Source organism: Malania oleifera, chromosome 5 (assembly GCF_029873635.1).
Source record: "Malania oleifera isolate guangnan ecotype guangnan chromosome 5, ASM2987363v1, whole genome shotgun sequence".
Classification (NCBI taxonomy): Eukaryota; Viridiplantae; Streptophyta; class Magnoliopsida; order Santalales; family Ximeniaceae; genus Malania; species Malania oleifera.
Genome location: NC_080421.1, coordinates 45633900 through 45778078, shown reverse-complemented (window position 1 = coordinate 45778078; position 144179 = coordinate 45633900). Strand labels below are relative to the sequence as shown.

General features: G+C 36.2%; 1 protein-coding gene and 1 pseudogene across 3 annotated transcripts; one reads left to right on the top strand and one right to left on the bottom strand.

Moving 5' to 3' along the window:
* Positions 1-43932: 43932 nt before the first annotated feature.
* LOC131156296 (protein PHOTOPERIOD-INDEPENDENT EARLY FLOWERING 1) lies at positions 43933-76704 on the top strand. Of its 3 annotated transcripts, XM_058109854.1 has the most exons (21): positions 43933-44315; positions 46543-46611; positions 47081-47161; positions 47357-47464; positions 47617-47697; positions 47791-47879; positions 48016-48161; positions 48258-48319; positions 58634-58769; positions 59050-59118; positions 59198-59271; positions 59355-59489; positions 59581-59619; positions 65439-65507; positions 65673-65735; positions 65822-68912; positions 69397-69461; positions 69583-69650; positions 71196-71982; positions 72321-72850; positions 75754-76704. In XM_058109854.1, exons 2-21 carry the CDS (start codon positions 46552-46554, stop codon positions 76199-76201), a joined length of 6201 nt encoding a protein of 2066 aa, XP_057965837.1. In that variant the 5' UTR covers positions 43933-44315; positions 46543-46551; the 3' UTR covers positions 76202-76704. The 3 variants fall into 3 exon arrangements, with proteins under 3 accessions (XP_057965837.1, XP_057965838.1, XP_057965839.1); XM_058109855.1 differs by lacking the exons at positions 43933-44315; positions 46543-46611; positions 47081-47161; ... (1 more) ...; positions 47617-47697; positions 47791-47879 and having other exon boundaries at positions 48036-48151; XM_058109856.1 differs by lacking the exons at positions 43933-44315; positions 46543-46611; positions 47081-47161; ... (4 more) ...; positions 48258-48319; positions 58634-58769 and having other exon boundaries at positions 59065-59118; positions 59198-59278.
* Positions 76705-78833: 2129 nt separating this feature from the next.
* LOC131155955 (uncharacterized) lies at positions 78834-97680 on the bottom strand (annotated as a pseudogene).
* Between the last annotated feature and the right edge of the window lie 46499 nt (positions 97681-144179).

Here is a 144179-nt window from a genome sequence, read left to right as displayed (position 1 = left end):
AGGTCTCGGTGTCAGTTACCTGAGGTTTCTTAAAACTGTGAATTTTCTACTTTAAAATAGGGTCGGGCACCTGAGGTTGCCAGGGTCAGTCGCCTACGCCTACATTGCCTCTTCAAAATTTCTTCAAAAAAATCTTCAGGCATCGAGGTTTAATCTTCAGTCCCCTGAACAGATATAAATTCTAATTTTCAGGTTATTTTCCAAAACATTTAGCCATTTTGCTTTGTTTACTTTAAAAGAACATTTTTGGGGGTTTTAAAATAAGGTCTCTAAGTCCATGACAACCCCTAATGAGCTTCAAATCATTTCAAAATGATATTTAGTATGAAGTACTTATATAATTCATCTTAAAGCCTTAAACACTCTAAGGTTGAAGTCTTCATATGAGTCTTTGCTTTGAATCCTCTTAGACTTAAGCTTGAGTCATCTTTAGACTTCCATATGCTTTGAACATTTTGGTTCATTTGAGCTTTCTTTGATCACATTGTAGATGGAGTATGACTTTATGATACTTGTGATCTTGAACTTGTATTTCTTTTGATCTTTTGAACTTTGTCATTCAAGCTTTCCTGAAATATCATCACTTAAACAAAAACATGTTAAATCAACCTTTATTTGTTATCATCAAAATGAGTTTCGAAAGCCATGTTAGGCCAACAATATCCCCATTTTTTGATGATGACAAATAAGGAGCAAAGATGAGAGAACCTTTGACAAGGCTCCCCATTACAACAAGCATGCCTTTTAACAATTATGAAAAATGATGATTTCAAATATGAATAAGTTCAAAAAATAAGTCACAATCAAGTATATTGCATTATAGCTCATGTCAACATATATGCTTATAGTCTTATTCTTCTTATGTTCTCATGTTCATTTTTGTTTTTACTCCCCTATGCTATCTGCCAAGATTTATATTTTTTACATATTTGTTATGTTCTCATTTTTCATGTTTGGTCTCTAAGATACTATCTTCTCTTGCTTACTTTCTCATGTTTGCTCAATATCTCTCCCACTTTGACATCAATCAAAAAGAAATGAAGAGCAGTGACACAAAGTGTCTTAACACATAAAGAGCATAGCCATCTTACACACAGTCATAAGTAATGGAGTTACAAGCCTAAGTTCAAACAAAAACAAAAAAAGCCAATACATAAAGAGTTCTTAATACAACACAAAGTGACAAATAAATCAGTTATCATCAGCATCATCATCATCATCATCTTCAGCTTCCTCTTCATCACCTTCCTCACTTCCTTCCTCAGATTCTTCATCAAATGAAGCATCACTCCAAGGGGCAGAACTAGTATCCATAGGATCAACACCACCAGATGAGCTAGCCCTATACTACTTAATACGAGTTAGGCGCTGATCAAGTGAAGAAAAAGTAGTGTGAAGGGAGGATACATATCTTGAAGGGATTAAAGACCTGATCACATATCTCTGTTGAAAGTAGAGAATTCATGGTGGAAGGGAATAAACCAAGAGGGAGTGTTAGCAGAAGGTCTTTGGTCTTGTGTTGGAAGAGGAGGAGGTACAGCTGCTGGCTTTTGAGGTCGTCCCCTTTTCAAAAACCAACCCTCATTGTGCTTTTCATAGCCCATTTTCTTAAGGGTTGTGGAGGTGAAAAGGTCATATCTTGTATGTTTGATGAACAATTTAGTAGTGTAAAAACCCAAAAAATATTGGTATTTAAATAATAAAAAGGGAGGGGAAATGGAAACAAGAACATAAGGGGGCAGTAGTCTTTATCGACGAACGTGAGCGTTCGTCGACAACATTGTACTTTAGATGGAATATCCTGGGATTCTTACACAGGGCCTTGTCGACAAACACAGGGAATTCGTCAACGAGCACATGAGGAGACCTCGTCGACGAAACCACTCCTCATCGACGATAAAATACTAAGAGAGGGTTTAAAGCAGACTGAAACTCGTCGATGAGGGTGCATAAATAGCTGAAACTCACATGTTTTATCAAATTTCAGTGCAAAAACCCTTCTCTCTCTCTCCTACGACTCCCTCCCCTTCTCTCTTCGATCTTGGCCTCATTTCTCGCCGGATTGAAGATCTGAGGCCACTACGACGCTCCTGACGAAGTTCTCTGCAAGTCTGCCAAAGCAGATCGTAGGGAAAGTTGATTTGAAATTCATCCCAAATCCAGGGTAAGACCTTTTATTCAGATTATGCCTTCCTTATAATTATAAGAAATGTTGTAGGTAAGAAAATACTGATATTTTGTTCTGTGGAATATTGTTTTCAGGATGTTGAGTTAGGAACCCTGCAGGTATAGGGTCAGAATTTAATAGGGGCTTTCTAAAGTTAAGGTAAGGGAAATATGCTATGCTAGCAATTTTTAATATGTATACAAAAGATTATGAAAGTATATTTACAAGCATGTCATTATTTTCCAAAGAATTATGAATATTATTTTTATAGCAAAATTACAGAAATTGAGTATGAGACTACGTTTATTCAAATGTGTGGCATAAGTTTATTACAGTACCATATATATAGATTTTACAGTGTTACAGATATACAGATATTCAGATATTTCATAATATTAGAAATGAAAGAGACTTACAGTATTTTCAGAAAAAAAAACATGATTTCTAGACCACAACACTCAGACAGATTATACAGTGATAGCATCAAGATGCTACTGCAGATATATAGATATTATATACAGAGCATACAGATATTATATACAGAGCATACATATATTGTATACAGAGCATACAGATATTATATACAGAGCATACAGATATTATATACAGAGTATACAAATGTTATATACAGATATTTTATACAGATATTACAGATAGTTTAGACAGAAAACACAGATGATACAGATAGAGAATATATACATTTCACTTAGATATCTCAAATAATATAGCTCAGAAATATAGTGTTATGGTTGTTTTTGAAATCATGTTCAAAGCAGCAAGATGAGTATATATATGTATACAGTATTACACGATATCAGATCCCTGTGGAAATTATAGACAGATATAATTACAGCAGAGCACGGCATCGTTGTTAGTTTCAGACATGTGCAACCACATGACTCAGATAGCATGTAGATTCCGTCTAACTGTGCTAGGAGAGTTTTGTAGTCTCTTCAGCATGCTGGGTTGAGGTAGCCAGTTAGACGATGAAAGGGGTTTGAGATAGCCCGGAGTGATTGCAATGGGCCAGGATCTACATAGATCATTACAGATTGGCGGATGCTAGAAATTGACTTACCTGGCGAGCTGACCAGAGTAAGTCCGGCCTATGGGCCGCACAACCCTATCATGAGGGGATATATCATGATATACAAATCCCAGGGTATAGCAGAAGTTCCTATGTATAGTTATATCACATAGCAACAATTTATATTATTATACTAGCAGTACCTTCAGATAGTAAACTCAGATACATGGTCATGTTTTAAAGATTACATGATAGATAAATATATTATGTACAATTTATCAGTTTTCTCATATTACAATATTATTTTAGTATTTTAACTATTTAACTCAGCCGCCACACACTAGTAATAGCATATTTCCACTTACTGAGCGTTGTCTCATCCCAGTGACTTACTATTTTTTAGGAGATCTAGCTAGGCGAGCAGATCAGGCTCGTGAGTAGAGATTGACTTGAGCTACCCTTGTGGGAAGGTAGGTATTTTTGAGATAATAGTATTTTTGGGATAGTCTTCAGATTGTAGTGACGTCACTGAGTATTTTGTATTGTAAATATATTGCAGAGCGGTATAGTTTTCTGGTATATTGTATTGTATATAGTAGTTCCCAGTTTTTATGTATTGCTGCATAGACATGTATGACAGACAGAGTTTCCTCAGTGCTCTTTGAGCCTAGGATGTTATTTTCAGTATTTCAGACAGACGACATTTATTATGTTTAGAAAAAAAAATGTTGAATAAATAGCAGGTCGTCACAAGTAGCACCTCAGTTGCCTGAGGTCAGATGGCTTAGGCACCCCTTAAGTCCTTAATTTTTTAAATTTCTCTTTATACTTAATATGAAACTATCCTAAATCACTTCCCTACTATGTAACAACCCAAGTTCTCTTCTAATTGATAAAAATCTTTTTTCGAGAAGAGGTTTTGTGAAGATATCCACCCATTGATCATTTGTATTTATAAATTCAAGTAGGATATCTTCTTTTGGAATGTGATCTCTTAGAAAGTGGTGTATTATGTCAATGTGTTTAGTTCTTGAGTGCAATGACCCTAAGAATAATGTTATTTAAATAATAAGAGGGAGGAAATAGGAAAATATATATAAAAAGTGGCAGCAGGCTTCGTTCGTCGATGACGTTGCACTGTGAGCTCGTCAACGAGGGTACGCTTCGTCAACGAGAAGATACAGAGAGGATATTTGGGCAACTTTGAATTTCATTGACAAGGGGGAGAGTTCGTCAATGAGTAACCTTTTTGACCTCGTCGACAAGGTGACATGGCTCGTTGACGAAGGCCATGGTATAAATAGTGCAAACCTTATATTTTTACGCAGAAAAATTAGAAAAAAAACCCTCTCTCTCTCTCTCTCTCTATTGTTTCTCTCTCCTCTCTCTTCGATTTCGGCTCCGTTGTTTGCTGGATCAACGATCTGAGCCCAAAACGACACTTCTAAGGAAGTTCTCTCCAAATCTTCCTGAGCAGATCGTTGGTGGAAGCGAGTTGAAATTCATCCCTGGGTTCAGGTAAGACTTTTTAAGCAAAATTAGGTCTTACTGTAGTTATAGGAAATGTTATTTACAGGAAAATACTGAAGTTTAGTTCTGGAAATTGTTGAATTCAGGGTGTTGAATGAGGAACCCTACAGGTGCAAGACGAGTAGATTTTTAGGGGGTTTTTTCTCAGTGTCAAGTAGGGGAATAAACTGAAGCAGTTATTTTTCATGCAAATTATTATTATTTATCCGCAAAATAATTTTCAGGGAAGTAGTATTATATTTGAATACTATTAAGAAAATGCGTATTTGGGAAAATACTGCTGTTAAACAGAAAATACGATTTTAGCATGAAATGTATGATTTTACTTAGCATTGCATGGCGTGGATATTATTTTACATGATAAGTATTACGTTATGGCAAATTTTACGAGTAAAGCATGTTTTCAGGAATTATGAAATAATACAGTACATTATGATTTTGAAAATACATGATAATTGATTTATTTATTTATAATGATATGTATGAGATATTCGGCGTAAGGCCGTGATTGATATTCGGCGCAAGGCTGTGTATGATATATGATTTCGGCGCAAGGCCGTATTTATAAAATGTTCGGCACAAGGCCGTATTTATGAAATTATAGAAAATGTTGTCAATCCATCTATGTTAAACGCTATATTATCATGTATTATATGTAATCAAAATACAGATGTTAGTTTAGTTCATTTTCAGGAGCACAGTACTGTAGCTATATAGATCAAATATCTATGTTCAGACTTGCGCTAACAGCCCCACAAGGGGGTGGGAGATGGATAGTCGATATAGCTTTCAATGTAGAGTTGTAGACGCCTACTTGGCAGTCTGAACTAGGGTGTGGCAGGCCCATCATACTTACAGACCTTTTTGACTCGGCAGTGGTTGGCCAACCATTGTTGGGTCCCGTCTTCGGGCTGCACAACCTGTCATGGGGGGTAATACATGACATTAGCTAGTTATTCATCCTAGGTATGTTTTCAGTATTATTAGTTATACCAAAAAGTTATAATTAGTATGATTTATTAAAAATATGAAGGTATACGTTTATGCAGTTATTAAAAGGTATGCGTTTATACAGTTATTAAATGATTAATGTTTTCTAATATGAAAAATGTATTGTATATCTATATCATCATTAGATATTCATGTTGTCACACAGTTGTATTTAGTTTATTTTCCCTCACTGAGAAATGTCTCACCCCCGAACTTGAATAATTTTCAGGAAACCCAGAAGGACCAACGGGTCGTGGCCGTCGTTGAGTCTGTTGTGCTACCCCGTTAGGAGGGTAAGTTTGAACTAGGATCAGGAAATTCTGATGTGAGATCCTAGAGATATTTTTGTATTTTTTGAAGATTGTATATAAACACAGTGTTTTGAATTATAGTTAACTCTAGTATTATGTATTTTGTGGTAATGAGGTTGATGATTTACATTTACTGCTGCCTAGGTTCCGCTGTATATGATAGGTGTCCCCGCTATCCACGAGTTCGGGTTGACTATTTTACTTATTATGTTTTATTATATGATTAGATAAGCAGGTCGTTATATTGAGTGTCGTTAATTTAGGTGTAATCCCAAGAAGGGAGGTGAATTGGGTATTTTTAAAAACCTTTAATATTATTTACCACTTAATCCCTATAACAAATTAATTGCAGGGGTTTGAAACTGATTCAAATAATTATCTCAATAAATTCTATTTTATCCAATTAATTATCAAGGGCGTGTGGGGTTATTCAACATACACACATGCAAGATAAATAATGAAATGCATTGCGAAAATTAAAAGGAGTAAAGGAAAAGAGAAGGCAAACACAGTTTTTACGAGATTTAGCCAACTCGGCCTACGTCCTCGCCTTAAGTAACCTACTCAAGGATTCCACTAAATCCCTGCTCCTTTAACCGGGATGGAGCTTCCCTTACATCTGCTGCTTACAAGAGGCACAACTTCCTCCTCACCCGGTTCACAACCCGAATTGTGATTACAATATAGAATTTCAAATCTGTAAAACAACTCAATATTGCTTCTAACAAAGCTAGTGAGTACAATGGAAAATCTAACACATATCCATGTGATAAAACTTGAAGCTCAGTATGTATGTAACGATATAATCGTTATATGAATGATATGCTTCACCAAATTACCCTTTTATCAAATCTCCCAAAATAATTATATAAGTAAATGCTTTGGAGAACTTAGGGTTCTAGTTCAACTTTCTAGATACACGAATACCCAAATGTGATCTTATTAAAAAAATTATCTTGAATATTATAAAGATCTAGATCAATAAGTTTTCTTCCAAATATCCAAAACACAATATGATCTTTGTAGATGAATATGTATATATATATATATATATATATATATATATATATATATATGATATGATATGAGTTCCAAAGATCAAAAACCTAATGTAATATTTTTCAAAAAATATCCCACAATAATATATATAGTTATGAACTCTAAGGATATTTAATCAAGTGGTTTTGTAATATTGAAAATATCGAGTCTTTAACTGAATACACACTTGAATCAAAAATATTTAACCAATGGCAAAACTTTTCTCAAGTAGTGATCTCGTCAAAACAATCTATATGTATATAAGTACACGCAAGTTCAATCTCTCAAATAATATTCAATAATAGCTTGTGAGATGAAAATACTTTGAAAATAAGTATTAACAAAAAAATTGATTTACCAAACCTCGATACCAAGTTGAATGCACAACAATTTTTAAAATTCCTTTTGAAGATCAATGTTTAGCTCAAATTTGACGTATAAGCTTCAAAATCCCAAGCAATAATTTCAGCAGTGTGTTCAATGCTCTCCCAAGTTGTGCTAATCGTTCAATACACTCAATCGTATGCCAAAGGTTCTTTCTCTTATGGGGGCACTAGGGTTTAGGTGTGTTCAATGCTCTCCCAAGTTGTGCTAATCGTTCAATACACTCAATTGTATGCCAAAGTTCTTTCTCTTATGGGGGCACTAGGGTTTAGATGTTGATTATATAGGTAACCTTGCCCTTAAGATAAGTACTAACCATTGGATCAACTTGATTAAAAGATAACTCGCGTGTTCTCTTACTAAAGATTAAATTTTTAATTTTCTCACAGGTTCAGACAACTAAGGAGCAAGGCTCAGACGACTGAAGTTCCTTAGAGTTTCAAAAAATTAACCTGAACACATGGTCAGATGTCTAAAGTTTGGGTTCAGACTTCTGAAGTTACGGGTTCAGAAGACTGAAGTCAGAGTTCAGTCTTCTAGTGTGCTCTGTCTGTTTCCGTGTTTCTCCAATAATTCTTCAAATGATTAAACTTGATCTTCGGTCTTCTGAAAAAATTCTTTAGACGACTAAGCTTAAACTTCGGTCTTCTGAAGTTGAATCTTCAGACGACTGAGTGTACACTTAAGTCTTCTAAAGTTGACACTTCAAACTTTTGGGTAGGGACTTTGGTCTTCTTAAAAGAACATTTTCTGGATTTTTCTTTTTAGCTTCAAAAATATGTTTTGCTCTCTCTCTTTGCTCTTTTATAAAATATTTTCCAGGGTTTTAAAAAATTTCTAAGTCTATAAATATCCCCTAAAGATATTCATGAGATGCATAAGTCCTAAGGTTAATCTAGGGTATATTTTGAGTTTCGAATTAAATCATATGAAATATGTAAATACATTCAGTTCTAAATACTCATTCCCATGATGATCTTGAACTTGCCGCTTACATCTTCATTCTTCTACTCTTTTAGTTCCATGAATTGTGCCAAGATGTAGATACTTTAGTCTTCATGGCTTCCATGACTTTCTAGCTTTCCGTGCATGCTAAATATTGTTCCTATTTACAATCTCAATGCACAGATCAAATACCAAGTGAATTGTCATTATCAAAATAGGATTAGACTCATAGAGTCAACAAGTGTGATATAATTTTAGAGATGTTTATTGCACTTCTGTCATCACACTTAATTGGTATGGTGGAATATTCTAGATTATAGTCCTTTAATTGTTGTTTCATGTACAAGGTTTGTGCACAACAACTCCCAACTGCTACATACTCAGCTTCAGCTATGGATAAAGTTACAGAGTTTTGTTTTTTAGAAAACCAAGATACTAGGAATCGTCCTAGAAAGTGACAAGTCCCACTTGTTCTTTTTCTATCAATCTTACAGCCTGCATAATTGGCATCCGAATAACTAATCATTTCGAATCCAGTGTCCTTAGGATACCAAAGTCTTAAATTAATTGTACCTATCAAATACCTCAGGATTCTTTTTACATCTATTTGATGTGATTCTTTAGGTACTAATTGAAATTGTGCACACATGCATACACTAAACATTATATCCGGCCTACTAGCTGTTAGGTATAGCAAACTTCCGATCATACCTCTATAATATTTCATATCTACCGGCTTCCCTTTTTCATCTTTATCAAGGCTTATGGAAGTACTCATGGGGGTACCTATGGGCTTACTACTTTTCATATCGAATTTCTTAAGCATATCTTTTATATATTTGGATTGACTTATAAAAGTTCCATTCTTTGCTTGTTTGATTTGTAATCCTAGAAAGTAGCTCAATTCTCTCATCATGCTCATTTCAAATTCCTCTTGTATACATTTAGCAAATTCCTTACATAGGTCATCATTAGTTGCACCAAATATGATATCATCTACATAAACTTGTACACATAATCAAGTTTTTGAATGTCTTTAAAGCCCAATGGTTGTGCTACATATACCTCTTCATTAATGAAACCATTTAAAAATGCACTCTTTACATCCATTTGATATAATTTAAATTCCTTATGAGATGCATAAGCTAAAAGCATTCTAATTGCTTCCATTTTAGCTACAGGAGCAAATGTTTCATCATAATATATTCCTTCTTCTTGGTTGTATCCTTGTGCTACAAGTCTAGCTTTATTTCTTACTACAATTCCATTTTCATCCTTTTTATTTCTAAATACCCACTTAGTTCCAATGATTGAATGGTTTTCTGATTTGGAAACTAATTTCCATACTTTATTTCTTTCAAATTGATTTAATTCTTCTTGCATGACAATTATCCATGAGTATTCACTTAGAGCTTCTTCAACATTCTTTGGTTCATCTTGAGATAAGAAAGTATAGTGATTGCATAGATTTTTCAAAGAGAATCTTGTAGTTATACCTCGTGATGGTTCTCCTATAATTTGATCTTTTGGATGATTTCTTACATATTTCAATTCTTTTGGTAATTCAGTATTTTCAACAGCATCATTATTTGATTTTTCTTCATTTTCTTCTTCTTTTGCTTCTACCATGTCTAAGTCTTCTGGTTTTTGGAGTAGTTTGAACTTCGTCACCTTTTATTGATTTATTGAATGGACTTTCTTCATCAAATGTTACATGAATTGATTCCAAGGTTGTAAGAGTTCTTTTATTGTATATTCTAAAAGCTTTGCTCTTTAATGAATGCCCTAAGAATATGTCTTCATCGGCTTTTGCATCAAATTTACCTAAATCATCTTTATCATTTAGTACAAAGCATTAGCATCCAAAAACATGGAAGTAAGAGATGTTAGGCCTTCTACCTCTCCAAAGTTCATAGGGAGTTTTATTCAAACTTGATCTTATTAAAACTCTATTTATTACATAGCATGTGGTGTTTACCGCTTTAACCCAAAAGTATTTTGGTTGACTATGTTCATTTAACATTGTTTTTTGCCATTTCTTGAAGAGTTCTATTTTTTCTTTCAACAACTCCATTTTGTTGTGGAGTTCTAGGTATTGAAAAATTATGATTAATTCCATATTCATTGCAAAAATTTTCAATTTCTTTGTTGTTGAATTTTCTTCCTTAATCACTTCTTATATTTGAAACATTATATCCTTTTTCATTTTGATGTTTCTTGCATAAATTTATTAGCATGTTACAAGCTTCATCCTTGGAGGATAAAAACAATACCCAAGTAAATCTAGAGTAGTCATCAACTATAACAAAGGCATATTGCTTACCTCTTATGCTTTGAGTTCTAGTAGGACAAAACAAATCTAAATGAATAAGTTCTAAGGGTCTACTAGTAGAGATATGTTTCTTTTATTTAATGCTTGTCTTAATTTGCTTTCCAAGTTGGCAAGCATCACAAATTTTATCTTTTATGATTTTTGTATCTAATAAACCTTTCACTAACTTCTTTATAGATAAGTTTGATAATAGTTCGATGCTTGCATGTCCTAGTCTACTATACTAAAGCCAACTAACTTCATTCATGGTAGCCAAGCATGTTACATCTTGAGAGATTAAGTTTTCAAGGTTTATATAATATACATTATTTACTTTATGAGTTGTGAATAGAATTTTATGTTTTCTTGGATTTTCAACTATGACGCCTCGATTTTCGCAATTTTTTTTAACAATAATTAAATAAATAAATATTCACTTCATCGTCACATACCTAAATCGGCCACGTCAACAACCCTATTACCATTCATATGACCCGACCCGCATTGGGTACCAGGTAAACAGTTATTTCAATTATACAACCTAACAGCGGAAGACGGTATATACATACCAGTCAGAATACAATACCTAGAGTATCATCAAACATATATATACATCACCATCACAAACTCAAAACAACTAAACTCTAGGGGAATTACACCTCCCTTAGTCCAAAAACTCACTCTGTGTGTCAGGGTCCCAACTCCCTATGGTCTCGGAGCTCTATCACCTGGCCTATCCTCGTTCCCTTAAAAATTTAGATAATTTTGGGTGAGACACATCTCAGTAAGAAGGAATAAATTATTTACAGTGTGTGGCCATAAGAGTTCAATTATAATACACTTTACTTTTCAAATCAACATTTCATCTGAGAAAGAATATACTGATAAACATATTCTCATATTTATATGGATATACAACACAAGCTTTTATAAGTTTTAAAACCATTTCTCAAATTCAATTATTTCCAACACATATTTACCCACGAAGTTCCTGAGAATAGGGAAGATTACTTGCCCATACAGGTAGCTTCCCTCTGCCCTAACAAGTTATGCTGCCAGGAATGGCCATATCTAATACGTATCAGGGCACTCACCTTACTCAGTAAGCCCTCGGGCGGAGAGTTTTACTTCACCTTAATTATTTATTTTATAAAACATACACTCTTTCATTTCTCATTCTAACTCATTACATATCTATGTATACATAAATTCACATTTATGTACTTTACATAATACAATAAATCACATAATTCCAATTCTCAACACATTCACGATTTCCATACTGAACATACCTCCCCAACGGCATCAGTAGGAACCTCACAACACAATTTTCATACTGAGCAAACCTCCCCAACGGCATCAATAGGAGTTTCACCACACAATTTTCATACTAAGCATACCTCCCCAATGGCATCAGTAGGAACTTCACACACACAATCTCCCTACTAAGCATATCTCCCCAACGACGTCAGTAGGAACTTCACACACACACAATCTCCATACTGAACATACCTCCCCAACAGTATCAGTAGGAAAGGAATACCACCTACCCGCAATTATTATGCGGTATTGGTATATCATCAATCATATATCAGTGTATACGTTTTAGAATTTACGTTCTCATTTTCACATTTCAATATTTCCATATCAATATACATCATTAATCTCATATTAGTATATCTCAATTCATTTCAACATGAATGTTTTCATCATTTTCTGTGCACATTTCATCATCTCATAATAATATATATCGTGTTTCACGTATTTCAATATTTCTCAAAATACTCATATCAGTAATTCACAAAATCTCATTTTTCAGGAAAAATATTTCAACTCACATATAAATATCATATTTCATTATTTTTCAGTAATCACATCAATAATTCTCATTTCAATATTTTCTCAAAATGTACTCGTTGTTATATTTCACATTTTTTAACATGCATCGTATGCCACAAAGTTTTCATGTATTATTCATAAAATATTAATTTCACACTCCAAAATATCATAATTTAAAATTACTCAAATGCCACACAATTTATCAGATATTTATATCATAATAATTTTCAGACAAAATACCATATACTCATATTCAAATATTAATTCAAACAGTAATTCTAAAAATATTGCTATAATTTATTCCTCTTACCTGACTTACTAAAAGTCTTGTTAGGACCAAAATCCTACACCCTTGGCGCCCGAAATTCAACTCCTGTAATTTACATTTTCCCCAGATTAATTAATTTATTTCTCCAAAATACTACCCATCTAACCTTCCCTAGGCCCCATGTACTCCAAATTAACATTTAAACAAATATTTGACACCCCCACTTAATTTTCTGAATTTTGCCTGCAGGTCCCAAAATTACACCCGCGACGCTCACGCGGGCCCAAAATTTTGAAAATTCTACTTCAACTCCAAATGCTCAACATTTTATCATTTCTAAATTAATCCTAATTAATTAAAAATAAGCCCCTTAATAACCCCCGTACCCCAAATTTGGGGTTTTGCCCACGACAACCCCACGAGAATTCCGTCCCGCTAGACTTGTAGAGAATCATCCCTAGATTATCGTGGTGGTGTCCGTTCGTCAATCAGGCTTATAATTTGTAAGAAATTAAAGAAAATGGAGAAATTGGCTTACCCCAGGAGATATATTCACCCCGCTCCTACCACCAATCTGCTCCGGTAGAAATGACGGCAGCAAAGAATGAAGCTCAATGGTATCTTCTAATTCTCGATCGGGCGAGAATCCGCCACGTAACTGAGGAGAGAGGGAGAGAGAATAAGAGGAGAGAGAGAGAGAGAGAGAGAGAGAGAGAGAGAGAGAGAGAGAGAGAGAGAGAGAGAGTGCGCAGGTCACACAGGTCTCTGGAATGAAGAAGAAGAAGAAGAAGAAGAAGAATGAAATCCTGAAGTTTCTAAGCTTCGGGATAAGATATAATAATAATAATAATAATAATAATATATTATATTAATAAAATAAAAATAAATTTTAATTATTATATTTTATTTTATTTTTTCTTTTCTTTTCTTTTTTAATTTAATTAATTAATTAATTTTTTTTTTGGAATCACTCCACTAATCTTCTATATCCCTTTTTGGGGTTATTACATTTTCAAGTATGCACTTTTCTTGCTTAAAGATTATGGCAAACCCTTTGTCACTAAGTCGACTTATGCTTAAAAGGTTGTGCTTTAATTCATCAACTAACAAAACATCATCAATTGTAAGTGAGGCTTTATTACCAATTCTGACGATTTTACCTTTGGTGTTGTCACTGAAGGTCACATACCTTCCATCTTTTTGAACTAAGGAAGTGAACTTTATTCTATCTCCGGTCATATGTCTTGAACACCTGCTGTCCAAGTACCATTTTTCCTTTAATGGAGTAGTCCTAAAGCATACCAACAAGGAAGGATTCAGGGTGTTACTTTTGGAACACAAACCTTTTTAATTATTTTTAAGTCATACCTAGTTTTAGTGTTTACTTTTCATTCATTCTTGATTTCGACATACTTCTTTTTAAGTGGACAATTAAAATTATGTGTCCCTTATTCTCACACAACTAGCAAGTAGTGTTTTCATGTATATTTGTAGAGCATGTACTTGCATAGTATTTTGCCTATTTTACAAAGTATCCCATAAATAAGTTCTTCTTCCTTTTGCTTTCAATTCCTGTAACCAATTCCTTCTTTGCTACTAATCATCATTTGTTGTCCAACCATCTTTTTAAAATTTTCTTTTCTTTTAAGTTCACTTATTTCTAGGTCTTTATTGCTTTCACCATTTACTTGTAGTTTTACTAACTCTTGAGACATGTTATTAATTTTCTTCATTAGATCATCAATATGAGATTCTTTTTCTTTTTCTTTTTCAGCTGTTTTAGAACTTTCTAGTTGATTCTTAAGATTTTCATTTTGTTCTTTCAAGACTATGTTCTTTTTAGACACTTTAATGAACCTATTGTGTAAGGTGAATAATTCAGCTTGGATTTCCTTGTATGAAGGCATACTATCACATGAATCATTACAAGACACTCCACTAGATTTTTCCGATGAACTATAATAAGAGATTACCTCAGCATTGTGTGCCATAAAGCACATGTTGGCAACTTCTTGTTCAATTGATTCTCCCTATGATTCGATTGAGCTTGTATCGTCCCATGTAGCTTTCATTGCCTTCTTTTTCTTCTTCTTCTTGTCTTTCTTCATCTGTGGACAATCAGGTTTAATGTGTCCGACCTTCTTACAATTATAACATGTAGGTGGTTCATTCTTAGTTTCCTTTGTGTTTGTTTCTCCTTTGTTGGTTTTTGATCCTTTAAATTTCCTGTTCTTTCTGAAAAATTTTCCACGTCTTTTAGTGATAAAGGCTAGTTCTTCATCATCTAATTCATTGTCTTCATCCTCATCACTAAAACTTTTCATCCTCATCACTAGAACTTTCTTTCCCAGCCTTAAAGGCTATAGATTTCTTGTTTTTATTATTGTTCTCTGAATTTCTTTTGTTCATTGCCATCTCATATGTGAGAAGGGATGCAATTAACTCATCAAGGGAGGTTTTTTCAGGTTTCTTCCTTCCTTGATTGCTGTGGGCCTTTGGTTCCCATATTGAAGGAAGTCCTCTAAGAATTTTTCTAATCATTTCATATGTTGAATAATTTTTCCCTAAAACATTTAAAGAATTTATTATGTGAGTAAACCTAGTATACATGCTAGTGATAGTTTCTTCCGAATTCATCTTAAAGGCCTCATATGTGTTAGTGAGCATGTCGATTCTACTATCTCTAACATCTATAGTTCCTTCATAGGTTACTTCTAACTTGTCCCAAATTTCTTTGGCTGACTTACATGTCATGACCCTATTAAACTCATTTACGTCTAAAGCACAATATAGTGCATTCATGACACATGAGTTTACTTGCATCATTTTATAGTCACTATCGGTCAAGTCTCTTTCTTCTTTAGGAACTTCTTTACCATCTACAAATTTAGTAGGAATGTAGTCACCATGTGTGACAACTTTCCATGCTTTTCAATCCATAATTTGAATTTATATTCTCATTCTTTGTTTCCAAAACGTGTAGTTTAAACTACAAAAAATAGGTGGTCTAGTTGAGGATTGGCCTTTAGAAAAAGGGGATACACCTAGGTGTACCATTTAGACCTTTATATAGCTTCTTATTAAGATTTGCTATAAGTTAGCTCTCATACCAATTGAAAGTTAAGGTGTAGTCCCAAGAGGGGGGTGAATTGGGTTTATAAAATTCTTTTAAGTTTTTTTTTTTTAACAAATTCACAATCTTTTGTATGCATAGCAAACTCACAAGAATGTTTTTATTTTAAATCAACCACAATCCAAACACAATATCAATCACAAACCAAATACCTCAATCAATCAATTAAACAATACTTAATCAATTTTAAGAGTTACACTACTTCCTTATTTCAACATTTGCAAAATCTTAGTTTATAGCCCTGTAAGAATGAATATTTGTGCACTTCTTTTAATCAAGATTTCCGCAAATGATTAATCAACGTACTCCCTTTAAGGTTTCCACAAAAGATTAACTAATATACTTTCTTAAACTATTTCAGGAAATCCTAAAGATCGGGCCTAGCAGGCTAGAGGAGCCGGGCTAGAGGTGTGAATTTATGTAGGTAGTGTGTAGATAGAGATTTTATTTTTGTTTAGTTTTATGGGATGTAATTATGTGAAAATGGATATATTTGTGTATAAATATAGTTAGAACTCTAGTAATGTAATTTGAGGATTTTGTATTTCATTTCTGCTACATATATGTGTTTTATATATGATGAACAAGGTATTAGGTACACAGACGTCACTAAAGTAGCACTCCAGGCCCACGTGACGAGTTAGGGTCGTTACAATTTGGGTGGTTATTGATAGATTGATGAAGATCGCTCACTTCATTCCTATTAAAGTCAATTACTCCATGGACAGACTGGCAGGGATTTATGTTCAGGAGATAGTCCATTCTCATCGTGTGCCAGTGTCTATAGTATCAGACCGAGACCCACGTTTCACATCACGATTTTTGGAGGAGCTTGTAGGAGACTCTGGGGTCTCGATTATCTTTCAGCACGATGTTTCATCCTCAGACAGACAGCCAGACTGAGAGGGTGATTCAAAGATTGGAAGATATGTTGCGGGCGTGCATGCTGGATATTGGGGGTAGTTAGACTTAGTTTATGCCGCTGGTGGAGTTTGCGTACAATAACAACTAACTATCAGGCCAGTATCGGCATGAAACCTTATGAGGTGCTCTATGGTAGGAGATTTCATTCTCCTTTATATTGGGATGAGTTAGGTGAGTAGCGAGTTATGGGGTCAGAGCTAGTGCAGCAGGCATATGATAAAGTTCGGCTCATTAGAGACAGGATCAGTGCAGCTCAGAGCCGACAGAGGAGTTATGTTGATACTCGTCGCCGAAAACTAGAGTTTGATGTTGGAGATCACGTGTTTTTAAAAATAGCTCCATTAAAGGGAATTATGAGATTTGGAAGGAAGGGTAAGCTTATCCCTAGGTTTATTGACCCGTTTGAGATCCTTGAGAGAGTGGGGTCAGTTGCCTATAGGCTAGCCTTACCACCTGTTTTGTCTAGAATACACGACATATTCCATGTCTCCAAGTTGAGAAATTACGTCCCAGATCCCTCCCATGTGATCAATTATAGTGAGATAGAACTCAAGGATACTCTGGCAAATGAGGAGGTACCACTGCAGATTTTTGATAGGAAAGAACAGGAATTGTGCAATAAGAAGATTCCTTTAGTAAAAGTCTTGTGAAGAAATCATGTGATAAAGGAGGCTTCATGGGAACTTGAGCAGCAAATACGACAAAAGTACCCATATCTCTTCAGCGAGGAATGGCAGTAACCAGGGAAAGATACAAATAGATATGTATTGTTTATTTTTTGGGTGAGTCAATGCGTATTTTTGGTAGTAGATAGTATTTTGGTTGTAGGAGAATTTTATTTTATGTATTTGTAATCTCCCAAAACCCTGAATGTAACTACGGTATTCCTCCGCCACAAGTGAGAGTAAGTAATAAAATAAGTAGTCATTTTCTCTTACAGGGATAGTGTTTAACCTGAATAGTAAATTTCGAGAACGAAATTTTTATAAGCAGGGGAGAATGTAGAGACACGAAAAATTATACTATTTAAATAATAAAAAAGGGAGAAAAGGAAATATTAAAAGGGGGTCATGGTAGGTCCTCTTTGATGAGAAATTACTGAGAGGGCTATCTCAGGGCCTGAAATTCGTTGACGAAGGTTATAAGTTCGTCAGCAAACTCCTTTCTTGACCTCGTCGACAAAGCCAAGGGTATAAATAGCTCAAACCTGGGTTTTTGGCGAGAAATTTTGCATGTGGAGTCTCTCTCTCTAGATTTTCGCCCTCCTCACCTTCTCTCCTCGATTCTGGCCATGTTCTTCGCCGGATTGACGATCTGAAGCCGCCACATTACTCTTAGGAATATTCTCTTCACATCTGCTGGAGTGATTTGTAGGTATAGCTAACTTGGAAACCATCCCAAAATTTGGGTAAGTTGGTTAATTTCAATTTTATTGAGTATTTGAAGTTTATGTTTTGAGGAGAATAAGTTAGGAAAGCAAATATTGAAGTTTTGTTGGAGAAAATATCAATTTCAAGGTGTTGAGCTGGGGACCACATAGGTGTGATTTGTGGAGTAATTCGTAGACTTTTTCATAAGTCAAGTAAGGGGATAAACTAAGTCAGGTTTTTATGAAAATGTATTTACTATTTTACAGCATTTAATTAAGATAAATATGTATATTGTAGGATTATGTTGGAAATAATGTTGTTGATCAGAAATATGGTTTTCATGTATAATATCAGACATATGATTTTAAAACAGATTTTATGTTCTGAATATTTCCCCTTTTATGTGGCATGGGTAACATTTATCATGGAAATTATGATGATGAAATATTATGTTTTCAACATAAGTATGTTATTACTGCTTTTAGGAAAATATTAAAATGATATAGAGATTTTCAAACTAAGGATTTTATATGATATGCTGGCGTAAGGGCCGAGGATTTTATAAGATATGTCGGCGTAAGGGTCAAGGTTTTATATGATATACCGACGTAAGGGCTGAGGGTTTTCATGATATGTTATGCCGGCATAAAGGCCGTAAATTTTATATGATATGTTATACAGGGTTTTATGAAAATATTAACATGACAGATATTATTATGAAATAGTTATGTATTATTATTTGGAAATATATTATATCTTATCGGAACCTGGTTGGTTTGGTTTAGACTTTCATGAAGCACGGTACCGTAGCTATATGATCACGATCATGTTTATGTTAGTGCTAGCTGAAAAGTAAGGTGTAGTCCCAAGAGGGGTGGGATGAATTGGATTTTAAAACTTTCTTTTAATTCCTAAGATGACTTCTTCTTGGTTAATCAATTTTAGACTTGTTTGTTTATACCAATCACACAAGAACTTAGTTCTTTTAATTCACAATACTATTGCTCAACCAAACAAGTAATCAGTTAATCAATTAAACCAACCAAGCCAATCAACCACAATTTGAAAGCAAACAGCCAATTGATTTGCCAAGAACAAGTTAACTACAACACTATTTAGATTTATGAAAGCTTCAGCACTTTTGGAATATAAATGCAATCCACTCAATATCAAACTTTAAACCATTCAATCACAATATAACTTTTGTTGTCGACCTTGGGTATATCAATTTGAATTAAACCTTGTATATATGATAAGTTATGCTTGCTGATATAAAGCCCTGTATTAATGGATTTTCTTCTTTAATGCAATCCACTTGATAATGAATTAGCTTTCTCAATCAACACAATATCCACACTCTTCCCAAAATTTAGAATTCAAATAAACTTTTAGTTGATTTATCTTTGGGGTGTTAACCAAGTAACGTACTCCCATATAGTTTTCGCAAGATATGATTAACCAACGTACTCCCTTTCGGTTTCCGCAACAAAAATCAAAATTAAACTTTAAGTTTACTTGATTTCCAAATATACGTAGTATATATGTTTATCTATTAAACCATCCACGCAATTTAAATATGCTGAAAAAAAAAAAAGTAAGGGAAAAAGAGAGTGAGATCGGGATTTTACGAGGTTCGGCCTATACCCAGCCTACGTCCTTGCCTTTGGAAAACCACCAAAGGATTACTAAATTTAATTCCTTTTTTGGGCGGAACTATACTGTTTACACACTCTTTCAATAGGCTAGATTTTGCCTCTCTAAATGATGTACCCTCATTCAGTCACTCCTTCAAATAGGCTAGAGCCCGCCTCTCAAAGCAATATCCCCTTGCTTAGCCAATGATCTAAACAATCCTTGGAATCATCAATCTATAAGATACAAATCAAATATTTGTGTACAAAGAATTTGCTCCAAAAAGAGCTCATTAGTACAAAAATTCAGCACTATAATATATTTCAAAGTAAAATGATTGAAAGATTTAGAATTTATAGTACAAGATTGGTGATTGAATCAGCAAGACCTCAGCAAATTTCGTAGACAAGATGAGAGTGAAAGAGCCTTTGAGTGTTGAGAGCCACTGAGAGAATTTGATAATTGAATTTGATTCTTGGTTCTTGGTTAATTAATTCAATGATCTTTGAGACTTATTCATAGACTTAAAAAAGTATGTAACTTGTTCCCCAAGTGACTTGGAGTATTCCCCAAGTTTTTACAAAGTTTGAGCCCCAAGCAACCTCATTTAAAAAATTTATCTGTTACAAAAATTTTTAAACAGCCGTGTGGCAATAGACTGGCTCTTTTGGTCAGTGGCCTGCCTAGTTTATTTTAAAGGGGCAGTTGGGTGGCAGTCGCCTGCCTTGACCACCCAATCACCTGTCATGGTTCAAGTAGTCTACTGGTGGAACAAAAGGCCACTGTCAGCTTCAAGAACCTTTCAGTATTTCACTCATAACATTTTCTGTGTAACTCCAAATTTAAGGTACTTGATGTCAAAAGAAATCTAAGAGAAAATACTACAACTTTCATGTTGAACACTTTTTAAAATAACGAAGTTTTGATAGATAAAAATGTACCTCAATGCGGATGTAGAAAAATTAACAGCATTTAGAAAATCCACTTTTTGGCACTTTTCATTCCAAAAATGATTCTAACATTTTTAAAATAATTTTTGACCTTATAAGAATATTTTCCAAGTATGTTAAAAGGTATTTAGGTTCAATAAATTAATCTAAGAGTTTCATGTATCTATATTGAAATTATTTGAAGTACTTACATGAAATTTCCTATAGACTTTTTCAAATTTTCAATTCTTGCATTCCTTGAGGTCTTTATGCTTGCTTAATCTTTCTTTAAGCTTTCATCAAGTTCTCTTTAATCCTCATGCTCTCATGATCTTCAAGGTTTATCTTTAAATCCATTTTTGAATCCATGCTTCAAGCTTGATATAATCATCCTCATTTGAAGTACAAGCTTTCATAAATTCTTTAACCTTACATTCATCATTGAGTCCTGAAAATACATCACTTAAATAAAGCATGTTAAGTTCTACTTGTTTGTTAGCATCAAAACAAAATGTCAAGCCTTGTAAGGCCAATACTACCGCTTGTCGTAAGGGGCAGTAGGAGATCGGCAGTCGATGTGGTTTTATGGTAGTGCTGGTGTCCCTCTGGTGTCCAAACCAGGAGGGGTAGACTCATCGTACTTACAGATTTATGTTGATCTAGCGTGGTCAGCCAGCCATTGCTAGATCCCGCCTTTGGGCCGCACAACCTAGTCATGTGAGGGTAAGACATAACACCAGTCAGCTATCCATTTAGGGTGTTTTCAAGTACAGTTATATGAGATGACTTATATGTATAGAAATTCATTATGTTATACCATATTATGATAAATTATGTGTTTACCAGATATGTTACAAATAGTTTTATCAAAAATGATTATTATACTATTATATGTAAAACACTAGATTACTTATATTGCCACACACTGATATTAGTTTATTTCCCTTACTGAGAGGTGTCTCGCCCCAACTACATATAGACATTTCAGGAAACCCAGGTAGAGGAGCGGGCAGAGCTCCACGACAGTAGAGACCGGTGGAGCTACCCTGTCTGAAGGGTGAGTTGTTGAGTTAGGGTCAGGTTTATTTTTAGGTTATGACCCTAGGGTACATTTGGCATTTTTGGTGGATAATTGTATATATAACAGGCTTAAGAAAACTCTGGTATTGTGATTGGCTGGATGATATGTATGTGATTTTGTTTCCTACTGCATAGGTTTTAGGATGGTATTTTGGGTATATCCCTAGTACCTATGGGTCCAGGTGGATAAGATTATTTCAGTTGAACACGATTTTAGAATTATTGTTATATTAAATATGAAAAATAAAATATAGTAAATTAGGCAGGTCGTTACAAGAGGTCTTCACCTCTTGGATTTCAGGCAAGTACTAATTAGGGGCCTTGGAGAAGGTATGGGGGCAATGGAGGTTTGAAGGTTTGAGGCAAGGAATAGGAGATCAGGCTGAACAGGGTCATCCATCACGCCCTCCTTGCCCTAGGTGTTACCAGAGACATTCAGGAGAATGCCGAGTAGGGACGAATGTCTACTACTGATGTGGTGGACCAGGTCATATAGCGAACTGTCATATGCGGTATAGTACTGCTCTTGCTCCCAAACCATTCAATGGGAATATCTAGGCACTCAGGGGTGGCAACCAGCAGAGGAACACAGCTCTGACGAGGGTCTATGTGTTGACACCGGGAGATGCTGAGGTTGCAGGCGACTTTGTGACAGGTATGATTATTTCTTTATCATATAAATCTATTGTTTTATTTGACTCAGGTGCCACCCATTTGTTTGTGTCATTGGGATATGTTAAGATGACTAAAGTTGAGACACAATTTTTAGATACTAATTTGTCAATAGCCACGCCAACTGAATCAATAGTGAGATGTGAAAGGGTACTTAAAAACTATCCAGTAGGCATTCAGGAAAGAATATTACCAGCCGATCTTGTAGTGTCAGATATGCAAGGATTAGATATAATATAGGATATGGACTGGCTGACAGCTAACTACGCTAGTATAGATTGTTATCAAAAAGACGTAGTGTTCAGACCTCCAAGAGGATAGAGGTATAAATTTGTGGGGTCATGGGTGCGCACCCCACCATAGTTGTTATCCGTCATTCAGGTAAGGAGGTTGTTGTTAGAAGGCTGCCATGGATATTTGGCTTGCATGAAGGAAGTATCAGAAGGGGAAATTGAGGATATTCCGGTAGTAGGGGATTTTCCTAGTGTAATCCTTAAGGATTTGTCGGGACTACCTCCTGATCATGAGGTAGAATTTGTTATTGATTTAGTTCCGGGGACAGGGCCAATTTTGAAGGCGTCATACAGAATGGCACCAGTAGAGTTAAAAGGGTTAAAGGAACAGTTGCAGGAACTATTAGATAAGGGGTTTATTCAGCCCAACGTGTCACCCTGGGGAGCACCGGTATTGTTTGGAGAAAAGAAAGATGGGTCGATGAGAGTGTGCATCGGTTACATATATTTATATTTTCATAAGTCGTCCAAAATAGTGGGGACAGTGTAATCCTAAAATTAAGACACCCATAAGAATGTAAGATACTAAGTGGGCAACAAATGGATTCCTATGTTCTGTGGAAATTCTTTATTCCTTGGGAAGTGGGGTCAACACCATAACCTAAAACCAACCATGGGAACAAGATGTCATGGGCATCACGTTGCCAAGTCTTCCGAAGGATCCTGTGAATCAAATAACACTTAACAGAATCATCCTTATCAACTTACCTAGAAGAAAAATCATAGTGATACTCGGATCTTTAAGAATCTTCTATCTAGAAGGAAAACCATGTATACTAGGACCAGGAGTTTTATTTTTTCGCTTTATCCATGCAAATCCTACTTGGTAATGAGACACCAATTTAACCGCTTAGGTATCGGCTCGGTTGGGATTTAACTTGTATACAACTTCATAAGAAATATTCTATGGTTATTTGCACTTGATTATGGCTTTTGAAGCCATCTTCAGAATCTAATCATTCTACCATTAGCAATTCTCTAGTACAAATAAATGTCACCCTTTCCTTCCTGATCTATTTCACACGAGATTTATGCTACGAAACAAAGTCCGATCACTAATCATAGCTAATTGAACAACTTTATTGGTATTGTATTTTGTACCAAAAATCAAGACACATGTGTATTGCATATTTGTCCAGCCACCGGAGCAAGATCAGGGTTGGCTTGAGTCAATATAGCAGGACTTAGAGACTTGCCATAATTGCAGTCCATGTTTTTCATTGAGGATATTTTCCGACTATGTTTTGATATTCAACGTGTGCCACCATAGGTTAGAAGTTGAGTCTTAAAAAAAAAACTACTTAAAACAAGAAAAAAAATATAAGAACCAATTTGGTAGGAAAATGACACGTTACCTTGATTTAAAAGTGTAAGTCTGTGCATTAGTTTGACATTGAAAAGAAATTGGGTGATTAGAATTCTAGGGATGTTTGGGAGTTCATATAATTTTTACTCAAACGAATTACAAAGTTATGATGAGAGGTTTGAGGTGCCTTTTATACATTTGTTCTAACAAACAAATGATTACACATCCTAGTCTGGGATGTCCTAGAAGGTACGGTTCTTGATGAGTATGAGTCACTATCACAAGTTCTCTATTTAAAGATGAGACTAACCATTGGTGGTTATCTATTGATCATCCACCCAGTTATTTGTTTTTTAAAAAGAAAATAGTATTTAGAAATCCAAATGGAGTGAGGATTTTCTTTTTAACTAACAAGCTCTCATATTTGACATCTTGAGTGCTTGTGAAATGATAAAATTTGGGCACATGTCTGGGGTTTGTAATAGCAATGAAAGAAATATACGAGTTAACGAATTCTAAACTTTTTTACCCATAGGTGATGAATTTTTAGATATTCTTCCCAAAATATTTATCAGGGCTACCTCTAAGAGGAGATTGAATTTAATATAGATTTGGTGCTAGGAATAGAGTCTATGTCAACTGTTTCATATAGAATGACACTAATTGAACTAAGGCATCCTAGGGTGCAACTAGAAGATTACCTCAACAAGGAATTTGTTCGATCTAGTACATCATCATAGGTTGCACTTGTGCTATTCACTAAAAAAACGTAATGGGGCCTTGAGGATATGTCTGTGTTAGATCTTTGGAAGACTCGAGATGAAAATTGAAGTTGTTGAGTGTTAGTGTTGAAGTAAGGTGCATTAGAACGGGATGTATATTCCATCAATTTGTGTTAGTTATCAGTTCTAATGGACTTGTTTAAAATATTAATTCAAAACTTGTTAGATTAACGATAAATTTTAACTTGAAGTTGTATTCAACAAATTTTGAGGACGAAATTTATATGAGGGGAGAATGTAATGCCCTAGAAAATAATATGCATGGAAGTGTAAAAAAAAAATAATAATAATAATAATAATAATAATTAATTAATTGATTATTATTAAACTGGATTAATTAATTAAACATTGTTAAATTGAATTCATCAAATAAGTAAGAATATATATATATATATATATATATATATATGTAATACTAATATAATAATATTAAATTGAGATTCTCTGGTATTATATATATTGTTAAGCATGTTATAGTTCCGCTGCTTAGGTAATATGTATATACAAACAGGTAAATCCCTGGTACCTATGGGTCTGGGTTGACTTTGACTATAGATTATGGTATCAGAGTATTATCAGAGTAATATTATTTTATGAAAAAAAAATATGGTTCAAAAATCAGGGTTTTGCAAGATAGTGTTTAAAGATATGTGTACTATATTAGAGACCTTGAGAATATAATGCATAAAATAAAAGTCTATCTTGACTATGCATATTATGGTAAATAATTCACTATATCAGTTATAAATAAAGGAATGAGATAGTAACCTAGAAAATTAATCTCTCAGAGACAAAAGTAGGTGACCTTAGTTTAATTATCAAAGATAATACATGAATACTTAAGGATAAAATTTTTAAGAGCACAACATATGTTGTTATTTGCACATACTTGAGATCCATAAGATCCAAGTAAAAGATATTTAGTAAAGTGATCAAACACTAAAAGAATTTCAAAGTGAAAATTTGTAGTTTAGCTGGTTCAGTATTTAATAAGTCAATAGAATATTCATCTTTAAGTGCAAGAAAAATGAAATTTGATTTTTCAAGAAGAAAACTACTCTAAGTATTCTCCTGAAATTATTAAGTTAGATATTTAATAGCCTTCACTCAAGGATCAGATAAGAAGCTACTCACAAATTCCAAGTAGAAAATTTATCATTGTTCTATCTATGAAAAATCACTTAATCTCAATTAATACAAGGCTATTGAACAAATTGAAATGGATTATGAAACTCTTAAGAATAAGTTTTTGAGCTTATTTTTTATTATTACATTGCAATAAGAACATAAGAATGACATTGTTAGCCACAATAAAAAGATGAATTGTACAAGGCTTCAAAAGAATTAAATTCAAAGAATTATATGCTTCAACAGACAATTTGGAAAGATATTTGAAGATTGGTAAATCCATATGCAAAATAAAATGAGCTTATTGCATAATAAAGAAGTTTTTTTTTTTTTTAACAAGGATAAATGGTTAAGGAAAGCAGGTAAGTCAAAAACACTAAAGTACAGTCGACTGGCATGTTACCGTTAGTCAACTGGTTGCTCTCTAACTTGGTAAAATTCCCAAGTTCAGTAAAGTCAGGCGACTGACTCTCTGAGGCCCAGTCGACTGAAGCTCTACAGTTTGGAGAAAAATTCGAATAAATAAAAATGTCAGTCGACTGCCCCTCTATTTCAGTCGACTGACTGACAGCAGTTTAATTACTAAATTGTGCACCTGATATTTTTGCTCGTTTGATGTTTCTCATGCTATTTTGGGATTCTTGATTATCATCTTTAGCATGATAAAGAGTCATTTTATCTGTTTTATGCTAATTGTATATGATTATTGATGACCTTCTCCTTTTGATTGATGTAATGTAAAAATGGGGAGATGTGTTGAGCAAAAACATAAAAATTGACCATGAATATTTAATTCATACCATCTGACATATGACTCTGAGCATGAATCTTTGAAATATGACTAAAGCATGCAAGCATGAGCATGAGCATGAGCATATAACTCTGATAAAACTGTAGATGCATACATATTTTCGTGAACCCAAACACTAATCTGGGTTGACATGTTTAATATTGCTATTTTGTTGTGCTTAGCTCTTTTATTTGTTTCACTTGACCATATTAGTTCACATGCTGATGTTTGATTAAGTTATATATTTTTTGGCATACTAAATAATAAATGACCACATTATGATTGAAATATATGTTGGCTTATGGACATTGTTATTGCAATCTAAATGTGAAAATTTTTTATGTCCTTAGTACCTTTGCATAATATTTCTTTTAGTCTATCCTTTTTGTTGATATAAAAAGGGGGAGAAAATTTAGCTAAACTGAATGTGAGGAAACTGAGCATGAGCATGGCCTGATAAGTCTAAAAGCATGATTGATAATGATAATTTCTAATAATGACTGATAAAGATGATAGCTTCACATGATATTTACACTCATACTTGTTGACTTTTTGAGTCTGTCTCTTGTTTTGATTATGACAAACCACAGTATTTCATCTGTGTGCTTAGTGTATGAACAGGTCTACCTTTCTAAAGCACATATGACATACGAGAAATGGAAGTCGAGAAGCACTCAAACTAGCACATCTTTCGGCGCAATCCATGAAATTCCTGAGGAGTAGAGCGTGAAGCCTTTGTCTGTTTTAAGTTGTATTTTTATATTTATCATTTGGGTCAGTAATTAAAATGAGAGGTCTGTAATAATTAATACAAATCATGCATGTAGAGATTATAAGCTCAAGACCATAGATGAACCTTAGTGATCATCGGTCGACCGACGCCAGATTTTTGGGACTAAGTAAAAAGACCTTAGAAAAAACCCTAGTTCCTTGCACTAGCACTTAGAAAAGTCTCCTTTATCACATATGCTACAAGGGAAAACTTTTTATTTAAATCTAGACTGAAATACACATTTTTAGTGTATTCGGTCGACTGAACCCTAACACACAGAGACACTTTGATTGACCGAACCTCCCCAAAGTCAAAAGTTTGGCCAGTTGGTCGACTATCCTTAAAATGAGCATCAATGCCCTGGTCGACCGAACTGGCATGTGGGAAATCTCAACGCACTGGTCGACCAAACTCCCAGTTGTAAAATTGCCCGGTCGACCGAACGTTTAACTTCGGTCAACCAAACTTAGCTCGGCCGACCGAATCTCAGAGGTTTTGAAATCGCCTCAAGTTTGGTTCACCATCACTGCAGTTCGAAAATACCCTGGTTGACCGAACTGAGCAACCTAGTCGACCGAACCTCAAAAGTGGTCGACCGACCCTCTCGGGTTGCACAACTTTACTAAAGTTATTTGGGGTTAAAATAGGGTTAATTTTCTTAAACTCTTTAAAACAATTTTAATAATTCCATTGGCATCCCCAACAGTCATAATTCTTCCCATGTCTATAAATATAAGTTCATTTGCACAACTTAAGCCAAGATTAAGGATTCGATTAAGGAAATATCCTTTGAATTTTTTAGAGTCTTTTCCTTCACATACAAGCCAAAATTCTTATCCTTTGCTCATTCCTTTGAAAAATCTTATTGAGTGAGAGCAAATTGAGATCATCTACATTCCCTTTACAAGCTATACTCTCTTGGTTCTAATTGAGTGTTGATTTTGTTAATGAGAGTAAGCTATAAATTTTCCCCATAGATTTAGCTCATAAATTTATTGTGTGGAGTAAATCTTGCTAACTTGTGTGTCTTTGCATATTGAATGCAAGACTCTTAAGTTTGTTTTGTGTTCTTGTAGAAATCATTTTTGACAAGCTTGGTTTTCTAATCTCTTGTGCTTAAAGTTTTTGAAAATCTTTTTGAGATATTTGGTCACTCTCTTGGAAATCTTTGAAACCCTATCAATCAAGTGTTATATAGTTTCAAAGATCGATTGATAATACACTCTTGCACTTGATTGCTTAGTGACATTAACTTGAGTATTATTACACACATTTTTGCACTGAGCTTATAGTTCCTATCTGGTTGAGGTGCATTGATTATTGCTTGTGCGTATTGGTACATAATCTGCTTGTTTAGAAGCACATTTCCTTGTACACAAAAAATTATATTGAATATATGTTGTATTCTCAACGTGTTGGTCAGAAAAAGGAGACTTGCCCTGTGAAAAGTCTCGGATTAGCTTTAACCCGGTTAGGAAAGTTAGGTGCACCATCCTATTAAGGTATTGTATTAGGTGCCACTACACTAGTTAAGCGAGCCTTAGTGGAATCCTCTTGCTTATGAGCTTAAGGTGGAGACGTAGACAGTATTGGTCGAACCCCGATAACATTTCTTGTGCCTGCTTTTAATTTCTACAATTTAAATTTCAACACTTGAATGTTTGCGTTTAATTCTTGATTAAGTTTATGATTGTATAGAAAGACCTTAGGTTTGTGTAATACTGTTGCTAGTTAATTTGAGCTAGAAGATAAATTTTTAAATACCCAATTCACCCCTTCTTGGAAATACACCAATTCCAACAATTGGTATCAGAATCTCATTACAATAGACTTAAACGTTTTTGTAAAAGATCACAATGACTCACATTGGTGTATCCCCATTCAGAGATGAACGATCACCTTCTAGTCCTCCATTATTTTGTGGTGTTGATTACACCGCCTAGAAAATTAGAATAAGCATATTTATAAAATCAATGGACTGGAGGGCTTGGCAAGTGATTGTCAAAGAAATTTGTATGCCTGTAAATGAAAATGATATTACTGTGATGCATGCAAATTCACATGTCATGGACTTACTATATTGCGCTTTAGATTTTAACATTTTGATTGAGATTATGGCATGTATAATTGCGAGGAAAATTAGGGTTGAATTAGAAAGGAGATATGGAGAGGCCTAGGAGATGGAGATGGCCACTCCAGAAGCACCAAGTTTAAATGATCAGGTAGTGACAAATCATGAGTTAGTAATCAACGAGGAGGTATATGATTCACCTCCTATTTCAGTTTGTTATGTAGTTGATGATTCTTATGTTGATTGTTGCAAAATATCATATGGTGAATCATCTGTCGAACTTTGTGAAAATACTGCTGTTGTTGCATGCAATGATTAATGTGAAAATTATTGTGTTAATTCTTTTGATGAATCATGTACTGAATTAAATAATGAAAGCATGTTGTCGTATGAAAAACTAGAAAAGACTTTATTGAAAATGAATAAATTTCTAGTTAAGTTATCTAAGTAGAAATCATTTTTGAAAAATGAGAATAAGGGGATAACTATACTGTAATAACCCTAAAAAGGGTTATAGAAGATTAACAGAGTGATTCCCAAAAAATAATAATAATAATAATAATAATAATAATAATAATAATAATAATTAATTAATCAAATAAAAAATGAAAAAAATTAATTAAAATTCATTTTTATTTTTATTAATAAAATATATTATTATTAATATTAATTAAATATATTATTATTAATATTAATTAAATATATTATTATTATTATTATTATTATTATTATACTGAAGCCTATAAGCTTCAGGCTTCTTCATTTCTTCTTCTTCTTTTCTTTTCTTTTCTTTTCTTTTACTCTCCTACGCAGCTCTGCAAGTTCTCCCTCTCTCTCTCTCTTCATGTTGCTCCACTAGAAGGACTCTCGAAGATCCCTGTACATTTTAGTGCTACCTGGATACACAGTATATAGGGACTGATATGCTTTCTCTAGAATGACACTCTTGATTTCAGGATCAGCAGGAACGCATAACCTAGTACGGAACCTCGAGGCTCCATCATCTGAAATGCTGAACTTTGGTTCCTGACCATCCTGTACCTTTCCCATAAGTTCTACTAGTTTTACGTCATTCCTCTAGGCTGCTTTAATCCTCTCCTGTAGAGTCGGCTGCAAAACCAAGGCAGCAATGAACGTCTGGTGATCGCCCTCTACCAGCTCCACACCGAGCCTCTCCAAATCCATCTGAATCGGATGCTGAATCTCCATTGCAGACACAGATGAATTCATTGATTTTCGGCTCAAAGCATTAGCGACTACATTAGCCTTTCCTGGGTGGTAGCTGATAGTGCAGTCATAATCCTTTATTAGCTATAGCCATCTCCTTTACGTCATATTCAATTCCTTTTGCGTGAAGAAATACTTTAAACTCTTATGGTTAGTAAATATCTCACACTTACCTCCATATAGATAGTGCCTCCAAATCTTCAGCGCGTAAACAACCGCCGCCAACTCCAGATCATGGGTAGGGTAGTTCTTCTCATATTCTTTCAACTGTCGTGAGGCATAGGCTATCACTCTCCCCCGCTGCATTAATACACATTCGAGCCCTTTATGGGACGCATCACTATAAATTACGAACCCCTCTTCTCCTGAAGGAATCGTCAACACAGGTGCAGCGATGTGTCGCTGCTTCAACTCCTGGAAGCTCTGTTCACATTCATCAGACCACTCAAACTTTACTCCCTTCCTAGTCAATCGGGTAAGTGGGCCGGACAATCTAGAGAAACCCTCAACAAACCTACGGTAGTACCCAGCCAATCCCAGGAAACTCCTGATCTCGTGCACGTTCTTTGGTCGTACCCAGTTTACTACCTTCTCAATCTTACTCGGATCAATAGAAATACCACCCCTGGATATAATGTGTCCAAGGAAGGTAACCTGTTCCAGCCAGAACTCACATTTCTTGAGCTTCACATAAAGCTTCTTCTCTCGTAATACCTGAAGCACTATACTCAGATGCTCCTCATGCTCCTCTGGACTCTTCAAATACACCAGTATATCATCAATAAATACTACCACAAACTGATCCAAGTACTAGTGAAAGACCCTGTTCATCAGATCCATAAACACTGCAGGAGCATTCATCAACTCAAATGGCATAACTAGAAATTTATAGTGACCATACCGTGTTCTGAATGCCGTCTTTGGAACATCTTCTGCCCTGACTTTTACCTGATGGCACCCGGAGCGTAAGTCTATCTTTAAAAAGATCTGTGTCCCCTGTAACTGGTCAAATAAATCATTAATACGAGGGAGCGGGTATTTATTCTTGATAGTTACTTTGTTTATTTCTCGATAGTCGATGCACAACCTCATCGAGCCATCCTTCTTCCTCACAAACAAAATCGGTGTTCCCCAAGGCGACACACTAAGCCGAATGAACCCCTTATCTAACAGTTCCTGCAAGTGCTCTTTCAATTCTTTCAGCTCTGTCGGTGCCATTCTATACGGCGCCTTCGAAATCGGCACTGTCCCTGGAACTAGATCAATAACGAACTCTACCTCATGATCAGGAGGCTGTCCCGGCAAATCCTCGGGGAATATATCAGCAAAATCCCTCATCACTGGGATATCCTCCACCCTTAGTTCCCCTTCTGATACAGCCTTCACATAGGTTAAATATCCCTGACAGCCTTCTAATAGCCATCTATGCGCCTGAATAGCATATAATAACTGAGGTGGGGTGCGCACACGTGATCCCACGAATCTGTACTTATGTCCCTCTAGAGGTCTGAATACTACCACTCTCTAATGGCAATCAATGCTAGCATAGTGACAGCTAGCCAATCCATACCCAAGATTATCTCAAACCCATGCATGTATAAAACCACCAGATTAGCCAACAAAGACCTCCCCTGAATATCCACTGAACAGTCCCTCAGTACCTTTCTACATATCCCAACAACCCCAGTCGGCGTAGCAATAGACAAACTAATATCTAACTACTGAGGCTCAAATCCACACAATTTAACATAATTTCGGGCAACAAACGAATGCGTCGCCCCAAAATCAAACAAAACAGTACCTTTAAATGACAGTATTGAAACCGTACCTGTCACCACATCTCCTGCCGCCTCAACATCTCCCGGCGTCAGTGCATAAACTCGCACCGGCACAGTATTCCTCTGCTGTCCACCTCGAGGTGCCTGATAGCCTCCTCTGTATAGTCGAGGAGCAGCCACTACCGCTAGTGGTGCCTGGAAGTTTCGCACAATATGCCCAGGCTGATGGCACTGATAGCAAACAACCTCTCTCGCTTGACACTCTCCTGGGTGCCTCCTCAAACATCTGGGACAAGGAGGGGGCATCTGTCTGCCCTGTACTGCTCGCTCTCCTCCTCCCCGTCGTCATCCTCCCCAGGTATCATATCTCCTCCATGGCCCTCTACTAGGCCCTGCCTGAAAATCAAAAGGCGCGGGCCTCTTCCTCTGGCTCTGGGCTGCTATGCCTCTCTGTATGCTGCTCTCAATCACCGCATCTCTGTCAACTATCTCCGAGAAGGTCTGAGCTCAAAAACCTACCACCTACTTATACAGGTTCTACGTCAAGCCCTCCTCAAACTTCCTTGCCTTCCTCCCCTCATCTAGCACAATATATAGGGCGAACCGGGACAGCTTAACAAACCTCGTTGCGTACTGCTGCACCGTCATAGACCCCCCTGTTAGATACAAAAACTCTGACGCCTTCACACTCCTAACCATAGCGGGAAAGTACCACTTGAAGAAAATCTCCCTAAAGCGACTTCATGTCATCGCTATAGGATCCAGTCTCTGCTCCTCTAGTACTCTCACTGACCTCCACCAGGGCTTTGCCTCTCCGGTCAGTTTAAATGTGGCAAATAACACCCTCTGCTCGTCAGTACATGAGAGGACTGCCAGTATGTCTTCTATGTCCTAAACCCAGTTCTCTGCTACCAGTGGGTCCGCTCCTCCAGCAAAAGATGGAGGTCGCATATGCATAAACTGCTCGATCGTGCAGCTCCGCTCCCCCGAGCTCCTGGCCATCTCAGTCATCACTTGCTGAGTGACACTACGCAATACCGCGTCAGGGTCTGCACCACCCATACTGGAAGGTTCTGCTCCATCACCTCCCGTATTTGTGTTACTATTCCCCGGATCCATCCTACAAAGGAAACAGCTAATCTCAGCATACAATCACTATCACACAACTCATACACTACAATAACTTATAAATTATTCTTCTATCCACACCTTAATCCCCATTTAAGATTCAGTCCTACCACTCAGAAACAAGACCCAGTGGTAGTATCCATGCTTTTCCTGAAATCGTCACCCCAGGAAAAATACAGAAACAACTCCGGTACCCCTGTCTCTAGGCCGCAAGATCGAACCCTAAATTCTCACCTCATCTTCAAACAACCACTAACTCACATTTCAGTCTACTCATCACCTATTTTCTTCAAAATCCACTCTTATACTTTGGTATTGTATTTTACTGTCTACTAAAGTCTACAGAACCTAGCAACCTAGGCTCTTATACCAAACTGTGACGCTCTGATTTTCGTACAATTTTTTTTTTCTCAATAATAAATAATTGCACGTCATCCACAACACCCACAAATCGGCCACGTCAACAATCCTACTATCATTCATACGACTCGACCCGCATTGGGTATTGGGTAAAAAGTTATTTAATTATACAACCTAACAGTGGAAGACAATATATACATATCAATCAGAATATAATACTCAAAGTATCAATATACACATATACACAATACTATTTCATACCCAAAAATAATACAACCCTAATCTAAACTCACCTTGTATATTAGGGTTCCAGCTCCCTACTATCACGGAGCTCTATCACCCGGTCGGTTTCTGTTCCCTGAAAAAATTTAGATAAATTGGGTGAGACACATCTCAGAAAGAAGGAATAAATTATTTACAGTGTGTGGCCATATGAGTTCAATTATAATACACTTTACTTTTAAAATCATCGTTTCATATGAGAAAATACACTGATATACACATTCTCATAATCATATAGATATACAACGCAAGCTTTTATAAGCTTTAAAATCATTTCTCAAATTCAATAATTTCCAACACATATTTATCGCAAAGTTCCTGAGAATAGGGAAGATTACCCGCCTATACAGGTAGCTTCCCTCTGCCCTAACACATTATGCAACCACGTATGACCACATCTGATACCTATCAGGGCACTCACCTTACTCAGTAAGCCCTTAGGCGGAGAGTTTCACTTCGCCTCAATTATATATGTTATTAACTCACACAGTTCATTTCTCATATTTAGCATTTTTTATTTCTCAATTTCCATTCTTTCTTTCATTTCTCACTTTAGCCAATTTTATCATTCTTTTACTTTTGGTTTCCATTTTACTTTCCGGCTCATGAGTATCCTCGGTATCAAAGACCAACATCACATCTGTAACTCATGGCCACCCTGAGGATCTTTCTATCTATGCCATGCTTCCCCCCATGGTCAAAGTTGTGCGGCCTGAAGGCTGGATCTAACCGTAGTTGGCCGACCCGATTAGATCAAATATCATATCACATATCGTGTCTGTAGTACAATTGGCCGCCCTATAACCCTGATCCGGACTCAGGGGGCCCAACAACCCTACACAATGGCACAGTCGACTGTTATGCCACACGCTTCAACAGTCTGTGTGGTTGCACTAACACCACTAACAACGGTACCGTACTCAATATCATAACCATCCAACAGGGTTTACCACTACATACCCGCAATCATTATGCGGTATTGACATTTTATCATTCATATTTCACGTATTTCCACATTTCTCATTTTCATATTGCAAAATTAACATTGCAATATTTTCATTTCACATATTCACATTTCAATATCAGTATTTTCAACACATTTCATTATTTAAATGATATTTTCTCAGTTCATAATTCATCTCATCTCATACTATCATATACATATCTTATTTCACAATTACTCAATATTTCTCAAAACACATTTCCATAATTCACCTTTCTTCATTTTCTTAGAGAATACATTTCTTGCACATTTCACTTTCATCATTTTCCCACATTTCAATTCTCATATTAAAACACATTTCAGTATCACATATTTCACAAGGTAAATCATCAAACTCAGTTTAAACATTTCTCAATATAAATCATATGCCACACAAATTTCATCTAATATTTATATCATAATAAATTTTAGGTAAAATAACATAAGTCATTTTCACATATTTCTCAACCCATTATTTTCATAAAAATACTGTTATAATTTATTCCCCTTACCTGGCTTACTGAGAGTCTCGTTAGAATCCCAAATCCTACGCACTTGGCGCCCGAAATTCAACTTCTGCAATTTACATTTTTCCCAGATTAATTAATCTATTTCTCCAAAATAATACTCATCTAGCCTTCCCTAGGCTCCATATATCTCAAATTAATATTTAAACTATTATTTAACACCCCCACTTAATTTTATGAATTTTGCCTGTGAATCCCAAAATTACACCAGCGGCGCTCACCTGGACCCTAAATTCTAGAAATCCTACTTTAGCCCTAGATGCTCAATATTTTAGCATTTCTAAATTAATGTTAACTAATTAAAAATAAGCCCCTTAATAACCCTCGTACCTCAAATTTGGAGTTTTGGCCCGACACTCCCCCGAGAATTTTGTCCCACTAGACTTGTAGAGAATCATCTCTAAATTCTCATGGTGGTATCCGTTCGTCAATTAAGCTTATATTTTGCAATAAATTAAAGAAAAAGAGGACAATGACTTAACCCAGGGAATATGCCTACGCCGCCGCTCCTACCACCGATCAGCTTCGGTAGAAATGACGGCAGCGGAAAATGGAGTCCAGCGGTATCTTCGGATTTTTAATCAGGCGAAAATCCATCACGAGATCGAGGAGAGAGGGAGAGAGAATGAAGAGAGAGAGAAAGAGAACTTGCAGAGCTGCACAGGAGAGTAAAAGAAAAGAAAAGAAAAGAAGAAGAAGAAATGAAGAAGCGTCAAGCTTCTAGGCTTCAGTATAATAATAATAATAATAATATATTTAATTAATATTAATAACAATATATTTTATTAATAAAAATAAATAAATTTTAATTAATTTTTTTCTTTTTTTTATTCGATTAATTAATTAATTAATTAATTAATATTATTATTATTTCTTTGGGAATCACTCTACTAATCTTCTATAACCCTTTTTAGGGTTATTACATATACAATTAAAAGAATTAAAAGATTATCATGTTATCCTTGAGAAGAGAAAGATTAAGAAAATATTGAAAATTATCTGCTTAGAAGAACAAATAGATAATTATTCTATAGTTGCACCCAAAGTAGAATATGAAAAGAATAATCATAATAAACCCTTAAAAGCCAAAAGAAACTTTTTTTTTTTAAAAAGGTTCATATTATAAGTCCCACAATTATACGTCGTCAAATAAAAATAAAACAAGTAAGCATAATCTGTCACATGCATATAAATTTCGCTTATCTTGTAAAATGAAAGGGCCTATCCAACTTAGAAATACCATAAGTATGGACAAAGGAATGATGTGGGTTAGTATAAAGGCAAACCCCTTAGGACTTGAGGAAGACTGAAGTCAAATAAATATATCCTAATTATTTTATGCTTCCTTAGATCTTAAGATTAGGTTTAAGGGCTATGATGACTATAGGATCAGGAAGTGGTGCATGCTTAAAATTCCAAATCTTAGTATACGTGTAACGCCCCAACTTGGATCTGTCAGGGAGCACTGCGTCTCTCCTCCTCCACCTGGACCAGACAATAGGGGGGGTGGGCCTTATCGGACTAATGACTGGCCCCACATATCAACACATGTCCTTTTTAGTATGTTTTGTCCTCATTCACACACTTCCTAAGAAAACTTCCCAGGAGGTCACCCATCCCAAGATTGCTTTAAGCCAAGCACACTTAACCGTGAAGTTCTTATGGGAAGGCTCCTGAAAAGCAAGGTGTACCTTGTTGATATGGGTAGTAACATTTAATCCTTTTAAGCCTTTCTTTCACAGGGTATCACATTCTCCCCCACTAACAGAACGCAACGTCCTCGTTGCGAACCCACATTTTTCAAACCCATGCGATGTGAATCTCATCACACTTCCACCTGGGTAATGGCCCTGATACCATCTGTAACGCCCCAACCTGGATCTGCCAGGGAGCACTGTGTCTCTCCTCCTCCACCTGAACCAAACAACAGGGGGGGCGAGCCTTATCGGACTAATGACTAGTCCCACAGACCAACACGTGTCATTTTCAGTGTGTTTTGTCCTCACTCACACACTTCTTGAGAAAACTTCCTAGGAGGTCACCCATCCCAAGATTGCTCCAAGCCAAGCATGCTTAACCATGAAGTTCTTATGGAAAGGCTCCCGAAAAGAAAGGTGCACCTTGTTGATATGGATAGTAATATCTAATCCTTTTAAGCCTTTCTTTCACGGGGTATCACACTAGAGTGTAACACCCCGAACCCTTAAACCTGTGTCCGGTGCGTTATACCTGATAAAATCTCTGATAATCCATAATCAACATATATGCAGCAGAAAACATAAATATAATCTCCATACATATAATACCATAATACCAGAGTTTACTAATTCCTATCTATAATCCATAGTAATCATCCATCACCTGCATTTCCATAAATCTACATAACTCCTAAAACATTTCAGTATTTTCACAATCATTCCTTACTCAACAGCCTTAAAACATAAAATATACATCTTAAAATTAACATAAAAATATACATTTTTCTCTTTTAATACTTCTCAAAAAGTCTAAAAACCCTCGAGCTCTTTAAGCCCAACCTCGAGGATGTCCTGAAAAAAGAAATAATCATATTCGGGTGAGACACATTTCAATAAGGGAAGAAACAATATATTAAAACAATGTATGGCTAACATGAGTTTATATAACAATATAATATTTAACATTTGAAAATTGTTAACACAATTTCTGAAATCATTTTCTGATCTGGAGCAAACACATGCAAAATATTTAACCCACGAGATTACCCAATGATAGGGGTGATTACCCGCCCATACAAGTAGCACCCCTCTACTCGGATACTTAGGCAACCCAAAGGTCACAGTTAAAGCATATCAGGGCACTCACCTTACTTAATAAGCCCTCAAGTGAGAAATTAATCTCGTACTTGCACAGTTCATATAAAAAGTTTACCGACAAAGGCTTCCAAGAATAGGAAAATCTACCCGCCCATACAAATTGTTTCCTTTTGCCCTAGCACTTTATGCAGCTTAGTGCTACACCTGATACAACCAGGGCACTTGCCTTTCTCAGCAAGCCCTCGAGCGAAAAGTTTGCCTCGCCCAAACGTAATATGTTCTACTAACATAAATACTGTTAATATCATAATACATCATTCTTTCTATCATTCTTCAACCATTCACATCTGTTCATGTTCATAGTTTTAACATTTCATTTCATTTCATTTCACTTTAAGTGACTCTTTCCCATTTTACATTATTCACATTTCACATTTCATTCATTTCCCTTTTCATTTCATTTCATTACATACCCAACATTTTTCAACTGTTTTACCCAACATCTTTCAGCTATTATACATTTATCCAACATCTTTCAACTGTTTTACCCAGCATTTTCAGCTGTCATACATTTACCCAACATTTTTCAGCTATTTTATCCAACATATTTCAGTTGTTTAGATGTTTGCATTAACACACACAAACAGCATAATTCATATCATATTTCATTCTCAATGTATTACTTACTTAACCTGCATCTCATACATTTAACATATATTTGCACAGAATTTACATTTACTCATGTCACACAATTTAGCAATAAAATTCATACATTGCCTATAATAAGTCAACCAACATTTAATGTTTATATACTGAAAATACCTTTCATTTCTTACATAATTATCCTAAAAATATTTTCCACTTTCATCAGTTCATTTTCGCATATAAATATCTAATAAACAGTCTTAAACTCAGAAAAATATAATTTAAATGGTTGGCATTTTAAACTCATACTGAAGCACACACACGTATATATAACACAATTCATTTTCCATTAAATTATTATTTCAAAAAATTTTAAATATATGAAAAATGAATTAATAATACAAATAATTCCAAAAAATACTTAGAAAATTACATTATTCTAAAGTACTTGTTATATACATTTGATGCAAATTAAATGAGTACATATATCTTTAAAGAATAAACTATAATTTAAAAATCACCTTGAATCAGCTGGTTGTTCAAATTGGAGCTCGCTTTCTGGATCTAATTGAATACCATATGTTAGCTTTGGTGTATTCCCAAGAGGGGGGGGGGTGAATTGGAATTTTAAAACTTATTTCTAGGTTAAACAAGATGTTAGCAATATTTCACAACTAAGAGTCTTTTTATGCAATTCTAAATGCACAGATAAATATAATATGCGGAAATTTAAATCATGCGCAACATTTACCTACAATTGAAGAACAACATACACGTGTGGTAAATAAATTGCGGTAAAATAAAGTGCACATACGATATGTTATCGGGGTTCGACCAACTATGTCTATGTCCTTACCTTGGCTACACCAGCACAAAGATTCCACTATGGCTCACTTAATGGGTGGAGTGGTACCAGTTACAACTAGGTCAATTAGCGGGGCTGACCTCAACCTACACCTTACCAGGATGGTGCACCTAACTTTCCTAACCGGGTCTAAGCCAATCCGGGACTATTCAACATGACTAGTCTCTCTCTTCAGGCTCATGCCTAGAATACAACCAATGATATAAAATTTATGTACAAATAAATGCTTCTTACACGAACTGATATGTACCACTATGCACAGTATAATCAATGCACCTCAATGATGTATGAACTATAAGCTCAATACTCTACGTGTGCAATCAACACTCAAAGTTATTTCTATAAACAATCAAGCACAAGAGTGTTCTAATAAACTATTTCTTTGAAACTAGATATAACAAATTTTAATACTTGATTAGGGTTTCAAAGATGCTGATCAAATATTCAAACTAACTCAAATTATTTTCTTTCAATGAAATAAGCACAAGAGTAGTTTGAAGTATATAGCTTGTAAAAAAAATATATATTTTGCACACAAAAGATTATTGCTATACGAATCTTTGTAATGACAATACAAAGATCCTTAAGCTAATAAGTTTTTCCTAACACTAGATTTATCAAATAAAACTTTGTAGAAAAACTCTTGCTTGACTCCTTAAAAATAATAACAATCAATCAAGAAAAACAATGAGAGTATAAGCAATTTATAACAAACAATAGCACAATAAGAAACTCTCACAAAGCTAGGATTAATCAAGGAAATGGATGTATGAGAGTATTTGAAGTAAAATAGGCAAGATAAGCTTTTAGAAATTGAGAGGATTTTTGACTAATTATCTTGCTAATCTTTGCTTAATTTGTGCAAATGAGGCCCTATATATAGACAAAAGCCAAATTATAACCGTTGGGGACATAGGGGTCCTTATTAGGAATGTTTTAAAACCAATCAAGAAAATTAACTCCATTTAATTAAATTTAATCCCGTAAAAAATAAGTAACTCGAGAGGTTTCAAGTGGCTACATCTTAGTTCGGTTGACCGAATAGACTCGATTTAAAAATTTATTTTTAAACATTCGGGTGCCGAGTCTTGGTTCAATTAGCTGAACCAAGGTGATATTCCTACTATTCGCAGTTCACGTGCCCAGTCTAATATTCGGTTAACCGAACTGACAAGTTCGGTTGCCCGAGACCATTTTGAACACAAAGGTTCGGTCACCCAGGTTGGTGAAAAGTACCCTGACACAGGTTCAGTCGCCCAAGGGAGATAGGTTTATTACAGGTTCGATCGCCCGAAACCTGGTCAACTCGTTGACTTCTCAGCGGTTCGAGCGCTCGAGGTGTATTGAACACCAAGGGTTCGGTCGCCCGACCTCTCACAATGTTTTTCATTTTAAGTCTAATTTTGCCTCAGTTAATTCCCCTGATATGATTAGTGATGTTGGGTCTATGTGCACTAAGTGTTGGGACCTAGGGTCTTTACACCACAAAACAATGGAGGGCTAGAAGGTGATCATCCCTCGCCAAATGGGGATACGCCAATGAGAGCCATTGCGATCTTTTACAAAAGCTGTTAAGCCTAGTGCAACGAGACTTTGATACCAATTGTTAGTTTTGGTGTGTTTGCCATGTAATCCTTGCTTTAAATGGTTTGACATCTTTAGAATCATTGTGATTGTGATTTTCTGGTTATATTTTAGTATGTGCTTAATTGACTAACCAGAAAATTTGTACTTGCTTGCTTTAAATTAAAATCTTATTTTTCAACAAGCAACTCCCATTACTTTTTGTAAATATCAAAGGAGATATATTTTTAATATCTGTATATATATATATATATATATATATATATATATATATAAAATTTATTATAGCAAGAAATGTTTTTTAAATGAAACATGTTTTATTTCTTGCTCGTGTGTTAAGTGCTTTCATGACTTGTGCTATCTATGCTTTAAAATTTTAAGTCATGAAATTTATTTATTTTTTGTTTAAAAAAAAATTTACAAAGGATGTTGCATAACTGATTTATGGATCTTACATGAAAATGCATGTGAACTAGTTAGATGTTTTAAGCTCAAACCTTTTATTTGGTATCATATGCCGTATGTTTTAAAATCAAAACTTTTACGGGTCTTATGATATAATTTAAATTGCTATGGTTTGTAGATAATTCTGCTCTAATCATGTTTGTTATGTCATTTGAACCTTTTAATAACTAGTTATACAATTTGTGTGTTTCATTACTATATTTCATGCTTTGTGAATTTGTTTATGATTTGCAATGCATGACTATCATATCTCTTGCATGTTGATAATTATACTCTTGTTTATTGTTTTTGATCATAGTGGAATGTTTGAATTGATTGTTGTGGATAATTGAAAATTTGAACTCAATCAGATCACTTCTATACAAATATTTTTGGGAAATGTTCTAGTTTCAAATAGTATGCTACCAAAATTTCTTAAAATTTTTCCCAAACATATGTGGATGATATTTTCCTCTTATTTTTTTTTTTTGGATTACGCACCGGGTTTTCATGTGTCCGTTTTACGGTCCATGTGACTAATCCTGCGCCCTTTGAAGCCGAACCCACAACTCCAAAGGGAGGTAAATTTCAAGAATCCAGGGGTGGAAACGAACTCGGGAGGGTTTGAACACTTGATCTCGTGAGAGGTACTCCCGCAGCCCGCACTACCACCTGAACCACACCCTGAGGGTATATTTTCCTCTTATTTGCTTATATACTTAAATGTTTATTTAGATCATTTTTGCTGTTGCTAAAAATGGGAAAAGTAGACAATTATTTGTCATCATCAAAATCGGGAATGACCTATAAGGTCAACACCATATTTAATAATATAGTGACTTGAATAAAATCAGGTAAAATCAATGAATTGTCTTTAATAAAGATCAACTAATTAATATAAATTTGAGTTTTCTTTATCTATTTAACATTTATATTTCACACACAAATTTTTAGTTTTAATTTATAAAGTGTAAATTTTGAAAATTTTAAATTACGTTTTTAACACTATTTCATGTTTGGTAGGTTGCTTGAATTTAAAAATGTTAAACTATGTTTTATTTTGTTTTATGATGTGTTTAACTATTAAATTTTTATGAACCGTACATCTAATAAAAAATTTATAATATTATAATTACTAGGTATTTTTATTATTTATTAGTAATTTTTTTATTTTCTATATATAATAATAGATTTTTTTTTGCTGTATTTATGTCAAATTTGTTAATCTAAAGTGGACGAATTCTTCCCTACCAGACGCCGAACAGAAGAAATGTTATTTTATTATTGATAAAATTTATTATTTAATATTTTTTAATGACTGATTAATGGGATGTTCATTTTATCAATAAAAATAGATTATATTTTAATTTTTTTAAAAATATTTTTATTATTAGAAAAACTCACACTGTGTTATTGGGTTTTATGTTCTTTCATGCAAATAAAGGATATTTTATTTTTTCCCTGCAGTCTCTTGGGAGCTAATGCTAAATTATAGTGGGTTGAAGTGTAGAAGACGCCAAATCCTACGTGGATAAAATTTATTCATCCCTTTAATAAATTTTATGAAATTATTTGTCCACGTGGCAGCACGAACCCAAAAGAGCGTCCCGAATGAAGAAGAAAGGTCTCCCGTCTGCGAAGTCGCTCAACTGAAAACCCTAACCCAAACAACGACATAGTCTCTCTCTCTATCTCTCTCTCTCTCTCTGTCTCTCTCTCTCTCTCTTCTCATTTCGATCTAATCGTCACTCATATAACCCGATAAATCTGCTTCTACGATTGCATTCCATTGTACTTCCTGTTCTTCCTCACTTTCCATTTTGTTCCATCAATTTCTGCTCGTATTTGTGGAAGTCTGAACTCTTAAACCTTTGAGACTCGGGACTTTTGATTAACGGAGCTTCCACGGCCACGTTCTTCCGGCATAAAGATTGCTACTTCATTTGCTCAACTTTTTGGCGCAACATTAGAGATTAAAGAAAGTTCGCTGGAGTAAAAGCCACCAGGTTGGTTTTTGATTACATTCTCTGTTTGGTTTCCAATAAACTTTAGAGGAAAAGAAGCAAAGAAAAGAACAGAGGAGAAAAAAAATTCAAGAATTTGAATGCCAGGTTTTTCATTATCCGAGCTGGAGAAAACTGAAAGCTCACTCAGCTGAGCTTAATACCACTGAATTCTTGTCAGGCTGGGCTTTGGGTTGGCTGTGTTTTTTTTTTTCTTCGCTCGTCCCTTTCAAAGAAATGCAAAATGCGGCATGAAGTACTAGACTGTAAATATCTTTAAAATAGTAAGCTCCTTAGAACAATATACATAAGCTGCTGCTGGTTTGCGAGTTATATTTTATGGTAGTATGCTCATAAGAACCCTTTTTTCAAAGCAATTGAAAAGTTGGTTTAAGATGTGTCGGAAAAGAATAAAAAGCCAGTGACTAATTGTGACCTGAAACTTGACATTGTTGGCACAGTGAATGGTTTAGATTCAGTTGTTGTTGGTTAATTGGTTTGTGATTGGGGATTAAATGGCAGGATATGGTGAAAAAATTACTCTTTTCTGTGGCTTTGCTTGATATTTGGGTTTGGAAGAAATTTGGGAGTGAAGAAAACATTTAAAGGTGGATAATGGCATTGTCACAATGGTAGTGTCTTGATGCTATATATATATATATAGAGAGAGAGAGAGAGAGAGAGAGAGAGACAGACAGACACACACACACACATACTGTGCACTTCATGTGTTGTGGAGAGGGATGCATGTCTTGAATTTCTTCTTGTAATTTTTTCTCCCCACCCTTTTGGTTGTTCTTTTTTAAGGGATGCACATCCTGTGCATGCTTATTATCATTTTTTTTAATGATAGAAAAAGTTATTAATTAGAATGGGACAGTGAGATGCAGAAACAGAGAATTCCTTTTCCTGCTGCTAAAAGAAGAAGAAATAAAAAAAAAAATACAAAAAAAAGAGAACTCAAAAAAGCTCTCCTTTCTGGCTGAGAATTAGAATCCCACTTATTTACAAGTTCCAGAAGCATAACCCTGTGAGGCAAGAAAAGTGATCCTCCCCCAAAGAGGATAAATATTGCTTTATAAAAATCGATGCATTCTGCTCCAACCCAAGGCGCCAAACTGCCATGAGAAATGCACATCTCTACAGCTTCTTGATTGTCTTTTCCCTTCATAATAAGGTTATGTTTGGTTTGCCAGAATGTCTGTTCCTAAGAATAGGGTGCTTATAATAGAAGGATTTTATGGTTTACACAAAAAAAAAAAATGTATACTATAACTATAAAGCAAATAAAATACACTTTTTTTTTTTCGAATTCCATAATATGGAATAGATAATAAATAACTATTCTCAAATTTTATTATGGAATGCCTATTCCCATCCTATTTCTTGTTGGGTGGAATAAAACAAACTTTTGCATGGCTGACTTCCTTTAACATCATTACATTGCTATACAATTTTTATTACATTTCCATTGTATTCCTCCTATTCTTAGGAATAGATATTGCAAACCAAACATAACCTAATGGGAAAAAGCCTATTGAGTACCTTGACAAACCCAGAGCTGTTGAAGAAAAAATCTTGTATACATTTGTAGGTTGTATTGTTGAGGAAACTATTTTACTTTCCACGAGGGCAAAAAGTCAACAATATGAGAATTTTCAGATGAGACACTACCATTTGAAATGTTGTCGTTTGTAAAGTGTAACCTTCAACATTACTGGTGTTCTTGCTGAATTTGGGGGGGGGGGGGGAGGTTTTTGTCCAGGATTTCTTTTTCTTTGTTTTGTTTTTCTTGTTTTAGGAGTTGTATTTTTATTGGTTCCTAGGAATAAGAATTCTGAAAATTTTGAAGGGGAATTCATTTTCCTTTGGGTAAATTTCTATTAGTACAAGTTATACAACACCATTTTAAGTGTTAACATGATATATATTTTTTAATCTGTGAATTAATTATAGTTTCAAATCAACAATGTGCCATTATTTACAGAACCCCTGCCCCTAACAACACTTTCAGAGTTAATTTTATGGAATTGGTTCACATCTAGATGTAAACTTGATGTGCTTAAAAATTTATCCTGAAAATTTTCATTATTTTTTTTTCTTTCTGAAAAATTCATTTTGATGGGAATTGCAAGAATTGAGAAGTCCTCCATTGAAGGGTGGGAAAGACAGGTTTGGAAATTAACCAGATTAGTGCTTGGTATATGTTTTGACTTTTTTTTGTGGGCAGATTCTTATCATGACCTCCAAAGGTCCACGGTCCAAGCTTGACCATGAGACAAGAGCTAGGCGTCAAAAGGTTTGGGATATTCTATGGTTGCAGTTTTATTTTCCTTAAAGATGGAAAATTTTCAATTCTTGATCTATCTGGAGTTCTAAATTTTTGATAATTCATGCCTTTTGCATTTAGTCGTACTACACAAACAAAGGGAAGCGGGTTTAACTGTATGAGTGCAGGTGGGTTGGGCTAGATTTTGGTCAACCCAAGCAGAGCTGGAAATCTTGAGTTCCCAACTTAGCTCAATTTGCACCCCTTTGTTCTCAATAGTAGTACCATAAATGCAAAAGTAATGATAAAGTTGGGCTGTTGGAGCATAGAACTTAAATTACTCTCTTTGACTAAAATTCTCTTGCTTTGATATTTTCTGCATCTTGATGATTATGTGTATTTGCATGAATGTTTTTAATTAGAGATGTCCACTGCCTTTGCAAGCCTTGCATATTTGTCCATTGTTGTGTTTTTCTTTAATTGTTCTTTATTGCTGTAGGCACTTGAAGCTCCAAGAGAACCTCGTCGCCCTAAAACACATTGGGATCATGTCATAGAAGAGATGGTTTGGTTGTCAAAGGTAATAAGTGGTTAATGCCATCAAGAGGTGATCTTTTATGTTAAAAGCTTTCTGATTATTTACTTGCATGATGTTTTTTTATCAGTATTTATTTGCATGATATAATTTTATCACTCATGTTAAGTGAATACACAGGAGTGGTATATGCACCACATGTTCTGTGAATGTTTTGTTCATTGAACTAGTTGTTTTCAGGATTTTGAGTCAGAAAGAAAATGGAAATTAGCTCAGGCGAAGAAGGTTGCTTTAAGAGCTAGCAAGGGAATGTTGGATCAGGCCACAAGAGGAGAAAGGAGAGTGAAGGTTCAGCTTTTTCTCATCATAAGTTGAAAATATTTAATCCATAATACTAAAAGGAGAAAAAGTATTTCCATTCTTCCTATATAGGGAAGTTGTTGTCATACTTATATCTGTTTGTGTTGTTTTGTTATTTGGTTTATTAAAACTGAGATCAGGAAGAAGAACAACGGTTGCGAAAAGTTGCACTTAATATTTCTAAGGATATGAAGAAATTCTGGATGAAAATAGAGAAGCTGGCAAGTTTTGTATGATTATTTGATTATTCCTTAAACCCAAAATTTCTCTCAGCGTCTGTATATTTATCCTTTCTCCCCAAAACTGCATTTCAGGTGCTTTATAAGCATCAACTGGAGCTTGAAGATAAAAAAAAAAAGGCACTTGATAAACAACTCAAGTTTCTTCTAGGACAAACTGAAAGGTATATTTTAATAGATCTGACCATATTTTTGTGGTGCATGGACACAGTGTCAGTTGTCTTCCTTCTGATGCTTCTCTAGGTTATGCCTGTGAGGGAAAAGTCAATTGGTATGTTCTATTGTTTTTTTTTTTTCAAGGTACTCAACAATGCTCGCAGAGAATCTTGTAAATGCACCCATTCCTTACAAACCGGTGCAGCCAAATTCTGAACAGGAGAGATATAGTAGTGAATATGAAGAAGGGGATGAAATTGACACTAACAAATGTACAGAGGTAGATGTTGGTAAGCAGAAACATGTAGATAGTTCTCATGGAACACGACATCATATTGAAAAGCTGATATATTTCTCATTTAACAAAGCTGGCATATTCTGTGCAGAACCGCATTCAGATCCTGTGAACATTGATGATGACTACGACATACAATCTGAAGATAAATCTGTGAGGCTCTACTTTTTGTTTTTTAAATCTCTTTGACTTTACCTTATTGGCAAACCAAGGCGATGAAAATGTTTGCATGTGCTTTTTTGATGAACCTAAAGTCAAATCAGGCAATGCTATATAATTTTAGCCCCAACCTAATTGTGTTAGTACTGAAATATTGCTAGACATTGAACCTCAATGGGTGCCCATGGAAGTATGTCTCAATCATTTATTTGATTTTTCTAAACATAAACAATAACAACAGTGGCTGAGCCCTGAGGGTAGGTTATTCGAATCCTTCTTTTCCATTCTCCTCGATCTAGGGTAATGCCCTCTGGAAATTAAAAAACCATTAAATCGTTGATATTGGTTTATTTACTTCTAGAGAATTAATTGGCACTCGTAAAAAGATGTAACACATATTGGCTTAAAACAACAGTAGCTAATTTTTTTTGCTTTTCATGTATGCACCTTGAAAAATAATTAGTGATGAAATCATTTAGTGCCAAATGCCAATCACATGGTATATAGATCTGCCAGTTCAGTAAGGGTGCTAAGTAGAACATAAAATTTACGCTATGTTTGGTATGGGGGAATTTGGAATGGAATGGAATGGTCATGTCATTCACTTTCCATTGTTTGTTTGCTGACATAGAATTACACTAGAATTGAGTGGACATTCCCATTCTTACTACCATTCTCATATTTTGTATAAATAATTATAATAACAGAATGGAATACACTTATTTTTAAAAATTAGAATGAATTAAAAAAAATCTAATTAATTAAAAAAAATTAATGAAAGAAGATACACATGCCGAATTTGAGCTAGCATTCTGAAAAAGTGAAACTCCACAGTTTCATTCGACAAAGGAAAGAATATACAAATTGTTCATACACATGAGTATCATATGTCTGAAGCAAGTATTGAAATTAAAATGTCTCCTAATTTATTTAAAAGGTCCAGTTTATCAAATAAAGATGACATCCACAAAACAAAACTAAGAATGATCTTTGCCAATGTAACCATCCTGATCCTTGTCAAATACTTTGAAAGCTTCTTTCAACACCTCCTCTGCTTCATTTTCCTGTAACCAAACACAAATGCATTGACAATTTTATTTCCATCAAACTCAATCCTCATAAAAATTCCATTGCATATAAAAGGGAGCAATATATAATTAGAAAATGAGATCTGAAGGCGGTCTAGCTAAATGGATGTGTTGTTTAGTGTTGGACTTCACAACTATCTTCACTTTTCTGGCAATGAGATTCAAGAACTCCCCAAATTCTATGGTACCATTGCCATCAACATCAACTTCATTGATCATATTTTGTAACTCTTCTCTTATTGGATTTTGATCCAGTGATTTGATTGTTGTGCCCAGCTCTTCAATGGTTATACACCCTAACACATAAATCAAATATTAATGTACTATTAATTACAATTAGTGGATTGTGAAACCCATGTCATGGATTTATCACCAAAAGAAAATTAATATATACTTGCATTAAATAACAGATAAATTTTAGTAATGGGTGGTACTTTATTATTATTGTTATTATTATTATTATTATTATTTTTATTATTATTATTATTATTATTATGGAAGGATCTGACAGTAAATTGACCAGAAATGTTCAAAACACCTAATACAACAACCCCCTGTTACGTGTGTCCACAATTAAATACCGGTTTGATCACACAAAGAATTAAAAACACAGAACATCTGAGTTGACAGCTTGCTCCAGAGCTCACATTTACTACTGCTACTATGATCATTATTATCATCATCATCATCATCAGTAAGAAATATCTTCATTATTATTATATTAATGACAGTTTTTTTCTTCTTAGAACAACAATAAATTTGCCTCTAGAAATTAAATTAGTGAACAAATGGTTCGTATCAAGCTAAATGGAGATTATGATCCAAAACCATGAAAGCAACTAACTGAAGATTTGATATAGTATGCTATGATAGTCAACTGGAATGATAAATACTAAGAGTTCATATAACAATATTCTGCAACCAAAACAAAATTCAGTTGATCCATGTAGTCCAGATGAAATGGGTATAAACATTAAGCTGAAAGCAAATATGCTAGGTTTATGCTGCTAAATAATGAGTTACAAAAACAACAGGAAGTATTGTATCAGTAAATTCAGTATGGCAGTGCAGTAGAAAATATAATCAATACATGTGGAGATTCAGCAAGAAGGTTAAAACTGAAAGTTGTATTAACAATTCAGGCAGCTTTGCAATATAAATTTTAAAAAAGAGAAAATAGAAACCACCATTGAATAAAAAAGCATTTGTCAAAGTCCACAACCATACACATAACCATTGGACAATAGAAGCACCGCTATGTTTCACAACAGACAACATGAACTATAACAGGGAAGAGTGCAGAGAGCAATGCGTGCAAATTCAAAAGTAATTGCCCTTTAACAGTTGGTTCTGCTATATTAGTTATACTTTTAATTATGACCTTTCAAAAGTAATTATTTAATTGATTATTTATTTATTTAAATTTGCACATATAAAAATATGAAATGCTGAGTTTATATAATGTTTAAAATGATGTTCGTTAAGTGCCCTAGTAGTCCATAAATTCTAAGAAAACTTGACTTGATTTTTGTTACTATTGATTAAATGGAGGAAGTCTCCTTAATTGAATTTGTGTTGTGGGGGCCTGCTATATTACTCTGGACACATTCTTTTTTTCTTTGTTCTTTTAAGCTGTAGAATTGTTGCAAATCTAATGGGCAACTAGAACTTTGCCTGATTGGGCATCATACTGATCATCCGTAGGTCACCAATATTCCACACTTTGGCAGAAAGAACTACTCCGATTTCTCTATGCACATTAAACTGTGATATCTCGCAATTTGTGAATAACCATGCTGTTTGGGGACATAAAAAAGTGTTTGTGCTGTACTTTGTTTTCATTGAATATGTTTAGCATGTGGATCTGTTTTACCAAACAAAAATCTAGAAGTGGCATGGTAGGTGCAATAATAATAATCCGAAATGATGCATGCGTAAGATAAGGAGTAGACAGTGTAGACTGTATAAGTTGCTGTGCTAAGTGTCACAGGCCGACTATTTTCACACCTTTGTGAAAGGACTGTGCGGCACTAGCTAAAGCACTCTTGCTTAACTAGCCAGCTTGTCGTTTACCACAATTCATCCACGAAACACTTTCATTATCATTCAATCAAATATCAGCAGAAGCCATAAGCAATTATGAAAGCAGTGGCAAGCAAGCAATAAACATTGAAGCAACGTAATTCATTAACAACACCTCCGTTAACATTGTGTGTTTAGCGAGGGAGGCAAGTAGGCTAAACACGTTGACAATAGTCAGTGAGTTGTACAAGATTGATGAATACTCACCCGCCCTTAAAGAGCTTTACATGCAATTCTCATCCTGGCAGGCACTAGGAAACATCAAAATGATTAAGGAGTCATACTACCTTATTTGGCATAGGGAGAAACAACTACTAGAAAATAAATCTACACTAGTATTTATATGATGGAAACCCATCCCAAACGCATGAGACAAGCGGTCACATGCAGGCATAATGCCCTGAACAAGTTCGGCTTGTGACGCCCCCCCCCCCCCCCCAATTCATGCGTTCGAAGTCCTCAAAGACTTTGACGCTAGGTACACTTCAACTTTGTCCACGAACGGTTGCATATTTTCTCAGAAATCTTGTTGATTTCTTCATCACCAAGACCTTTCCACTTCACTAAGAACTCCCGCCGCTTCTTCCTTGAGGATATGAGCTCTCTGCCTGCCAGGATAGCTTCAACTTCACGTCTGTCAGGTGGCACTATCTTCAATTCTGCTCTGTTTGACTGACTTCTGCTTGGATCATCGGTGTTGGCGTTGAACGGCTTGAGGCATCTAACGTGAAACACATGATGCATTTTCATCCAAGTTGGAGGGTCGATTCTGTAAGAAGCTTTCCTGACTTTGGCCAAGATGGGGACTGGTCCTTCATATTTCCGAAGTAGTCTCCTATCTTGTCCTTGTAGTGACCTGATCTGTTCAGGATTGAGCTTAACAAGCACCAAGTCACCTATGTTGAAGTGCTACGGTCTTCTCCTCTGATCTGGCCATTTATTCATTTGCTTAGAAGCTTTCTCCAGATAGGCTCGGGCAATCTCTGCATTCTTTGGTGAAGATGTACGCCCTAGGACTCTTTACTCTGTATGGCTCGCCCACTGTGTGAGGTAACAGCGGCTGCTGGCCTGTAACAAGCTCAAAAGGGCTCTTGTTGGTTGTTGAGCTCTTTTGGGCATTGAAACAGAATTGAGCCACATCAAGTGGTTGCACTCGATTCTTCTGGTTGACATTGACAAAATGACGCAAGTACTCTTCTAGTAGCCCATTGAATCTCTCTGTCTATCTGTCTGTCTGTGGATGGTAACTTGAAGAGATTTCAAGTTGTGAACCAAGGATTTTGAAAAGTTCTGTCCCGAAGTTGCCAGTGAATCTTGAGTTTCGGTCACTAACAATGTCTTGGGGAACACCCCAATATTTCACAACATTCTTAAAGAACAAGTGTGTCATCTCCTCTGTTGAACAGTACTTTGGTGTGGCTATGAATGTACCATTCTTCGAAAACCTGTCTATAACCACAAGTATAGACCCTGCATCTCCCACTTTGGGTAAGTTGGTGATGAAGTCTAGTGAGACGCTTTCCCATGGTTTGGATGGTACTAGTAGGGGTTCTAGCAGTCCTGCAATCTTCCTCCGCTCCACCTTGTCTTGTTGGCAAGTGAGACAAGTTTGGGTATAATGAACCACATCATCACGCATGTGCGGCCAATAATACCTCTACTTCAGTAGTTCTGTCATTGGAGTCATTCTCCGTGAATACCCCTTACGAACTTCCTATTATAGTTGGTAAGGCCAAGAAAGGAAAGCAACTCCTTCACTGTCGTGGGGATCTTCTATTCTTGAATTGCCCTTACCTTCTCCACATCCCTCTGGATGTGACCTTGCTCAATCACATGACCAAGGAATTTGACGCTCCGCTGAGTAAAAGAGCACTTCTCTTTATTCACATACAAGCTGTTCCCCTTTAGCCTGTCGAACACCTTCCGTAGATGCTCTTCATGTTTCCTCTAAAACATCACCAATGCTCCGAACGGTACTTTGGAAGGGCGAATATAACTCGATTCCAACAACTCATCAAGTTGTTTCCTCCGCTCTGCTAGCTCTTGAGGCGCCATCCGTTATGGCCCTTTAGCAGGTGTTTTCCCTCCTGGCAACAACTCGAGCTCATGCTCCACACCCCGTTGTGGAGGCAAGTTATGAGGTAGCTTATCCGGCATCACCTCAACACCGCTTGGATGGTCGTAGGTACTAGCTCTTGGTCTACTTCTTCATTTACCACCACTGTGGTTAGATACGTCTGCTCTTAATCCCTTCTTGAGTTGCATGACTGAAAGGAACTTCCCATCGTCTTCTTTCGTTGCAACAATTTGCACCATGCAAGGGTGATCTCCCATCAGACATAGGGAACCGGCAAAAGGCATCAACGCTGCCTTCGTCCCCCTTAGGAATTCTATTCCTAAAATGACTTGAAAGTCATCCAATGACACCGCTGTGAAATTCGCATGATCTTCCCACTGTCCATGCTTTATCATCACTTACTTGGCCACTCTCAGAGTAAGTTGTGCTATAGAATTCATTGCTTTCATGCGTCCTGTGTCCTTCTCCAAGGACAAGTTGAGTCTCCATGCTTCGAGCTGCGAAACAAAATTATGAGTAGTCCCAGTATCCACCATAGCGCGGGAACTCTTCCCATTGATCCCCAAGTCCACAAACATCAGTCCTTTTGCTTGTGTAACTTTTGGAGCATTTGCCTGCTTTTCCAATGCGCTCACCAGCCGCATTGAACCCATCCTCGGGGTATCTTTCTCTTCCACATCGCTTTCCACCACTTGTCCCGAAGTGGAAGCTTGTAAGGCATTGAGTAATCCCTTGTGTGGGCACTCAATAACTCTATGAGGGCCTCGACACAAGTAGCATGAAATTTTACCCTTTCCATTGGGTGTGTTGAACCCTCGAGACGATGAAACTTCCTTCAAAGTTGAGGCCTTATAGTCGACTCCCCCATTTTTGGGTTTGCCCTTCTTGAAAGACTTTCCGCTGTTTCCCCCTACGCCAAACTCTTTGGACGAGGAGGTATTATCACCAGTGTAGTCAGTCAAGTGCTCCGCGGTAGCTTGTGCAGTAGACAAGTCTTGAACTCTTTGCCTATAAAGTTCTATTCTTGCCCATGGTTTCAATCCCTCAAGAAAATAGAATAGCTTATCCTTTTCCGACATGTCCTTGATATCTAACATCAAAGCAGAAAATTGTTTCACGTATTCCTTGATTAACCCAGCATACTTGAGGTCTCTCAGCTTTTTCCTAGCATTATACTCAACATTCTCAGGAAAGAATTGGGCCTTGAGCTCTCGCTTCAAGTTTGCCCAACTATCCACTACACAACGCCCATTTTCAATTTCATTGTACTTGGTACGCCACCACAATTTGGCGTCACCAGCCAAGTACATGGTTGCAGTATCCACTTTCCCTTGTTCTAAGGCTGTCCTCACAACACGAAATTACTATTCCATATCAAACAAGAAGTTCTCCAACTCCTTGGCATCACGGGGACCCCCATACGTCTTGGGTTCTGGTACATTGGTCTTGCTAAATCCCGAAGTGTTAAAGTTTCCCATAGCAAGAACCATCAGATTCATCTTTGCATCTAGATTAGCTATCCGAGATTGCAAAGTTTCCACAAAATGGTGAAAGTCTTTTGACATTTCACCTACCAAACTTGCTTGATGCTTTTGTGATTCCATCACTTCATCAACAAGTCCCCCCTCAGTTGGGCCACCTCTGCGGTCACATTGTTGGCTGTCGCCTTAGCCTGTGCTTCCAGCACACTGATTCTCTCAGCATTGGTTGATGCCATGGTTATTTACCAAAGCTTTCCCAATCCCACAACGAAGGTAACTGAATTCACATAGCAACTAACAGAGCTCTGATACCAGGTGTCACGGGCCAACTATTTTCACACCTTTGTGAAAGGACCGTGCGGCACTAGCTAAAGCACTCTTGCTTAACTAGCCATCTTGTCGTTTACCACAATTCATCCATGAAACACTTTCATTATCATTCAATCAAATATCAGCGGAAGCAGTAAGCAATTATGAAAGCAATGGCAAGCAAGCAGTAAGCATTGAAGCAACGTAATTCATTAACACCTCCGTTAACATTGTGTGTTTAGTGAGGGAGGCAAGTAGGCTAAACACATTGACAATAGCTAGTGAGTTTTACAAGATTTATGAACAATCACCCTCCCTTAAAGAGCTTTAAATGCAATTCTCATCCTGGCACTAGGAAACATCAAAGTGACTGAGGAGTCATACTGCCTTATTTGGCATAGGGAGAAACAACTGCTAGAAAATAAACCTACACTAGTATTTTTATAATGGAAACCCATTCCAAACACACGAGACAAGCGGTCACAGGCAAGCATAATGCCCTGAACAACCATGCTGTTTGGGGACATCAAAAAGTGTTTGTGCACATTAAACTGTGATATTATTCAATTTGTGAATAACCATGCTGTTTGGGGACATCAAAAGGTGTTTGTGCTGTACTTTGTTTTAATTGAATATGTTTAGCATGTGGATCTGTTTTACCAGACAAAAATCTAGAAGTGGCATGGCAGGTGCAATAATAATAATCCCAAATGATGCACGTGTAAGATAAGGAGCAGACAGTGTAGACTGTAGAAGTTGCTGTGCTAAGCTATGCTGTTCTATGCTTGAAATCATTTTTGATTTGGATTATGGTATTATTATGTTAGTCTGATATAGAATGAATGCCACACATAACGGAGCGTGGATTTGATGCTTTGGCTGAGATCCTAGGTAGGATGACTATTACTGTGGTTACAATGATCCTGTACGTATAATGGGAGCATGAAGGAGGAGATGTAACCTGAGCTATTGACACAGATTTTACTGCCTAAATTTTAGGAAGATTCATGTTATCATTCCAGTTTCCTCTATATCCCCTCAGATCACGAGACTTAAACTATGTAATTAGAAAAACAAATCATCGCTTTTGATGTGTTGATCCCAGGACTTCTGCGAATCCCAGAACACTGCATGCATATGAAGATGCCTAGACTCAAACTAGCACATCCTGGACCTCTGCACAGCAAACATGTCATTATCAGCAAACTAGATTTGACAGAAATGAGTTAATATGTCAGCTGAAGCAAGTAAACCCAAACAAATCTATCTCCCAACGGTTAAGGATTTGGCTGACTGTGCTTAATAGAATCAACATTGATAATCTATTGCAAAATAGGAGACCTCTGATGGCCTCATCTCTAGATGTTTGTGTGCTTTGTTATTTGAATTCTGAGTTGTTGGCTCATTTGTTCTTAATCTGTGATTTTTCTTGGAGCATCTGGAATAATTTATTTGGCATGTTGGGAGAAGCTTGGGTTTGTCCAGTGATGGTGGATGGAATTTTGGCTATCTAGTTTGTGGGTTCGGAAAAAGAAAGGATAGGGCTGCTCTGTGGAAGTGTAAAATATTTGCAGAACTGTTGGGTTTATGGTTGGAGTGCAATGCATGGATTTTTTCAGGGATAAAATTGAACAGGCAGCTGGTTTGGGAGAAGATTGATTATTTGGCTTCTTTATGTGTGTTGGCTCTGGATGCTTTAAGTGAGCGAGCTTTTTGGAAATTTGGCGAGCTCGGAGGTCTTTCTTGCTTTGATACTTCAAAGTGTTATTTTTTTGGGTGTGGCTTTAGTTTCTTTTTTTTCCTGGATTTTCCAGAATTTCGAATGGAGATGAATTATTCTGCTCTTTGTTAATTCTTCTCTTTCTAATGAAATCTCTTCTTTTGCCGTCAAACCAAAAAAAAAAAAAAAAGGAAAGAGAGAAAAAAAAAACACGAACAAATCTTACATAGATGAAAGGAAGCATTTTATGTTGTGATTAAGCTAACTACAGATTGATTCAGAGGCTCAGAATTGAAACAAAAATCAAGCAGATAGATTAATTAAGGTCATAATTGAATGGATCAAAACTCAAAGGCAACACAGCTTTAGCCTGACATTTATGAACAACAAAAGGTGGTTGCTTGTCGGTCTCTAATTGAACTAAAATACTTTTACACAGATGGTACACCAGTAACTTTGGTTGAACAAGTATAAAACAAAGGAAACAAGATATGTTATTAGAAATAATTTATGGATACAGTTCAAGTATGAACACCAAGCCATGACTTAGACAATCTATGATCAACTTAACAGAGGATCAAATTTACGGAAACACCTTCAGCTGAGAGAAGAAACAAGAAGATTTGTATGAGACAGTAGCAGACAAATATCTTTACAAAAAAACCACAAATTCTACCATAAATTAGAATCTGTGGAAACAATAATCATATATATTTTTTTATTATAGCTACAACAAAAGCTGCAATTTGTAGAATAAAAATGAAAAAAGAAACATAGATTAAACAAATTTTATTATAAATTAGAAAAAAAGGATTGAATGAAGAACAAAGAGACTTACCTGAGCTTCGATTTGGAACAAGCTGAGCCTTAGCTTTGATTCTGTTTCTCTCTTGTTAAATTTTCAATAGTGATTTGGTTTCTCATTCTCAACTGAAGATTGGATTGACGAGCCATTGTGAGAGAGATGAGTGCATTGGGTAGAGATTGAGGGTAGAGTCAGGCAGGACATTCCTTCATCTCCAACCTGATTGCCACTTTGGGAGAGAATAAGGATTCCCTCTACATTTTGATGGAATCACTATTCTCACTTTTAGTGGAATGAGCATTCCAAGAGAATAGGTTTCCCACTCCTATAACTATACCCAAACATAAGAATGGAATTAAAATGTTGGAATTGACAGCCCGTTTCATTCCATTCCATTCCTGTGTACCGAACATAATGTTAGATCACTCGCCAAAGTAAGGAGGGACAACTGGGCAATAAATGTGTTACAAACTTTATTGCTGTTAACTGAGCTTTATAATTGAAGCCATAGTATCCATCAATGTGATTCATATTACTTATCGTTTCTTATTATGTTCAGGTACCCTGTTTTGTGTAAATGCATCGTAGCACTCGAGTTTATACTTTTACTTTTCATTGTTTTGGATTGTTCTTTTTGGGTGGTTTGCTGTTGTCTGTTTGATGTGGTTTCACTTAAATCAGGATATAGTATTGATATCTTTTTTTTGGTGTCTATTTAATCATGTCCAGTTGTTCTATAATTTCAGGAAGATGATGAGCATACTATCGATGAAGATGAGGCCCTCATAACGGAAGAAGAAAGGCAAGAAGAATTGGCAGCCTTGCACAGTGAAGTGGACCTGCCAATTGAGGAGTTACTCAAACGTTATTCTGCAAAGGAAGGTGGATTTTTTATTATTTTCAGGAGCTTCTTTATGGAAATGTGATGTTGACAACATTGTATTTTGGGGTTTATTGTTTAAACTATCTGTCTTTCATGTGATATAGATAGAAAATGTAGGTGCCTTGCTCGGTTACCCCTTAATTGCTGATAGGAAAAGGGTTGTACACTTGTGTTTTCATTTTTTTTTCTTTCTTTTTTCCTGTTGAGCTGATTGATTGGACACCATCCACCATATGACATTTACATTTTTACTCAATGTGATCCTAAAAATCTTTTCAGTTAGCAGAGAAAGTAGTCCAGGAAAGGATGAAGATGAAGATAAAGCTGAACCAACAGAGGTGGGGAAAGGTAGGGACCAGTTAATGAAATATTGATTTGTTTTTGACCATGTCTCCGTGCCTAATTGTTGCTTATGAATTTTCTGCAGGCAATGGGAATTATCTTCCCGCTGCCCATAAAGGTGACACAAACAGCCCACATGCAGTCACTGGTCGTCGTTGTGTAAGTTGTATGTGTTTGTGGTTCCCATTTTTGGATTCCTAAACCAATTCAGGTCTCAGTGTAATGTTATATTCTTGTTACAGATGGAAAGCAATGGTGGTGTGCCTGATTTAGAAAACCACTTATTAGATGTTGAAACATGTCAAGGTGGAATTCCATCAGACAGTAATGGAGAGTCGGATGAAGAACATATACTATATGACTTCAATGATGAACAGGTGAGGAAAGAATGTTTGCTATATGCCCCTCTCCCTCCCATCCCTCCACCCATAAAAAAAGAACTACTGACTTGTCTATTGAATTGTGTAGGAAGATGGTGATTTTGTTTTCCCTACAGGAGAAGAGAAGGTATGTTAAATATATTTATTATTTGCATTGCTCCATCCAGTTCTATTTACTATCTTGTCTCAGAAAGAAAGTGGCTTTATTTGATTTCTGATAGGTTGAATGTGCTATAAAGAATAAATTCTGACGTTTGGTACCTGTACTGTTTTTGGTTTACATGACTTGTGTTTCTAGTTGCTTCAGTATTCTCTGCTTATTATTTTAGATTTCTGTTGATTTTCCGTGTTTGTTCATTAACTCCTGCTGACGTGTTGAAACATAGTTACGTTGTTCAGTTTTTGCTGTGACTTGATGCTTCTGGTGATTGAAAGTTCTTTAAATGTGAAATGTCTGAACAATGAGCAACTTCCTTGGGGCTTTTTTATTGTGTTGTGGAGAAATTGGTGGCCGCATCCAGCTTGTACAATACTTGTACTCATATTCTTTTTTCATTCCAACATGCAAATGCCATTTGTAGAATAGCTTGAAAATGTTCTGGTGTCAATTAGATTATAGAAGGAGCACATACAAAGAAATGCTTATTTTATGTGAGGCATGCATAGAAGAATGGCCCACCCATGGTTGTCAAAATCTTGATCCGGATCCTGCAATCCTTCAATCCAGACTTGTGTATTTGATCCGCATCATATTTTGAATCTGAATCAAGTAGGATTCCAGTAGGATCATAGGATCATGATTTTATTTGGGATCCTACATCCTACTTGTGCAACAGATTATGGATTTTTCCTGTTTAGGATTTTAAATAAAAAGGTGCAATTTATATTTTAGTTGGTCGAAACACTCTACTTTTGTAATAGACACAAATTTGGTCTAGTTGGCCCAAATACATTAAAATTAGGGAAAAATAATGAGCATCTCTTGGGATTTGTTCGTTCCAAGTCAAGAGTAGCTGAGCACCTCCTGAAGCTCTCTTCCTTTGACTCTGAAAGCCTCTAAGAGCTTAGGGTTCTTGACAGCCAGACCCGAAGTTATCTATCAGCTGGCTGGGTCTGTTCCTTCTTCCAGCAGCAGCAGAGGCTAGCTGAGAGATTTGAGATCAGCATTGAGCTTCAACAACCAGGGAGTCTTACAGCCAGGGTGAGAGCTTAAAGTTGCAGGCTTGTAGCAGTTGTACATTATCTTTGTAGGCTTTTACTTCTACCGCTTTTTTTCTTTTATCATTGATAAGCCAGAAACCTATTTTTCCCCTCAAAGCAGAGAGCAGACATCTTTCTTTTTCTTCTTTTTTCGTTTTGACTAACAAAAAGTTATTATTCCTTCAACAAAAGGCTTTTCTTTTTCTTCTTTTCTTCTTCCTTTCTTTCCTTCTTCTTTTTCTTCTCGCTGTCCGATGGCAAAGCCACAGAAGCTGAGAAGTTTACAGCAGTTTGAATTAAGATTAGCAATTTCTTCTTCCTTTTTTCTTCTTTATTTACAATTATCGAATAAACAACCTTCCAACAGTCTGTCCTTTTGGAGCACTTTGAAATTCAGACCATTTAGATTTTTTTTTAAGGATCGAAATCGTTGAAGGAAAAATCTGCTAGGTGCTAGCTAGCTAGATTCTTGAAATTTGTTTTAATTTCTTAAACTTACTACCAAGTTTTTTGGCTTATTTTATTGAGAGTTATCAAAAATGCTAAATACACAAAATTTTAAATTTATTTACATTGTAAGTAGAATCTTACTAACCATGATCTGATCCTGTGGACTCCCCTAATGTTCCTATGTATGATCCAGATTCTAACAACCTTGGTCCTACCCTTTTTATATCTGAGAATGTGTAGCTAATGCACCCTTGTTTAGGGATTGTGTGAGCCTGTGAGGTCTTGGCTTTTTTTTTTGGGGAACGGTGGGGGGGGGGGGGGGGGTTGTCAGGTCCAGGGATTGGAGGGTTATAAATTAATGAAAAAGCTGAAGTTTGTTGAGTTTAGTCTTAGACAGTGGAATAAAGAGGTTTTTGGAGAAATCAAAGACATGAAAATTTTCATCTTTGAAATGGTGGGTTTGGATAGGCTTGAGGAGTTTGATTTTTTTGATGAAGAAGATAGGGCTAGGAGGGCTACTCGTCGAAATGATCTGGAGGTGGTGTTATTGAGGGAAGACATGAGTTGGTCTTAGAAATTGAGGGTGAAGTGGGAGAGGCAAGGGGACTAAAATTTGGGTTTCTATCATAAGGTGGCAGGGAGGAGGAAAGGCACCAAAGTGCTGGAGCTAGATTTAGGGATTTTCATGAGGGGCCATAAACATATTGGTGATGGGATTACAAGTTTCTGTAAGAATCTATATGCAGTGGAATGCCTAAATAGATTAATGTTGGAGGGCATTCATTGGAGTCCCATTGAACCAAATTCCTGGAGAGGCCTTTCCTTTAATTAGCTTGGGGGGGGGAGGATAAAGAGAGATCACCTAGTTACTTGGGAGACTGTTAAGAGCATTGTTTTAAAAGGCTTAATCGAGGCTTGCCTTGAGGCACAACATGCCTAAAATGCCTTGAGGCTCAATCTAAAATATCAAATTCCAAAAAAGCTAATGCATTATATGCAGTGGCTAACAAATTTTTACAAAAGGCATGCCTTTTGCGCCTTTTTAGTTGAGGCTTATGCATTTTGGGTGTGTGATTCTGAAGTAAAAATTGGTTAAAAAATTTTAACTACATGTTTGTATAGAAGGAATCTCATAATATGAGTTGATTTCTAGAACTATTGAACCTCAATCTTTCCAAAAGAACAGAGAGTTGTATCTTAGATCATGAAAATAATTTGAATTTTGTAATAGCATAGCATCTCTTGTCACAATTTATGTCATGTATTCAAGTTAGCAATTTTTGAACGGCCGCCAAGTTGTTTGCAAAGTATATATAATTTTTCTTTCTTACATTATATTTTTTATTTTCTTAATTTTTCTTAATTTTAAAATATATACAATTTATTTACATTTTTTTAATCTTAAAAATAAATTCTTAAAAGGCTTACGCTTCAACGCCTTAAGGCTTACGCCTCTCCTTTTAAGGGTTAAAATGCCTCGCCTTACGCCTTCGCCTTCGCCTTTTAAAACATTGGTTAAGAGACCCAAATTGAAATGGTTTCCTTGTCCAACTTGTTCATATATTTCTCCTTCTTTTCCTGCTAGCATTGCCATGACTCTTGAGAGGTTGATGTGTAATTTCCTTTGGTTTGGGTAGGGGGAGAACTTAGTTGGGAGACTGTTATGTGACCCAAATTGGAATAGGTATGGGCCTTGGAAATGTGGTTTCTATAAATATGCTTCTAATTGGAAGATGGTTGTGGAGATTTCCTTTAGTTAATTTCCCATGGTACAAGGTGATACAAAAAGCATGGGGTCCATTGAAATGGTTGGGACCGTAGTAGTTAAAATCTTATGATTTGTGATTTTATTCACATGAATTCCACACCAAATTCGTTCGAATCTTACTAGCAAATCTGAAGACAACTGGATCTAGTGATTCACCCGATGAATCTAACAAAATTGATAGACCTAACTGGTTTAAAACCTCAAAACAACATTTTTTTTTTTTTAAATTTTATTTTTACACAATTACCTTCCATTCCTTGCCTAGATCAGTTCTGTGCTAAAAAAGGGGAGAAATGGAACTTTAGGTCTTATTTTGCCTTCACAAAACAATTCTTCATTTTTGAAGGTATATTGTTCTGCCATTGAGAAGGGGCAGAACACTCATCGCCTAAGGTGGTACTCATGTTTTATTGAGTTGTTAAAATTAAAAAGTTGTTTAAATATTATCAATTTTTTAAGGTACTTGTTTGTTTTATTTTTAATTAGAGAAAAGAAATGCATGAAACATTATTTTTTAATTGTTGATAAACCCCAAAAGTTCAGTTTTTTACTATTTTTTTCTTGATTCCTTCCCTTAAACAACACAAAGTTAATTTTTTAATTAATTTTTTGTTAACTATTTTTGTTACTTCTTTTTTTTTTTTTAAATTTTTATTTAGGGAAAGCGTACACATAAAATATGATTTTTTTATTGTCAAAATTTTAAATGTAGTTTACTGTTTTTCTTATTGTTCATATATCAAGATATGCATGCCATTTGGAATTGATTTTGGAAATTGGTATCGTATTTTACAATTTAATTCAATTCTCAAATTCCGAAATAGGAATTTAGGTTCACAACTCTGATCTCAATTTGACAACTACGGTTGGGACACTAGAAGAAGAGGCTTTGTTTCTCATGCAAGCCCTTGGAAGTTTGCTTCCTCGGTTGTTTGCTTCTTTTTTTTTTCCCTCTCACCCCTTTTGGAGTGGGTAATGGCAATAGGGTTTGTTTTTGGGAGGATACTTGGGCTGGTGTGAGATTTTTGGAGATAATGATGCCCCATATATTTAAGATCTCCACTCTTCACAATGCAGTGAATGCACGTATCAGCCTTTTCTTTTGCTTGGAAGGAGGCTCTGGGATTTTCATTTTTCTCAGAATCTTAATGAAAGAGAGGCTGATGAACTCCACACCTTGATCTGTTCTATATTCTTTTGCTCTTTCAAACAGAGGCAATGAGGGAGTTTTTCTGGCCGCCAGGGGTGGGGGAAGATTCTTTATGTTCCTTTATTACTTAATCCTTTTTCCTTCATCTCTTAAAAGCTCCCTACCCGAGTCTTTTTTCCTATCATTTTCTTTGGGCCACATCATTTGGGGCTATAAGATAACTTCTAAGATTCAGACAATCATCTGCATTGTGTCTCACAATGGGCTTAACATGCATGACTTGTTACAAAGATGAAGACCTTCGAAGTCCCTCTGGCTTGATATGTGCTTTGTGTGCTGCAAATCCATTGAAACAAATGCACAACTCTTCCTTCATTGTTGAGGGGCAAACTTTCTTTAGGGTGCTTTCTTCTCTTTTTTTGGTGAAGCTTGGGTGGTGGTGGATTTTTTGCAACTGAAATATTGTGGTCTTGACAAAACCCATAAAGGAAAGGCCTTATGGAAATGTGCGGTTCCTGCTACCTTGTGCTGACCCTTTGGATTGAGAGGAATTCAAGATCACACTTCTTCAACTCGCTTGGTTCCATTTGTTTGGGCTCTTCTGGGGGTTGTCACTGCCTGAGCTTTAAACATATTGGAGGGCAGCTATTCTGTAAGTGGTTAAGTGTTTCTTTTGTTGTTTTTTTTTTTTTTTGGAGGACATCTTGTTCTCCTGATATTGTACCTTGTTATTCTGTTAGCTGTGCGGCAAAACTTTTGAATAGTTATGTAAAAAAATTTGTGTATGTATGCACTCACATACAGAGTTTAGTTTTTTTTTGAAAAACAAATTGTCAACGATGAAGAATAATGAGTTCAAAATTTCTTTATCATGCGTGAATGACAGTTTCTAAAATATTTGTCTTGTGAGAATAATCTGCAAGAAAGAGATCAATTTCATGATTGATTTTTCATGGGACATTAGAACCTAGCCATTTTTGACATGACTATTACATCTGTTCGTATGCTTAGAAATTAGAACTGCTGGACTGATCGTATCGTACCTTGTACATCAACAAGTTGATTAATAAGCATGTGGACACAATTGTCTGTGCTTTTGTTCTGAGCATGTCAACATATTTTTATCTTCGACATTTGATAAATAGAGGTCCCTTGTTCATTGTAACAGGTATTTGGGGCTGTGTTATGCACTTGCTAGTAGTAGTCTCCATGGGGAATGAATAATTGGATATATTGGCAACAAAGGCATTTAATTCATGTATAACTATTAATTGTGTGTGCATGTTTTTGTTTGTTTGTCTTTTTTTTTTTTGGTTTTTTTTTTTTAATTTTTAATTTTTTTGAAATTTCATTGTGAAATCTCACTCTAAATACCCAGGATGATGAGACAACCTTATCAGAGGAGGAGGAGCAGGCTAAAGCAGAATCAAATGATTCCGTTGATGAGGTGAAACAGCACTACATGTGGCTTTTAGTTCACTTTTAATCCCCTTTCAATTGGTCCCTAGTTTAATTTCTCTTTTCATCAGATTTTATCCAACTTACGTATTCGTTCCAATGATATTATTATTCTTGTACTTCAGCTTATTTGAAAGAAATTGTTATTTTGCAGATTGCATTGCTGCAGGAGGAGAGTGAAATTCCTGTGGAAGAACTGCTTGCAAGTTATGAAAGGGTATGCTTAATTAGTGTCTTTGCTTGTGTTTTGGTTCTTAGCATCACATTTTGATGTTCCTTACACTGTCTACGTCTTTCAATCAGTGCTGCAATCCTGGTAAAGATGCTGAGGATGAATCTGATTATGCTTCAGCTTCTGAGCAACCGTTGGATTATCCAGCACATGATGACATTGAACTGAAGCAGCAGGATGATTCTATGGAGAAAAAAGACGAACCTTCTGAACTTGAGTCTGTTCATTTTCTTATGGAACTACAGGAAGAAATACCTGAGACAAAATCTGAAGAAGAGAAGGAAAGCGAGAATAGAATTGCAGATGCAGCTGCAGCTGCAAGATTGGCACAACCGACGGGTAATACCTTCTCAACAACAAAAGTGCGTACAAAGTTCCCTTTTTTCCTCAAGCACCCTCTTCGTGAGTATCAACATATTGGGTTGGATTGGCTTGTTACAATGTATGAGAAGAGACTTAATGGGATTCTCGCTGATGAAATGGGACTTGGGAAAACAATTATGACAATCGCTCTCCTTGCACACCTAGCAATTGAAAAAGGAATATGGGGTCCTCATCTCATTGTGGTCCCTACAAGTGTCATGCTCAATTGGGAAACTGAATTTCTTAAATGGTGTCCTGCTTTCAAAATCCTTACTTATTTTGGTAGTGCGAAGGAGCGCAAACTCAAGAGGCAGGGTTGGTTAAAGCCCAATTATTTTCATGTGTGCATTACAACTTACAGACTTGTTATACAGGATTCAAAAGTTTTCAAGAGGAAGAAGTGGAAGTACTTGATTTTGGATGAAGCTCATCTGATTAAAAACTGGAAGTCCCAGAGGTGGCAAACTCTTTTAAATTTCAATTCAAAACGGCGTATCCTATTGACTGGTACTCCACTGCAGAATGATCTTATGGAACTCTGGTCTTTAATGCATTTTTTGATGCCTCATATATTTCAGTCTCATCAAGAATTCAAGGATTGGTTCAGTAACCCAATATCTGGAATGGTTGAGGGACAAGAAAAAATAAACAAAGAAGTTGTTGATCGCCTGCACAATGTTCTCCGTCCATTCATACTCCGTCGATTGAAAAGGGATGTGGAGAAGCAGCTTCCTATGAAATATGAGCATGTCATATATTGTAGACTGTCAAAGAGGCAGCGCAACTTATATGAAGACTTTATTGCTAGCTCAGAGACGCAAGCTACTCTGGCTAGTGCCAATTTTTTTGGCATGATTAGTATCATAATGCAACTTCGCAAAGTTTGTAACCATCCAGATTTATTTGAAGGTCGTCCTATTATAAGTTCTTTTGATATGGCTGGCATAGACATTCAATTAAGCTCATCAATTTGTTCGATTCTTTCTGCTAGTCCTTTTTCAACTGTAGATCTTAGCGGTTTGGGGTTTTTATTTACACATCTGGATTTTAGCATGACTTCTTGGGAGAGTGATGAAATCAAAGCTATTGCTACTCCCTCTAGTTTGATCAAGGACCGGATTGGCTTGGATAATCTTGAAGAAGTTGGCGCTGAATTCAGGCTAACTGAGCATCGGAAAAGGTTTTCTGGGACAAATATCTTTCAAGAGATTCGCAAGGCTGTTCTGGAGGAGAGACTGAAACAAGCAAAGGAACGGGCGGCATCGATTGCATGGTGGAATTCCCTGAGGTGCCAGAAGAAACCAACATACTCAACAACTCTGCGGGATCTTGTTACAGTGAGGCATCCAGTTTACGATATTCATCGTCAGAAAGGTGATCCTTTGTCTGATTTGAACTACTCAAAGCTTGCTGACATTGTGCTGTCACCAGTGGAGCGCTTCCATAGAATGGTTGATCAGGTTGAGTGTTTTATGTTTGCAATCCCAGCTGCACGGGCCCCCCCACCTGTTTGTTGGTGCAGTAAACATGGAACTTCTGTTTTCCTGCACCCAACCTATCAAGAGAAATGCTCTGAAATCATATTACCCCTCCTATCGCCTATTCGCCCTGCAATTGTCCGGAGGCAAGTGTATTTCCCTGACAGAAGGCTCATACAGTTTGACTGTGGTAAGTTGCAGGAGCTTGCAATTTTGCTCAGGCGGTTGAAATCTGAAGGTCACAGAGCATTGATATTCACCCAAATGACAAAGATGCTTGATATCTTAGAGGCTTTTATAAATTTGTATGGCTATACTTACATGCGTTTAGATGGATCCACTCAGCCAGAGGAGAGGCAAACATTAATGCAGCGGTTCAACACAAACCCAAAAATTTTTCTTTTCATTTTGTCCACCCGAAGTGGAGGTGTTGGTATCAATCTAGTTGGGGCAGATACTGTCATCTTCTATGATAGTGACTGGAATCCTGCTATGGATCAACAGGCTCAAGACCGATGTCACCGAATAGGACAGACACGCGAGGTACATATTTATCGGTTGATAAGCGAGTGCACCATTGAAGAGAACATCTTGAAGAAGGCAAATCAGAAACGTGCTCTTGATGATCTAGTTATACAGAGTGGAGGCTACAACACTGAGTTTTTTAAGAAACTCGATCCCATGGAATTGTTCTCCGGTCACAGAACCGAAGCCATTAAGAATATGCAGAAAAACAAGAATGGAAACAATGGAGTGGAGGTTTCTGTATCTAATGCAGATGTGGAAGCTGCTTTAAAATATGTGGAAGATGAGGCGGATTATATGGCACTGAAGAAAGTTGAAGAGGAAGAGGCTGTGGACAACCAGGAGTTTACAGAAGAAACAATTGGGAGATTGGAAGATGATGAATTAATAAATGAGGATGACATGAAGGCTGATGAGCCTGCAGATCAGGGTGGCTGGATTACAACTTCAAACAAGGACAGTGGGTTGATGTTAAATGGGAGTGATCCAAATGAAGAAGGGGCTTTAACTTTGACTAGTAAAGAAGATGATGTTGACATGCTGGCTGATGTTAAGCAGATGGCTGCAGCGGCAGCAGCAGCGGGACAAGAAATTTCATCATTTGACAGTCAACTGCGTCCGATTGATCGATATGCAATACGTTTTCTTGAGTTGTGGGACCCTATCATAGACAAATCTGCAATGGAATCTGAAATTAGTTTTGAGGAGACTGAGTGGGAGCTGGATCGTATTGAGAAGCTTAAGGAAGATATGGAGGCCGAGGTTGATGATGATGAGGAACCTTTTGTCTATGAAAGTACGTACCTCTTTACCATTTTCTCTCTCTAAAATTTTAATGTCAGTGTTTCTGTAAATACCAATTTGCATAGTTGAGTTGACTTGAGAATTAAGAACAGAATTACTGCGCAAATATGGCATTTTAATTTATCTAAATGAGGTTAGTAGTGTGATCCATTTATGAGATTGCTTTGTGAACACCCAAAGGTAGTGAACAAGCTAAAGAGCATATGGGGGCCTTTCATTATTTAAGCTAAAGTTCCTGCACCTCAATCCCTTTGACCTGGATGGCATTCAATGTCTATTTCTGCAATCTAGAAGTACTTGAAACTAATGTTTGTACAATTTCAACAGCTCAGTTGTATTGAAATAGCTGCTGTTCAATCCAAACCATTTCCAAAAGTAGCCTGTCCCAAACTTTTCTGAATGTTGGATTTGGACAATTATGTAGTAATATGCTTACTGCTTTGAGACTGAAGTCTTTAATTGTCTGCTTTTATCAGGATGGGATGCTGATTTTGCAACTGAGGCATATAGACAAAAAGTTGAGGCTTTGGCTCAACATCAGGTCGGAAACACCTACTTGTTTTATTTTGCTTGCCAAATTCTCCTGACTCCTGCTGTGTTCTCCACTTTAACTGGTTCGAGGATTTGGCTTGACTGATAGTGTTTTGCCGTGTATTTTGTAGTTGATGGAAGAACTGGAATGTGAAGCTAAAGAGAAGGACGCAGAACTTGAAAACTGTGATCATGTGAAGTAAGTACACTCCGAACTGTTGCCTTCATAGAGTTTCTAGCTGGCAATTTATGTTTTTGGATTACATGGGAATTATTGGAAAAATCTTAGCTGGAGAATGAATGCAAAAAACATGCTTTTCCTTCTTTCTTTTGGTTTTTAAGAATAAAGTGGCAATGCTGTTGACAAAGACCTAGAAAAGGAAAAACTGGGTTACATGTAAGAGTTTTTTGGAGGAGATTTTGAAAACAAGATAAATTTGTTAGTGGAAAATACCTGGTATTAAAACAGATTTCATTTGCTGGACCTGCTGAATAAAACTGCTAGTTTTCAAAACTTAAAAATGGTTAGTATTTTCATATACTGCGATCCAATGGATTAAAAAGCGGCATTCTTTCTTGGGGCTTGAAAGAAAACCCCAAATCCTGAGGCAACATTATGCAAGTGGTAGAGGGCTTAATTAAAAATGAAACATCATGATGAAGCCTATATAAGTTTCTTTTAACATTATATAAGTCATCGACTCTTTGACCCCACATTTATATAATTAAAAGAAATTTAAATCCACAAGTCTAAGACTTTTTCTCCACTTGACAATGGGATAGTATGAACAGTGTTCTGCCTTGCATTTCAGTACTGTGCTGATGTGAACTCTGATGCCCATTACAACAATGTTATTGGTTTCCTGAGCTAGAACCTTTACTGGTAAACCTGATTCTGGAATTTGATCAACCCATGTTTGTGTTGGATCTTAATTGAAGCACTGGAACCTTATTATTCTGTTATATGAGAACGGGTTAAATTTTTTCTTAAGCATCCTTTTACACAGTAGCCTTGTGGTAGGCACTGGTGGAGCCATCAGCTCAGACATTGTGGGCTTTATTTCTCCGGATCATGTTTATATTTAAGTTGACACCTGTGGCCTGCTGTGGACCGGGGGAGGGGTGCCACTGTTGCTGTACAAATTATCTTGGAGGTAGCCATTCAATTCTCAGGACCCGTTTGTTATCCCAAAAAAGATGATTACGAGTCTCAACATTTTATTTACTTGGAGTTTCTTCTTCAAACCCTTATTGCTTCTAAGATCTGGATCGTTCAGACAGTTACTATTAAAGGAATCCAAAATTATTCTAATTTTGCTCTTGGCACTTGGAGGTTTTACAATTCTTTGTACATAACCTTGTTTTGTTGACATCAAACCTCCTATAAAATATTTCCCTCTTTCCTATGGATGTAGGCTTTCTTATTTTGCTTCCATTGAATGAAGCTAAACCCTCTTTATATCAAACCATGATGAAGAATGTTGTCATTGTTTGATTGTCTGACTTTCAACCCCAAAATATAAGTGTTCACAGCAACACAGACTACTGAAGAGTGTTGGTAGTAGGGTGTGATGTGTCCAGCACAATAAAATGGCAAAAGTAGAATTATTCTTTGTTTTATAGCTCTATAATTCAAAGTACAGGAATAATTTATGGATATCTGAATGCTTCCTTGTTCTCTGAATGTGGCAATTTTCTGTTTTTAAATCATAAATTTGACATATTTTCTGTTTGCTATGAGCAGGAATGATATGTCAACTGATCATAAACCCAAGTCAAAAAAGAAACCTAAGAAAGCCAAGTTCAAGTCTCTGAAGAAAGGATCTCTTGCTTCAGAATCAAAAACTTTGAAAGAAGAGTCACCAGTGGAAGCAATGTATATAGACGATGAGGTAGTCCATCATGAGGTGGTTGCTTATTCAGAAATCATGTCACCTCATTCAACTGCAAAGAAAAAACGTAAGAAAGCTGAAGCAGCAGCTGATGCTGAAGAACATAATCCCACAAAGAAGAGAAAGAAACTCAAGAAGGCTGCTTCTGAAGCCAATTCTGTAGCACTGGATTCCAACTTGTTGGGTAAGCTAAGTGATGATTCCAAGGAGTTAAAATCATCTGAAGGTGTGGCTGTTGATCTTGAACCAAAGCCAGTGAGGACTAGGATGGGGGGAAAAATTTCTATCACCACCATGCCAATAAAAAGAGTTCTGATGATAAAACCAGAGAAGTTAAAAAAGAAAGGGAATATCTGGTCTAGGGATTGTTTCCCAACGCCTGATGCTTGGTTGCCACAAGAAGATGCAATATTGTGTGCTGTTGTCCATGAATATGGCTCACATTGGAGCTTGGTGAGTGAAACACTTTATGGAATGACTGCTGGTGGGTTTTATAGGGGTAGATATCGCCATCCTGTGCATTGTTGTGAGAGATTTAGGGAACTCATCCAAAGACACATTTTTTGCACTGCAGACAGTCTTAATAATGAAAAAGTCGGCAATGTTGCTTCTGGAAAGGCTCTTCTCAAAGTAACAGAGGTAAGCAAGACCTTGCCTCTTGTAGATCTCTAATATAAGCTTGGTATAATTGTTTCTTCTGGTGGTTTATTTGGAGAATTTTCTGTAGGAACTTTGTGCATTTTTTTTTTCTTAAAAAAAACTTCAATTTACTACTAAAATTAACATGCTGATTAGTTTTGGGGAGAGGTATAAATATCCTTCAGTATGCATTTTTTTAATGTTCAGGCAGTGATCCATTTTGGAAGTAAAGAACAAAGCTCCGAAGGAATCAGCCAGATGCTTCATTACAGCTTTCTCTACATTTAGAATAAGAAGTCCTTTTGAGTGTTTCTTTTTGGTTCCCTTTTTGGTGGCAGGATAATATTCGAACGCTATTGGAGGTTACCACTGAGCTGCCAGATAGTGAATCACTCCTTCAAAAGCACTTTACTGCCTTGCTTTATTCTGTTTGGAGGATGAAATATCGCTTTGATGGTCGACAAAGCCTCACGTCTTCCCAAAATGGCTTCAATTATGGTGGACGGTTGTTCAATAACACCCTCAATCAGACTTCCCAGCATTCTGTCAAGGAACTGCCAGAGAAAATGAAATTCAATAATTCAGGTCAGAGCATCAAGTTACTGGCAGCTGCACTTCATGATGTCAGCAGTAAAAAATTGGGTGACGCAGTCTCCCTGTTTGATCAGATGGAAGAAGCTTCAGTCATTCGAGAGCAGTTGGAGATAACTCTAGAATTTCAAAGAGAAAAGGATGACTCCATGGTTGCCATGCCATCTGTTGTAAATCTGGTAATTTATGGCTCAGATATGCCATCATCTGCAAACAAGCCTTTTGGAGAAGATCTACGTCTTAAATCTCCCGGGGATATGGCTGAGAGCCGTTACAGGTATGGTTCCGTAAATTTACTTCTCTTCACAGCCTACGTGAAGGAAAAGAATTACTGCTTCCATTTGGTTGTTATTTCTTGATGCCAATTACCATTCTTATAGTTTGTTTCTTACCAGCACATTTATTCCATGGTCAACTTGAAGAGCCTTTTTTTTTTTTTTTGGTCTGTCTGTTTTTTTTTTGGAAACTCAATGCAAAAATTAAGGCCATTTGGTTTCATTTTTCACTTTCGTTTTAGTGCAATCAAGAAAATGATTATCACAACGCGTTTGTTTATGTTACTAGTTCAGTTTTGATTGTCGGTTTTATCTATTTTTGAAAAAATTGAAAGCTAGAGACTTGTTTAATATCATTTCTTTTTTTAGTTTCTATTCATATTTGTACAGTGTGGAAACTTTGTTTACATTGCTAGTTTTTTGTTTGTCATTGGTTTTCAACTATTTGCGAAAAAAGTGAACCAGATTTTATGATTTTTAGTTGTTTTGATGACTTCTTGTCAGAATATTATAATATTCGGAAATAAACTTTTTGGATTAAATCATTCAATTTATACATTTTAATTAAAACTAAAATAAAATGTTCATATGAACTTAAAACATAATTGGAGTAAAAATGACTAGAAAATTTCCAAAAAATTTAAAATAATAAAAAATATTTACAAGTGTTTTTAATATTTTCAAATTGTTATGAACAATTAGATTGTTCTTGTAAAGTGAAATTTGAAATATAATAGTTATGTAACTAATCATAATAATTTTTATTTTTATAATACTATTAATTCAATGCTGGTAATATTTATTATTGTAATAATAATAATAACAACTGGAACAATAATAATAAGGAAAAAAGTAATTATTATTTTAAGGATTATAATTATTATGAAATAATAAAACATCTAATATTAACAAGAATAGAAAAATAATAGCTAAACTAGTTATAATATATATTATAAAAAATAAAAAATAATAATAATCTAATAATTGTAATAATTGTTATTTAAATAATTACAACTAATGATAATTACAATAACAAAAATGTATATTACTATAAAATAATAATAACAAGAATAAAAAAATAATAAAAAAAGGAAAAAATAATAATTATTATGTTAAGGATAATAATTATTGTAAAATAATGAAAAATAAAATCGCAACTATTAATATTAAAATAACAATAATATTAATTATTGTAAGAATGCTAATAACAAAAACAATAAAAATGACAAAAAGGCAATTATAATTGTTATTATTATTTTAAGGGTAATAATTATTATAAACTTAATAAAAAAAAACAATAAGAACAACAATAAAAAAATAATTGCACTAATAATAGTCACTATTATAAGTGTAATAAAAATAATAATACAGTTAATACTAACAAAAATAACAAGTAGTAATAATACTTCTTGTTATTATTATTATTATTATAAAAATAATAACTAATAATAATTACATTATTATAAAAATTATAACAGCGAGAACTATAATAGTAATAAAAAAGAAAAAATGAAAATAATTATTTTAAAGATAATAATTATTACAAAAATAATAATAACGACAAGAATAATAATAAAAAGAAAGCAAAGATAATAATAATTATTTTAAGGATAATTGTTATAAAATAATAAAAAATGATAACAATAATAAGAAAAATGATAATTATGCTAATAATATTTGCATTATTAAAAAAATAATAGTAATTACAAAATTAAATAATTATGTGTTAGGAGTATTTAATTAAAAATGACTTATTTTTCAATCCATTATAGAAGCCATTGAAGAATACCAAACATTGGCAAGAAACTAATTGAAATTGTGATTCTTACAATCATTCCATGTTACTAACTGAACTTAGTAATTGCATTCCAAAAGAGGTTCCATTCTTGCCTTTGCTGTGTTCCTCCCTCGATTCTTTTCTTGCTTCAATTCCATTTCGCAAACCAAATGGGGTTATTGCTTTTAATTGTTCTTGTGACCCATTCCAAAATACTTTAATATCAAGAATTAACTTTGGTGGATTATTTATTCTAATGCATAATTTTTAATAAAAATAAAAATAAAATGACTGATTTTGAAATATAATTCAAACAAAAATATCAATAAAATTTCAAAAATTTAAAACAATTGTATCAATAAAGTTTCTAAAAATTTAAATCAATTATAAATTTTTAAAAATTATTATTTTTTACTATTTTTCAATTGTCATGTACGATAAGATTATTCTTGTAGTACTAAACAATGAGTTTTGAAATATAATAATTAAGTAAAATAATTATAATAAATTTATTTATTATAATATTTTTCTTTGTATTTTTTTTTTATTGTTTTAATTAATTATTTTAATTGTCATTTGACTGAAGGACAAATAAACAATTTCAATCAAGTTCTTTATTTGCTCTAGTTTTAAAAGTATTAATTGAGGTTTTACATTTTAGTTTTCATTTTTGGTTTTTTGTTTTCATGATTTTTTATGGCAATACCAAATAGCCCCTTGGTGTGTGCTGAGTTGGTAGTCTATAGTTGCCTTTTCCAATATTCCTTGTCTGTGATAAGTGTTTATTGCTTGGTTTCCTTGGAATATAATTTTCTGAACTCTGTGGGCACTTGGGCACCGGCAAAAGAATTCATGAATTGTTCTGTTAGGGGCATTCAGACATAACACAGGAAATCATCAATTTGTCTATAGTAGCATTTTGAGACAATGGACGGTTGTTCTTGCCTAGAAAATTGTATTGCTACCGAGATATAAATTAAGATTTGAAATTTTATTGTGCTAAACAAGCAAAGGAAGACTCATGTTAAGTGTAGTGTGAGATGGTACCCATATTGCAAATGCTATTCAAATGGATGCCTAGAAATTCTTTTTTTGAGATGCTAATATATTCCGATTTCGTTCGCACAGGGCTGCATCAAGAGTTTGTGTTGAAGATAGCCTGACTTGGGCTTCGTCTGCTTTCCCAGCGAGCGATATCAAGTCTCGATCAGCATTGAAATCACAGTCCCTGGGAAAGCACAAGCTGTCCACGACTGACTCAATGAGGCCTCCTAAATCAAAATTCAAAAAAACTGCTTTGGAGTCCACTGATATGCCCCAACTAATCAATGAGCTGACATGTCAATCGACACCAGCAGTGACACCCAATGGTCCCAATCTAAGGTTTGACCTTGCAGAGTCCTTAATTCCGGATATTGGGTTTGATGATTATGAGTATAATCTCCCCTTTGGTATGGACAAGGATGATCCTTTGGAAAATGAGAATTTCAAACTGGTTCCCCATCACCATGTTCCAGGATTCATCTCAGATCTTGAAGATTGTTCATTATCACGAGAATACACTGACTTTGGGTAGGTTTCATTCCTTGAGTTGAGCTCACTTGAAGTCTTTGGTTGGATTACATCTGGAGAGCAGTGCTTGTCGAACAAGTCTGGCAGGTGAAAAAGAATCCATTACTCAAGCTTGGGATTTATCATGTGCTCTCGGGGTCGTTGATTAGAGCGTGCACTGTGTTTTGGATGCCAATCAAGAGGATGTGATTTCGCACGTCTCTGCTTCCACTTCAGGAGAGAATGGATTTGTATACTGGCGCTGCAGGAAGATCAAGGATGGAAGGTACAGAAGGTAACATAAAGATTTTGTAATTTAGTTAGTGGGAAAATCTGTGCTAATTTTGTTGAGCCTTAACCTGACGAGCACATTTCCCTCAAAGAAGTGGGGTGGGGGAGGGGGGAGGGAATGAAGGTGCCTGTGGTTGAGAATGACGAAGTATCTTGTACAATCGCATGCATGCACGCACCTATGTGCATAATTTCAGGCACACCTGGCAGGTATTAGCAAAATTATGGACGTCTTATTTCCATTGTGCATTTCTTTTTAGGGTGAAAGGTATGGCTCTCAATGTAGGTTCTTGGCATTAGGTATGGGCTTATTAAAATGGGCTAATTAAGTGGTTTTCGGAGCACTTTAATAGCATTTTTTGTTTCCTTAAACCCCACTTGGTGGAAGGAAATTGAGTGAAATGTGTTGTGGTCTGGCATTTTTGGAAAACTGTTTTTCTAGACAAAAAACACCACTTGATATTTGCAATCTCTGAATTGCCCAAAAAAAAAAAAAAAAAAAAAGCCAGGCAGTTCGACCTCTGAAACACTAGTGGAGACTCTGCTCTCTTGTTTGTTTTGTTTGCCAAAGCAAATACCTTTTTTAAGTTTTAATAAGCCGTCTTTTGAGTCTTGAACCTGCATCCATGCCTGCCATTAATCTGTTATATTAACGCAGTCAGATGTATAAATACATAATTTGAAGCAGCGTCTCAGGTGTAAGTTATATTGTTCATTTTTTATTATAACAAGAGTATGCACTGTATGCATTATTAAGGATGACCTGTAACTTTCCTTGGCTAAATCTGTGTATAAAATAATTTTGTCGCCGGGAGGTATGTATTGGTAAAACTATGTGAATACATCGGATATCCATAAACCCACAATTGGTTTCATCCAGAGACAATAAATAGCTGCTTAGATTTCTCCGTTACCAAGTGAAACATTTTTCGTATACAAACAACTTATCGTGCGCGCATGCCCGGAGTCCAATTCTTTTTCTTCTACTTTGGCAAACATGAACAAAGAATATATCAATCTGTCTATATCTATTTTATCTGTGCGTATATGAAATAAGTAGGTAATTCTGAGAAGTGCTCCCAATATTTATTTTTATTCTTCTTTTTATTTTAGCCTCGTCCATAGGAAACTGCTGCCATTTTGACCAACTATTGGGAAAATCATAAGAGTTTCTCCCTCGTATCCACCTCATACAATTGTATATGTTCACCCATGTTTGCCTTATGCCAGAAATTGGAGATACTGAAAAGGAACCTAGAAGGATTTTCACAGAAGATATTACTCAAATATCAAAGGCAACGTGGAGAGGGCTAGACAGAAAGCTAGTGCAGACTTGCATAATTTGACTGGCAGTCTTGAAAACAGTCAAAATCCAACTCGAAAAATAGAAGAGGAAATACTACTAGTCAGAAAGGAAAAGATAACTGGCTAAAACTAGGAGGTAAGAAAATAAGTTCTCTATCTTATAAAACAGAGTCGGAGAAAAAACCGAAGGGGTTAAGCCTAGTAACTCTTACTACCTTCAGCAGATCCTGAATTTCACTTGGTTTGATGAAGAAAAAAGTTGCCTAGGCAAACCTATAAAAGAAAAACGAATTCAAAGAGGCAATGCTCTCCTTTCCTAATGATTAAAGTCCCAGGCTGATGGCGTTAATGCCAATTTTTTCTAGTCATGTTGGAGAACAGCAACAGCTGGGAATGATGTTATAGCATAGCAGGTATCTATCTCCTCTTTCTTTAAAGATGCTGGCCTGTTTCTACTGGTTATTTGGTCCCTAAATCCCAGTAAACCAAGTCTTCATCATCAAAATCTTCTCATTGGCCTTGATGCAGACAACCGAGTCATAACTATTTTGCTAAGGAATATTAGACCTTATAGTTTTTGTTATCCCAACTCCTTGGTAAATTCCCAGTAAACTACCTAAGCATACCTTGACGACAAGAAAAATCAACAAAGAAGACTGAGAGATCTTAATAGAAAAGATCTCAGCTACAATCTACGACTGGACTCACATACATAGGTAGACTACAGCTAATTAAGTCACTACTGTAGAATATACAAATATTCTGGTCATAATTTATCTTCTTGCCTAAAGCAGAAATCTCCTTTGGAAGGGAAATGAATGGAAAATGCACACCTGCAAAATGAATTGGAAAAAAACCTACAAACCAGTTAAAAGACTGAAGTAGAAATCTCTGAATGAGATTTCCTACCTACAATCATGCTAGAGATTTCCTACAATCACTCCTACATGCTAATCTATTCTAAGTAGTCAAAGTATAAAAAACAACTAAAAAATATAAAATTAATACAATGTATTTTTCAATGAATGACCAGATATTGTAGACCTTCTCAACACTCCCCCTCAAGTTGGAGAGTGAATGTCAAGAACTCTCAACTTGCGCTTCATAGTTGAGAGAACTTCCTTTCCTAATGGCTTGGGGAACACATCTGCAAGTTGGTTTGTTGAAGTAACATGTTTGGTTACAATTGAACCATCTTGTATTTTGTCACGAATAACATGACGATCCATCTTTATATGTCTAGTTCTTTCATAAAAAACGAGATTTTTTGCTATATGTAAGGCGTCTGTGTTATCGCAATATAACAATGCTAGCTTCGGATGCAATATTCTCAAATCTGTCAATAATGAGCGTAGCTAGGATAATTCATAGCTTGTATTTGTCATGGCTTTATATTCGGCTTCTGCTGAGGAGAGAAATACGGTTTTCTGCCTTTTTGTTCTCTAGGAAACAAAAGAAGATTCCAAAAATACACAGTAACCCATAGTGGATCTACGAGATGTTGGACAACTGGCCCAATTTGAATAAGAAAAAGCTCGAAAGGATAAATCATTCTGAGAAGGGAAAAACAAACCTTGTCCTGGACTGCTTTTCAAATAATGCAACACATGCAAGGCAACTTCCATGTGTGGTTTGTGTGGTGCATGCATGAATCTACTTAACACATGGACCGAATAGGTGATATCCGGCTAAGTAATAGTCAAATAAATTAGGCGTCCAACAAGTTGACTATATTGAGATGGATCTTTAAGCAATTCACTTGAATCCAAGAGCTTTATGTTTTGCTCCATGGGAAAGTTCATAGGTTTAGCACCCAAAAATCCACCATCTTTTAAAATATCCATATATTTTAGTTGCGAGATGGAAATTTGTTTATTTGATTGAGAAACTTCTATGGCCAGAAAATACTTAAAATCACCCAAATCTTTAATTCGAAAATGACTATGCATAAATTGCTTGAGAGCTAATATGACATTGACATCATTACTCGTAATAAGAATGACATCAACATATATCAACAAAGCTGTAAAAGATTTGCCTATTCGATATGTGAATAACGAGTAATCTGCTTTAGATTGAACAAATCCAGCAGCTTGGATAGCTGTAGAGAACTTGGCAAACCATTGTCAGGAAGCTTGCTTTGAGCCATATAACGACTTGTGAAGGCGACACACTAGATTCCCCCCTAGCGTCGAAGACCAGGAAGTGGAGACATATAGATTTTTTTCATGGAGATCACCATGAAGAAAAGCATTATTGACATCAAGTTGGTGAAGAGGCCAATTCTGGGCAGCTGCTAAAGCCAATAAACAACGAACAATAATCATTTTAGCAGTGGGAGAAAAAGTGTCATGTTAATCTAGACCTTCCAGTTGTGTGTAACCTTTTGCAACCAAACGAACTTTGAAATGCTCAATAGTGCCATCTGAGTGTCATTTGATTTTATGAACCCAACGACAACCAATAGGCTTCTTACCAGGAGGAAGAAAAGTGAGGGACCAAGTGTGTTTGGCTTCTAAAGTGGTCAATTCCGATTGCGTTGCTTCTTGCCAATGAGAATGAGAAGCTTCTTCGGTATAAGATGTAGGCTTAATATCATAACTGACAACAGCAGTAAAAGAGCAATGTTGTTGTGAGTAATGATGATAAAAGGCAAAAATGGTAAGGGGATATCACGTACCTTTTTTGTGGACCTGATGACAAAGGTGAAAAATGGTTAGGAGACGTCACTTGGTTGCAGACATAATCACGTAAAGTCGTGGGAGGGTGATGAGGTCGTTGAGAACGGCGTAAAAATTGGTTCGTGAGGAGGACTAGCTGGTGATGGCTAATGAGAAACTAGATTCGGTCGTGAGGATTGTTGGACGGGAGAAACTAGTTCCGATGTTGAGGGATTGAATACAAAAAGAGGAATCACATGGGTTGAATTTGAGGAAGTGGATTGAATGGACTTATGAGGAAAAATAATTTCATGAAAAACAACGTCACGACTAGTGAACATTTGATGGGTGGCAAGGTTATAGAGCTTGTAAGCTTTCTGACCAACAGGATAGCCGAGGAAAATACAATGTTTGGCTCGAAGGAGCGAATTTATGGGGAATGTGCACATCAATAGCTTATGCAAGACACCCAAAAACTCGAAGATAATACTAAGAAGGAAGCTTGCCATAAAGTCATCCGAAAGGAGTTTGGCGATAAAGGAGTGGTGTGGGCAAACAATTTATTATATGAACAGCATTAGAAACACATTTTGCCCAAAAATGTAATGGAATGTGGGCTTGAAAACGAAAAGCTCAAGTTGTCTCAAGAATGTGGTGGTGCTTGCGCTCTACAACCCCATTTTGTTGAGGAGTATAAACACAAAAATGTTGATAAATGGTCCCCTTTTGTTTAAAAAATTCCTGCATAGAGAAGAATTCTCCACCATTATCAACCCGTATGTTGGCTATAGAAACATGGAATTGTGTTTGGACAAATGAGAAGAAATTGACAAGTAAGTGTTGTGTTTCACTTTTTTGATGCATAAAAATACCCATGTGAATATAGAATAATCATCCACAATAGTCAAAAAATATTTCACACTAGAAAGAGAGGCAATTTTATAGCCCCAAATGTCACAATGAATTAATTCAAAGGGTCTAATAGATGAAAATGAACTAACAAAAAATGGAACTCGACTTTGTTTTGCAAGTGCACAAACATCACAAGCATTATTAGACTGGAAAGGGAAATTTAACAAATGTTTTGCCATAAAATCTAATCTGGAGGAAGACAAATACCCTAATCAATGATGCCACAAAGAGGTGGAGGAGGCGACCTAAGAACTGGGTGAATGGCAAGAAGTGACTGCTGTAGATGGAGTTTAAGGTTTTGGCTTTTCTAATGCTAGCGCAACCAAGTAATAGGGTATGTCTCGTAGTTCACCCAAACCAATTGTCGTCCTCGTCATCAAGTCCTTCAAAATACACCAATGAGGGAAAAATGTTACTAAACAATTCTGATCTCCGGTAACTCGACTCACAGACATTAAATCCACCGAAAATGATGGCACACCAAGAAATTTTTTTTAAGTAACAGCAAAATTCAAAGGTAAATTCCCAATGGATGTAATCGGAGCCTGTTCTCCACATGGCAGAGCAATTGGTGGCAAAAAGGTGTTCTTACTGCTTTTGATAAGCAAATTTGGAGATGAAGTAATGTGGTTTGTTGCACCATTATTGATAATTAATTGATGTAGGCGCAACATATGTTTGTAACAAACATGAGGAAGCATAAGCAGCATTAACTTTAGGATTGGCAGATTGTGTTGTCTCTTTTCCCTGCATGATAGATAAGATTTGTTGGTTTTGCAAATCTGAGAGCCCATTTGTCACCGACAACACTTCTTGCATTATTAGACCCTCCTTGATATTATTGACTGAAGACTGATGACTATTGTTGCACTTGAAATGAGTGCTTCCTTGATTGGATTGGTTTGATGCATGTTTAGGGTGTTCTGGTGGGTACCCGTTCAGCTTGCAGCACGTTTCTCACACATGATGGTCACGGTCACAATAAGAGTAATGGAAAGGTTTTCAATTAGATGAGTTGGAACGAGAAGAAGAACCTTGTCCACGTTGAATAGGCAGAGCCACTGGTTCAGCCTTTTGAACAACCATGGCAGAGTTCTCCATCGTCTCATGTGCAGCCCCTAGGCTTCGCTGCTTCTCTTATTGTACAATGGAAGAGTAAGCCTCGACAACACTAGGTAGTGGATTCATTAATAGAATTTGACCTCGGATCGCATTGTAGGACTCACTGAGTCTCATGAGAAATTGCATTAATTTGTGTCTCTTATGGTCCGCTCCATAAGAGCAAACTATGTCATTATAGGATCCTAGTTCATCCCATAACTTTTTCAGCCTTGTGTAATAAGCCGCAATGGTCATCTGATCTTAAGCAAGACAAGCAATGTCCCTCTCAATTTGGAAAAAACGAAGGGCATTGCTTTGAGAAAAATGATCCCAAAGGTCTTCCCATACCTCCTGGGCGGGGGTAAAAAAAATGACGCTGTTTGCAATATCCTATGCGAGTGAATTGAGAATCCTAGAGAGGATCATATCATTGCATCTTTTCCGCGAATCATAGTTGTTTGGTTTGGCTGTGGCAAACGACATTGTGGTGGTCCTGTCTTTGAAACCTAACTTGGATTTGGCATTAAAAGAAATTGTCATGGCTCCACACCATGTCGAATAATTATCCCCATTGAGAGGTTTGGAAACATGCACCATTCCTGGAAGATCGGAATGGTGAAGAAAAAATGGATTGGCATCATCAAGTTTGTCCTCATTCGAAGGTTGCTCGTTCACTATGATAATGGGAAACAACGATAAAAGGAAAGCAAAAAAAAAGAGGGCAGGGAGCTAGGGTATTGTTCCCTGCTCTCATACCATGTAAAAGAAGGAAAAAAAAAATATTTTTCTTTTGAATAATTTTATTGAATTGGAAGATGTAGCTTTATACAAGAAATTTTCTTCAATCATGCTAGGGATTTCCTATAATCATTCTTACAATCATGCTAGAGATTTCCTACAATCATGCTAGATATTTCTTACAATCACTCCTACAATCATGCTAAGCTATTGTAGGTAGTCAAAGTATAAAAAGCAACTAAATAAATATAAAATTAATACATATATTTATCAATGAATGGCTAGATATTGTTGACCTTCTCAATAGGATCACCATGGAAGACACATTTAGATTAAGCTAGGCATTTCAGAAAAGGATAAAATTGCAAATATAATGTATGACACAAATTGAGTTTTTCCAAGAAGATATTCCTCTAATGTTGGTTAGCCTTGCATAATAGATTGACCACATTTGATGAACTTATTGCTTGAGGACAAAATACCAGATAGTACTTGCAGAATCTATAAAGCTCAACTTGAATTTAGAGACCTTTATGTTCTTTAGTTCTCACATAAACTAGCAAATTCATCTGAAGTCAAGTTCTACGATTAACCTTCAAAGAGCCACTATAAACAAGGACGAAAACATCCCAAGACTTCTCAATATGGGGAATTCTAAAATAGTTGAAGCCTTAAGAATCCTTCATGCAATTGTTCATTACTAGTTCTGGGGAATGAGAAAAGCTCTTGACTATGTAAACTCTACTTCAGAAGTTAAACTCAAGTGTAGAAACACTAGGACTTTTTAATTCTTTGTAGACTAAATATGTTAGAACATATCTGGCCTTTGTATTGTTCCCCAATCTTTCAACAAATGCACCTTAATTTTTTTTTTTTATATAATTCCAGGTCCGTTGAGTTAGAAAAATTCTAACTTTGATGAGTTAGAGGGGTCTAATTCCCCCTATCAGTGTAGTCACCACAAATTGGTGGTCCTCCCCAAGAGGGAATAGTCCAAATGGAGTAATTTTTAGCTTTCCAAAGGCGAATGGAGACAATGTTTAGAGAAATTTTAATAAAAAGAAAGATTCTATGGAAATACATAATCAAACAGCACCACCACCCTGGTTCTAGTGAAAGGCAAAGAAGTTGTAGCCCTCGCACCCCAGGAGTGAAGTTTGAGAACGCCTTCTAGGCTTTAAAAGGTTAGAAATTATGGAAGATATTGATAGTGTGGGAACTAATAAACACCATTCTCCGTTACATGAGGAAAAATTTAAGAAGATAAATGATCAGTTCATACAAGTGTTAGAGGAGGTTTGGAAACAATTAGTGTGGGCAATCAATCCTTCCAAATTTCCAAACCTACTTTTACTCGGGAGGTGATGGAAGTGCCTTTGTTGAAAAAATTCAAGATGTTAAGATTATAAAATATAATGGTACTTTTGATCCTATGGATCATTTGGATTGGTTCAAGACTTGATGCATCTTCACGGGGTACCTAATGCTATAATGTGTAGAGACTTCACAGAAACTTTTAGAGGGCCAACATGGTCTTCGTATTAAGTACAAAGCTGCGATCCATTGGTTCCTTTAGGAAGCTGAAGAGGCAGTTTGCAGGGCATTTTCTTAATCGTCAGAGAGTAGTGAAAACTTCTACTACCCAAATGATGAACTTAGTTCAAAGAGAAAAAAATCATTGAAGGAATTCATGGGAGACTTACTGACGTCACCCTGCAAGTCAAGAATTTGGATCAAAAAGTGGCAATGGCAGCTTTGACGGCAGCCTCACACCTAGGGGAGTTATGTGTATTCATGGGGAGAGTTAATGAATTAATTGAATACTTAGAAAAGCAAGACTTAATTAAAGATAAAAGAACCTATTGAAATTTCAAAGAGTGAGGAAGGGAAGTGGTACCTAGAACTAGGTATCAATATTAAACCCATTGAAATATGACTCACACTAAAATTTTAATGCAGATAAATAGAAAGAATTATTTCACCTTGTTGGGACCAAGGAGAGTCCTGCATATATATGTGATATCGCAAATGAGATTGATTCCTTAGTACTGATGAGTTCCTCTCCCTAAGTTCATAAATAAATAAAGAAGAGATATTGGAAAGAAGAATAGAACTTCAAAAGATAGGCATGTGGAGAAATCAATTTCTAAAGAGATAGCTATGATTTTTGGGGTTCAAAACTTCGAGAGGGACCATAGAAAAAAAAATGAGAAAGGAGAAAGTGATGAAAGGTATAGCTATGATATAAGAAACTAGTAACAAAAAATATGTATGCATGGAACTTTAGTTGTTATGATGACCTCAGTGACAACCTATGAAATATGAACCTAAAACTTGGATAAAAATTTACAGTTTATTTCTATCTTCCACAAAAAGTATGCGAAGTTTATTGTTTCAAAAAGCCAACCTCTGGCCTTTGGTTAGGCATAGAATGAGTCAACCTTCAAGTCTAGACAAAGGGCCGACATCTAGGTCTACACGAAAGCCCGACATTTGGGTGGTGGGGCGAAAAAGGATTGAGAACCACTTATGTTGACTTTTTGAGTTCGATCCTTGTTTTGATTATGACAAATCACAACATCTCATTTGTGTGCCAAGTATGTATATGTTCATCTTTCTGAAAAAGCACAGATGATGCTGCAATATGGAAACCCTGAAATCCAGCTAAAAGATCATATTCAATGGCGTATTCCATGGGAGCAGACCTTGGAGATATTGAAATTTAAGTTGTAATAGTAATTAGGGTTTATTTGTTCATGCGTGTCAATTGATTTATATTGAAGCTCAAAATAAACCTAGATTGACCTTACGAACCCCAAAATAAAGGAAAACCTTTTATACTTAAAATTAAACGTTTTCACAAAAGGTTTAAAATAATTTTGAAATCGAAAACTGGCTAAAACACATTCTTTGTTAAGGCCTGGCCGACCGGTTGTGAAAGCCCAGTCGACCGGTGTGTGCATAAGGGCACATTTACTAAAGGACCAGTCGACCGGCCTCTCCACAGTTATATTTGGGCTAGTCGACCAGCGAGGACTTAAGGCCAATATGGTAAATTGCGCAGGCTTGGCAGACTGGCCACAATCATGCCTTGATTGCCCAGTCGACTGGACTGAACAAATAGGCACTTACATGCATACCTAGTTGACTGACCTTTTGAAGACATAATTTGCATAGTCAATCAGCACTGTTCATCCGGTAGACCGGATCATATGCCCGGTAGACCGAAGCTTGCGAAAAAGTAAATTGCCCTTTGGTTGGTTGACCGGACCTTAGGGCCAGTCGATCGGACCTCTTGGGTTGAACAAATTTGAGCTCCAAAACGGTCTGAAGTTCAAATTATATTATTATTTTATTGCCCAACGATCACATAACGGTCAAATTTCCAAAATGTCTATAAATACAAGCCCAAAACACTTTTAAAATGTTAGAAAACCATATTGAAAGTTGTATTGTTTATTCTTTGATTACTTCTTACTCTTCCTACTCCACTTTCAAAGATCAAACTTATTTTCCCATACTCTATCTTTTGATTTTTTTTTTTTTGGGAAAATCTTGGGGTTTATACAAGAATACTTTGAGCATTTATTCAACTAATATATCTTGCTTGAGAAGCCTCTTGTTCTTGAGATTTTAAAAGAGCAAATTATCTCTCCAACTTTTGTTTTTGAAAAACACTTTCTTGGAGAAAATTTTTAAGGGTTCTTGATAAAGGCTTGAGCTTATATTCAAAGTTCATATATTTAGCTTGAAAGCCTTTTTATTGTATTTTGTGTTAATCTCAAAGGCCGAATTCTCCTACATGCTTCATCATGGAAAATTGTTTGTGGAGAAAGTCTTTAAGAAAATCAAGAGTGCTTTGAGCAATATATCCTCTCATATATTTTTTGCTTGACAAGCCTCTTGTATTTTGATTTTACACACGGTCAATCATAAGGAAAAATATTTTCCAAACTCTCAGTTTTATTCGAAACATATTTTGAGAGAAAAATTTAAATACTCTACTGAGCTTCAGTTTGTAAATGATTTGAGAGTGCATCTAGTTTCAAAATTGTAGAAATATGCTTTTTGAGAAGCACTTGGTTGTACACAAAAATTATTTTCATACCTTTGTATTCCTAGCGTGGGGTATCACCGGAAGAGGAGGGCATCATCCTGTAAGGTGTGTAGTGGTTTGGCTCTACTCGGTTAAGTGAGCTAGGAGGGCACCATCCTGTAAGGTTTGTAATGGTTTGGTTCCATCAGGTAAATGAGCTAAGGAGACTCCGCTCTGTAAGGAGAATTTGTAAACGACGTCACTCCACCCGGTTAAGTGAGTAAGGTAGTGAAATCCTTGGGAGGTTTGCCCAAGGCGAGGACGTAGACATGTATAGCCGAACCTTGTTAAATCTTGGTGTCGCTCTCTCTCTCTCTCTCTCTCTCTCTCTCTCTCTCTCTCTCTCTCTCTCTCTCTCTTTCATATCTCATTTACATTATCGCACTTTAAATTTTTTGCAAGTGTATGTTTATTTATTAGTTGTTATAATTACTTTGCACACACATAACTTACTTTGTTTGGGATATAGTTGGGTGAATCATTTAAATTATCTGCAAAATGTTTTAAAAGTCCAATTCACCCCCCTTCTTGAGACTACACCATTCCCCTCAATTGGTATTAGAGCGAGGTCGTGGGTTTGAGCGCCCCAGGGCAGCTACTGGGGGGGGGGGGGGGAGATTGTTGGCTTTATGGGGGCTAGCAATAACACTCTAGAAAATAATATGCATATAAGTGGATATATATATATGGACATATTTAATTAGACGTCGTTTAAATTAAACCCCTTAATGATGGAACAATAAGTATATTTTAGAAAAGAAGGGAGAAGGTTTAGTTTAAGACCAAACCGTCAATGGTTTTGTGAAGCTCAGGGAAATTGTTGACAATTTTGAGTTAGTGAGGCCCATTAAAGGTAAAATAGTAAAAAAGAGGTTTGGTAAAAAACCAAACCATCGATGGTTTCAGGAAGCCCAATGAAACCGTCGACAGTTTCCTGCGGGATAGTGTTTATATAAATAGAGGTAAGCTCATTTATTTGAAGAAATCTCATACTCTCTCTCATCCTTAGGGCTGCGACATCCCCTTTTCTCTCTCTTCAATTTCTACCCCAAATCTCTACCAAATTGACGACGAGATGCTATATTAGGGTTTCAATTTCAATCCTTGACATTTTAATCGGAGCAAATTCGTAGTTTGGGAATCCTAGGCTCCACTCTAAGGCTAAGGTACGGAAACAAGTTATGTAAGTTATTTTAAGAAATTGTACAAGTTAAAATATAGCATGTGATTTCGGGATTACCGTATATGAATTTCTAGATAGTACAGGATATGGAATTATGGGTAGGGAAACTTATGATTTTACACGTGATATATGTATTTAGAAAAACCTGCGTTTTGTGCTCCAACTGCTTCAAACATTTTTTACGATCCCTGTAGGCGTATCTTCAGTAAGCAGGTCAGGTATTTTCAAAAGTTTAACTTATTAACAATAAAGCATGTGATTACAGAAATATTATATGACTTTTTGAATTATTAGGCTTATGTAAATAGAAAGTTTGAATTAATTATTATATGTATGTTTTGGAAAAAATTAGTTGTTGAATTTAAGTAGGTCTCCAAAGTTGAGTATATGATTATTTTTAGCAGAAGACTATAGTTATTTTAGGTAGATTATTATAAATGAATTATCACTCAAATTGTGTGGCATGAGTAAATAAATATGATACAACATAAATAAACCTGTTAGCATATTTTATGGATTTGTACAGTAAAGTATAGTTTTATGTGGTATTATAACATGATAGTTTTACCTAGAGATGTGATTTTATATGGAGCAATGAATATATATAGAATTGTGTTTTATACAGAGTTAAGAATATATATACAGAGTTGTGGGTATTGTCAAATCATGAAATATGGTTTAATTTCGAAATTATGATATGACTGTTCAGACGGCTTTATGTCGTATTCAGTATACTATGACAGCTTAGTCGACTTTATGCGGTGATAGTTTAGCTGGCTAAGTGCCATGACAGTTCAGCCAGGTTTATGTCATGATCAGTTATGAATGACAGTTATATACAGAAATATATGGATGAGTATAATTCCCCCTTGTATACGAGTCAGCATGAGATTATCCTCCTTGTATACCGGTCAGCATAAGGATGAGTTTAGTAAAGTCTCTCCCTGTATATGGGTCAGCATTATACAGGTCAGCATGAGGTTATTCTTCTCGTATATCAATCAGCATGAGGATGCGTTTAGTAAAGTCCCTCTCTGTATATGGGTCAGCATGAGGTTATCCTTCTCGTATACAGGTTAGCGTGAGGATGAGTATGGTAGAGTCCTTCCTTATATATGGTCCAGCATGAGGTTATCCTCCTCATATACAGGTCAGCGTGACGATGAGCAGTATATGATGATATGAGCGACTAATCAGGGAAGATTCTATTAGGTATATATATAACAGATGATCTACGTACACGAAGGAATCCATCACGATAAAGTATGAGTATAGTAGTATTCCGTCCTTGTATATGGGCTAGCATGAGGTGGTATCCTCCTCGTATACGGGCCAACATGAGGATGAACATAATAGAGTATGATGATACAACAAATTATTACAGAGTCATGATATGATAGTTTTATACAGTATTATGTTATGACAGATTATTATAATTATGTTATGATAGTTTTATGCAACAATATGGTACGACAATGTTATACAGAGTTATGATTATATATATACAGAAATGTGATTCTATACTAAGTTATGAATACATACAGAAATATGATTTTATACCGAGTTACAGTTATAAAGGCATGTATGTAGATTTATGAGAATAGAGTATTTTGTGAGCTAAAATACGTTTTGAAAAAGAAATATGTATTTTCAGAGATATATAGAAGTGTGATTTTAGTACTAATGATATTTTAGTAAATGTGAGAACAACATTAATGATATTTTAGTGAAAGTTTATTAATAAATGATTATATCTTGCTTATATGATAACTTACCTGCGTAACACTGATAATAATCTATTTCGTCTTAATGAGAGGTGTCTCACCCCTTGATTACTTAAAATTTTTCAGATACTATGTGGAGAAAAACAGGAATCAAAGTAGTGCAGTGAAGCATGGGTGGGATTCAGTTTAGATTTCATAATTATTGTAAGTGTAAGCGAGATACTAGTTTATGCAGTTTGTGTTTGCATCAGGATAGAAGGTCTTGTGGGGGAATTGAGTTATTTTAATTATGTTTGTATAAGTTCAGAGTTTTATTATGAAATGTAACATTTATTAGAGTTTAGATACATGTTATAATATTGGGATAGTTTAGTACTCTCGTAATAAGCATTTGAGGAGTTCCGCTGTCTTTATTAGTTATTATTATAATATGAAATATTTAGGATATTACAAGTGTTATCAAAGAAATTGAACGAAAATTTTTGAGGTGCTACACCAACAATCAACCCTGTCTGCAATAGGGCAAGGGCCCAAGGATCACATTGGCTTGGTGAGCCAAGGCCGCGGCACCCCTACTTGGAACTAGTGTAGCCTCTCATGTCCACCCGACAATTAGTACGGGGCTCTGCGCTGCCATTTAAAGGTATTGGTTGTGCCCCTTCTAGCACCAAGAATTGGTAGCACTGATTATGATAAATGGTATATTTGATAGCTAAGCTTTGCTTAGAATGAACAATTGAACCTTACTTATCTTCAACAATTGAGCGCTACTAAGAATAAATACTTGAGCTTTACTTAGATTCAACAGCTAAGCTCTGCTTCTGAGCTTTGACCAGATTATACAACTGATCTCCAATTAGATTCAACAACTGAACTCTACATAATATTGATAGTTGATCTTTGCTTAGATTTAATAGATGATCTTTGATCAAAATATATAGTTGAGTTTTGCTCAATTTAAACAAATGAGCTCTACTCAGATTAAATAATTAAGCTTTGCTTAAGATAAATGACTGAGCTCTTCTTAGGATTGATGATAACTCAAGATTGACAACTAAGCTTTACATAATATGAAATAATTAAGATCTACTCAAAACAAATAGTTGAGTTTTGCTCAGGATTGAAAGTTGAGTTTTCCCAAATTCAACAATTGAGCTTTGCTTAGGATAAAGAGATCAGTTATACTTAGATTCAATAGATGAGTTTCACTTAGAAGAAATAGTTGAGTTGTGCTTAAGCTTGATAGTAGAGCTTTTCTTGGATTCAATAAATAAGATTTTCTTAGATTCAACAATTAAGCTCTACTTAAAATAAAAAAACTGAACTATGCTCAATATTAATAGTTGAGATCTACCCAGGATTGAAGACCAAGTATGCTCAAGTTAGATTAGAGGTTGAGGTCTACTTGGATTGAATTGGAGGCCATTGTCTACTTTGCTTGGCTTGTCTTACTTTTCTTGTTTAGCATAGCCTATTCTATTTGATTGAATGGAGGTTTGTTTGGCTTGGTGAAGAGACTAAGATTTGATCTAATCGAGAAAAAGAAGGTGGATAAAATTTGGCATTGAAGAAAAGATATTAGTTCATTGCTTTAAAATAATTTCAAGTGATTTCTAAGGCTCAACAATAGGAGCTGTGATTTTTGGTGTAATCCCAAGAAGGGAGAGGGGGTGAATTAGATATTTTAAAATTTCCAAGTCAAATTAAAATCGCAACCAGTATTGCACAACCTACGGTATGTCTAATCAAATACAAATCAAGTAGATATATGAACTTTCAAATAATTTAAATGAGTATGACATTTTCAGTATTTCCCAATCAATCTCAAATCAGTATTTAAATGCGACTGCAGTAATCTCAACAGATAAAGATAAACAAGCAAATACAGAAATGTAAAGAGTTTAGGGAAAGAGTGACACTCGATTTTTATAAGGTTCGACAAACCATGCCTACGTCCTCGCTTTTAGCCAACCCACTTGAGGATTCACTATATGCTCACTTAACCAGGAAGAGCGACGCCATTTACAAGTTCTCCTTATAGGGTGGAGTCCCCCTAGCGCACTTACCAGGTGAAGCCAAACCGTTACACTTTCCAGGATGGTGCCCTCCTAGCTCCCTTAACCGGGCAGAGCCAAACCAATTCTACTTACAGGGTGCAGTCTCCCTAGCTCACTTACCAAGTGGAGCCAAACCGTTTCACAGATGTGAAAAATATTGTGTACAAATAAAGTGCCTCTACAATAATCAAATGGGTACAATATTAAGCTCAATGCACTCTTGTATGATGGGAGTTAATGCTCATTAGAGTATTTGTAGTTTATCTCTCAAAAATATATTTATGAAATAGTGTAAGAGATGATAATGAAAATGATCTTTGATTCAAATATATAATATTCACTAAGTGTATTTCAAAGATCTAAAACCCAACAAATATCTCCAAATATGTTTTTCAAAAAGCAGTGTAGGAGATGTTGGAGATTAGCTCACAAATCTATTTTGCAATAAACATAAAATGAGCTTTTGAACCTTACAATGGGTATGCACAAAGGTTCACTAGCTATAAGGATTTTTCCCAAAAATATTTATCAACAAAAATAATATGGAAAAAACTCAAAGCTTACTCTCAAAAATAATTTTAAAAGCTAATGAATGAGTGAGAGTAAAAGCTTTTAAATGAAATGTATAATGCCCACAAGAATGAGTATTCAAACAATCTTCAAGTTGTAATAAATTTGCAAATGAAGAAAATGAATTAATGTTCTCTTTCTAAGATGATTTTGCAAATGAGTATGAGAAAGAGAATGAAAAAATATGCTTGCATATGTGAAAGTAGAAAATAATTGCACAAAATATTTGAAAGAATTTAAATCTTAATCAAGTTGCTAATTAAGCTTATATGTGGGCTATATATAGACTTCCTAAAAAATTTGACCGTTAGGGACACGCTGGGCATTTTAGAATTTGTTTAATTAAAAATTAATGACGTTTAGCGCCTAAAATATTGCCCAACCTGAGAGGTCCGGTCGACTAGGGAAGCTACCGATTGATTGCCCTTAGGAAGATTTCAACCTTCCCAAGAGGTTCGGTCGATTGGGCAAGCCACTGGTCGGCTGGCCTCAGTGTCTCCTTCAAAAAGCAACAAGGGGTTCGGTCGCCTAGGGACATTGCCGGTCAGTTGGACCAAGGCAATTTCCTAATCACCAAGATTTAGTCTGCTGGCTTGATGATTCGGTTGGTCAGGTCTTGAAGGCCGGTTGACTGGGCATTTTAGTTATAAACTGTGTCGGTCGGCTAGGAATTTTAAAAACGTGTAAAACAAATAGGCCAATCGACTGGTGCGTATAACATAGTAAGGGCCCGGTCGACTGGGGTCTATGTAAATTCATGTTTTCGGCTAAGTGTTGAGGCTGGTCGATTGGGCATATATAAGGCTTTAAGGGCTGGTTGACTGGGCTCAATGAAAACTTAATTTTTACCCCTCTTCTTGTCCTTAAAAATATTTTAAAACCCTTGTATGATTTTGGAACTTTAGAAAAAGGTTTTTCATGAAGGTTTTGGTCCCCAAGGTCACTCTATGGTCATGTTTGAACATTCAACCACATTATGCATGATATGCATTATTATAGACCAAACTTAAATTCTATTACAATTCAAAATTAAATTTCTTCAACTCTTGCTCTTCATATTGCCATTCCACATGTTAGGTTAAGTGATCTTTTAGTTCCTCATGGCTTCCATTGTACCTTGACTCTACGTGCCTTCTAGAAGAGTTATTTGTTCAAGTACTAGATGCACAAGTGAGATATTTTTGAATTTGTCATAATCAAAACGAGATAGGACTCATAAAGTCAATAGGAGCATTTGATGAAGGTAAAAATGTTGTATACATAAAAAGGTCAAGGAAGGTGAAGGGTTATCCTTAGTAAAGGATAATTGTTGAGGAAAATGAAGGCGTAAAACCATTAAATTATGGAGGGAAACGAAGAGGTATAACCACTAAAGTTAAAGCCTCATGACCTCCTTCAACTTAAAGGCATAAGGTATTAAATATAAGGTTAGCTCAATTATAAAAGGATGGTTGTTAGGGGAGGTAAGACACACCAAAACTGTTCTTACTGTTTCTATTCCATTGTTAACCTCTTCCATCCCTAACTGAAGTATCGAAGTGATCCCCTAGAGTATACCTTGAGTCTTTAAAGCTTCTTTATTTTCTACAGGTTTGTGGATTTTGGTAGCAACAATGCCTAAATTAGACCCACAAATGTTGTGGTGCGTGGACTCCATCTTAAACCCTAGGTTTAGGTAGATAAAATAGAAGATAAGAAGTATGAAGCTCAAATGTTTCATTAAAAATTAAAGACTAGGTGAAAAAAAAAAATAGAGTTTTTTTTTTTAAGTTGTATAGTAAATGGGTGGCAACAATAGTCCTTGTAGCAAAGATGGATAGGAACATAAGAACATGTATGTGCTATTGAGATTTGAATAGATTAAGTACCAAGGATTCTACTATTGCATATTGAGGTTTTGGTAGAAAATAAAATAGATCACGTAGGGTTTTTGTATGAATGAGTTTAAGATTGGCTTTGGAGAGAAAAAAAAACACATTTATCACCTTTTAGGAAATCTTTTGTTTTAAAGTGATGCCATTTGGATTAAAAAATTTCAAGGCAACCTATCAAAGGGCAATGATTACACTATTCCATGATACAATGCATAAGAAGATCAAGGCATGTGCAGATGACATGATACACAAGTCTTGAACAGGAGAAAATCACACTTTGAGCCTAAGGAAATTATTTGATTGATTAAGGAGGCTCTGGTTAAAGTTGGACTCAATGAAGTGAATTTTGAAGCTAGCTCTAGAAAATTGTTAGGATTGGTTGTTTGTGAGCTGATAAAAGTTGATCTTAACAAACACCAAGCCAATTAAGAGATGCCACCACCACAAACTTATAGGAGATCAAATGTTTCCTTAAAATTTTGAGTTACATGGCTTGATTTATCTCACAACTAATAGTCAACCATAAGCCAATATTTAAATTGTTGCATAAAAATGGCACAAAAGAGTGAAATGAAGAATGTCAAGTAGCCTTCACAAAAGTAAATCAATAACTCTTGAATCCTTTCATGTTGGTATTTTGAGTACTTGGATGTCCCATGTTATGATAAATTTGATACGAACACATAATAAACTATTTGAGTAAAGGTCACTAATTATGATGAGAAATATGGTTGAAAGAACCTATTGTGCATTGTCTTGGGCCACCCAAAGATTGAGATAATACATTGTGCACCATTAAATATGGTTGATTTCAAAAACAATTCAATTAGTATAGTATTATTATCTAAGTATGATGTTGTATTGACATGAGAAAAGCCATAAAAGGAAATGATTTTGTTGCCTACTTGGAAAATCATTAAATTTGAGTGAATGAAGTTTGATTTCCTTGAAGGATATTATAAAGGTGAAGATGGTTTCAACAAAAATTCGAAGCATGCTTTTCAATAGCGTGTCAAATGCTTTGAGAAATGGAAATCAAGTAGTCTTGGTATCTCCACATGAGAAGCATTACCTTGTTACAACCAAGCTATAATTTCTATTCACCAATGTTGTGATATGGATGGGATAAATACTAAGCACAGCGTAATAAATACAACAAGTAAATGAAACACAACCAAAAAATGATAAATAACAAGAACAACAACAAGATTTACATGGTTCGGCAAAACTTACATCCACAGAAGCAATAGCACATAGAAATCTCAAAGTACACAATACACTTCTCAAAATGATCACACACACTCAATATATGCCTAGAATGACATATATAACAGTGTTTTGGAGGTTTCCTTCCAACTACCCAACCACCTTAACATTCAAATTCAAAATTCAAAAAACTGCTCATAGCCCAGAACTTCTCATCGACGAGAACAGAGGATTTATTGATGAGACCAAGAAGGACACTCATCGACGAGAACAGGGCATTCGTCGACAAGCCCATTTTTTACTCTCGGTATCTCAGGATCTCTAAGTTTTTCTTGCTCTCTGGATTTCCTCGTCAACGAGTACAGGACACTCGTTGATGAGTCTTCTACTGCCACTTAGGAATACTTCAAAACTCATGTTTTTCTTCCTTCGTTTGTGAATCCCACTAAGTATAAGAGCCACACACAAATATAACAATCTCCACCTTGGCAATTATATGCCCCTTAGGAGAACCTGAAAAATATATCTGACTGTTTTACCTTGAATTTAGAACGTTTAGTTGGGACTATCTCCCTTCTAGCACTTGGAGACATGCACCAAGTCCAAGCAACACCGCTTGAACTTGCCGATGGTAGCTTAAACTTCTATCATCAACCCTGATACAATTGTAGATGCAATACTCGAAAACTTCGCCCTAGGCTTCCAACAAGACTTTGCCACAACAGTAAACACAAGCACTACTACCAACCTTCTATCACCAAAGCCCCCTGTATAGTCTTCAACAAAACTAACAACTGACGATCCACTCTGTTGCCTGCTAAAACACCCCATTGCACAATCATGGGGGACCTTTGACATATCCTAGACATCACAACCCGTCCTTGGCTACCGAATGGTAGACATTCTATATTGATTCTTCATAGAATCCCCCTGAGAGAGCAAACAAAGTCTCCCTGCGGTTTCATCTATAAAGCCATCCTGAGATTACACCAATCTCCCTTTAGCCCTGTCCACAAAACCACCTTGAGATAACACCAATCTCCCTGCAGTTTTGTCCATGCAAATCAGCAAACCAAGACCTATCTTGGCCGTACCCAACACATTTATGTCAAAACCTTTCAACAGAGTTTCCAACTGATTAGCCTCAGTTAAAGCCTTTCTAGCCAATAACATGTTATTCACATACACCATATACATCACTCCATGGCATCCTATCACCTTCTTCCAAACTAGAAGTCTCACCAACTCAAACACCTGAGTAGTGGTTTGATAGTACACATGGGCCCACCGTGATTCTACTGGTCTCTCAAGCTGAAACTCCTTGCAATATGAACTATTTCATTTTTACCATGAGTTTGTTGCTCCACCTATATCACATGTCCATTCATACTGTGATACTGTTGACCTGAGATAGAACTCCTTGCATTTTTGTGTTGAGTCCCTAACTCCACCTGAATAACATGATTGCTGCTACCGCAGTTTTTTGGCTTTTGTTTCTCTTCCTTTACCTGAGTGCATTGCTCCATGGCTCTATCACCAAAAGCCATGTCCTCAATCACCCCTTTGTTTGCTATAGGATCACCTAGGTTGTGCCCACCTTTCTTATACCCCAAAAAAGTGTATTGTCTAGACATAACACTAAGTCTAGATCCTCCATCACTAGAATATTGCACCAGTGGACATCCACTCATAACTGAGTAGTCTATCGCAAATCTTACCCACAATTTACCTGTAACTTTCCCATCTAGCAATACCTTTGGCAATCGGTCACACGAGAAACGCGCCATACTCACTAACTTCACCAAGAATTACCCTGCAAGCTCTGTATATAACCTGTCCTGCTCATAAACTTCTTGAACAAAACCAGCGTACTCAGCCCCAATGTTTGACTTAAGAATCTTTTTCCCGGTCTAGTTCTCCACCTCAGCCACTACATGAAGTACACCAAGACCCTTCGTGATAAACACACAAAATACATATTTATAACTCAAAGGTACTTTGATTTGGCAAATGGAATGGCAAAGGATGAGTGTTTTTGGCTTTGGGTATGAAGAGGGGCTCTAAAAAATTCAGAAAAAATTTTGGCTAATCAAATCACTAATCATGTCTTTATTTTTAAAATGAGAAAATATTTATAGACATGGCCAAAATTATAACCGTTGGGGACACCAAGGGAATTATTAGAATTATTTTAATTGAGTTTAAAAAAATTAACCTGTTTAACCCCAATTAGCCTCGATAAAAATTAGGCCAACTCGAGAGTTTCGATCAACCACATTTTAAGTTTGGTCGGCTATATTTGTAAGTTTGATCAACCAAAGGGCTTTTGAACTATAGAGTATAGTCAACCACATTTAGGAAATTTTGGACCCTCCGAGGTTCGATCGACTAGGATATGTTCGGTTGACCAAATTTAGAGGCTCGGTCGACTAGGTCATTTTTCAACTAGAAGTTTGGTCAACCAGGGCATTGGGAATCAGCCACGTGCCAATTCGGTTGACCATACAGTTCAAGTTCATTTTAAAAATGGTCAACCGAATAGTCAACCTATTGACCCTGGGAGGCTCAGTCGACCGAAGCTTCTATGTAGGTTCTGGTTCGGTCAATCGAGCACACTTAGGTTGTGCATTTAAGTCCTAATTTTGAATATTAATTTCCCCTAATAGCATATATGAAAATGAGGATTTATTCTAAGTGTCTGTGCAAGGTCATAGGGTCTCTCTAAGGTTTTTTTACCTAGACCCAAAAATCCAGTGTTGGTCGACCAAAGGGTGATCCCTAAGGTCATTCAACGGTCTTAAGCTTATAGGTTCCTACATGCATGATATTGATAAATTATTATAGACTGTTGGAATTTAAATATATTACAGATCCGAATTAAAAATACAAAGAAATTAAACATTTTGGGTCTTCTTTTTCTTCAAGCCACTATGTGCCGCCATATTATTTCGCCAATTTGATCCTGCACACAAACTCGGCAAACATTAAATATCTTGTATTTGTCATTATAAAAAACGAGATAGAACTCAAAAAGTTAATAGATTATGTTTTGCAAAATTATAAAAGTTTTGAAAAATTTTGACAGCATTTCCCCTGTAAATAGGACATTTTCCCTAGAGATATGTTCCAAACCTGGGTGTTTACACTAAACAATTCGGAATAATCCAACCAGTAATGACTGTATCTTATAAGTAGTACAAAAAAAGAAGAAGAAGTAAGCTTTGAAACACTATGATCTATTTAAATTTATACACACACACACACACACACACACACACACACACACACACACACACACACACACATACGTACATACATACATACATACATAAAGATCTTTATTTTGACTAGATTTTATGCATGCTTTTGATCTTCATTTCCCTAATTGGGTCTTAAGTTGGGAGATTAATGTTGTTAGATCTTCAGTTAAAAAGTTGGGAGGCTCTGTATTACTTATAGGCTATAGTGTTTGGAAGATTTATTTAGGAGGAGGTTAAGAAAGCATTGGAATTTAACAAATTTTCAACCGCACGTCGTCTATAAATAGAACATTTCCCAAACCTACAAGTCACAAAAGTTCTTCCTAGATTTAGCTAAGATAGCAGCAGTAGTACACAACCTAGGGTTTGTCTACGTAAATATGAAATTGCAGAAAAGATAAATCAAGTCCTAACAGCACAAGCAATACAGTTCCAATATCCCCCAACAATTCACAATTCAGCATATGAATAGAATTAAGCAAGTAACAGAACTACCAGCATGCAGTTCAAACTACGTTTTACATACTTTCTAATGAGAGGAGCCACTTGCATCGTCTGGTCGAGATTGGCGCATCATTTGTTCAAACTGCGCTTGCCTATTCAGAATGGCTTCGAGTGTGGCTTCAACGTTGGACACCTTGTCTTTCAATTGTTGGTTCTCCACTTCAATGTTGGACATCATGTCTTTCAATTGCTGGTTCTCCATTTCCATCCTATGCATCCACTGAACCATCTCCTCCGCCTGAGACTCGGCACCTTGACGTGCTTGTTCCATCTCAACACGAGACGCCGCACCTATAGAAGATGATGTTGTTGGGGCGATGTATCCACTTCCAAGACCTTTCACCCAACCCCCGCTCATTCCTCAAGCACCTGAGTGGTTATTTGGTAATCCGTTATTTGTTGACTCCCCTATGAAATAGGTGCATCCCTTAGTTCGACCATCTTCGCCTATTTTCAATCATGAAAATGATAAAAAGAAAGAAATAAGAATACAACTTTGATGTTTTGAATCAAATTATAAACTAAATATTTTCTTTGACTTACATGTTTGCCCTACGCACCACTCCCCCAATCGCCTTTGGTGTGTTCTCTAATAGAGATCTAGAAGCGACTCCTCTGCACCAGTCTCAGGATCACGCAACATTATCATATAAAACATCATTAATATTAATTCAAGTAATGGTAAGATAGTTTTATATATTGAAATTATCCTTCGATGATTTACGAATAACCTCGACCCACTGCAATGCGTCGTAGGGAGTTTGCTACTGTTCACAACATTTTTTTCACATATTACGTACAAAAAAGATGTAATGGATTTTTATTAGCCACATCAATGTGAAAAAGTAGTTATTATAATACAAACACATCACCTGATAGTGTGGGTTACGGAAATGGTGACACACCACCTCCCAATCCTCTTAGGATATCTTATCGTATGGGTGTGCTTCTGCTTGATCTCCGATCACCCAAAAATGTTCGCGCATTTTGGCACGATAGGTCTTAAATTTATGGCACAGTTGCATGTCCACCACCTTCTTCACATGGTCAGCGTGGAGAATGTCCATATCGAACTCCTCCTGTATAGGTAATATAGTTACATTGTTAGACAGTTGTTTGGCTAGTATATTCAAAGTAAAAAAAAAAAAGGTTACTTACCAAGATGCGCATGTAAAGAACCATGCACTGCACCTCAGTCACCAGCGTCCAACTGAAGGCGGTGATTGGAGCAAACTGTCGGCATATAATGCCAAGCTCCCATGTCCATGCTGGGCACCAATTGTCAAGTGGGGTCGTGAAGCCTAGAGGAATGTCGATCAGAATCCGCTGCCCCTTCCTCTCTAGGTACTTCTTAAGCATCGTGTTCTTTGCTATACCATGGCCTTACCTCACCGTGGATGTCAATGCTGAAAGAAAAGTTAAATTAAGAATAATATTTTAATCGTACACGTGAATAACCATCGATAGTTTAAATCTAAATAAATTAATCGTAACCTTACCAATGCTGCTCATCATGGTGGGCAATTCACTCTGCGTTTCATTCCCAGATGTGGTATCCATGTTTGATGGAGGTCTCGATGACTTAGACAATGATGGTGCCAAATTAGGACTGACATGCTTTGCCAGTCTCGAGGACGTCGAATCATCCTTATGCAATGATGTAGTCGAGAGCCTGGAATGAAGTTGGCCACAACGACCTCCTGGTGCCATGTCTGCAAAATTTTAGACAAGTAAATATAAGAAGTACGAATATTAGATGGATGCATAATAAATATATTTTTAGTTATTTACATATGTCAGATACATGGTGACAACATAACATGCTTACCCCTTATATGTCCTCAATATTTGTATCATCCTCACTTTCTAAAGTGTCTTCCCCTTCATTACAATACTCGACCCCTATTTCATCTTCCCCATCAGTTTCCTCATTGTCGAGGAAGTCAATGTGTACAGAAGGTTCAATTGTAATGTCAGCAGTCCCTACGTGTTCTGTCGTGTCACCAGCCCTATTCAATGGTATAGGATCGACTCCTTCTTCGATAACATTGAAAGCAGATAGCATTGTTGCACTGACAGATGGCTCTTCTTGGAATGTAGCCTCACTGGCTCTTCTCCTCATATGCAACTTCTGTAATAGCATACAAACTTTGGGGAGGAATCTTTTGGGTCATATGCCATTCAACCTTCAATTTTGTGTCTTGAAGGTATAACACTTGTTCTGCCTACGACGCTAGCACAAAAGGGTCATTTTGATACCATGTCTTGCTAAAATTAACATTGGTAAAGTAGACATCCGTGTTTATCCCAGTCTTTTTTATTGCCAATGTCCCACCAGGTATACTTGAATAGGTGGATGAGTTTGTTGGCTCCATAGTTAAGCTCTATAATATCATCTAAGACACCAAATTAGTCAACTTCTTCATCTCCTTCTATGCCTAGCACCGTAACCCCACAATTTTGGGTTTTTCTATTTGGTTTGAGGGACTTTGTATGAAATCGTAACCTGTCGACAATGCAACCGATGTAGTGGTTAACTCGTTGATCGGGACCACATGCCAATGCGTACAAATCTTTACTGGCCATTGGTTCTTTATTAGAATACATGACTTTCATCTATTAAATAAATAGGAGTTTAGATGAGTAAATCGTCAATATTGAAAATGTACATTGCTTCGTACTCAGGCAGTATTTGTTACTTACATGGCTCCCAAACCAATTGACAAATTCCTTCTTATATTTTCGTTAACATTCCTTTCATTTTGGGCTATAAGTTCAGCTTTATGTTCGCTATATGCAATAATAGTACATGTTAATGTCAACTAAGTATATATATATATGTAAATACAATGCAAAGTAAGCAGTTTGGAACCATGTACTCGATATATGGAATAGTTTCATCACAATTTTTGAGGATGTAAAAATAGGCCTTTTGTAGGTCATCCATATATATGAAATCATAAACCCATACACTGAATGACCGAACATTTTCTTGAAATATAGAGCTCCTCGGTTTTTCATCTTTGACATTAATAGTATGAACATCTGCATTTCGCTCCTCACGAATGAATCTTGCCCCAATATCATGTAGATACATTAAGAAAAATGCAAGATATTCACTGTTAATGTATGCCTCAATGATTGAACCTTCTAGTCGTGCCTTATTGCGCACATACCCCTTCAAAGTGGACAAGAACCTATGCATTTAACATAGCATTATTGACTTGTAGACACAAAAAAGAAAAAAAAAAAGAGAAAATCATGTGACCATTATAGAAGGACTTTATAAATTACCTCTCAATAAAATACATCCAACGATATTGGACCAGTCCTCCAATTATAGATTCCCTTAGTAAATGGATGGCTAGGTGGACCATCGCATTGAAGAATGCTGACGGAAATATTTTCTCCAGCTTGCATAGTATGATCACGATGTCCTCTTCTAACCATTCAAGTACGTTTACACTCAATTTTTTGGAGCACAACAGTCGAAAAAAGATCCCTAACTCAATCAGCACCAAGTAAACATCTTCGTTCAAGTGTCTATAAAGGAAAACGGGTAGAACCCGTTGTAGAAGGACGTGATAGTCATTTATTTTCATTCCTAACATCTTCCCTTCCTTCGTGTTTATGCATTGAGCTATGTTCAATGCATATCCATCAGGGAACTTCATTGATTTCAACCATTCGAAGAATTTATTCTTCTCATCCTTTGAAAATGTGTAACAAGCTGATGGCATGAGAAGTTTGTCCCCATCATGAAATAGGTGCAACTCAAACTGTATTCCCATATCTTCCATATCTTAGCGCGCATTTGCTTTGTCCTTTCTCTTCCCATTTATATCCAGCAATGTACAAATGACATTCTCACAAATGTTTTTCTCGATGTGCTTGACATCCAAATTGGGGAGTAGTGGAAGATCTTTCCAGTATGACAACTCGAAGAAGATGCCTCCTTTTGTCCAATTCAACTCTCACTCAGCACGTTTCCCTTTTCTACTGTTTGGTGGTTTCCCAAATTTCACATCTCTAATCAATCCGAGTCGCTTTAATATCTCCTCCCCACTTAGTCAGTTTGGCTGCAACCTTCATTCAAGTTTTCCATTAAAGCTTCTGACACAATGAGTTGTCCAAGGATGTCCAGGTCATAGAAAATGAAAATGACACATAAATCATAACTTGCATCCATGCTTTAAGGATAAGGACCCAGCATCCTTATTACACACTAGGCATGCTAAGTAACCTTTTGTGCTCCAACCCGATAGGTTGCCGTAAGTGGGGAAATCATTAATTGTCCACAACAGTGTAGCATGCATCTGAAATGTTGTCTCAGTTTCCACATTGAATATCTCCACTCCTTTTTCCTATAGTTCTTTCAACTCGTCAATTAACAGACGCTGGTAAACATCAATATCATTACCAGGTGCCCTCAGTATGGGAATAAGTAGAGACATATAAATTAAGGGTTCTTTCATACATCGCCACGACAACATATTGTATGACATCATTATAACTGGCCACATGCTATACGAGTTCTTCATGTTACTAAAAGGATTGAACCCATCTAAAGCAAGGCCAAGTCTGATGTTCCGAGGATCATTAGCAAACCATGAATGCATTTATCAAACTCGACCCAAGCTTTCGAGTCCACTAGATGGTTAAGGGTGTTTTCCTATTAAAGACGTTTCTCTTTTTGCCATTTCATATCGGTAGTAGCCTTTATGCACATGTACAATCGTTGCAGTCATGGGATTAATGGACAATATCGCAAAACTTTGTGGGGGATCTTTTTACTTTTCTTTTGATTAGTTGTATACCTCGATTCACCACATTTTGGGTACTCGTTGTCATTTTCATGTTCACCATAGAAGAGTGCACAATCATACCTACACACATGTATTAGAGTGTAATCGAGACTCAATTCACGCATGTGTGTCTTCGCCTCATAAAAAGACTTCGGAAGTATTTCACCATCAGGTAATGCCGCCTTAATGAGGCTTAAATGCATGTTGAATACGCCCTAAGATAACCCATGGATTGTCTTTGCATGAAGCAACTTTATCAGAAACTCTAATTTTGAGAACTTTTTACAGTTTTGATATAGGGGCACCCGTGCATCCCTCACGAGATTAGAAAATGGTTTACCAAGTCGATAAAATGTATTAGGATCGCAAGGTATGGTACCTACTGAAGTAGATTCATCACCAATACGCGACACACTGATATCGTTCGTGTCCACCGCAATCCTCCTTTGCAAGTCACTTAACATTTTGATTAACCCTTCCAAATGTGTATCACCACCTACTATATTTGCCCCCCTCATCTTCATCGTCATCATCCTCACTCTGAACTACGTAATCTTCATCGTGGAACACTTATGTTGTGTACCTTTTCTCCATTCCAAAGTCTAATAAACTTGTATGAACGAAACCAATGTGTTTGAATGTTATGTTTTGACATTTCTTGTAAGGACACCTTATTCTACTGGCTTTGTGTACATGAGGACGCATGAACTCTATGAAATCATATACCCCTTTCACATATTTGAGCAAAAACCTACCTCCAGCGTTCATCCAACTCTTGTCCATGTTCATTAATTACCCTATAACATATTCAAGTAAATGGTGTTGATTAAGTTCTCATAATGTTTATAACGCATGTATCGTGAATCTCATTATCAACCACTTTCCGTTAAAGGGTACGCATCCTATCCCATTCAGGAATGTTGCATTTACATTGCGATCAATCACTCAAATTCCTTCATCGTAGTCATTATAAATTTTGGCAGCATCTCCCCATGGCTCTCCAAGTACACGAGATGGGGGAAGTGAACATGTTGTTAGTTTTCCATCACTAACAAATTGTCATAACACCCCACAACGCACCTAGAGAACACAAGTTGAGACGTGCTCGAGAAATATAATGACAATTGACAAAGCGTGAATGATGACAACAATGTAAAAACAGCTTCCTGAACTATCCACATTGGACAATCCAAGAATGGTTGAAATACAAACATTACTAATCGTAAGTGAAACAAATAATTAACATGTTCAATTGATTATTAGTCAACATAGTATGACTAATAATCAATTGAGTTTCCATAATTGTTTTGTCTCACATATGCAATGAGGCATGAATGTATAGTAACCATTCTTGAATGGGTCTAAGCTTAAATGAACACAAGAAATGACAGTAATTAATTTGGCAGTTTACTTCATATGACATTTAGTTCTTGGCCTTTCACTGTATTTTATACATTGTTGTTCTGAAGATTTTCTAACCGTGCACAATTTCAAACGTTTGCGTTTCCCACCAGACTAAGAAAACACACTATAGACATGTATACATTTTAATAATTTAGTATGTGTGGGTTTTGTTTGCATAAGGAGTTCGTGATAAGTAGGTCATCTTGAAACCTGTATTTTAACATTCATTTTATCATAAATATCTTTGTACATGGTTTTTTTTTTGGAAAAATTTTAACAAAATTTTTGCAGCATTCCATCTGTAAATTGGACATTTTTCCTATAACATCTGTACCTAAAACCTAGTTATTTTTAGCAAATAAATCATTTCAAGCATATAACAACCTAAAACCACTACTAGCATACAATTCACAATATATTGCATCAGCCATGCAGTTGGCGTTCATGTATTCTAGTAGTTCAATGGAAAAAAATTATCCCTTACAAATAATCATGAACATATAAGAGCAACTTACCTATCTTCACCTAAAGTAGAGTTTTTACTTCCAAAAACAAGTCCAGCAACCCCCTGCACAATAATAAGTAATTTGATCACATATTAATGCAATATATAAAGCATAAAGTCATAAAAGACAGCTATTACACTATCTCAAATAAATGCACAATAATCAGTACACAATAAAGCATATAACTTAAAATAATCATACACAAACATATCATTAAATATAACAACCTAAAACAAATGAACAAAACTAAAACTTGTTTAGCTTATCTCATACACAAACATCTGCTCAGATACATCTTTACCATTTAAATTTTGCAATGACTGTTTCTCAAAATAACCCTAAATGAGGTTGCATTTCTTATATCCCATCACGTCAACTTAAGGGAGCATTTGTGTCAGTTTCAACACGTGAGAAGCGCAAGTTAGAATGACTTTAAGTTTTAACCGATCATGCATACGTTTCAACACAAGCATGCATTCGGATAGTTGTTCAATCAACAAATCATATAACATAATAACAGACATGCAACATGTAGAGACCCAGGAAAATAAAATAATAAAAGAAAAGGGGAAAAGTGGTTTTGGATGGGATAGGAGAAAATCAGAGACGATTTCCTGGAGACAGAAAATCGGTGACGGTTTGGAATTACTGCGGAAAGGTAATGGGTAAATGATAAATTCGGTTGGTTAAATAGAAAAGCAAAAATGGTTTTCTATGGGTCAGAGAAAACCAGCGACAATTTTCTCTATAGTGGGCGTATTAAGGAGATCCCGCGAGGCATTCTCTAAAAAAAAAAAAACATTCTCTCATGCGAACCCATGACCTCTCTTCCTTCTCTCTTCGATTACAGCCTCATTTTAGCCCGGATTGATGATTAGGAACCACCACAGGGTTCCTGAGAAGATTCTCTACAATTTAGGTGGAGTATATTTTTAAGTTAGGGTTCTTGGGCACCATCCCAAAACCAGGGTAAGTGGTGTATTTTAGAGTTTTTAAGCTAATTTGGAGTATACGAAACCTAGGAAATGTTAAATGGAAATTATTCTGGGAGTTGTGTTGAATAATTTGGGGCAAATGTGAATTTCAGATTTTTGGGCTGTGAACGTTGAAAGGCATAGAAATTGGGTGTTTTAGCAAAATCTCAATAAGTCAGGTAAAGGGAATAAATTATTACAGTCGATTTGTGAAATATTGATTGAGTTATTATTTGAAAATGGTATTATGATATTTTACCTGAAATTTATTATGATATAAATATCAGATGAAATTTGTGTGGCATATGATTTATGTTAAGAAATGTTTAAAACTGGGTTAAATGATTTACCCTAAGAAATATGAGATTATGAAATGTGAATGGAGATATGAGATTTGAAATGGGGAAAAATGATGAACGTGAAACGTACTAAAAAATGTATATCTTCTAGATATGATAATGTTTTATTGAGAAATGTGAATTGCGTGAAATGAGATATGTATATGTATTTATGAGATGAAATGAGTATTGAACTGACGAAATGTATTTATGAGATGAAATGAGTATTGAACTGACGAAATACCATTGAATAGATGAAATGAGTTGTGAATACTGAAAATGTGAACATTGCAATGAGAATAATGATACGTGAATACTGATATGAGAATATGAAATTGAGAACATGAGAATGTCAGTATTGTAATGTGAATACTACAATACAGATATTGAAATATGAATATGAGAAATATGGTTATGAGAAATGTGAATAAGAGAAATGTGAATATTGCAACGTTAATTCTGCAATATGAATATTACATTGTGAGAATTGAAATATGAAATTCCAAAATAGGAATACAAAAATGTGATTGATGAAATGCCAATACCGCATAATGATTGCTGGTGTGTGGTAGAAATAACCCTGATGGATGGATAAGGAAACCCTAATGATGGGTTGTGATATTAAGCACGATACCATTGCTAGTGGTGTTAGTGCAACCACACGAACTCGTGGAGCATGTGGTGTGACAGTAGACTGAGATGTATAGTAGAGTTGTTGTGCCCCCTGAGTCCGAATTAGGGCTACAGGCAAGTCATTCGTACTACAGACACGAGATATATGATATGATATTTGACCTAACCAGGTTGACCAATCGCAATTAGGTCTAGCCTTCGGGCCGCACAACCCTATTTATGGGGGGAAGCATGACGTGGAGAGATATATTCAAGGAAGCCATGAGTACAAACACAGATGTATCGGTAACTGGGGACACTCATAAGCTAGATATGGAAATGGAAATGAAAAGGAAATGATAATGGAAATGAAATGAAATAGAAATGAAATGAAATGAGAATGAATATGAGAAAGAAAATGAAAAATAAGATAGCGTGAGTTAATAATATAAATAATAAAAGCGAAGTAAAACACACCGGCTGAGGGCTTACAGAGTAAGGCGAGTGCTCTGATAAGTATCAGTTGTAGCTGAACCCAAGTTAATCAAGCTAGGATGCAAACGATATCAGAGTAGACGGAAGCTACTTGTATGGGCAGGTAAGCTTCCCTATTCTCAGGAACTTTGCTGGTAATTATGGGTTATGTGTGTATGGTTTTGGAAATGAAAGTAAAAGCTTATGAAAGCTTGTGTTGTATATCTATATGATTATGATTGTGGAAATGGTATGTTTTCTTAGAAGATATTATTACTAAAATGAATATATGTTATGATATAATGATTCTCATACTGCCACACACTAAAGATAATTTATTCCATTTTACTGAGATATGTCTCATCCAATCATTTAAATATTTCAGGAAACGAAGATAGACCTAGTGATAGAGCTTCGAGATAGAGGGGAGTTACCTTGGGTAGACAGGGTGAGTATTTTAAGTTAGGGAGGTTTGATTTCCCTAGAGGTTTTGTGGTAGACTTGTATTTATGGATGGTTGATACTCTGGTATGTGTATTCCTTTGAATACTAGGTACCCACTTATGGGCCCGATTATGTATTGTGGTATCCGAGGTTGACGTGGCCGATATGTGATATATGTGGTAATTATATGAAAAAAAATGGTATGAAAAATTAGGACATCACAGTTTGGTATCAGAGCCAAGGTTGCTAGGTTCTACAGACTTTAATAAATAGCAGAATACAATACCAGAGTATAGGAATGGATATTGAAGAGATATGAGTCAGTTGTTGTTATAAAATAAGATTAGAATTTGGGGTTCTGTCTTGCGACCTAGAAGCAGGAGTTCTGTGGTTGTTTCTGTGTTTTTCTTAGGGTGTCAACTTCTTAAAAACCATAGATACTATCATCGGATCATGTTTCTGAGTGGTAGGATTGAATCTTAAATGGGGATTGAGTATGTTAAAAGAAATATTTGTAGCAGAATATTTTGTGGATTTTATTTTGCTGGGTATGTTAGTGAGCTATGATAATAGAGTTCTAAAATGGTTTTAAACCCTTTGTAGGATGGATCTAGGGAGTAGTAATGCACATGTTGGAGGGGATGATGCAGGGCCTTCTAGTTTGGGTGGAGGAGACCCTAATGTTGTACTATGTAGTGTCACTCAGCAGGTGATGTCAAAGATGGCTAGGAGTTTAGGAGGGCAGAGCTGCACGATTGAGCAGTTCACGCATATGAGACCTCTATCGTTTTCTGGAGGAGATGACCCACTTGTGGCTGAGATCTGGGTCCAGGATATGGAGGACATGCTGGCAGGTATTCCATGTATATATGAGCAGATAGTTTTATTTGCGACATTTAAGCTGATAAGGGAGGCAAAGCGCTAGTGGAGATCAGCGAGATTGTTGGAGAAGCAAATACTGAACCCTGTAGCGGTGAGGTGGAGCTACTTTAGGGAGATATTTTTTGAGAGGTACTTTACCGCTATTGTCAGGAGTTCAAAGGCAGTGGAGTTTCTGCATCTGATCCAGGGACTGTTGACAGTACAACAATTTGTAGTAAGATTTATTGAGGTATCTTGGTTTGCTTTGTACTTGGTACCTGATGAGGAGAAGAAGGCAAGGAAATTTAAGGATGGTTTGAGGCATAATCTGTTTGAGTAGGTTATGGGCTTTCGAGCTCAGACATTTGCAGAGGTAGTGGATAGAGCTGCAATGATTGAGGGTGGCCTTCAGAGAGGCATCGTAGCATAGAGTCAGGGGAAGAGGCCCGCGCCTTTAGATGTTCAGGCAGGGTCCAGTTGAGGGCCTTGGAGGAGGCATGATAGAAGGGGAGGACAAAGATAGTTAGTGAGAGATCGGGTTGTATAGGGCAGTTAGATGCCCCCTTCTTATCCCATGTGCTAGAGGAGACACTCGGGAGAGTGCTGAGTTAGGGAGATTGTGTCTTATCGGTGCTATCACCTTGGGCATATGGCGAGGGACTGTCGTGCACCTCCAATTGCCACACCTATTCCTAGACTATACTGAGGAGTTCATCAGGAACCTCGAGGCGGATAGATGAGGAATATTGCCCCAGCACGAGTCTACGCACTGACACTAGTGGATGCAGAGGTAGCACGAGATGTTGTGACAGGTACAGTTTCAATTCTGTCATTTATAGCTACTACTTTATTTGATTTAGGGGCAACTCATTATTTTATCGCCATGGAATTTATTAAGTTTTATGGGTTAGAAACACAATAGTTGGGTGTTAATTTGTTAGTGGCTACGCCGACATGGGCTGTAGGGATATGTGGTAAAGTACTTTGTGACTGTCCAGTAGGCATTCAAGGGCTGATTGTATTAGCTGATCTAGAAGTCTTGGATATGCATGAGTTTGAGGCAATACTGGGGATGGACTGACTAGCTACTCACTATGTCAATATAGATTGTTATCAGAGAGAGATAGTGTTCACACCTCCAGGGGGTCAAGAGTATAGGTTTGTGGGGTCTTGTGTGCGTACCCCACCACAGTTGTTATCCGCCATTCAGGCCATTCAAGCGAGGCGATTACTGCTAGAGGGTTGTCAGGGTTATATGGCTCGTGTAAAGGAGATATCAGAAGAGGAGTTGAGATTAGAGGATATCCCGATAGTGAGGGATTTTCCTAATGTTTTTCTCGAGGATTTGTCGAGACTACCTCCTGATCGTGAGGTAGAGTTTTCTATTGATCAAGTATCGGGGACAGTGTCGATTTCAAAAGTGCCATATAAAATGTCCCCAGAAGAATTAAAAGAATTGAAGGACCAGTTGTACGAATTGTTAGACATGCAAATTATTCAACCCAGTATGTCACCCTGGGGAGTGTCAGTATTATTTGTGAAAAAGAAAGATAGGTGGATGAGAATGTGCATTGACCGAGAAATTAACAAAGTGACTATCAAGAATAAATATCTACTTTCCCGCATCGATGATTTGTTTGATCAGTTTCAGGGGACACAGGTGTTCTCAAAGATAGATTTATGATTTGGGTATCATGAGGTAAAGGTCAGAGCAGAGAATGTTTCAAAGATGGCATTCAAGACTCGATATGGCCATTACGAATTCTTGGTTATGCCTTATGGACTCAGAAATGCTCCTTTCGGTCTAGAATCCGCACTGGAACTTCTTCGTAAGACAAGGCATCACCAAGCTCCATGATTACGCGCTTAAACTGCCTAATTAGGGGTTTTAATTCGTGCAATAGGGTTTATATTTTTAATTAAATGCCTAATTACTCTCAATATTTTAACAAAGTGTTCCATTTATAATCTCTGAGTTTTATTAAGCGATTTATGAATTTTTGACATTTTTTTATCGCGGGAAATTTTTTAGGAGCTAAAATCAGCATCAGTTCATAATTCGCGCATAAATTTTTCGTTCGAGCTCCGATCAAGATGATTCAAAATTTTGGAGAAAGAAAAGAAGATTATCTACAACTTATGTGTTTTTATATTTGAGACAAAAAAGCTCCAAGAGAGTCAAAACGGGCCTCGTTTGTAGAGAGAAAAATGAGAAAAAAAAACTGATGTGACCCGGCTTGCTTATCAGGACCTGGGTCGTGCGTAGGGCTTCATTCCCCTCCCCCTCTCTATTTATTCTCTTTTCTCCCCCGTTCTGCAGCAAGCCCATGGGGGCTCCCTTTCCCTTCTAACTTTTCCCCTTTTCATTCTCTTCTTCTCCCCCTAACTCTCTTTCAGTCTCTCTGTCTCTCGGGCCTCTCTCTTTCTCAATCCTTTTCTTTCATCCCTAACCCTTCCGCTTTCACCCTTTCTTCCCTGCTCTCCCTCTCCCTAACTCTCTCTGCACCCCTATCTTCTCTACCCTCTCTCCTTCCACCCTACTTTCTTTTCTCCCTTTCTCTACTCTCCCTCTCCTTCTCTCGGTTTCTCTCAACACCCCTTCTCTTCCCTGCCATCTCTCCCTCTCTTTCCTTCTCTCTCCCTCTCCCTCTGTCTCTTACACTCTCTACTCCAAATCTCTCCTTAGTTGCAACTATAGGCCACCCGAGACCAAGCCATACCACTTCAGCCACACCTGTTCATCTCCCACTTCTCGCTGTTGCTACTGGTATTCCCCGAACACTCCAACTACTGCAACACAGCAGCCACCCCTACAGCAGCTCCGGCCACCTGCCAGCAACCACACCGGAGGAGAAGCTCCGTTATGCTATTGTCAAGAGCTTACCCGAGATCACCAACACCGGCCAACCACCAGAACTCCACGGCCAGACCATTATGTGCTCCCTCTACAATACCAGGCCACCCCCAGTTGCAACACTACAACTATTTCTCTCTCCCCCCCCCTCTCTCTCTCTCTCTCTCTCTCTCTCTCTCTCTCTCTCTCTCCTCTCTCTTATCTTTCCCTTTTTTATTTGTTAGGTAGTGGACATTGATAAAAGTTTAGTTTTTTTTAAAGTTTACTTGAAATTTTAATTGTTGAATAATTTTTAAGGTATTTAAATTTTATTGGAGTTATTTATTTAATTATTTTCTCTCAATTAGTGGTAGATTTAATTTAATCAATTAAATTAAGTTTGGTTTAGTTCTAAAAAATAAAAAAAGAAAAAAAGAATAAAGTAGAAAAAAAAATTGTTTTTGTTTTTAGAAAATTAAATCAGTTGTCCGTTTAAAATTTAATTTCTTTTTTACTGAAGCTTGATTTAGTTTAAGGTTAGCTTTATTAAAGTTTTCGTTTTTATCATGTGCTATTATCGTTTGAGTTGCTTAAGCATTAAATTTTTGTTCGTGTTTGCCTTTAAATTTCGACTTTGGTTCAAGTTCTTAACTTTGTTAAAGGTTCGGTCTTTATCGCTCGCGGTTGTGTCTGATTGAGTCTCCATTGTTGCATGTTAAAGTTACCATCTTAAGTTTCTATTCTGAAGTTTAACACGTGTTTCGATGTCTGACTAATTAGACATAGGATTTTCATTCTTGTTATTTAATTCAATCTATGTTAGGATTAGGGTTTAAATTTGCGTGCTCACTTAATTTGTCAAACGAAATCTCAACCAATCCTGAAAACCCCGAATCTGAACTGAGTTTCGTAACTTTTTATTTTCGATTGGAAGAACGTTAAATTTGAGATTAAAATGCATTCCTAGAGGAGACGATCTAGCCTTTGGGCTGAATATTACACGACATAACTCCTATACTTGGGATAGCTTCCGAGCTTCTCATTTCTCGAGTGAGTCACTCCAGCATCTCATAACTGATCACATGGGAGGGATTTGGGACGCATTTCCTCAACATGGAAATGTGAAATACTTCATGAATTCTGGACAAGACTGGTGGTAATGCCAACCTGTAGGCAACTGAACCCACTCTTTCAAGAATCTCGAATGGTTCAATATACTTAGGGCTCACTTTACCCTTCCTCCCAAATCTCATAACACCTTTCATTGGTGCCACTTTCAGAAACACATGATCCCCTGCGTCAAACTCTAATTCTCACCGGCGAGTATCTGCATAGCTTTTCTGCTGACTCTATGCTGTTTTGATCCTATCTCTGATGAGTCTGACTTCATCTTGAGTCTGTTGTATCAGCGCGAGCTCCAAAATATGTCTTTTCCCAATCTCTTCCCAATACAACGGGGATTGGCACCTCCTACCGTACAACACTTCATATGGTGTCATCCCAATGTGGGCCGAACAGCTATTATTATAAGAAAACTTGACTAGTGGTATGAACTGTATCCAACTACCTTCGAAGTCCAGCACACATGCTTGTAGCATATCCTCTAGTATCTGTATCATTCTCTCTATCTGCCCATCTGTTTGTGGATGAAATGCGGTACTAAATGATAACTGAAAACCCATGGTTCCTTGCAAACTCCTCCAGAAATGTGATGTGAACTGTGGGTCTCAGTCTAAAACATATGGACACTGGCACCCCATGCAGTCTAACTATCTCCTGAATATACAATTCAGCCAGTCTGCTCATGGAGTAGTAAACCCTAATGGGAAGGAAATGGGTAGTCTTTGTCAATCAATCTACGACCACCCAAATAGTGTTCTATCCATGTAATGTCGGCGGTAACCCTATGACAAAATCCATTGCTATATGCTCCCACTTCCATTCAAGAATGTGAACTAGCTATAATGATCCTGCCAGTCTTTGATGCTCAGCTTTCACCTGCTGGCATGTCAAACACTAATTCACAAACTTAGCGATCTCTCTTTTCATATTGCTCTACCAAAAAGATTCCTGAAAATCCCTGTACATTTTAGTGCTACCATGGTTTTTAGTATACAAGGATTGATGTGTTTCCTCTAGGATAATCCTCTTAATCTCGGTATCAGCAGGTAGACACAACCGGGTACGGAACCTCAAAGCCCTATCATCTGAGATACTGAATTCTACCTCTTGACCATTTTGTACTTGATCTATAAGCACTACTAACTCTGCATCACCCCTCTGAGCCGCTTTAATTCTTTCCTGTAGGGTCGGCTCTAATGCTAGATTGACAATAAATGTCTGATGATCGCCCTCTACAAGTTCCATATCGAGCCTAAATCCATCCGGATCGAATGCTGCGTCACCACTGCAGATACTAATGAACCTACTGATTTCCAGCTTAAAGCATCTGTCACCACATTAGCTTTTTCCAAATTGTAACTGATGGTGTAGTCATAATCTTTTATCAACTTCAACCATCTCCTCTACCTCATGTTTAATTATTTCTGCGTGAAGAAGTACTTCAAGCCCTTATAATCGATAAAACTCTCACACCTACCCCCACATAGATAGTGTCTCCAAATCATGGGTAGGGTATTTCTTCTCATATTCTTTCAGCTGTCTAGAGGCAAACGCTACAACTCTCCCTTGCTACATCAGAACACATCCGAGCCCTTTATGTGACGCATCACTGTAAATTATGAAACCCTCTTATCCTGAAGGAATCGTCAAAGCTGGTGCAGTGATGAGTTGTTGCTTCAAATCCTAAAAACTTCGTTCACATTCATCAGACCACTCAAATTTCACACCTTTCCTGGTTAATCTCATCAAATGACCCAATAATTTAGAGAAACCTTCAACAAATCTGCGGTAGTACCAGCCAATCCCAGGAAACTTTTGATTTCCAGCACATTCTTAAGTCGCACCAAGTCTATTGTCGCCTCGATCTTGCTCGAATCAACCAAAATGCCACCCCTAGATACCACGTATCCAAGGAAGGTAATTTGCTCTAGCCATAAATTGCACTTCTTGAATTTCACATACAATTTCCTTTCTCTCAGCACCCGAAGCACTTCTTCAGATGTTTCTCGTGCTCCACTTGGCTCTTTGAATACACCAGTATGTCATCAATAAAAACTACCATGAACTGGTCCAAAAACTAGTGGAAGACCCTATTCATCAAACCAATGAACATTGCAGGAGTATTTGTCAATCCAAACGGCATAACCAGGAATTCATAGTGGCCATATTGAGTCCTGAATATTGTCTTTGGAACATCTTCTGCCCTTACCTTTACCTGATGATATCCAGACCGTAGATTTATCTTCTAGAAAATATGTGTCCCCTGTAACTGATCAAATAAATCAACAATGCGGGGAAGTGGTACTTATTCTTGATAGTCACTTTATTCATTTCTCTGTAGTCGATGCACATTCTCGTCGACCCATCCTTCTTCCTCACAAAAAATACCGGCGCTCTCCAGGGTGATACACTGGGCCGAACAAACCCTTATCTAACAGTTCCTACAACTGTTCCTTCAACTCTTTTAGTTCTGTCGGTGCCATTTTATGCGGCGCTTTAGAAATTGGCGTTGTCCCCAAAACTAGACTAATAGCAAACTTTACTTCACGATCAGTAGGTAGTCCCGACAAATCCTTGGAGAATACATCAGGAAAATCCCTCACTACCAGGATATCCTCTAACCTCAACTCCCTTTTTGATACTTCCCTTATGCAGTCTAAGTATCCCTGACAACCCTCCAACAACAACATCCTCGCTTGAATGGTGGATAACATCTGTGGTGTGGTGCGCACACATAACCCCACAAATTTGTACTCCTATCCTCCTGGAAATCTGAACACTACCTCTCTCTAATGGTAGTCAATACTGGCATAGTGGGCAGCTAACCAGTTCATTCCCAAAATTATCTCGAATCCATGCATATCTAAAACCACCAAGTTAGCTAGTAAAGACCTCTCCTGAATACCGACTGGATAGTTCCTGAATACCTTCTTACATAACCCTACAGCCCCAGTAGGCGTTGCCACTGACAAACTGACATCTAACAACTGAGTTTCTAACCCACAAAGCTTGGTAAAGTCCCGAGCTATAAAGGAGTGAGTCGCCCCTGAATCAAACAAAGTAGTAGTTGTATATGAAAGAATTAAAACAGTACCTGTCACGTAGACTCGTGTTGGGGCGGTATTCCTCTATTATCAGCCTTGGGGTGCTTGATGACCTCCTCGATATGTTCTAGGAGCAGGCGCAAAAGATGACGATACTCGGCAATCCCTCGCCCTATGGCCAGGCTGATGGCATCGGTAACATACCATCTCTTTGACCTGACACTCTCCCAGGTTTCTCCTGTAGAATATGGAACAGAGAGGGAGCATCAGTTTGTCCTGTACCACTCGACCTCCCATCGCTTTTCTTTGACCTCATCTACTATCTAACCTCCTCCACTGCTCCGGGCGGACCCTGCCCGAAAATTAGGAGGCGTGGGCCTCTTCCTCTAACTCTCTCCCACAATGCCTCTCTATAGGCCACTCTCAATCATTGTGGCTCTATCAACTATCTACGAAAAAGGTTGGGCCCGAAAGCCTACAACCTGCTCATATAATCCCTGATGCAAGCCCTCCTAAAACTTTCTTGCCTTCTTTTCCTTGTTTGGCAATAAATATAGGGCAAACCAAGACAGCTCGATAAATCTGGTTGCATACTGCTGCACCGTCATATGCCCCTGCGTCAAGTGCAAAAACTCCACTGCCTTCGTTCTGTTAACAGTAACGGGGAAGTACCATTCAAAAAAATCTCCCTGAACCAGCTTTATGTCATCGCTACAGGATCAGGTCTTTGCTCCTCTACTAATGTTGCTGATCTCCCCCAGAGTTTTGCCTCTCCGGTTAACTTGAATGCAGCAAAGGACACTTTCTAGTCCTCAATACAAGGGAGCACTGCCAACATGTCCTCAATATCCTGGACCTAATTCTCAAGCACTAATGGGTTGTCCCTTCCAGAAAATGACGGGGGCTTCATACGCGTGAACTACTTAATTGTGTAGTTCCGCCCCCCTGAACTCCTAGCCATCTCTCCCATCACTTGGTGGGTGACGCTACGTAACATTGCATCAAGGTCTCCTTCACCTATACTGGAAGGCCCTGCATCATCACCTCTAACATGTGCACTGCTACTCCCAGGCTCTATCTTAAAAAATGATACGAAAAAGTCTTAGAACTCTATCATCATAACACAACTAATACACTTAGCAAACTAGGACCCATAAAATAATCCTCTATAACCATTTAACATCCTCAATCCAAATTTAAGATTCAGTCACTACATTTGCAGATTTTGATGAACCCTTTTGAGTTTCTACATTCCCCTTCATCCACTCCGGACACTCCGATTTTAAGTGCCCAATTTTTCTGCACTCAAAACACCAGACGTCCTTCCTCCTCCTGGACTGTGACTGAGTTTTATTATTTTTTGATCCACTCCAGGACTTGCCTCTCCCACGATCTTGATTACCCTTCTCCATAAGCCCTTCACCTTGTGAACTCTCATCACTAGCCTTCTTCCTCTGACGAAACCCCAATAATGCACTCGTGATATCCTCCAACTCGAGGATTTCTTTCCCCCATGTTAGAGTCGTAACCAGATTCTCATATGTAGGATACATTAGTAAGAAATTTAGCAGCATCAAAGCTTTGTCTTCATTCTTGAATTTCACATAAACCTGCTTCAGATCACTGATGATTTGATTAACTACACTAATGTGTTGATTCAGGTTCGATCCCTCTGTCATCCTAAGCCCATATAGTCTTTGCTTAAGATACAACTTATTCGATAAAGACTTGGACATGTACTGGTTCTCCAGTATCAGCCAAACTAGCACCGGCGATTCCTCATGCATGATGTGATACATTATGTCATCAGCCAAACAAAGCCTGATAGTAGCCATAGCCTTCGCTTCCAACTCGTGTCATCTATGCCTTCCGACTTCTTTCCGTATAGTGCCTTCACCATACCTTGCTGCACCAACATATCCTTCACCATCCTTTGCCAAAGTCTGAAATTTCTTGTTCCATTGAATTTACCAATCTCGAACTTCGCCGAAGAAATTTTAGCCATTGTAACTAATAGCTCTGATACCAATTGTTGATACGAATGCGTAGCGAAAACCTTGCAACTCGAAACAATCCGAAACAAGTAATGCAAGAACTCAATGATGAATATATGAAAATTAACAATCAACCACAAAGATAATAAAGGAAAACAATAAAATTAATGACACAAGAAATTTACGTAGTTTGACAATTTGCCTACGTTCACGAGAGCAAGCGGCTGATTTTCACTATCAATTCGTGAAACTTGTCAAGCTTACATCAAGGGTTACAAAATATAGTATATATACTAATCCTATGCGTACATAAGACTTAGACTATATCTAAACACTCTTGTAACAATCCCTAGAAGAAAATCCTCCGAAATCTCCCAATCTACTAATCTTCCAATTCAAAATCAGTGATCTGTGCCAAACAAAATCGTTAATAGTTTCAGCCAAACTTTTAATGGAAAGATAGCGAGAGCTATACCTGCTATAGACTAAAACCATCGACGGTTTCCCTGAAACCATTGACAGTTATCTCTTGAGGCTGAAATTATTGAACATCGTCCACCAAACAGTCGACGATTTGATCCTGCAACTAGCTTCCTTGTTTTTTGCATCACTATGCTTTCCTGGCACATGCGTTCCATTCAAATATGAATTACATCTTCAATAATGATAAAGCCTAAGTGAGTGAACTATTTCTTCATGGCCAAATTAAATTTGGGTTACAAATCAAAATTTCTAAGTCATTGTAGTCCTACCTAAGTGTCTTGAGATACAATGCTCAAACCAATTTTCCCATGGTCAAATCAATTTTGGGGTACAAAATCAAAATTCCCAAGTCATTGTAGTCTCATCCAATGTAAGGGTCCCGAACTACAATGCTTAACACAATTCATTTCACGACAAAGTAAAGCAATCGAATATTATAGAACCCAAAATTTGATACTTAGAGGATATCTAAATTCTTGAACACAATACTCAATTCAAATTGTTTATCTTTATCAACAATTTCGCAATCAATAAGACATCAAAAGGGTGATGACCATTAATCATGGAATTCCGAAGAGTTAAGTTTCTGTTTGTTCCCACTTGGCAAAACCCAAAAAAAAAAAAAAGTTTTCTTTGTGCCCTACACTTGCACCCGCTAGCCCCATCCCTACCCTTGATGGAGGGCCGTACTAGAGAGAGAGAGTGTGAAGTGGTTTGGTTTTTCACTATTCAATTTCAATTTTGATTTTAGAAGTATAAATTTCGGTTTCAAATTTGATTTCAGTTTTCAAAGTATAACCAAGCCGAAAAACTGATTTTAATTTAAACTATATATATAAATTAATATGATTGTTTAATTATGATTGGTCCATTTAATCCAAATTACTTAATTGTGGTTAATTGATATGTAATTTGCATTATGATGGTTTGTAGGAGCTACTATGTTAGTAGGAATTAGGAACAAAAAGGAAAGGTCCAACAAGACTAACATGTTTTTAGCTGTCTAAATTATTTAACAAGTTTATTTTTATTAAAATTATGAAACAATATAAAAAATCAAAATGCCCAATAGATTCTCGACAACCCTTGTGAAAAATAATTGTTGAATATTTAGAAAATTGGTTAAAAAAGAAAAAAAAATTGTAATCGAACTGCCGAATGTTCAGCTCTCCATAGGATAATAAAACGGTTCAGTTTCGGTTCTGGCATTCCAAAAACAACAACGTTCGGTTCCATCTTCGGTTTTGCCCATAACCGAACCGAACCAATTACACCCCCACTCCCAACCCCAATATCTTGTTTCGGATTAAGTAAGCCAAATGTTTCAAAGATTTTATTTATTTTTTTCTCTTTTATTAAAAAAAAAAATCAACGTTTTACCTCCATCACCAAAGGTTTCCAAAAACCTTGCAAAATTCAAAACTATTTATATATAACCATTATCAAAAGTTAACAAAAATTACAAATTCAATTTCAGCCGAATTTATCATAAATATAGCACTCTATGCTTAACCATAATCGAAATATAGTAGTCACTTACCATGAGATCCATTAACTTCATGTTATCCAAATATTTGGCATTTGTATAATTCGAATTTATAAAATAAGTTATGTAAACTTACATTTTAACAATCCATAGAAGGAGTATACTTTACGAACCTAGTCTTTTAAAAAGTATTTATTAAAAATATATTTTTGAAAAAAAATAAAAAAAGTTGACAAAATCGAACTCAAACCCGACCAAAAATAGTAGTATGTCGGTCCGTTTCATGCTATTTTAAATCATTAAGGTATACATGTGATGTATAAGCAGCAGAAATTCAACCCACAGGCTATTTCATCCATTATTTTAATCAAAACTAGAATTTAAAAGTAATTGACAAATTTTTTTCAAATTATATTATGTGAATATTCGATTCAAGTTATTCTTAATTCCAATAAGGAATCATTTTTTAAAAAATTACTTTATACTTGAAAATAAGATTACTATTTTACTAAAATATTTTTTTTAAGTAAAGTGATCGAGGTCTACAAGTGCAACTAATTAAATGCTAGTTAAAAAGTAGATTAAATTTTTTTAGGTTAGCTAATAGATCACTGATAAACTTTTTTAGAATTATACTAAATTTCGGTATATAATTCTATTTGTTTATTGAATAAAAGGATATCAACTTTATTTTTTTTTCTTTTAAATTGTAATAAAGTGAAGTTTAAGTTTTGAATTTTTGCTGAATTTAGGATCATGGCAAAGATATATGCAGTTATGGTTGAAGCTGCAAAGCATTTTAAGTTATTTGTTTGTTAATTAATGAACTAAAAAACATATGTTAAAGTTAGCCTTTCACATTTCACTTGTTAAATTTAAAGATAGAAAGAAAAAATAAAGCATAATTCTACAAGAAATTATAAAGGAGACCTTCCGTGCACGTATCTGTGTGTTGTTTTATTAATATTTAACATGTGAAGAAAAAACTATTTTTAATAAATATATAATTAAAAAAAAAAAAAGACACATGTACACGTGAAGGGAGAGGTTGGTGGAGAACTTCCAAAGAGCAAGAAGGCAACCAAATGCAATCCTTGGAGGAAATTCCTGAAACTTGGCTAGAGATGTTCACGGAATGTGCTGCTATATATTCAAGCAATTTGTGTGTGTTCCTTTTGGATGGACATCCTTGAAGTGGTGTATGGGCTTCCACTTGTTGGAATATCCTCATATATACCTAGGCTAGCATAAGGGTAGGCCACTCAGTCCCTCTCAAACATTCATACAATGGAATCATGCTTTTCACTTTTTTTTTTTTTGGGAAGGGGGTGAGATGAAAAGTGCATTTTCACTTTAGCTCCCATACAAAACGGGTTGAAATTCGACGAATGATTCGCGATCCATGCATTTAAATCGAGTTCGGGTTTAATAGAAGGTGACCCATTTATAAACGAGTCAACCCAAATTCGACCCATTTAATAAACGGGTTAGGCGAGTTTGGGTTGAGTACCCGTCGGATAATCCATTCAATTTGATATATATATATATATATATATATATGTATGTATGTATATATTACATTAAAAAAATATATTAATAAAAAGATGTACTATTTTCTACATTATATGTTTTTTTGTTAAGATATTAATAAATTAAATAACAGAGCACTGTTTTTTTAGAAAATATTTCACTTTATATGAAATATTTTAAAAAATTAAAATTAAATAAATTATATTTTTAAACGGATTCTTAATGGGTGTCTGTTTATTAAACGGACGAGTTTGGATTTATATGTTAGTCACATGTTAGTACATGGGTCAATCCAAATCCGAACCCATTTAACTCCTACCTGTTTACAACCTGCCCAAACTTGATGTTGCTAACCCATTTTGCCACCCCTAATTTATGTTCCCATAAACTCAATTTTGATAGGATTTATACCTTATAATGATTAGAAGTTTGATGAGTGACAAGGAGTAAATGTAAAAGTAAAAGTTTCTTATTTCTTTTTGGATCGATGAATTGTCACTAATATTTTATTTAACCTTGTAAGTGGTAAAATCAGCAAATTGACCGTCAATTTATATAACATTTAAAATCAAAGTTAGGTCCAAAAAATTGATTAGGATTTTTATCGGTAGTAGGTTATACACAAGGAAGAATTCCCATTACATATCTTAATAAATGATACCATTGAACCATATTCACTAATGTTGACCTTATAGGTCACGCCAGGTTTTGATTATGACAAATACTCATTATATCTAATGGGTGTTTGAGGTTTTGTGCAGGAACTAAATTTGTCAAGATCAAGATGGGCACAAAGCAAGTAAAGATTGAAGACCATTGTGTTGTAATATATATAATTCATTCATATAATTGGTCTGTAATAGTAAATAGGGATTGATTTGTAATAAGTTTACACACATCACATGCATGATTTAATAGGTAAGCTCAAGCAAACCATAAACTAAAAGTAACCTTAGAAAGACCTTAGAGTTTAGTCGACCGACACCAGATTTTTTCGATGTCTTCAAAAGGACCCAAAAATGACTTTAGGACATTCACAATTGCACCTATGAATGTTAGGCACTTGATTAGGGTTTGAGTGGATCATAACAGGACCGAAATGCATACATTGTGCAGTTTCAGTCGACCAACCTTGGCAATTCATTCTGCCTCGATCGACCGAAACAGGCTTGGGTTAACATTTGACCAAGATCCCGGTCAACCGAACCAGTGTAGTTCAAATCCCTTGGTCGACCGAAATCTCCTAAGGTCAACAAATTAACCATCTGATCGACCGAGCCACAAATATATACCAACTACCTGGTTGACCAAGGGTCATCGGGAGAAATCCCAACTGTCTGGTCGACTGAACCATTCAGTTCAAAATGGCCTGGTCGACTGAATCTCGGAGGACTGGAAAATCGCCCTTTGGACAGGCATTTTCGGTCGACCGACTATACAGTTCATTTCTTGCCCGATCGACCGAACCTCAAGAACTTCGGTCGACCGAACTTGTTCTAGTCAACCAGACCTTTCGGGTTGCCCTAATTTTTACCGCGGTTAAAGATTTTTTAAAACAGGGTTAATTAGGGTTATAATGATATTAAACAATATTAATAATACTCGACATGTCTTAATGGCTATAATTCTTCCAATGTCTATATATAACCCATCATTTGCTAAGATTAGCAAGAGATTAGCAGATTTGATTAGGGAGAATTCTATCAACAATTTCGCAATCAATAAGACATCAAAAGGGTGATGACCATTAATCATGGAATTCCGAAGAGTTAAGTTTCTGTTTGTGCCCACTTGGCAAAACCAAGAAACAAAAAGTTTTGTTTGTGCCCTACACTTGCACCTGCTAGCCCCATCCCTACCCTTGATGGAGGGCCGTACTAGAGAGAGAGAGAGTGTGAAGTGGTTTGGTTTTTTGCTATTCGATTTCAATTTTGATTTTAGAAGTATAAATTTTTGGTTTTAGATTTAATTTCAGTTTTCAAAGTATAACCAAACCGATAAACTGATTTTAATTTAAATTTTATATATATATATATATATATATAAATTAATATGATTGTTTAATTATGATTGGTCCATATAATAAGTTAATCCAAATTACTTAATTGTGGTTAATTGATATGTAATTTGCATTATGATGGTTTGTAGGAACTACTAAGTTAGTAGGAATTAGGAACAAAAAGAAAAGGTCCAACAAGACCAACACATTTTTAGCTGTCTAAACTATTTAACAGGTTTATTTTTATTAAAACTATGAAATATTATAAGAAATCAAAATGCCCAATAGATTCTCGACAACCTTTGTGAAAAATAATTGTTGAATATTTAGAAAATTAGTTAAAAAAAATATTTAAAAAATCGTAATCGAACCATTGAATGTTCGGCTCTCCATGGGATAATAAAACGGTTCAGTTTCGGTTCTGGCATTCCAAAAACCGCAAGGTTTGGGTTGATCTTCGATTTTGCCCATAACCGAACTGAACCGAACCGATTACACCCCTACTCCCAACCCCAATATCTTGTTTCGGATTAAGTAAGCCAAATGTTTCAAAGATTTTATTTATTTATTTATTCTCTTTTATTAAGGAAAAAAAAAACCAACGTTTTACCTCGGTTTCCAAAAACCTTGGAAAATTCAGAACTATTTATATGTAACCATTATCAAAAGTTAACAAAAATTACAAATTCAATTTCAGCTGAAATATATCATAAATATAGCACTCTATGCTTACCCATAATCAAAATATAGTAGTCACTTACCGAGATCCATTACATATTATCCAAATATTTGACGTTTGTCTAATTCAAATTTATAAAATAAGTTATGTAAACTTACATTTTAACAATCCATAAAGGAGTATACTTTACGAACCTACTCTTTTAAAAAATATTTATTAAAAATATATTTTTGAAAAAAATAAAAAAAAAAGTCGACAAAATCGAACTCAAACCCCGACTAAAAATAGTGGTATGTCGGTCCGCTTCACGATGTTTTAAATAATTAAGGTATCAGAAATTCAACCCGCGGGCTATTTCATCCATAATTTTAATCAAAACTAGAATTTAAAAGTAATTGATAAATTTTTTTCCAATTATATCATGTGAATGTTCGATTCAAATTATTCTTAATTTTTTTCCACCACGTGTCCGTGTGTTTGTTTTATTAATGTTAGACAAGTGATAAATTTGTTGTACATTCATTAATATCAAAGAGGAATCTATTTTTAATAAATATATAATTAAGGAAAAAGGCATATGAACACGTGAAGGGAGAGGTTTCTGGAGAATTGCTAGAGCCAAAGTGCTTCTAAAGAGCAAGAAGGCAACCAAATGTAATCCTTGAGGAAATTCCTAAAACTTGGCTAGAGATGTTCACGGAATGTGCTGCTATATATTCAAGCAATTTGTGTGTGTTCATTTTGGATGGGCATCTTTGAAGTGCTGTATAGGCTTCCACTTGTTGGAATATCCTCATATATACCTAGGATAGCATAAGGGTAGGCCACTTAGTCCCTCTCAAACATTCATACAATGGAATCATGCTTTTCACCTTTGTTTTTTTTTTTTTTTGGGAAGGGGGAGAGATGAAAAGTGTATTTCCACTTTAGCCCCCATACAAAACGGGTTGAAATTCGATGAATGATTCGCGATCCATCCATTTAAATCGAGTTTGGGTTTAATAGAAGGTGACCTATTTATAAACGAGTCAACCCAAATTCGACTCATTTAATAAACGGGTTAGGCGAGTTTGGGTTGGGTAGCCATCGGATAATTCATTCAATTATATATATATATATATATATATATATATATATATATATTACATTAAAAAAATATATTAATAAAAAGATGTACTATTTTCTACATTTTATGTTTTTTTGTTAAGATATTAATAAATTAAATAAAAGAGCGCTGTTTTTTTTTTTTTGAAAATATTTCACTTTATATGAAATATTTCAAAAAATAAAAATTAAATAAATTATATTTTTAAACAGGTTCTTAATGGGTGCCTGTTTATTAAACGGACGACTTTGGATTTATATGTTAGTCACATGTTAGTACATAAGTCAATCCAAATCCGAACCCATTTAACTCCTACCTGTTTACAACCTGTCCAAACCTAATGTTGCTAACCCATTTTGCACCCCTAATTTATGTTCCCATAAACTCAATTTTGATAGGATTTATACCTTATAATGATTAAAAGTTTTATGAGTGACAAGGAGTAAATGTAAAAGTAAAAGTTTCTTGTTTCTTTTTGGATCGATAAATTGTCACTAATATTTTATTTAACCTTGTAAGTGGTAAAATCAGCAAATTGACTATCAATTTATATAACATTTAAAATCAAAGTTAGGTCCAAAAATTTGAGTAGGTTTTTATCGGCAGTAGGTTATACACAAGGAAGAATTCTCATTACATATGTTAATAAATGATACCATTGAACCATATTCACTAACCAACTAATAATTCTTGAATTTACATTTGTTACCTTTCTTTTTAATGTTGAATTGCCTTAAATTCACTCCAATAGTACGATTAAATATATATTGATTCTCTTGCTCTAGGAAATCTTGTACCAATGTTAGTGCACCTTCTTTGGGTACCTATCATCGAATTGATTTACAATTTTTAAGAATATCCTTGAACAATCACAATTTACAGAGGAAACAAATGTAATAAATTAAGAAACATGAAATCAACATTTTATTTAAAGATTTCACATTAATTACCCAATTTTTAATATCGAGACTCCTTATATCTTTTATGGTAGCTAGATCATGTACGCAAACATTTCCTCAACTCAAAAACCCTAAAAAAAGTGCAAGAAGGTTTTTGACTTTTTGACTTATTTGAACTTCCTAAGATGATGACCAAAAGATATTTATCAAGTCATAAATGGGCATATTCCTCCAAAGAAACCATTTTTTTATTTTTATTTTTTATTTATTTTTTGGTCTTTCAACATTTACTGTTTTTTTTTTTTTTTAATCTTTAATAAAGTAAAGGCATATCCTAGTGAAAAAACTAGTGAAAAAGAACTACATAATAAAAGCCTTTCAAGAATCTAATGCTAACAACCCTAGCCTGTAGTCTGTGCTAATGACAACATTATAGTAGCTGGTCCTAATAAAGCCCCAATCTATTACATTTGTCAAACTGCAATTACATTATTTTCCACCTAACTGCAATTACACCTCGAGCAAGAAACCTTATAACAATACTAAAAATAATAATAGTCAATGTAGTATTAATAACAATAACAATCCTAACAATACTAATGGACAATCAGTGAGGACATTAGTAATGAATACTAGACTAAACAACCCCACAATCAAAACAACAATACTAATAATTAGAATAATTTAAATAAAACTAATTAATGGGACAATGAATGAGGACAACAATAACAAACAGTAAATTTGTTTTGTTTTGTTTTATTTTATTTTTTTTTCGAATCAGGTAACATCATTAAAAGGTCAGATTATAATTACCCTCACAAATCACTAAAAATACAAGAAAATGCTTCCTAATCTAAAACAGAATGATATTGAACGTGGTCAACTGCAATCAAATACTGTGTCAAGAGATGACTGCATTGTTGGTATAGAACTCTTTCAGGACCATAGATTCACCAGAGCAGACTCTAAAAGAGAACCTTACATGCTTAAGTTGGCATGTAATTCTAGGAAAAGGCTTAAAAGAGACATCATTAACATTTCTGGCTGTCGTTACCTTATCTCTCTCCTCCTCCTTTATTATATTGGGTGCCTACTAATTGCCTTGACAGGGTATCCAAGAATTATGTTGGGGTTTTACAGATCAAGTAATTAATAGATAAAAATAAATAAAGCACACACATACCAAAATTGACACCAGAGTTACGTGGTTCGGCCAAATTCCGGCCTACGTCCACGGGAGCGAGAGATTACTATATACTAGGAAAAATACAGAGGAGGAGGAGGATACAATCACTCAACTCTCACTCAACTCTCTTTATGCAAGTCGCAACACACCACACTCACTTCACTCTTAGCTTATTGCATATACAACTCCACACACACACACACATATATATATATATATATATATATATATATATATATATATATATACACAAGGGGGAGCAAAAATTCAACGGACGGTGGCTAAATGTCAACATGTCCGGCAGAGTAGGTGGAGCAGCAAAGGGTGACGGAGGAGCAGCCGGCGCCGTAGATGTTGAAGGAGCAGCAGCCGTCTGCTCTGACTGGGTATGGATCCAGCAATTCTCCCCCTCCATACCCATAGGAGGAGAATAATATGTTAATCTTCAATTGACGTCCATCCCAGCTATATCCCTACATAGCTGGAGCTTCTCATAAGTTACCCCCTTTGTTAACATGTTTGCCGGATTCTCTTTAGTATGAATTTTGACTAACTTCAACAGTTGTTGTTTCATCACTTCGCGTATCCAATGATACCGAATGTCAATATGTTTTGTTCGGGAATGGAACATTGAATTCTTGCTCAAGTCCAGTGCATTCTGACTATCACAATGTACCTTGTATTCTTCCTGTTTGACTCCTAACTCTTGAAGAAACCGTTTTACCCACAAAATCTCCTTCCCAGCTTCCGCTGCGGCAATATATTCTGCTTCTGTTGTGGATAGGGCAACACACTTTTGCAATTTTGACTGCCATGATACAGCTCCCCCTGCAAAGGTGAACAAAAAACCTGATGTGGACTTTCTTCCATCAAGATCACCAGCCATGTCTGCATCAGTGTAACCCTCCAAGATTGGTTCAGCTTCCCCGAAACATAAGCATATCCCGATGTACCTTTCAAGTACTTGAGAATCCATTTCACAGCTTCCCAATGGTCTTTCCCTAGATTGGAAAGAAACCTGCTCACAACGCCTACAGCGTGGGCAATGTCTGGTCTCGTACACACCATTGCGTACATCAAGCTTCCAACTGCTGATGAGTATGGGACTATTGACATTTCTTCCCTTGATGAGTGAGACAACTTCTTGCTTAGCTTGAAATGATTAGCCAGTGGAGTACTTACTGGCTTGGCACTTTCCATGTTGAATTTTTTGATTACCCGTTCAATATACTTCTCCTGTGATAACCATAACTTTCTGGCTTTCCTGTCGCGATTGATCCTTATGCCTAAGATCTGCTGAGCTGGGCCTAAGTCCTTCATTTCAAAAGACTTAGACAACTCCATCTTTAACTTGTTGATCTTGCTTGCATCCTGACCAATGATCAACATGTCATCAACATAGAGTAGTAGTATGACAAGACTACTATCAGGGAATATCTGAACATATGCACACTGATCTGCTGCAGTTCTCTTGTATCCGTGACTCACCATGAAAGAGTCAAATTTTATATACCATTGTCTCGGTACTTGCTTAAGGCCGTAGAGACTTTTCTTCAACCTGCAGACTAGGTGTTCCTTCCCTGGAACTTCAAATCCTTCTGGTTGCTCCATGTAGATGTCTTCTTCCAAATCTCCATGTAGGAAGGCTGTCTTCACATCCATTTGTTCAAGCTCTAGATTTAACTTGGCTACTAATCCGAGTATGACTCGAATTGTTGTCATTTTCACTACTGGCAAAAATATCTCGTCAAAGTCAACTCCTTTCTTCTGTTCGAAACCTTTGACGACCAATCTGGCTTTATGCGTCACAATTTGTCCACTACCATCTTTCTTAAGCTTGAACACCCATTTGTTCCTTAGTGCTCTCTTCCCTTTGGGAAGTCTTACCAGCTCATACGTTTGATTCTTGTGTAAAGAATTCACCTCTGCTTTCATAGCTTCTATCCATTTAGCTTTGTCGGTATGAGACTGGACCTCTTGGAAACTTTCTGGCTCCCCCTCATCAGTGAGTAAAAGATATTCTGATTCTGGATATGTTCTCGACGGAATCATAACACGACCTCTTTCAGATCTTCTGGGCTCAACTTCTTCTGGAGGAGGATATACCTCATCATCTGACTGATGTGATGATTCTGCAATTTCTGGTGAAGGGGGTTGTTGCTCCCCCTGCTCAACACCGTCTACATCTGTTTCCAAAGGATCATCCTGTAATTCTCCATGGTTTGTGGGAGAATATGATGGTGTAGGATCCGTTACAATGACTGGAGCACTGGAACTAGGCTGGTTAGACTTTGTTTGTGGTTCAAAGTCCTCAAACACCTGGTTTTCATGGAAAACCACATCTCTCAATCTGATGACCTACTTCCTCTCTGGATCCCATAATCTGTAGCCGAATTCATCATCTCCATAGCCAATAAAGATACATGGAATGGACTTCACATCGAGCTTTTGCCTCTGCTCATTAGATATATATGCAAAAGCTTTGCACCCAAACACTCTTAGATGAGTGTAAGAAACTTTTCTTCTGGTCCATTCTTTCTCTGGAATTCCAAAGTTAAGTGGTGCTGACGGTGATCTGTTAATAAGGTAACATGCGGCACGAATAGCTTCCCCCCAGAATGGCTTAGGTAATTTAGCCATATTGAGCATGCTTCTAACTCTCTCCATAATGGTCTGATTCATTCTCTCAGCTACACCATTATGTTGTGGGGTACGTGGGACCGTCTTTTCATGCCTAATACCACGTTCAGTACAGTATGCTCTGAACTCGTTGGAAGTATACTCGCCTCTATTGTCTGTCCGGAGGCACTTCAATTTCTTCCCTGTTTGCCTCTCCACCATATCATGAAATTCCTTGAAATATTTAAAAACCTGGTCCTTTGTTTTCAAAAAATATACCCACACCTTCCTTGAAGCATCGTCAATAAAGGTAACAAAATACCTGTTGCTGCCGATTAATTCTACTTCAATGGGTCCGCATACATCAGAATGTACCAAACTCAATGGCTTTGACCTTCTCTTCATAGATGAACTAAATGAAACTCTATGTTGTTTCCCAAATAAGCAATGATCACATGGGTTTAAGGCAATACCTTTTGTGATTTTGATAAATGCCTTCTTCGCTAGTGTAAGGAGCCCTTTTTCTCCCACGTGTCCGAGTCTCTTGTGCCATAGGTTTGGTGATGCTTCATCTTCCACTGCATTGATGGCATCAGTACAAATCTTCACCCGCGTTTTGTACAATGTGCAGCAAATGCGTGCTCGTGCTATTGTCAAATTACCTTTTGATAATTTCCAAGCATCTTTCCCAAAGTAGCTTTCATAGCCCTGTTTATCAAGGGCTGCACCAGAAACAAGGTTTAGCCAAAGGTCTGGGATATGTCGCACATCCTTTAGTGTTATGGTGCAACCAATATTGGTCACAATCTGCACGTCTCCGATTCCCACGATCTGAGAAGAACTAGTGTTCCCCATCTTTACTGTACCAAAATCTCCAAATTTATACATCGTGAAGAATTCTTTGTGGGGAGTGGCATGGTAGGAGGCTGCTGTGTCTACCACCCATTCAATGTCGTGGTTCCCAATATGACAACATGCATCTTCATCAATTGAAAAAACTGATATATCTTGGGTTAAGGTGATCGAGTTCTCACCTTCCTCTTTCTTTTGTTACTAGCGGCTTTGACCATGATCCCGCCAAAATTTTCGACAATCTTTCTTCATGTGGCCTTCAATGCCACAATAGTAACAAGAGATTTTCCCTCTCTGCCAATTTTTAGCATCACTGAATCTGCCGCGATCTTGGGATCTTCCTCTAGATTTGCTTCTACCTCTACCTCTACCTCAACTTCTGGTACTGGTACTTTCTTGAGGTCGGCCTCTGGTTTCAGTAACAAAGGCTTGTGACTGATCTGCACCTGTTTCTTTTCTCCTGGCCTCTTCGTTGAATAAGGCATCTTTTACCATCGCCATGGTAAGTTTGCCGTCAGGAGCTAAATTACTGAGAGTGATGACCAATGTCTCCCAGCTGTCTGGTAAGGAGCTAAGAAGCAACAATGCTTCTGCTTCATCGCCAAGATCCATCTTTACTGATGAAAGCTGATTTACTAGATTTTGGAACTCACTAGTATGTTCAGCTATAGAAGTCCCGCTTTTTAACTTCAGATTAACAAGCCGTCTCATTAACATGGCTTTGTTGCGAGCAGTCTTGGCCTGGTACATGTTTTCCAGCTTCTCCCAAAGACTATAAGCATCAGTCTCTTGTGCGACGTGATGATATACCTTGTGGTCAATCCATTGTCTAATTTGACCAATGGTCTTCCTATTCATTCTTCTCCAATCATCATCTTTAACGGAATCTGGTTTCATACCTTTATAATCCAAAGGGTCTGCCAGATCCTTACAATTAAGGAGATCCTCCATCCGAGACCTCCACAGAGTGTAGTTGGAGGCTGTGAGCTTGATCATAGTACCCGAGTCTAACTCCTCCATTGATTTTAAGCACTAACTTGCTTGTACAGAAAAATTGGGGCAGAATCTCAAGAAACCGAATGTACGGTTGCGTCCGGAACAGTCAAAAACTCTGGAAATGGCTTAAGTTGTTTGAAAAACGGACCTGAAATGGCTTTAAAAAAGCCTGGTCAAACTTTGGTCAAAATTGGTCAACTCTTGGTCAACTTGTGCTGACGTGGCAGTCTGCTGACGTGGCGCGTGGCCCACTGCTGCCGTGGCACTGTGGAGCCTACTGATGACGTGTCACTGTGGGCCCACTGTGGGGTCCACTGCTGACGTGACGTGGGACCCGGGCTGACGTGGCAGGTGACTCAGCTGCTGACGTGGCGCTGACTGGGTTGCTAACTAGGCGCCACGTGTCGCTGACTGGCGCGGGTCCCGGATGACGTGGCCGCTGACGTGGCGCTGACGCGTCAGGCTGACTAGACGCTGATGCGGCGCGGGTCCCGGCGACGTGGCGCTGACGTGGCGTCGTCTTCCTCCTACGAATGTGCGCCGGACGTTCGCCGGCTCGTGAAAGCGCGTGACGCTACTTCCCGAAGAGTAGCCGGCACGTGGAGGCGTGTGGAAACGTCCCCTGGACGTTGGTGGCGCGTGTAGGCGCGTGCGACATCCTCTGATGCTGTTTGGAGCTCCGGCTGACATTGTTAGCTTCGTCTGGATGAGAGGAGTTCGGTGGTAGACTCAAAATTAAATTTTGAGCTACTGGACAGAGGCTCAAAATCTGGGAATTTTCTCCGATCTGAAATTCTACTCCAACAATACGCTCTGATACCACTTTGTTGGGGTTTTACAGATCAAGTAATTAATAGATAAAAATAAATAAAGCACACACATACCAAAATTGACACCAGAGTTACGTGGTTCGGCCAAATTCCGGCCTACGTCCACGGGAGCGAGAGATTACTATATACTGGGAAAAATACAGAGGAGGAGGAGGATACAATCACTCAACTCTCACTCAACTCTCTTTATGCAAGCTGCAACACACCACACTCACTTCACTTTTAGCTTATTGCATATACAACTCCACACACACACATATATATATATATATATACACAAGGGGGAGCAAAAATTCAACGGACGGTGGCTAAATGTCAACATGTCCGGCAGAGTAGGTGGAGCAGCAAAGGGTGACGGAGGAGCAGCCGGCGCCGTAGATGTTGAAGGAGCAGCAGCCGTCTGCTCTGACTGGGTATGGATCCAGCAAATTACCCCTAATTATGGCTTGGTTGACTATTTACTGTGGGATTGTGGGCATGCCTCTGCCCACCTTCCTGGTTCACGGTTCCCATTATGGTGACCAAGCTGTAGTTACTCTAGCGGGGGCTGTGGGTGGCTTTCTTCCTAAGACATGGAGTAAATGACAGCTTATAGAACCACTGAAGCATTTTTGCCTCAAGGGACACGTCTTTGCCTCTAAGGGACATGTCTTTGCACTCACATCTGTACTTTCCTATTTCAAATGGCTCCATGCTGGGGAATGTTGAGGTTGGCACCCTTAATGCCAGAGTAGCTCACCGTAGTTCGAGGTGTGCGGGATACAGTGACACGTACAGTCATCATATGCCCTACATATCTTTTCATCTTTGAGACCTCACACACATGATGTGGATGAAGGTGTTATAAGTTTGAAAGTAAGGTAATGAAGATGTGTAAATGTGTCTTGATGGTGATGAGAGGACAGAAGTTAGCGAGAAATTTCTATACATTGCTGGGTACCACAATTGTTGGTGGAGCTGCAGCTACAAATTCTGAGTTAGATAATACTATGACCAATTTAACTTGTGGTTGAGGTGGACTATCATGCCCCGAACCTACTAGGTGGGGCTTGAGGTGTAATGAGACCATTCACATGTCTCTAATACCATTCACGCAGCGAAAAATAATAAACAATCTCAAATAAAATACTAGAGTTCTATACTATTCAACTCAAAATCTATATCCATCTTTCCATACACTTCATATTACATAACCAGAAATTTAAACATAACTGTTCTTACAACCACCCAAAATTTACCAAAATATTAACCCGCCCCCAATAGCTTTCTAAAGCTCGATCACTTGAAGGACCTGAAAAGTCAATAATTCTCCAGGGTGAGACACCTCTCAGTAACGAAGAATAAACTATAAAAAAGTGTGTGACAAATGAGTTCTAGTGTATAAAAATTATAGTTGTTTAATAACCAAGATTAGCTGAAAAGATACACACACAGAGTCCGTAATCACACATACACAACCAATATTTATAACGAAAGTTCCCGAGGATTGCGGAGATTACACGCTTATACATGTAATGCCCTTGTGCTCTGATACCGTTTGTAACCTTACTCTTTGATTCGGGTGCAGCTACAACTGATATCGATCAGGAACTCACCTTTTAGAGTAAGCCCTCGGGTGAAGAGATTTACTTTGCCATAAATATTCACGCAATAAAATTTACATACCAGTATTCACACACAATACAATATCAATCATATTCCAGAAATTCACGTATTTACATACATCACCACATATCCACACAAGATTCAGTACATTCCATTCAATTCACATCCACATAGGATTCACATTCACACAAGATTCTACTCGCTTCATTCCCCAACTATGACGCCTAGATTTTCATATCATTTTTTTTTTCTTTATCAACAATAATCAATCAATCATCTATCATGTCACAACCTCTGATACCTTTTCAAACATAACCTGATCCGAAATGGGTACCGGGTAAACAGTTATTCTCATACAACCAACCCTAACAGCGGAAGTCAATATTTACAAACCATTCAGAATACAAATAACTAGAGTTCTAACCATCTATATATATACATGTCTAAACACATTCCCAAAAATCAACAAAATACTCTAGGGGAATCAAACATCCCTATCTCATAACACCCACCCTATCTATCAGGGTATTAGCTTCCTCTATCTCGGAGCTTTATCTACTTGTTTGTCACGGTTTCCTAAAATGTTTAGATATTGGGGATAGACACCTCTCAGTAAGACAAAATAAATTATTTACAATGTGTGGCACATGAGTTTAGTTATATCATAATACACTCTATTGAGTTTAGTTATAAGAAGGTTCCTACTAATTTATATGAATGACATGTTGGTTACTGGGAATATTTTGACTAAGGTTAATCAGTTGAAAACTCTATTGAGAAAGGAATTTGACAAGAAGATTCTGAGCTTAAAGATTCGCAAGGATAAAGCTGCAGGGAGATTGTGGTTATCTAATGGTGGTTTTGTGGAGAAGGTGTTGGAGAGGTTCATAGTTAATGCAAAACTAGTCACCCGTACACCATTGGAGAATTAGTGTAAATTGTCTACTGCTCAATACCCAAGGACAGATGTTGATGTTCGAGACTTGTCAAAGGTCTCCTACGCCAGTGCAATGGGGTGTTCAAGCATCGCTTTGACTTAGTTTATGTCTCCAGTTGTTAGATAGAAGGCAATCCCAATCCACTATCCCAGGTGAAGCAGCGGCTTATGCTTTCATATTTCTCCTAAGTGGTAAATATTCTCCAATCTACTAATCCTCCTAATTCAAAATCCATAATCAGTACCGAACAAGACCGTCAACAGCATATACCCCACTTTTAGACCTGTAACTAAACCCATTGTAGTCTAAAGTTCCCAATGAAATCAAATTATTTCTCGACTCCGGTATATGCCTAACATCACATAATGTCCTCATGACACCATCATACATTTTGATTCTAATGTTCCCTATTTCGACAATTTTGCATAAAGCATCATTCTCCATTAGAATAGAACCAGAGTTTACCAATTTGTAAGTGGTGAACCAAACTTTGTTAGGCATCATGTGATATCACCATCACCGCTCCCTAAGTCTCATTTTTCTACTACATTTGCCAAGTTTGATGAACCTTCTTTATTTTTTGCATTGCCATTCTTCCTCTCTTGACAATCTGGTTTTATGTGCCCTTTTTTTCCCACACTTATAACATCGTACGTCATTCCTCTTCCTGGAATTGGATCGAGCCTTGTTGTTACACGGTTCACCCCGAAACTTGCTTCTCCCACGATCCTAATTACCTTTCACCACAAGCCCTTCACTTTGATAATTATTATCACTAGCTTTCTTCCTCTAATGAAGACCCAATAGGGCACTTGTGATATCCTCCAACTCCAGAGTTTCTTTTTCCCATGTCAAAGTCGTAACCAAATTCTTGTACGTAGGAGATGTAGGTAGGGAATTCAACAGCATCAACACCTTGTCTTTATCCTTAAACTTCACATCAACCTACTTCAAATCATTGATGATCTAATTGAATACAGTGATGTCTTGATTCAGATCTGAATCCTCTACCATCTTAAGCCCATAGAGTTTTTTCTTAAGATACAACTCATTCGTCAATGACTTGGACATATACTAGCTCTTTAGTTTTAGCTAAACTATCATTGGTGATTCTTCATCCATGATGTGATACATAGCTTCATTAGCTAGATAAAGTCTGATAGTCACTACAGTCTTCGCTTCCTACTCCTTTTAACTCATGTTGTCTATGCCTTCATGTTGCCTCTCGTATAATGCCTTCACCATACCTTGCTGCACTAGTAAGTCCTTAACCCTCCTCTGCCAAATTTTGAAATTTCCTCATCCATCAAACTTGACAATGTCGAACTTTGCAAAAGAAATCCCAACCATTACAACTTGGCTCTGATACCAATTTGTTGTGTAAAGAATACTAATGCACAACGGAAACACAAATTGAATCAGATGAATAATATGGAAACAATCAGTCACACAGATAATAAAGGAAAGCAAATAATCAATGACACAAGAGATTATGTGGTTCGGCAATGTACCTACGTCCACGGGAGCAAACGGATGATTTTCACTAGCTTTGTCAAATAAAGGTTACAATATTGTTTATATGCTAACCCTACGTATACAAAAGGCTTAGAAAGTTCCTAAAGTATCCCTGTAGCAATCTCTGGAGGAAAATCCTTCGAAATCCCCAATCTACTAATCTTCCCGATTCAAAATCCATAATCAATGTCGAACAAGACTGTTGACTATTTCAGAAATTTGTCGATGATTTAATATCGAGTTTGAAGTATGCAGACTGAAACTGTCGACGATTATCTCCTGAGACCAAACCATCAAACAAACTGTCGACAGTTTCTTCCTGCAGCCCATTTCCTTGTTCTTGCATCACCATGCTTTCCCCGTGCATGTATTCCACTCAATATGAGTCACACACACTCCAACACATGTATGCCATGAATTAAACGAAAGAAAGGAATGTGCCAACGTGATTTGTGCAGCTTTTATGTGAAATATTATTAATCTTAATGTACTCAACTGCTTTTAAATTCATATAGAGATATCATGGATTATCTTATGTTGGGTAATTCTAATTCTGCTAAAAAGAGAGTCTTTGATAAGTTAGAATATTTTACCATCAAATGGGATGATAATTGATTGATTGCATGATTAGGATTTGAGATTGAATTGGTTAGTGGGTCAGATGCCTTAGTATTTTCTTCTTGGGTGAAATCTTCTTCTTTTTAGGTATTTGGTCAATTCTTTAATTGTTGATTCTATTTTATTTATTTTATTTATTTTTATTTTTTAGATTCAAAATCCACTACTTCTATTGATTTTTACATAATTTAGATTTAGAACAATTTCAATAGTTAATAGGTCAATGGTCCTCGTGAGTTCGACATCCTTCTTTATCACTATATTACTTGTTACGATTTCATGCACATGTGAATTTTCACAAGAGTAGGTTTTTAGATTTTTGTGAAAATAAAAATAAGATCCTATTGCTTTCACAACCTAATGCCAGGAAGTTTTAATACCTAAAATTAGTTTTTTGGATTAAATCATTTATTCTATACACTTTTTATAATTAAAATTAAAATAAAATGATCGTATGAATTTAAATAAATTAAAATAAAATATCCATAAATTTTTTTAAAAATAAAAAATAATAAAAGCCCATTACAACATATTCTTTACTATTTTCCAATTACATGTACAATAAGATTGTTATTATAAAGTGAATTTTGAAAATATGATAATTAAGTAAAACAATTATATTAATTAACTTTTATTTTTATTATAGTATTTTTAATTTGTATTATTTCAATTATATTTTTAAAAATATTATTTAATTTGAAGACAAAGATGGGCATTTTTCAATTTAGTTTTTGATTTGTTTTATCTTTACAAATATTAATTAAATAGGTTGCTGATTTCTAACTTTTAGTTTCTAAAGGCACAATAATATACTAGAAAAAAAAAAAAGTGACTAAAATAAACAAGTCTCTTAGGTGGCAGCTATGACCTACCAACCAACTGTATGTCTGCCCCAAACTATAAATTAATCATTAAATACAAAGCCTTTCACTATTATGAAGCAGGATTTGGCAATGTGAAAATTTCATAGTCTCCATTATCAACAAAATCCAACTAATATGTGCTGTTATTGTTACCCATTGTATTTGGATAATGGTCAATATTTAAACAAAGACAGCCTCTAGATTTATCTAAGGCAGGGGTCATATCAAATCTAGGTATGATATTATATTCTATGCAATCTTCTGAAAATGATACATAATTAGAGTGGTTAACTAGGGCTTCCTAGACTGGAACATGCATTATAAATTCATAAATAATGGCAGTACTTAATTACTATTAACTTACTCCAAATTCAACATTAATTAATCATATCATGAATGATGATGATATTCCAAATCACTCATCAATTATTTTTATCCGGTTTTCAGTTGACAGATCCATCATTCTAGAGAGGTCTCGCTAGAGAAAATTGTATTCCTACATTAGCAGCATGAGAGGCGATCTCGAGCAAAATCTATTTTAACATGGGCGTAGATATGCAGCACTAACTTTTAAAAAATCATTAGATTAGGCTTCTTATTAATATTATATTTTATACAATCAATCATATTCTTGGATATTTTTTAATTAAAAATTATCAATTTAAGTCAATTTTTTGTAAAAAAAGAAATCACTCAAAATATTTTAAAATATAATGATATATTTTGTTGCAAAACATAATAGTCTCACCCAAAGAAAAAAAGCTTATCTGCATATTCGAGCATTGAAATGAAAGTAGTCTGGACCCATTATTCATGTTAATGTGTCACGATTCCACATTGGATGCATATTAAGAAGATCTTGGACTTATAAGGAGAGTTTGGGTTCCAATTAAGTGAGGTATCTTTTATAAGATAAATCTGTGAGGCTAGTGGGCCAAAGAGGATAATACCTCACCGGAATTGGGCCCAAAACGTTACATTTGGTATCAGAGTCACCCTAGGGGTATTATCATGTGAGTGGATCTATCGTGAGGGTATTATCATGTGAATGGATCTTATATAAAGAAGTAAGCCACTTTGACGAGGGTGTCAGAGATTAGATGAGAGGGTCTATCGCGATCTCACATCAAATGTATACTAGGGAGATCACACTGACAAAGACGTTAAAAATCAGATGGAAACGTCTGTCACAAACTCACATCGAATGTGTACTAGGAAAATCACGTTGACGATGACATCAAAGATTGGATGGTGAAGCTTGTCACGATCCCCATATCAAAGGTGTACTAGGGAGATCTTGAACTTATGAGGAGGGTCTGGATTCCAACTAAGTATGACACATTTTATAAAACAAATCTATGAGTCCATTTGGTCAAAGCGGATAATACCTCACCAAAATTGGGCTCAAGACCATTACATTTGATATCAGAGCCACCCTGGGGGTACTATTATGTGAGTTGATTATACACAGATGTGTAAACCACTTTGATGAGGACGTCAAAGATTAAACGAGAAGGTTTATTGTGGTTTCATATCGGATGTGTGGTAGGCTTGCAAAGGCTTGGGTCCTTAACTACCAAAAATAATATTTATACTACCTTACAATCCCAAGTTCAGTAGAAAGTGTTAGGACGGGAGGAGCCCATAGGTGGGCTTGATACATATGGGTGAACACCAACTTGACCCAAAAGCTTAAGTCTATTGGGTCTTGGGCCCAACCATATATATAAGCACCCATCATCCACTCAAATTTTCCAATGTGGGACAAACTCACAAGTGGAATTCTCAACAGAAAGTGGGGAAGTCATGTGTCGATCCTCAGGGACTTAATGCGCAGTTATCAAACCACTTCCAAATTAATTTATTGGAGCCTTGTGTTACAGAAAAGTAAAAAGATGATATTTTTCAAGGTGTATTCTATCAACTACTTGAAAGCATGTAAATCTAACTTAACTTTACCCTTACAAAGCAGTGCTCAATCATGAATCAAACCTAGGATGTCGTGTGTGTAATCTAAGTTCAGGGAGTTTACCACATTAAACTAACCAGAACCCGGCTAAACAATCCAAGGAGCCCTTCGATGGCATAGAGTAGCAAGGATGCTCCAACCGTTTAGAGCACGGTCGAGAATTGGAGTATACTCTATCACAACGATCATGACCTCTATGGATGACTATAGCCTAATACGTGTTCCTCACCAAAGTTGTAGAAGTGCTATCCTATCTACCAGGTATTCATCACAATCAAGATATAAAGGAAAGCAGTAAAGGAAAGTGATTAAATGAAAGCAGATAAATGAAAGCGGTAAAGAGAAAGGATGTAAAAGATCAATCCTTTGTATTCAAATCATCTATCACTAATGACTGGAGGTACAACTGAATGATCATCTAATCTACGCAAAAACCACAAGACCCTCGCCGGTTGTCACAAGCCATTGAACTCTTCTTGCAATGAAAGCAGATAAAAGAAAGCAATAAAGAGAAAGCATGTAAAAGATCAATCCTTTGTATTCAAATCGTTTGTCACTAATGACTGGAGGTACAACTAAATAATCATCTAATCTATGCAGAAAAGCACAAAAGCCTTGCTGGTTGTCACAAGCCATTGAACACTTCTTGCACAAACTAGAATAAGTATTGAAATCTACTCAAACTAATCTACAGTGGCTCTTAATGACATCTTAAGTGGCACTAACTTAAGAGAGGCCAAAGAGGAACCTCTAGAACATATTCAAAACTATTATTTATACCCATTAGGGTTTACAAGGTTTGAAATCAACGTCTGCAAGTACCTCGCAACGCAAATCGTCAGTTTTGACCAAGTCGCATTCATGTTCTTCCTCGGTTGCGCCCTAGTTGGAGCTTCGAGAAAGCAACTGTTGACTTTAGAGTCCAATTTGGTTTTGATAATGACAAATCACTTGGTATTTGATCTGTGCATTGAGTTTGTGAACAAGACTTATATTAAGTATGCATGGAAGGATAACGAGTCATGGAAGCCTTCAAGTAAAGCTTACAAATCTTGGTAAGATCCATGGAACTAAAAGAGTACGAGAATCAAGATGCAAGTGGAAAAGTTTAAGAACATCTTGGGAAAGGGTAGTTAGACCTCATGTATTTACATTTTCATATGATTTAAATAGAGGCTCAACATAACTTAGAAAGACTTTAGGATTCATGCATTTCATGCATATCATTAGGAAACTTTCATGGACTTGAAAATACTTTTAAAATCATGGAAAATATGTTTTACAAAAGACCCAAGAAGGAGAGCAAAGTAGATTTTTAAATTAGAAAAGTAAAATTCAAAAATTGGGGACTTCGATTGACTGAACTTGAAGTTCAGATGACTGAAGAATTTCCTCAAACGTTTGAAGATTAAGTTCAGTCATCTAAAGAATTTAAGGTGCAAAACAAACACAGATAGAAGCACTTCAGATAACTGAACCTCCACCTCGGTCGTCTGAACTTGACACTTCAGTCGTCTGACCCTTGACCTCGGTCGTCTGACCCTGGGTCCAGGCTATTTTTTCAAAGGAATTCAATGACTTCGGTCATCTGAATCTACAGGAAAATTTAAAAATATGATTTTTAATAAAAGGACTCGCAAGATATTTCATTGATCCAATGGTTGAGATCAATTCTAAGGGTAAGACACTATATATACTACATATCTAAACCCTTGTACATATGAAAAGGAAAGCTAAGAGCAAAGAGAAGAGAAGAGTACATTGCTTTTGAAAGAAGTAGAAAAAGTAGAGCTTATTGCTATACGATTATCTGCACTCTTGCACACATACTTATCAAACTTAGGCAAATCGATTCAAAAAATCGAACGGGATTCACGTACACATTTCAATCTCATCTTGGTGTTGAGGTTTGGTGATTCAAGTTATTATTTTCAAGAGCTTTTAATCTCATCACTTGCTATTGAATATTTTTAGAGATTTTGATCCTGAGCATTCTTATACATATAAAGACTATTTTTGAAAGGATCATTACTTGAAGAAGTTTTTAGCTATTGGTTGAATATCTTTTGATTCAAGAATATATATATATTTCATAGAGCTTAGTATTGCAAAATCTATTTTTGATTAAGTATTAAGAGGTTGATCTTGAGTGTGCATATATATATATATATATATATATATATATATATATATATATATATATTAAATCACTTTGATAAGATTACCACTTGAAAAGAACTTTAACTATTGATTAAATATTTTAGGTTCAAGTGAGTTCTTCCATTCAAAAACTTGATACTTCTAATATTACAAATCCACTTGATTAGATATCATTGGAGTTCTTAAATACATATATTGTTGAAGGATATTTTCTGAAATAGATTACATTGGTTTTTGATCTTTGGAATACATATCTATATATATTTGCATATTGCAAAGATTGTGTTGTGATTGAATATTTGGAAGAGAGCTTTGTGATTTTGATCGTTTTAATAATCAAGACAAAGTGTTTTATTAATAAGTTCACATCAAATATATTTGTGCATTTTTGAAAAAGTGAACTAAGAACCCTAAAATTCTCCAAAGCGTTTTAAATATATCATTACTTGGGAGTTTTAGTTAAAGAGGGAAATTTTGTGTGTCGAAGCATATCATACATAAACAATTGTATCGTTTTCATACATTCTGAGTTTCAAGTTATATCATATGTTAATGTTTTAGGAATTTGAATTGTACCCACAAGCTTTTGTTTGGAAGCAATTTTGAGTATTTTTACAGATTCTATTGTATACACGGTTCGGTGTGTGAACCGAGGTTTGAGGAGAAAGCTGTATCTCTTGTAAGTAATAGAGTAGGAGGGAGTTGTGCCTCTTGTAAGCAGCGGAATGTAAGGGATGCTCCGTCCCAATTTAAGGAGTAGATATTTTTAGTGAAATCCT

What these genes read in the sequence shown, in the direction of transcription:
- LOC131156296 (XM_058109854.1), top strand. Translation starts at nt 46,552, where the DNA reads ATGACCTCCAAAGGTCCACGGTCCAAGCTTGACCATGAGACAAGAGCT. An exon ending in ATGTACAGAGGTAGATGTTG is followed by an intron (nt 48,162 to 48,257) that starts GTAAGCAGAAAC and finishes TATTCTGTGCAG; the next exon opens with AACCGCATTCAGATCCTGTG. An exon ending in ATGACTTCAATGATGAACAG is followed by an intron (nt 59,490 to 59,580) that starts GTGAGGAAAGAA and finishes TGAATTGTGTAG; the next exon opens with GAAGATGGTGATTTTGTTTT.